Here is a 144,179-nt window from a genome sequence, read left to right on the forward strand (position 1 = left end):
ACCCCAGACAGCAACAAAGTGTGACGGGTTGCCCCCCTTTAAGGTGCCACCTGATGTACTGGGATACCCCTGAGCCTGCATGTTCCATCAGCCTGGGCTCCCTTTACCCTGTCTTGCAGAGCCAGATTCTTAAGCCTCCTCTACCACACACACTGGCAGAGCCACACCCAGCTGCAGAAAGACACAGACTCTGAGATCAGCTCTGGGAAGACTCAGCTTAAGGGACTTGCCCCAGCACTCAGGTGCCCACCTCCCTCGGAGTGCAGACCCGAAGGTATATTGTCTTATGCTGTATAGAAAGATCTGCACAGCACAAGCTCATAAATATTCGCCCCCTCCCTCAATGTGAAGAGAGATATGCACAACTTCTTGCCCCCACCCACAGTTATAAATTGCACAAACTGGGTTTAATAATAAACTAAACAAATTTATTAACTATAAAAGGCAGATTTTAAGTGATTATAATGGATAGCAAACAGAACAAAGCAGATTACTGATCAAATAAAACAAAACATGCATGCTAAGCTTAAGATCTTAAAGAGACTGGTTTCAAGAAATAATTTCTCACACTAAATGTTGGTTTAGGCAAGTTGCAGAGTTTCTGTAGCTTAGAGTTCCAGTTATTTCTTCCTATAGACTGGACGCGTCTCAGTCTGGATTTACCCCTGCCTTTCGCTTCAGGTACTTTCAGCAGTCTTTCTTCTTGGGTAGGCAATGGAGGAGAGGCCAGATTAACCCCCTCCCCAGCCTTAAAAAGGATTTACCTAAGGCGGGAAACCTTTGTTTGATCCCCATCCCCCTACAGAGGAAAAGTACCAGCAGTGTCCAAAGTGGTATTTTGCATCAGGACTATCTGACCTGGTAGTGTCAATGCAGCATCCCAAGAAACTCCTCAGGAAGGTGGGAGATTAGTATCTTCAGAGTTCTATTGGCCTTCTTAAATGGCTCATTCAGGATGATTGCCTGGTGGGCGTTTCCCCAAGGGGACACACAGTTGTAATTGTTACATAGTCAATATTCCTAACTTCAGATACAGAAGTGATACATGCATACCACTTGGATAATCACATTCAGTAAATCATAACCTTTCCAATGATATCTTACATGAGCCATCTTGCATAAAGTATATCTTGGTCATGCCATATTCCTCTCATAACCATATTTCTATGAAGAATATGGGGTGTAATGTTACATAGTGACCAAGGAATCCAAGGATTTTACACATCAAGTACATTATTTAATGCTCTCTAATGTGACCCATGGGCTTGCGTGTTGTGACACAGCATCTCAAAGCCTGGCGGTGTGGTAGAAATTGCACATCTCATCTCCAAGTGACATCGAGGATAGATCAATACTGAGATTTGATGGACACAAGTGTGCTGAATCCAGCTTCACACAAACACATCTCACAAATGGCACCATCCGTTTCAAGGCGTGGGTTGAGAAGTGCAGGATATTCATTCTTGACAGAGACCCAGAACACCGGAAGAAAAAGCTGGGCATATGTTCCTCGCAAGAAACAATTGCAGGCCATTTCGATGAGCTGTTCGATTTCAGTTGCTAGCATCAAGTTTGCACAGAAAGGGGTTTCGCACCCAATCAGACTTTGTCATGTCCACATGGGGAAAAAGGATACAGACTGTTCCTCCAGCCAGCTGAGATGCTCAGCCATCACCCGTGTGGGAGGCTGAATAATTTCATTGTCAGAGGAAATTACAGAACTGCGAGAAGGATTCATAGTTCGTCTTCAATTGATTATTCTTCCAGAAAACAATTTCCTTCATGCCTCCTGTGATTCAATCACTCAGCTGAAGGAACGGGTGGCCTTTCCTTGCAGACCTGTATTCAATTCATTCCGTTTCCCAGATATGCCTGTGGACCAGGCAAGAAGGCACCTCCTCCTTTGGTCACATTGAAAACCAATGAATTCACTCTTTTTGCTGTCCATTGAACTGAGCAGGGCCGGCTCCAAGCACCAGCTTAACAAGCAGGTGCTTGGGGCGGCCACTCCGGAGGGGGGCGGCACGTCCAGCTATTTGGCGGCAATTCGGCGGAGGGTCCCTCACTCCGGCTCGGAGTGAAGGACCTCCTGCCGAATTGCCGCCGCAGATCACGATCGCAGCTTTTTTGGGGGGCGGGGAGGCTGCTTGGGGCGGCAAAAACCCTGGAGCCGGCCCTGGGACTGAGAGGCTCGTCTCTCAGTCCAAAACACACTCCCTGTGCTTTTGCTGTCAAGAGCCAAAGAGCTGCAGTGTGGAACAGCAACACGTCCTGATCGGACCCCAGTCCTTCACGCAGTTTTGCAAACAGACATGCGCGGAGAGGCTGATTCTTGATGTAGTTCACAACAGATGAGACCTGCTGCAAAACTTCACCTTGCTCTGGTCTCAGAGCTCAGTTGTTCTCTGGGAATCATGCAGTGAGTCCACACAGCAGATGGAGCAACTTTCTTTACCCAGGCACACAGACCTGCTTTGCGGCCTGCCATAGACGGAGCTCCATCTGTGCAAAAGCCCACCAGGCAATCACACGGGATATTTTTGTCTTGCATGTAGCACATCGAACATTCCTTGTGCCGTCTCATGTCTGGGAAGAGGGAGCAAATTGCACCCTCTCGTATATTTCACAAGCCAAGAAATGTGCATCATGACCCTCAGTGCTCACATCAACTTGAAGAGTAACAGCAGCCGTGTTTTTTCAGATGCTCCAGCAGTGTATTTTCCTGATCTGCTGCTCTCACTTCAATGCTTCACTTCACTGTGTTGCTGGAGAGTGGCATGGCTTTGAGCTTGTTTGCCTCGTTTCCCCCCGCACATTATGTTCACCATATTGATTTCAGCTGGCAAAAACAAAGTCTTTCCAATTGTGTAGGCTGCTTGGTCTGGGGGATGCAGTAACTCACTTCAGATGATGCCTTTTGAGCATGCTCAGAGACAGTCACGGCTCTCTTCAATTGCAATTGTGGATGCAAAAGTTCTTTCCAGTCCTGGGGAAATAACCGTTATTTTCCTCTGTGTCCTTGAGAAGGGTTTCCAAGTGTCATTTCAGTTTATTAGGCTTCATGCTTTCGCTAGATAACACCGTGTGAGATAGCTGGCCTTGTGGCCTTTCTTCGCTCTTGACCAAAATGCCAGTGAAGCCCTAGTCCAAGGAAGCCCTGTCGTATTTGCGAGCACGTTTCTTGCATTCTTGTTTTTTGTTCATAACTGCATCACTAGACTCACTGCTGGAGGTTGAACCAGACACTGTGCGTAAACATGGGTCCATTGTTCTTATCACACAACCAGAAAGAGGAATTCAGTGTTAAACAAATGAGGCCAGGACAGAGGAAGGCCCTGTGTGGTGAAACTAGGGCATCATGGAGACACTGGCTTCCACTGATTCTTTATCCTTGTAGCCAATAGGATACTCAGTGTGGCATAGAAGAAGATATGGCCCTGCCTCAAGGAGCTTACAAGCCACTGCAGATTCCCATCTCAGAAAAGGCCAGCACCGGCTTCTACCAGCTCCAGCAGAGAGGATGCTCTGTTGACGAGGCTGCTGCCCACACAGGAGGATCTTCTGCATTTGATCCCTCAGCTGGATGCTTGCACAGCAGGATGGTGCAAATTGCCAAACTGGCATCCGCACAGCCACCTCCGCACATCCGACTTGCCCAGACCTGCTCCATAAACGCTGCACCGGGAGGCTGCTGTTTTAATCGAGCAGATGGCGGCCTCTGCACAACGTGACCTCATACTCACTGTATGTGCGAGGTCGTGCCCTGAGGAGGCCACTAGTTCGTAGGTCAAAATGGCAGCCTCCTGGTGTGACGTTTGTGGAGCAGGTCTGGACATGTTTGGAGGTGGATGGCATTGTCTCATGGGCCAAATCTGGCCTACTGGACCCATGACCCAGTCGGCTGATGGCACAACCCCATTTGGGGTTGCGACCTCCAGTTTGGGAACTGCTGCAGTAAGGAATCTCTGCTTTCAATAGGAGCATGTCACTCTGATTCATGTCAGTTCAGTCCATCAAAGGGACCAACTACAGTGGTTTGATCACATTGCTAGAATGCCCCCAGATTGACTGCCTAAAATTGTTCTCTCTGGAAGAGTGCAAGATGAGAGAGGCCATGGATGTCCCAGGAGACCGTGGTATAACGTGATATATAAAACCATCCAGGCACCGCCCGCCCCCTGCAGGCTTAAATGGAGGCTCAAAGCAGACGTGGATGGAATCTGCTCATATCCTGGGCCCTACCCAACCTTGGCATTGGAAAAAGGAGATGGAGGAGATGATGATGATGATGAAGAACAGCACCACCAGTGAGATTCAAACACCTCCATGCAGTGCTCTCTAAGGGTAGCGAACAAGGCAGGGTGTTCTGCACCAGGGAATGCTTGATCAAGAAAATCCTGCCTCACGTCCAGTTCATGGCCTGACCCCAAGTTGCAAGGTGAGGGGCCCTAGATTATGCTGGGCTGTGCATACTAAGAGCTTTGAATTGTGTGTATCCTTTGGTGTACCGGCAGTCAAGGCAGTTTGCAAATGAGCAGTTGCATTTCACAACTGCTGCAGAAGCACATTTGGGGCTTGTTGACATAAGCAAATTTAGTGGCATAATTTTCTCCTATAATTATACCGCTATAGTTATACCAGTACAACTCCCCATCTGGACCATCTTAGTCCAGAATAGGAACGCCTCTTTCCAGTTCAGCTAGTGTTGCTTTGGAAGGGAGTTGTACCAGTCTAACGATAGCAGTACAACTACTCGCTACATCCCTTCACGTAGCCAAGGCTTGAGAAGTGCGTTGCTTCAGTCTCGCCTGGCTCTGACAAAGGCTTGGTCTACACTTTTAAGGTTATATTGGCATAGCTATGCTGGTGAGGGGTATGAAAAACTCACACACACCCCGACCAGCATAGCTATGCCGACAAAACTCCCAGTGTAGATGCAGCTATGTCAAGGGAAGCATGGTCCCATTGACCAAGCTAGCGTCATTTGAGGAGATGCTGTTCCTACAGCGACGGAAAATCCCCTTCGGTCGGTGTAGGCTGTGGCTGCACAACAGGGCTATGCTGCTGTCATCTCCATAGTGTAGACATACCCAAAGGCGTGGGTGACTCTTGAGGTCCGTGTCTGGGGCAGAACAGATGGTGGGAGCAAGAGAGAACAATAGGAGACCACAAAGTCCTGCCTTCCCCTTTGGTGCTCCAGGCAACTGACCACTCTCCTCAGGCCATAAAACTGCTGCATTACAAGGCCAAATGTTACTGTGGTAAAGTCCTGCTGTGATCAGTTCTTAATGCAAGTATGGAACTGGCAGCTTTCTGTACTCTCGCTACGTTCCCCTCCTCTTCTAAAGAACTGGAATCCCCCCAACCTGCTCAGAAAGAAATGAAGAGCAAAGAACTACAAAAGAAGATGAATACCGCAGCTGGCCTGTCTCTGTGGGATGATTTGACACTGCATGGTCCATGTGTCTCAGAATCCACCCCCAAGTGAGTATTTTCAGGCAGGTAACCCACCCAGTGGGAAGGAATAATCCTAGAGCAAGAGACAGCCGCCAAACAAGTAGTAGCACCAATGAGACACAACTGATTCAGGGAGAGAAAACACTCAACTTTGAGCCTGGTCCAGTGCTGGAGTGATCCAAATGTGCATACAATGGGCTACCTCACTGGTGGCCATTTCTTTCTGGCAAGGGCTCCAAGGTCACCATCACCTTGTCAGGTGTGCACAAACATGGGAAGGCGGAGCAGTTGGAGTGGGTTCTCTTTTTCATCCGTACTGGAGTTATACTGTGTTATACAGGAGGCCAGACTAGATGGTTTTAATGATCCCGTCTCAGAGACTCATGGCCTTTCAGACCAAAAGGGACCATCATGACCTTCAAATTTATGATTCACAAACCTGTGTATGAATCTTACAGGGTTTCTTTCCTCGTATTTGTTCCCCACATTCCCTAGAACGAGCAGTGGAGGATATAATACCTTGCACAATATCTACTCAAGGACAGCCTTTCAGAGCTACAGGCCAGTGTGACGTGATGCAGAAATCAGAGATGGGATCAGCCCATTTCATGCAACCCCTGGAACCAGCAATATATGCATGTTTTCTAGAGCGCTGTCTACACTGCTGAGATTACAAAACATACTGTAGGTGTACATGTTGCTCAACAGACAGTAAGGCGGGGCCCTGCCTCAAGGCGCTTACAACCTAAGCACAGCCTGCTTCACAATGGTACGTTTTTCACCACTCTCCTTGGGAGCCTAGTGCACAGGTCGCATCGCCAGGAAGGCTTCCCTGCTTTTGAAATGTTCAGCCCTTTATTTCTAGTTATGCTCACAAGCACCAGCCTCAGTGCTTCCTCCCTATCATTTGTGTGAACATAAGAATGGCCATACTGGGTCAGACCAAAGGTCCATCTAGCCCAGTATCCTGTCTTCTGATAGTGGCCAATGCCAGGTGCCCCAGAGGGAATGAACAGAATGGGTAATCCTCAAGTGATCCATCCCGTTACCCATTCCCAGATTCTGGCAAACAGAGGCTAGGGACACCATCCCTGCCCATCTGGGATAATAGCCATTGATGGACCTATCTTCCATGAATGTATCTACTTCTTTTTTGAACTCTGTTATAGTTCTGGCCTTCACAACATCCTCTGGCAAAGAGTTCCACAGGTTGACTGCGTGTTGTGTGAAGAAATACTTCCTTTTCTTTGTTTTAAACCTGCTGCCTATTAATTTCATTTGGTGACCCCTAGTTCTCGTGTTATGGGAAGGAGTAAATTACACTTTCTTATTTACTTTCTCCACACCTGTCATGATTTTATGACCTCTATCATATCCCCCTTGAGTCGTCTCTTTTCCAAGCTGAAAAGTCCCAGTCTTTTTAATCTCTCCTCATAAGGAAGCCGTTCCATACCTCCAATCATTTTTGTTGCCCTTTTCTGTACCTTTTCCAATTCCAATATATCTTTTTTGAGATGAGGCGACCACATTTGCATGCAGTATTCAAGACGTGGGCATACCATGGATTTATATAGAGGCAATATGATATTTTCTGTCTTATTATCTATCACTTTCTTAATGATTCCTAACATTCTGTTTGCTTTTTTGACTGCCGCTGCTCATTGAATGGATGTTTTCAGAGAAACATCTGGAGAGTGTGTACACCCTCCAGGTGCTTATAGCTGGCTAGTATGTCCTCCCTCATGTTTAACCAAGCCAAGTGTATTTTGTTCTATTAACTTTCTACATAAGTCACTGACTCCACCCTTCCTTGATCCTTGTTGTTTCTCTTCCCTGAGTTTCTTCAGTTTGTCAACATCTTTCTAGAGGTACCCAGAAGTGAATGCTAATATGGGGGCCACAACCACTCTGTGCTTAGACACAACACATCCTGCATATTGCCAGGGGGTTAGGCCAGATCGGGGTGGGAAACTTTTTGGCCTGAGGGCCGCATCGGGTTTCGTAAATTGTATGGAGGGCTGGTTAGGGGAGAGGGTCATGGCCCGGCCCCCACCTCCTATCTGCCCCCCTCTCCCCCGGGACTCCTGCCCCATCCAAACCCCTCTGTTCCTTGACGGCCCCCCCGGGACCCCTTCCCCATCCACACAGCCCTGCTCCCTGTCCCCTGACTGCCCCCAGACTCCCGCCGCCCCATCCAACCCCTCCTCTCATTCCTGATGGCCCCCCCCGGAACCCCTGCCCCATCCAACCACCCCTTCTCCCTGTCCCCGGACTGCCCCCAGAACGCCTGCCCCTGACTGCCCCCTGCCGCCCCATCTAACACCTCCTCTATAGCTTCCTGACTGCCCCTCAGGGATCCCTGCCCCCATTCAACCCCCTGTTTCCCCCCGAACACCATCCACATCCCTGCCCCCTGACCACCACCCCGCACTCCCCTGCCGTCTATCCAACCCCCCCTGCTCCCTGCCCCCTTACCGTGCTGCCTGGAGCACCGGTGGCTGGCGGCGCTACAGCCACGCCGCCCGGCTGGAGCCAGCCATGCCACCACGCAGCACAGAGCACCGGGTCAGGCTGGGCTCTGCAGCTGCGTTGCCCCAGGAGCTCACAGCCCCGCCGCCCAGAGCATTGCACCAGGGATGGAGCGAGCGAGCTGAGGCTGCGGGGGAGGGGGGACAGCAGGGGAGGGGCCGGGGGCTAGCCTCCCGGGCCAGGAGCTCAGGGGCCGGACAGAACGGTCCCACGGGCCGGATGTGGCCTGCGGGCCGTAGTTTGCCCACCTCTGGGCCAGATGATCCTTGCGGTCCCTTCTAGCCCTGTGGTTCTATGCTTCTAGAACTCCCACTGCCATCAGTGGAAGTGTCCGCACATTCCTTGGGTATTTGGATGCATGGTGTGGTGAAGGTCTCAACCCAGCAAAGCGCTTAAGCACATGTACAGTCCCATTGACTCCAGTGGGTTCACATGCCTATAGTTAAGCATGAGCTTAGTTATTTTGCAGGACCAGGCGCTAAGAGATGAACACGGCTATTACTTAAAACTTGGTGTGACAGACGCTATGGACACATGGAATATCCAAACACTATTGTATCAACTCTATAAATGTTACATGTATCTGTATGGGCTAGGGATTGTATTCTGCTCCACTGCGGGGCTAATGAGTTTCCTGCAGCAACTAAAATCACTAGGGTCGGGGTGAGGGAAAGGTGATTAATACAAATCCCTGGATAGGTAACGAGTTTGGAGAAGCCTGCACTCCTGCACCGACCTGCTTTGACCTGACTCAAGAGGCCAGACAAAGGAAAGAATTGGAAACTGGAGAAAGTGACCACCTGGACATAGGGAGAGAGGTCATTCTCACCCGACCCAGCGAGAGCCATGAGACTGTGACCTCGGGGACATGCCCCGTGGGAGGAACTGATGCGACTTCGGAAGGGTCTCCATGTGGAAGATTATGGGTGATTGACTCCTGGTGAGCTTGACACGTCTAGAAGCTGTTTATTGTTTTCAAGCTGTGTTTTCCCTGTATTGCTTCTGTTCAGAATAAAGAGTACTTTGCTTTGTGAAAGCCGACTGCTCACTGCTTAACTCTGTTATTGCCTCTGAGAAAACAGGACTGCTTCAGCCGTGTCAAGGTGATCACTGCAAATTGCAGGAGTCTGCAGCCTAAAACCCTGGAGAGGAGGGGATGGTGGGATCTCAACCTGACAAAAGTGATGGCTAGAGGCCTGAGACCGGGGGCGGGGAGTGTGCCCCCAAGGAGGCCATGAAGCAATGAGCAGTGCATTTCCCTTGGGAACTGAGACACCTGAAATCCCCAAACTTCTCCTGTATTTTTTAGCTGCAGAATTCCCCAGATGGATTGAGAAAAGTCATGCAGGCTCAGGGCCGAAATAACTACGTACTGCACTTATAAAAATGTGCATTTTTCCAACTGAGCCACTTTCCTTCTTAACCCCCCAGAAATGCCTGTCCAATGCCCTAAAAAGCATATCATCACTCCCCGCCCCCAACTCAAAATCCAAAGGCCCAGTTTAAATGAAATTATGTAAAGAATGGATGGGAATCAAAGTCCTGCTTGATGTCCTGTGTTGCATAGCATGGTTCAGCCTTGCACTACCTGAAGCAACCACAGTCTATTACATTTCTTTCTTTACCCTAGAATATATATTTTTGCAAGAACACCCAGATCGGCTATGTTAATTTCATCATCAGTGTTACGAAACAGGCTCCTAGCTGGCAGTCCAGCTGCAGGGAGGGACCTGTGCACCTCTGATGACTCTGACACCAGGACTGGAGCCAGCGAGAGTTTAAAAAAATCAAATGTAAACCCGTAGAGATGAAAGGGAAGCCCATCTCTTCAGAGATTTGTGTGTGTTTTCTCTTAGCAACAATAAATATAATCCTGCTGCACAACTGCAATATGTGAAACAGCCACAGGACTTCCTGGCACAAGAGCTCATAAACAAGCTTTCCCCACTTCCCTTTTGTGAAAGTTTAACCCTGCTCCACTAATCCGGCTTCTTCTTGTCTCTTGCCCCACCTCCCCCCTGACTCCCATTAATATCTGAGTCAGCCTAGCAAAAATGTTGCCCTGTGGCAGCCTCTTGTAACATAGCAGGAAGAGCTGCCTCTGGAGTGTGCTCTTGACACATCTCTTGGGTTTTCTTTCTCACTCTCCAGTAAGTTATTTTGCTGCTATTCCTCATTCACACACAGAGAGAGGGAACCAATGGCCCATATATTCAGCAGCTCATTATCAGTGAATTGTGCTAGGGGTCTCCTATACCTTCTCTTCCTCCGCCCCTACTTCCCCCAGCACTCATATTTGCCATGTAGCTTAATCTTTGCAATGACAGTTTCTTGGACTGAGTGTTCAGAGCTCAACGCTTGCTCGCATAGGAGAGTGCTTGTCTAGATTTCATCCTCATTGTTACATATATTTTAATTACAACTCTGTCAGCCTTTCCTGGAAACAAAGACATTCAAGCACTAATCCAAACAGAGGTTACATCAAGCTTTGCATATTTTATTGATAGTCTTCTAGTGCACAGGCCATATAGTCTTCTTCCTGGCATTTATAGTCTCCATTATCAGCTTTCTGGCCTTGATCCATGTCTGACTTCCTCGTCGGAGCTAGGGAATCAAATGGATGTGTGGAGCAGCTGGACCCGCTAGAGGAGAGCTCCCAAAGCAAAGTCAGAAGAGAAGCATGCTAATGGGGCAATCATCTGGTCTTTAGTGTACCGCTTCATTCACAGAAAATCCTCCTTGCGTGCAGTGCTGTACTGACATCCAGAAAGATTCCCGGCCCTTCTATTGTGCCCACGTGGACTTATTCTGTTTTCCATATCAATAACTTTGTAAATCTGAAATAACATTAAATAAATGTTATCAAACTGGAAGCCCTGTCCCTTTGTATTTTCCTCTGAGTCACTGGTGAATTTAGGAAATCTTTTGTGCTCATAAGAGAGACCACATACCTTCAGTTTGAGCCCAACAATTTTGATACTCCTTTTTACTTCTGGTTCATTGATGATCCTGATCCAGGCAGGGTGGATCCTTGCTCGTATGTGGAGTCCTCTTGAAGCCAATGGGTTACCAGGCCCATGCAAGGGTCTGCCCACATGCCTTCGATTGCAGAATAGGGGCCTACGACAGCGGTTCCTCCCTTTGCACCCCACTTCTAGCTTACTAGTTGCTTCTTTGCTAACAGTCTGAATAGGTTTGGGTTGTCTGGGTCCTTGTGGAGGCAAGGAAGTCCTCTAGCTGTAATACTTACATGTGCAAGTAGAGACTAATATCCTAGCACTGTTTTATGGGGTACTAGCCCTGTTGTCTCTTATTTTGAAATACTCTGACTACTTCTGGATTGCCCTGTTTCCTCTATTTTGCTGTCAAATTTGCAAATATGTCTAAGTCAACTCCTCTCTTCTCATCCTCTTGTGGTTCACTTGATCCCTCCCCATTCCGCTCCAGCTCCTTTCTGTCCCTCATGAAGTCTTGAGGGTCTCCTGATCTATATCCACCACCTTTTGAGGCCCTGTGTCATGGCCAGCATCTGTATGTCTGCTGCTCTCCTCTCCACCTGCCAGCCTAGGGAATGAGAGAGAGAAATTAAACCCAGGACTCTCACAAACCAGAGGCTTCGGGTCATTTTTCTGTGAGATTTGCTCTGTTTTTCTTTTGCTCAAGTTCCATGTTAACATCAAGGAAACTTAATTTGTTCTTTGGTAAAAAAGCAGCCTCCTTTGGAACCTCTGAAGAATGAATGCTTTGCTCTTGATTATCACTTCTGTTCCCTATGCCAAGAATGTATCAATTTCCTTCTTGACATCACCTGTGAATTTAGGCTGGGCTTTAAAAGCCAAGCTGCATTCTTCTCACGTGGGACACCAACATGAGTAAGAAAAGTCATATAAGACAAAGTAAGCTCTCAGTGATACCTGAGTGGTTCCAATTGGTGTAACTGATCAAAACTCAATAAACAAATGTTGCTGTTGAGCAATATGGAATAGAGTCCAGCTCCCTGTCTCTTAGCTGTGTTGGCTCTATAGTGAAACAGGAATAAAAAGCAAGAAATGCTTCTGGCATCAAACTAGAGAGAGATTTATTAATAGGTGACTGAATGCACACAAAGACCAGACCAGTTAGAAGAAGGTGCCCATTTTTAATTAGTCATCTTTTTCAGAGTAGAAGCACATTCTAACCAATCTATCTGCTTGTTTCCTTCTCTCATCTTAAGTGGGTGATAGCCATCACCAATTCAGTGTGAAGAGTACTCTTTTGCCTTTCCCATTGATAGTACAGTATGAAAGAATTCTATTTATGGTAGTCTAGCCACCTCTTTGTGGTCTGTTTGCATCATTTAAGGGACCGCAATCTTCTTCCAAGTGGAGTATAATTTTATTTCTATTGTTTGGCCAAAGTTTTAGTTTCTGAGCATCCTTATCCACACTCCCACCCCCTACCCCTGTTCAGTGACTGCTTTGTCAGCCTGTTTTCAACAGGTACTGATAGCTGTGATTTGCCAGGCAGCCCTTGGAGTTCTGCCCGTACTTTTTGTGAGCACTGTTGCCACGATACCAAACGTAGAGCAGATGTTTATTTCAACAGAGATGTCTCTAATTCCTTTTCAACGTTTTTCTCAGGCTGCCATCGGGTGTGAATGCTGCTTTCTAGGAGCCAAGTACAGCCAGGGCCCAAGAGGCAGGCACTGTCACCACAGCGGATTCAGAAGAAAATGGGGGTGGGAGAGATCGGGGAAATGCAAAGGAAGAAAACTGACTGTGCTGGAAGTGCTTTAGCCCAAACATTTGGTGGGGCGGTGGGAGTCTGGGGACTCTCCAACCAAAATGCTTTTTTAAAGACTAACAGCATTTTAATGGCTAATGAAAAGTAATACTCTCCCTCTTCCCTAGCTCTTTGTTTTGCCTTCCTTTTAATCCTCCCCCCCCCCAACCTACTTTTCCTCCTTTAGCTCATGTAACCTGGCCCTTCCCTGGACTCTTGGACTCTCCTATACCTCAACTGCTGCAGTTGGAACCAGATAAATTGAAGCTGGGATGGAGCAGAAATGCATTAGTGTTTGGAGGTACATGCTCCCCTTTCTCCTCCCCTTCTTGAGGTAGTGTCTTGCGTCTGGGACTGACAAGAGGTGTCGCTCATAGCTGGATGAGTTTTCTCCTTCCTTCCTTTCTTTTACCTCTCCTAATTTTCTTCCCGTTTTTTCCTCTCTGCTTGTTTCTGCTCTTCCGTACTTCATCTCCCCTTTGTCGCCTGTTGTCTCTCATTACCCTTTCTTTCCCAAGTTGTTCCTCTCTGGCTTCTTGATTTCTTTTTTGCAGGTGTGGATCAGCATTCCCACTCTGCTCACAGGAAGTACCAGAGCACCATTCCATCACTGCTCTCCTCCCAGAGGTATGCTTGGGATGGTATGTTGGACAAATCCCACTTGGAAATTCACTTGGGTACTCCTGTGACATATGCCTGGAGTGGACGCTTTAGGAATTCTCTTTAGAGCCAGCTTCCTGTTGTTGCTCCTATATATAGAAATGTTTTTGAATTCTATAAATACAGTATGTGTTTTATTAAAAAAATGACAGACGTGGATATGATGAAATAAAACACTGACTGGGCTGGAGGAATGATAAAACAGCAATAGAGCCTCTCCCTGACTTCCTTCACCCCTTCTATGGTGGTGTTCACACTATTTTTGTATTCCAACGATGAGCTTTGGTGAAATTTCAGTTTCCTTCTAGAAGAGAAATTAGACTAAGGGCAGGGGCTCTTAAAAGCATAAGTAACTGTGAGAGCAGAGATGCGAATCCATGAACACTTTCATTGGAGAAGGCTCTCTAACAAACTAACCTTCCAGTGGCACAGATGGTACAGGATTGGGCCCCTGCGAGGTAGGTAAATATCCTCTTCATTTTACAGATGAGGATATGGTGCTAAGAGAAGTTAAGTGATTTCCAAAGGCCATATGGCTAGTATAGCGGGGTGGTCACCCGCTCCTGCTCTGAGGAGCTTAGAACAGCCCAGCAGAGGGCTGTAGCTGGGGAAAGCAGCTCCCAGGCTGATTGGGGAAGTAGGCACAGCTGAGAGCCATGCCCCAAACAGACCACAGCTGGCCCCTATAAAAAGGCTTTGAGGCAGGAGCATAGACACACTCTCTGTCTGTAGAGGGAGAAGGGCCTGACTGCTAGGGAGTTGAGAAGGTACCTGGGTGGAGCAGGGCTGGGGGAAGGCTAAGGGAGCTGGGGAGCTCCGGCCTGGAAAACACCAGGCTGTGGCCTAGTCTAAGGCCAATTGGGTACTGGGGTTGCAGAGGGCAGCCCATGGGTAGGCTGAGGCAGCAGGTCTAAACCCCCCTTGCCTGTGATGAGTACTGCAGTCTGCCCCAGGGAGCGGGGGCTAGTTGGTGACTGGCAGTAGCCTATGACTGAGGCAAGGTGGGAATAGGGGGTGGGGGTTCCCCAGGGAGGGGAGACCCTGAGAGTGAGGGGTTACTGCAAGGGGGCAGCACCCCAGATAAGGGGGCACTGGAGTCCAGGGAGGGACATGGGGGCCCAGTGGCAGTGGGACACTGGCCTACAGGGGGCGCTCTGGAGGCTGAATGAGCTCATTCCTGAGACGACCAGCGGGCGGCGCTGCAGCGGTGAGTCCCGCACCTTTACAGCTAGTCAGGGGTAGAGCCAAGAATAAAAATATGGAGTCTTGGCTACCAGTACAGTGCAAAATACCTTGTGTGTATAACCACTGCAGAGGGAAACCATAGGCCTAAATAAACAATTAAATAAAAGATGACTTTTCTGGCACAATAAAAAAGGGCCTTGGGAACTGTGTAAACATTTTTATTCTATTGTACTTCACTCAACTGTTTGGATCAGCTCTATCTTTAGTGCAGGGTAGCACAGATTGTCTGGTACACAACATGCACAGTACAAGTGCGTGTAGCTATATTAATGAAACATTTTGGAGAACTCCAGTTAGTGTGGAGTAATCCTAGTTGTGTGCTCGCTTCTGTAGGTTAAAGTTAGATCCTTGGCATTCTGTGCAATTTGTTTTGTTTAACGGGAATAATTATTTGAAGTCAGTTAGTTCACATCTATAACCAGCCTTTTGAAACCAGCCAGCCTTGATTAAACTTTTGTCAATCTGTTCTCCTCCGAGTGGGTGTGAGTATTTCATTGTTCAAATCACACTCCGTTAGAGCACTCTCTCCATACCAAAGCAGTCAAGAAAATGAGACCTAGATATTAATACGGTGCTTTCAGCAGCAAGATTATCTAGGTTCTGACCTTTTCAGAATGAATTTAATCTACAGAAGATTGACTTGTTTAAACCAGATTCTGTATTAAAATACATAACTCACTGCAGTGAAGGTGAACAGTATACCTTGAACTTCTGATCAAGTAGTTCAGTTTGTTCCTAACTCTTAGTCACTGAACTGACTCACCACTGTTTTTCCCTATCCACCCTCCTTGTATCTAATATAGAACACCTGAATAAAGTCAACTCACAGCTTTTTGTTCCTACTAAAAAAGATGATAGTGTGTGTCAAAGAAAAACTCCCAGGAAAAAGAGAGAGAATTAAAGCCAAGTTAAGGCCAATGACACAGCAACAGCTTTTCTCTTACAGAAATTCATCTGCCCCCTCCTATAGGGTTTCCTTGGTCTTTTTATATTGTCCTGTATGTGAGGTGCCTGTTTTTGAGAAGCTCATAGGGAGAAACAACAGCAACAGGGACTTACCAGGCTTTTCATATGGTGGCATGAGCAATAGGCCATCTGAGCCTTCTTAATTAGGAAAAGTATTAGTACTAGTAAATAATTCTCTAACAATTTTCTTGGTTCTTCTGCTAAGATTCCTCCACTTCACATCCTGGCTTGATAGTTCAGTCATTATACAACCAGCTGTTTTGCCATAAGTCCCTCTCGGGTTTTTCTTTGTCTCCTAACTGAATGTGATGTCACTGACTCACCGCCACATTCTACTAGAACCGTCTACTTCTACATTTTAACCTAGAACCTGACATCCCTGTCACCACGAGGATTCACAAATCTGCCAGGTATGTGACCAAATAGTATAATTTCCACAGTAATTCTTATCATTCATACCAAAGTTACCCTTCTCCTCCTTGCATTCCATTCAAGAAGCTGGTTACAAAAGATTTCATATTCTATTCAGGAATAGATATGGGAAGAAGTTGGAAATCCTTGTTTAGGAGATTCTGGGTTGACATCTGCAGAATCTGAAATCTACATTGCATGGAAGTTTCAGTGGTTCTTTCCCAATGAATCTACAGCTAGTACTGCGGTGTGCTGTATCCTGTAATAACACAGGCTGAATACCTGTTTTCAGACTCTGGGTACCACATACCAGCTAGCAGTATTTAGTGAATTTCTGTACTAGTCACTTATTTTTGTGAACCTTAACGGATTTTCAACTTGATATGTGAAGAGTGCACCCCTGTACGACTCATCAACTGCAATGACGTATTGACAACAGGAGATGCAAAGACTGCAGCTTTCGGGGCATGATAAGTGGCAAAATCTCCAGATGGTGCATCATTATGAACATTCTTTGCTACTTGAGTTTTTCCTATATAGAAAACCAGTCAGCTCCTATAATGGAGTCTGTCTCTTTGTTTCAGATTTCTATGCAGAACATACACTTTGTATAAAGACTTGTCAGACTTTATTTCTTTCAGTATTCAATATCCATGCTTGAAACTCTCCTTGTGAATATTCCTCAGTTCCTAGTGAAAGTTTGCAGTGTTCTTGAGCACTACGTAGCTAATGCATTGCTACTTTCATGTGAAAGATAAATGGGGTGGAGATGGCGGAGGGAGGGCAGCAAGTTCAAAATGACATGAGAGCTTCACTTTTCCCCCCATTTTGTGCCAAATAAACAAGGGGAAGGGTGTTCCTTTTCATCATCTGCACCATTGCAGGTAGTGTCGTATAGCAAAGAGCATGTAACTGTTTTAGTGCTACAATAAGCTCCTTTCTTCCTGCGTCAAATACTGTAGTGATCTTTACTTTGCATACAGCTGGAGAAAAAGGTTTTCTCCAAGATTTTTAGTTACGAATGGAGGGAGAACCGAAGGACTCAATATGTGGGGAATAAACAGATGTGGATTTTTAAAAAAAAATTTAGTAAAAGGGTTATTTTGGTATTATCATAGAATCAAAGGGGTGCATGGGATGTCATGTAGGGATGAATTTCAGAAGGGAATGTGTGAGAGAAAAGAGTAAAACCAAATTATGCTGGGATTACTAACATCTAGGGCTCCAAGGAACAACACGGAGGACAACTAGTGCAGAAAAATCAGCAGTGAACATCAGACTTAGAAGAGAAACAGAAGGGAGGCTGTGCAGTAATGAATTAGCAGATTGAAAAAATTTCAACCCCTACCACAAATATTGGGATTTTTCCAAAGTCATGATGAGTTATGACTGGACCACTGAAATATAAAAATAGAGACAACATTAAGTATTAATGAGCAGAATGAATCTGCACTATTCAGAAATCTGATAAATGGACATCTTTAAATTTTATAAACTATAAACTGCTGTATACTGCAGGTAAGGTTGGGTCAGGTCCTTTATTAACAAAATCTCCCACTTTTCAAAGGTTTCATTATTCGGCCAAAACAATTCCTGAATCTTGGCATACAGTACAAGCTCTCAGAAACTACCCACTTTAAGTAATCTACCCATGAGATTGGACTCATTACAGGCTCCCAGGTAACTAACATGCATTTTATAACTTTCACTAAGAGGGCTTTTAAAAATACATATTTTTAAACTGGTGGGTAGGGAATTAAATATGTTAACATTAACATTTTAACAAACCAACAAGTCAGAAAGTTCCAATTTAAGCCACAAGTCTTATCCTTAACTAACATCATTGTGGGGTTTTGTTTGATTTTAAACCACAGTCAGTTAAGGATGGAACATATGCCTTAATGTTGAATTCCTTGGCTTTAGATGGTTTTAGCCCAACCTTAACTTAAACAGAGATGTTTTGTATTCAGTGCCATATTGGATGTAGCAGGCAGTGCTTCATGTTGAAAAAGGGGGAGCCACTGTAAAAAAAACTGCCTTCAAATGAATCCTGCATAAGGGAACATCCTTTAAATAACTATTTTGGGGGTAGGTATGATGTGTGTAACCGTCCAACCTAGTTCCTAAACCCTTGGATTGGATGAAGTAAACCATTTCCTGGCCTTGGGAATGCACCAACCCTGTGAACTCATGGAACCCCTATCAGTTTTCAGGGACTTCCCTTGCAAGTGGGGCTTTAAGGTGCGTGTAGTTTTCACAAATGAATGGAGGAGGTCTACTGCCTTTGGAAAGGATTTCCCATACGAGTGAGATGGCCCTGCCCTAATGTAGGCAGGGTGGCCTACATGGGTGAAAAGGCTGTCATCTCGATGCAGATATTTCCGTATGGGTATAATCCTGATCCCAGTTAAGTCAATGGCTATACTTCTATTGATTTCAGTGGAGCCAGCATTTAACCCTGTCTCTACAGTTGCATAGGGGCTTTTATAAGGATGATGGGGCCCAATTTTAATATTTGGGGAGGAGAGAGAGTGCTATCCAGGGGCCAGTGTGCTGGATACAGTTAATTTTGCAAAGAAGCAACTAGATACTCCAAATGCTTTTATCCTACACAGTCCCATAAATATAAAAACAGAACATTTGATCCACAGCTAGAAAGGAAAAGTACTGCCTAATTCAAAACAATCTCAATTCTCCTCTATATCACAGGAGGCACTTAGCACACTTGGATTATGGAGGCATCAGACAATGGAGTAAATTTTCAGTGCAACTGATACATTGCAGGAGACAGGACTGTTTTGGATAAAAAGGCATTTTGGGCCTATTGTGGAGGCACTATAGTAGGTTTCACCTATAACTATACATGACCACAGGGTGCTAAGTACAGAGAAATGTCATCTGAAGTACAATTTTTCCTTCCCTTCAGACACAAAGCAGAATTGCCCATCATAGGAGGGAGGTAAAGTGTCGGGTCAGAAGGTTCTGTGGCAGCTGAGAGAAATAACTGGAGCTGGACAATTGAAAAATCAGCCTCAAGAGGGGGAAATTATTGATAAGGAAGAAGAAACTCAGGAGTTGGTTCACATCTTAGGGGATGGGATAACTATAATATAATATATGCCTATCTTATAGAGCTGGAAAGGACCCTGAAAGGTCATTGAGTCCAGCCCCCTGCCTTCACTAGCAGGATCAAGTGCTGATTTTGCCCCGATCCCTAAGTGGCCCCCTCAAGGATTGAACTCACAACCTTGGGTTTAGCAGGCCAATGCTCAAACTGCTGAGCTATCCCTCCCTGCTATAAAAAGAAAAAAGTCCCTATGTCTGGGTGTTTGCCAATGGGGACACAGTGAAGTTCAGTCAAGTGTTAAGTTCTAAAAGAAGAATTAAAGTTGGTCTTTACAGTTATGTTGGAGGCAGCCGGTCAAGCAGAGAAACCGGGCCACAAGGAGGTGAGCGCCGGTTTCAGCACACCAGCAGTGGCTAGTGGGGGGAAGCCAATGACAAGAGAGGACTTTGCCAACTCTGCATCCTCCTGAAGGGAGGACATGGAAGAACCGTGGACTACTGGATGAACAAATCAAAACATAAGACTTGCCTTTGCAAATGTTACCAGGATGTCAAGTTAAATATCTACCTAGTTAAGTTAAATACAGAGACGCCTGTACAAAAGGCCACAGTTCCTAGGCAATTTCCCAGCTTGAGAGATGGCCTCACAGGATCTCCAAATCTACTTCCTAGACTGGATCAACTCCATCTTCATGAAGAGACCAAATGCCATGGGGCAGCTGAACACGGCGGGGCTTCTGGGTGGCTGGGGAGGAGAAGTTTCCTGGTAGTCGATCCATAGCATCCCTCGGGGGGTGGCTGCCTCATGGATGGGCACTGGGGGCTGGTCAAGTCTGAAGGGATTCGCCGGCTTGCTCTGGCCCTGGGGCCCTGAACGGGAAGAGGATGTGAGCTCGGTAGGTCCCAGGCTGGGGACCCCCCCGGGGCTGGCTCCTGCAGGGGCGAGGCCCAGGCAGCGCTGTGGGGCAGGCGGGTGGGGAGGTCTCCCCTCCCCAGGGGGTGCGGGCACTGAGAGCCCCCAGGCCCCCTCCCCTCCCCCGGGGCTCCGCCCCCCTCGCCCCCGCCGCCCGTGGCCCCGGCTCCCCTCCCCGTGGGCGGCCCCGAAGGCGGGGGGCGGGTGACGCGGGGCCAGGTCCCGGCGGCTCCACCCCGCGCGGCCGGAGCCCAGTAGACGGAAGGACGGAGCCGCCGCCGCCGCCGCACAACAGCTTCCCCGAGCCCAACATGGCGCTGGCCGCCGCGGCGCCCTGAGCCCAGCCCCGGACCTTCCCGCCTCACCCCACCCCGCCGGGGCCATGGGCAGAGCGGGCGGCAGCCGCCGGCCAGGCCGCGCCTAGAGCCCCGCCGCGCGGGCATGGGAGAGCGGCGCTAGGCGCCCCGCAGCGACCCCCGCCAGGTGAGCCACGGGGCCGGGGAGCCGAACCCAGCCGAGCCGAGCCGAGCCCGGCCTAACCAGCCTCCCTCCGGCTTTGTCCTTGCAGGCCCCGCCGCAGGCAGCCCCTCCCGGCCGGAGCCGCAGCCAGAGCCCGCCGCGGGCGGCGCCCGGCCGCCATGGCCCACTCGCCGGTGGCCGTGCAGGTGCCCGGCATGCAGGTGAGCGGGGCGCGCCCGGCCCGGGCGGGCGGGCGGGAAATGGAGGCCGGGGAGCGGGGCCTTCTCCCTTCCCCGGAAGCGGCGCTGCCGGGCCGGTGTCGCGGGGCGGGGGGGGGCCGCTGGCAGCTCAATCCGGGCGTAGGCTGCGGCCTGCGCGTGTCTGGCCCGGCCCGGCGTGACAAGGCCGCGGGGGGAGCGAGGCGGGCCGGGGCCGGGGCCGGGGCCGGGAAGTCCTTGGGCAGGACCTTGGCCGGGGCGGCGGGAGGGAGCTGGGGGTGTCGCCCCCCCATCCTGGCGCCCCTCGGACGCCGCGCCCGCCGGGGGGGTCCCCTGCTCCCTAGCAGGGCTGGGGGGGTATGTGGGGTCTCGGTTCTGGGAAGGGGGCTTTGCCGTCCGCATCCGCAGGGCCAGGGCGGCCCCCTCCGCCCTCCTGGGGACTTGGCTTTGTTCAGGGGCAGCCGCCTTTCATCCCGCCGCCCCCAAGTGCTTTTCAACGGGTTAACCCCCAAAGTAACTTCGTCTCTGGGTGCGTGTGAAATGACCTCTCCGCCCCGTGGGCAAGTGGACGGAAGACAGGACTTCCCAGGCTCCTGGCACCGGGCCTGTGCTGCAGGTTCCCAGGAGACCACCTGTTTAATGGAAAGAGATGGGGAAAGTGGAGCCCTGCCTTTATCCGGGCTGGCCGCTAGCCTGCTGTTAGGAGTTGTCCTTCTCTTGGAAGTTTTCAGGCTCGGCAAGACTGGGAACCCCCCTTAAAAATGGGTTTCTGTATAGTTGTTGCTGCAGCGTGTTTGACGATCCATTCTGGTTTTCACAACGAACAGCGCTGTACCTGATGGTCCTTTTTTCCTCTTTCTAATGTCATAAAACAGATTTAGGGTGGGATTTTCAAATGAGCCTATAGGAGTTAGGCACTAAATGCCCATTTCGGTGGGATTTGCTCATCAAACTCCTTAAGCCTGGGCTATGCTAGGAAATTAGCTTGTTATAACTATGTCTCTTAGGGGCTCTGTCAACCTAGCTATATGCATCCGAAGAAGTGGGTTGTAGCCCACGAAAGCTTATGCTCTAATAAATGTGTTAGTCTCTAAGGTGCCACAAGTACTCCTGTTCTTTTTGCGGATACAGACTAACACGGCTGCTACTCTGAAACCTAGCTACTGTCTGTCAGGGAGGTGGAGTACCCACCCTGACAGGAGAACTCCTTGTGTTGGGGTAGATAGCATCTTCACTGCAGCGCTAGAGGGGCACAGCTGTACCAGTTTATGTGTAGACATATCCCTATTTTCCTTTGAAAATCTGAGCCCTCTAACTCTCCCAAATGAGTGTGATGATCCATAATACTGATGCTACAGTGTTTTCAAGACTACAAGCCATTTCAGCCCCCCACTGAGACGTTCTATTATTGGTATGTCTTAGTTTTTTTGTAAAAAGCTTAGTTTTTGTATAAGAAATAAATAAAATATTTGTATCTTAATAGTTGTGTCTAATGTTTCTAGTAACATCTGTTTCTCTTTTTTCCTCTATCTAGTTTAAATGTCACTTTAAATGTTTCTTTTGTTTTTTTTTTAATTGGTTGAGTGGTGTGTGAAAAGTAAGAGAATTCTTCTGAGATGGTGTATGTCCATAAACTCTGGAAGGCTTTGTGCCAGAATCATAGATGGCACAGCTACAAGAGAAAACACCGAACCGTAAAAGATGGAAAATGCAATTACTATTTTCAAGTTTTCCCTTCATTTTGCAGTCATGCCTGTGAAATCAAGGAAGAAATTAATACAATACCTTTTAGGATGTATGTTGGATAATTCTATGTAGAGTAAAGGAGATTTTAATACTGCTAGTAACAATATCTTGAGTGTGATTAGATGCAGCTTGTAAGTATTTATGGAATGTTTACCCAAACACTATAATCGTATGCTTTCCAAAAATGGTGAAGGCTAATGAACTTTCAGCAAAGTAGGCCAGGCTAGTGATAACATTTGTAATGATAAAGTTAATACCATTATTTCTAAAGATCTGCACAATTTTTGTGCTTTTCTAAAACCTGTTGAATTTCTCCTGTCAAAGAAATTGCTTCACCAATTTTTGATGGTGCAAACAGCTGTGAAACCATACTTTTGCCATACCAATTTAACCTGCCAATACAATTAATCTCCATATTATATCAATATTATTGATGATACATTTTTAAAAATTTGAAGCAAGGGAGAAGTCTTAGTTTGAGCCTTTTCTTTCAGTTATGTCCAATGGTGTGACATCTCTTCAGATAATTTTTCTTTGATAAGCATTTTGGACACTTTCTATCCCAAAATTCTATAATCTGATTAGAATCATAGAATATCAGGGTTGGAAGGGACCTCAGGAGGTCATCTAGTCCAACCCCCTGCTCAAAGTAGGACCAATCCCCAACTAAATCATCCCAGCCAGGGCTTTGTCAAGCCGGGCCTCAAAAATCTCTAATGAAGGAGATTCCACCATCTCCCTAGGTAACCCATTCCAGTGCTTCACCACCCTCCTAGTAAAAAGTTTTTCCTAATATCCATCCTAAACCTCCCCCACTGCAATTTGAGACCATTACTCCTTGTTCTGTCATCTGGTACCACTGAGAACAGTCTAGATCGGGGCGGGCAAACTTTTTGGCCTGAGGGCCGCATTGGGTTTTGGAAATTGTATGGAGGGCCGGTTAGGGGAGGGGGTCGTGGCCCAGCCCCCACTTCCTATCTGCCCCCCCCCCCGGACTCTTGCTCCATCCAACCTCCCCCAACCCCATTCAACCCCCTATTCTCCGCCCTGACCGCCCCGACCCCTATCCACACCCCTGACCACCACCCCAAACACCCCTGCCCTCTATCCAACCCCCCCCCGCTCCCTGCTCCCTTACTGTGCTGCCTGGAGCGCTGGCGGCGCTACAGCCGTGCAGCACAGAGAACCGGGTCAGGCCAGGCTCTGCAGTTGCGTTGCCCCAGGAGTTCACAGCCCCGCTGCCCAGAGCATTGTGCCGGCGGCGGAACGAGCGAGCTGAGGCTGTGGGGGAGGGAGGACAGCAGGGGAGGGGCCGGGGGCGAGCTTCCCGGCCAGGAGCTCAGGGGCCGGGCAGGACGGTCCCGTGGGCTGGATGTGGCCTGCGGGCCGTAGTTTGCCCACCCCTTGTCTAGATCCATCCTCTTTGGAACCCCCTTTCAGGTAGTTGAAAGCAGCTATCAAATCCCCCCTCAATCTTCTCTTCTGCAGACTAGATAATCCCAGTTCCCTCAGCCTCTCCTCATAAGTCATGTGCCCCAGCCCCCTAGTCATTTTTGTTGCTCTTCGCTGGACTCTTTCCAATTTTTCCACGTCCTTCTTGTAGTGTGGGGCCCAAAACTGGACACAGTACTCCAGATGAGGCCTCACCAATGTCGAATAGAGGGGAATGATCACATCCCTTCATCTGCTGGCAATGCCCCTACTTATACAGCCCAAAATGCCGTTAGCCTTCTTGGCAACAAGGGCACACTGTTGACTCATATCCAGCTTCTTGTCCACTGTAACCCCTAGGTCCTTTTCTGCAGAACTGCTGCCTAGCCACTCGGTCCCTAGTCTGTAACAGTGAATGGGATTCTTCTATCCTAAGTGCAGGACTCTGCACTTGTCCTTGTTGAACCTCATCAGATTTCTTTTGGCCCAATCCTCTAATTTGTCTAGGTCCCTCTGTATCCTATCCCTACCCTCCTGCATATCTACCACTCCTCCCAGTTTAGTGTCATCTCAGCAAGTTTGCAGGGTGCAGTCCACGCCATTCTCCAGATCATTAATGAGTATATTGAACAAAATATCCAGGCCCCAGGACCGACCCTCAGGGCACGCCGCTTGATACCGGCTGCCAACTAGACATGGAGCCATTGATCACTACCCGTTGAGCCTGACGATCTAGCCAGCTTTCTGTCCACCTTATAGTCCATTCATCCAGCCCATACTACTTTAACTTGCTGGCAAGAATACTGTGGGAGACCGTATCAAAAGCTTTGCTAAAGTCAAGGAATAACACGTCCACTGCTTTTCCCCTCATCCACAGAGCCAGTTATCTCATAGAAGGTTAGTCAGGCATGACTTGCCCATGGTGAATCCATGCTGATTGTTCCTGATCACTTTTCTCTCCTCCTTGCCCATTTCTTTATCTTAAAATATGTTTAATGTATTGATATTCTACTTTCTTGGGCTGTAGTATAGCCCAGCAAGGACCCTGACATTATCTAAAACATTGTTTTCCAATATTAAACTTTATATAATAGTACATTTCCTTCCACTACTGTGTTTAGTTTAACCCAGACCCCTTGATGTACACATGTAGACTTAAAGCACATTTTCCTTAAGTGTTCATAAGTACATCTGAGTAGAATTGATGTTTTCTCCTTGAGACTATTTTTTTTTATGAAGACAAGTATACGAAACATAAAAAGCTTTTCTAGAATATAAAAGATTTGTTTAGTGTAAAATTATTCTGCATGGTATTCCCCTTTGCACGTTTTACTGGTCTGTGACTGTTAAAGAAACTATGAAAGAAGTCATTAAATGATTAGGGGATAGGAATGGTTTTCATCCATTTTTTAAAAATTTGAATTAGTATTTAATGAAGGTCACCTGAGTAATTATTAAAGCATTACCTACTTCTGGTCAGTGTTAAAATAAATGCATGAGGTTTGATTTAAGAAAGTGTAAACAGATCTGAGTTTGGTGGAACAAGATCCAAAAGTTGTGTTAAAATTAGCACTGTGGGAAAGTTTGTCTGTAATCTCAAACCATCATCTACCATGTAATGTGGAAAGGATTTTTTTGTTTTTGTTGTAGTGTAGGAGTTGGAAACAGAATTTATGGTAGGGAATCTGCTGTAGCTATAACGTTTTCAGCTGTATTATGATACTTTTCCCTTTCTGTCCATTATTTAATTATGCATAAAAGCAAAATAACATTCCATGAACAAAAACAATGTGGTGATCTATTATATTGCTTGTATGCTAATTCCCAGACAGAAATTTTGTTAACCTAGTGTTGAGGTTGCACAGAGATTTCTTTTCTTCTTAGGAAGAAGCCCTTAAAATGCTTGTTTTTTATTTAAAAAAAAAAAAAGTAAAAAAAATCCAAATGTTGGAAACTATGGAAAGTCCACACAAAGGTCGCTAAAGTAATCCTAACTCTGCCCGTACATTACCACCCTGACAGCAATAGGATACTCTGAGACAATTGTATTAATTACACAGGTTTATCTCATGAGTAGCTACAAAAACACTTCGCATGGGTGCATAGACTCCAATATTTTGTACAGCTTATACTCAGTTCATGAAAAAACATGTGTAATCAGGGATTGCCAAGTACAAATAGCCTGCTAAATACATCCTCTTCTGTAGGTTCCATATGCACAGACACAGAGCTTTGTTAGGTATCTGTGTATTCAGATTTATAAGCCAAACTCATAAAATGATAGCACATAGATTAGAAGAGTAAAGGCTAGCATGGTGATGAAGCATCATGCTTAGTGTTGGAAATGTGTGTACAATACCAATGCTTGGAGGTTCAGATTTTTAACATTCTACCTGCAGATTATATAAATAGTATGTTCTACAAATTTAAGATTAGAACAGAAAGTGAGAGATTAATGGAGCTACAGGAGCACGGTTAAGGTTGTCATTGATCTGAACCAGGGTTTTCCATGGCTTCCAATGTGTGTTTGGAATTTGTTTTGTAACCTAACCCTAATTTTAAATTTCCATGCTTTTTGGGTTTTTTTTTTTTTTTTTAGTGGAAAGAAGAGTTTAAAATAGCTTCCTACTGCTAGAATAATTTAGTGTCTCTCTGTGAAATCCTATTCCACAGAGGCCCCTGAAGTAAAGTGCTTCTAAGTATAGATTGTGGGAGCTGTCTTGCACTAACAGTTTGGGGGTGAGGTAGGGGTATTGCTGTAGTTGGAAGAGGGATGTTGTGGTGGGATGCTTAGTAGGAGGGCTCCTCTCCCACTGCAGGTCTTTGATTTAGCTGGCCAGACGTTTATTTGGAAGGGCCACATCAAATACAGATGAGCAAAGGCTTTAATATCCCTGCCATGCCTTTCATTTCAGATGGGTGAAGCCTGAGATGAGTCTTGGAGAGCCCTTAATATTTTACTGTGAAAATCATTTGAAGTTGGTCTTTCCATCTTTGATTATTTTCTAAGTGTATAGATGGATAACCAAATAGCAGCTCAAGAATGGACAGTTAGACACTTAAGAATTAACAGGAAAATTGCCTTTAAAGTTCCTGATGAATCATTTGTGCTTTCCAAAGGCAGTCCTTAAACCCCGTGTGGAAAATACAATTTTTGCTAGTCTTTATGGCTCCCCCTTTCTCCACCAATGGAAAATCACTTGAGAAATAACATCTTTTAGTTGGAGGAGTGGTTGGTGAACTTTTCCTTTCCTGCTTCTAATTTGTGTGTGATCTGAATTCATCTAATATTCAGCACTGGTGGAAATGTGTTGGGATATTCTGACTATTGGGTACAAGTAGTGGGGGGATTATGTGGAGGTGAGGATATTTTGTGAATTAGTTATGACTGAATTTGAGGTCTCCACCTCAGTCTCAGGTGGGAGAAGTGTACTGGAGAATATTTGGGCTGATTGACATTCTTATCCCATGTAGTATTAGATGATGCTTAATTATCTACCTCCCAATTTAACTTTTGGTGAAAAACGCATTAAAGGTGTATCTTTTTTTAATTTTAGTAATTTACGGTGTTTTCACTACTTGGCATATGGGTGTGTTACATATAAAAGTAAACACCAATAAAGCAAATAATTGGAAGTAAGAACAGAGATGCCTTAGAGTGGACCAGGGGCTCACAAACTTTTACATATTCTAGAATCACATCTTAATAGACTGTCTTGTGGGCCACTTCTCCTTCTAATCTCAATCATGCAGACAATGTCGGTGATCATACATCCTCGTTGGGCAAGTACAGCAATTGCCTGTGTGCAAAAGCAATATTAGGAAAGTAGTCTCCTTCATTCTTTCTACCACTGGTTCCAGTCTTTCTTTCCTTGCATATCCCTGTTGTCTGGTCTTGCCACATGCTGCCTGGTTTCCTTATGCCAGGGGTCAGCAACGTTCGGCACGCGGCTCGCCAGGGTAAGCACCCTAGCGGGCCGGGCCAGTTTATTTACCTGCTGACGCGGCAGGTTTGGCCGATCGCGGCCCCCACTGGCCGTGGTTCGCCGTCCCGGGCCAATGGGGGCGGCGGGAAGTGGCGCGGGCCGAGGGATGTGCTGGCCACGGCTTCCCGCCACCCCCATTGGCCCGGGACGGCGAACCGCGGCGAGTGGGGGGGCCGCGATTGGCCGAACCTGCCGCGTCAGCAGGTAAATAAACTGGCCCGGCCCGCTAGGGTGCTTACCCTGGCGAGCCGCGTGCTGAACGTTGCCGACCCCTGCCTTATGCCATAAACATTCCTCTTTCTGGTGGCTCCTTTGGCATCTTCTGGTAGTTCTTCATCTTGTGTAGTAGCAACTTTTGGAGAAGGCAGCAGGAAGAGCCTAACTTCCTGTAGAAGCAGAGAGGAGCAGCCAGCTCCATGTGACCTGTCAGCTACTACACCGTGGTCCACAATTTGAGGACTACTGGATTAATCAAAAGCTTCGCTGAAAAGATGAGCTTTGCTTTCTCCTTTGAAAGTTAACACACTGGCTCAGCTGGACTACCAGGTCAAAGTATCCTGTGGCTGGGCACTGGGGATCCTCAAATGGGAACTCTCTTCTTCCAAACCTTGAGTGCCTGGCGCGGGACTACTCAAAAGAGGTTCAGTCGGTCTCAGAATGGGTACAGGAGGAGGAGGAGATGTATGGTGCCTATCTTTTGCAAACTACAACAGAGTGTTATAGGTTAAAATTAACACCTTGAACCTTGAACCCAGAACCCATAGCATAAAGAATGGATGAAATGAGGCTTTAAGTTTAGTAAGGAGTAAATAGGGAATACTACTTTAACGCCTGGAGTTGATGCACTGGCAAAATTAGGTTCCTTATTAGGCTTAGGCACTGTATGTTTGGAAATGTGTCAAACTCTCTCTCAGTAGCTCTAAAGCATCTTGTAGTGTCCTTATACATTGCAGTTCTGGGAATATCATCACTGAGCATATGACTTACTACTGAGTGTGAGCAGTGTTGGATATAAAGTACTTAAATGTTTAAAGGAAGGCATTGTACAAATGTAAAACTCTGGGGAAGGATCCAGTCAAATATCTGTTAATTTATTCCTGTACTCAGAAATTAATTGCATTCAGATGGTTCCACAGTGATCTTGAAGCAGCTTTAAACTGTTATTGCTTCAGCATATACTGAGTGCTGTAGAAACCAGAAATTTGTCTAGTGAAAACTGATAAGCTTAACTGTTTAGGACACCAGGCTTCTAAACTGTGACTTTTGTGGCTTCCTGGTTTTCTGTGCACTGTGATTTTTGGGCCATAATAAAAATGCATAGCTAGACATTTGGAAACTACTTAGTACTATGAAGGGCTGTGGAGAATTTGGCTCTTAATTTAAAGTAGTTCTGCTCTGAGAAGCAATTTGTGTGATTCCATGTTCAGTCTTCCCGCAGTTTATGTATCAGATGTGCTTGGTGTGTAAGTAAATTTTTTTCTAATTGCTAGCCCTGCAAACTCAACTTGAGTTCTAATAGCCAAGCTGGGTTCCTTCCATCTTATGCATCACCAATAATAAAAGTTCTCTGCAACAAATTAGGCTTCAGTAACACCTGTGATGTCTTATGGTCTTCAAATTATGCTGTCAGTGACTCCCTGTACAAAGTATTTCCTACTCTGGAGTTGTACAAGTGTAGCTGATTGGAACTTTGCAGACAGTGCTGTTTATGATGCATGAGAGAGGATAGAATCCAGAGCGCTCTCTCCTGTGGTTTTCTTCAGATTTAACAGGAGTAAAAAGCTGTGAAAACTCACTTGGCAGCAGATCTGCCTCTGGAATCAGATCGGGGATCAGGTCTGTTGAGTAAGATGATGGTGTTTGTATAGTCATTTTTCAGAATGCCAGCTGCACTAATGGCTCTTGGTTGAGTTGGCTCAAAATATACATTTTGAAAAATGTAAACTGATAGAAATGTTTTCATTGCAGTTCAAAATATAATGTTAGAGGCCTTTTTAACAAAAGCATTCCCAAAACATTGCATCTACACTACATGAGAACTTGGAAGTGGAACCGAATCGTTGTTCATCTTATTCACCAAATGAAAGAAATGCAAAAATTGTGCAGCATAAATAGTAGAAACTAAATTAGAATTTATAGTAAATGATTTCAGTGTCTCCTTATATAATAATGGAGGTAACCACATATCTAATCTTGGACTCTCTAGGCTGTCTTTAATGAAATATAAAGATTTCTCTCTTGTGGATTTGTAAAAGTAAGGCAATCTAAGTTAGTCCAGTAAAGAGAAGATTTTAAACCTAGGTGTCAGTTTCTTCCTGTCTAGAACACTAGTTCTTGTGAGTCTGTCTGGGCAGTTATCAAATTTCCATCCAGAACAAGCTCTAGAGAAATAAGCTGCATGAATCAAAAGAACATTTGACTTGGCATGTGCATGGTAAATCAAAGAATCTATATCAACATGTTTTCTATTCACGGCATTGTAGTGGAAAAAGGAAGTTTTCTAACTGAAAAACCAGGGTATTTATGTAGATCTGCTTGTTATTTTGTTAGATCTGTGTGCACATCAGCTCTACGGAAGGGGTTCTATTAAATATTTATCTACCATTTGGTCAGTGCTTAATATATACTTTGGCTCTCGTGGATCTTTACACCTTTTATGTCTCATTCTGACTGGTAAAGCCAGTACAGGCTTTCAGGTCATATAGACCCTGATTTAGGAAAACATTACTATTTCGGAAGGCTACTCAAGAATATACTTAAATGCTTTCTCGAATTGGGGTCCTATTTAATAGATATGATATAGCCTTACATATTATACTCCTGGGGGAATTCTGTGCCAAAAAATAAAAAATTTTGCACACAATATTTTAAAATTCTGCAAATTTTATTTGTCAAAGTAACACTATGTAATCATGCCAGTTTCAATTATTTTGGTAATTTATTTCAAAATACCTGTCAGCAAGTATGTCTGTAACAATACAGACATACACAAAAATTCCCTCAGGAACAGAGAGTTAAAGAAACCCCTACAACAATCCAGTTCCTGTTTCTCTGCCCCCTCCCTCCCCAGAGCCCAGCCATGGCTTCCCCCCTAGCCCAGACACTCATATTCTTCCCTTTCCTCACCCTCCTCCCCGCCCAGACACTCACATCCCCTACCCTCCAGAGGCAGGCTGCGGAGCCCTCCCAACTCAGACACTCATCTCTGCCTCCCAGATCCCAGGGATCCAGAGGGAGAAACAGCCTCATGCTGGGTCCCGGGGCTTGCATGGAGTTTCCTGCGCGCTGCCACCTCCTTCCTTCAGGGCGTACTGGGAACTGCAGCTGCTGGGAGCACTCCAGTTCCCGCCCCATGGCCTTATCTTCTATTTGCAAGCTGGGCTTTGCTGGGTCCAGTGGCTCCTAGTAGTGGCCAACATCTCTGCAATCCATTTCTGTGGGGGGGAAAGGAAATTCTGCACACACAATATTAATTTCTGCAAAATTCTGCATTGCGTAGTGGCATAGGATTTCCGCAGGAGTAATATTAGTTGATTCTGAATATGAAATTAATTTTTCAGTTAGATTCATTAGGTTTCAATTGCTTACTCAAAATACGAATGACTAGGGAATGCCAGAAAACATTAATTTGTTCCCATATATTTAAAATACGTAATTTTATTGTATTGACTGAAGCTAGTTTTCATGAAAGGTCTTGGATTGACAGCCTCGATACTGAACAATTTAATGCATGGAACAGATGCCATATAAGCTTTGCTTCAATCTTAACAGAGAGCAACCCTCTAGAGGTGAGAGGGAAGTGCAGTCCCTACTCGCATTCAATCCTTGGGACCTCCTATGCTTCCAATAGGGTGTTGATAGTGATGACTATATCTGTGAGGTGGAGATCTTTAATTGGATTGAGAACACAAAATCATATCATGTAGGCCACTGAATATCAACCAGAGAAGTTAATGTTGATAATCTGTTGATGGTTTAGGAGGAAAAGGCTTTTATACATACCATGCTCCCTTGTGCAGAAAGAAAAACAGATGTTCATTTTGTGTATATGAAGCATTATTCATTAGGTGAAGGTGAGACAGTTATGTCTTTCTGTAGATCTTCAGTCTTTACAATTAACAGAATAAGTTACCTTATGTCATTTAGTTGGTCTGTTTAGGTTCCTCAGTACTGATTGGGGATCGGAGCTCCGTTGCGCTACACACTATGTAGACATTCTCAGAGATTGTCTGCCTTGTCTGTTTAGATTATAAACTTCGAGGCACGGACCAAGGCCATGTCTACACTTACAAGCTTACAGCGGCACAGCTGTATCAGTACAGCTGTGCCGCTGTAAGATTGCTTGTTTAGCCAAATTATGCTGACGGGAGAGAGCTCTCCCGTCGACATAATAAAACTAGCTCAACGAGCAGCACTAGCGATGTCTGTGGGAGAGCATCTCCTGCCAACATAGAGCTGTGCAAAACTTAAGTCACTCGGGTGTGTTTTTCATACCCCTGTGTGACAAAAATTTTGCCGACATAAGTGCTAGTGTAGACATGATCTAAGAAAGCAATATTATCCCTACTTTGCACGTGGGAAATTGAAGCAGAGAGAGAGAGCGAACTGATTTGCCAGCCAGGAATTTAATCCAGGTCTGCCTACAAATACATCGTCACCTATAATAACTACACTGTTTTGTACCATCTTCCTTTATCAGTTTAGGCCAGGGGATAATTTCCTCAAGAAAGATAAAAATTTCAGATCGGAATTTTTAGTTTTCCCACTTCAAGAATTACTCCGGGGGGAATTTTGTGATGCTGTGCATGTGCAGAATTCATGTCCCGTGCAGATTTCTTTGCTTCCCTGCAGAAAAAGACTTTCTGTTGAGGAAGCAAAGGGAAGCCGCAAGAATGGTCATGCATGCGCCCCTTCCCAGCAGCGCAGGCGTGTTGTTTTAGGCACCCAGCGCAGCTGCAGAGTGGTAAATCACTGCGGGGGGATAGAGAAACAGTGGGTGCTAGGTGAGACCTATCCCCATCTGCCAAATCCCCATGCATTTGAACCCCCCGCACACAGCCCCACCTCAGCCAGTGATGCCTACTCTGCACTGGGCTCAGCTGCTAGTCCTGGCTGGACTGGGGTGGGGGAGGAGCGTACTTCCCCTGCACAGAGTGGCCGGGGCCAGGTCAGACCCCTCCTCCCCCAGCCCCGGATTCCTGTCCCCATCGCTCCTCAGCTATGGGAGGAGGGCTCTCTGTACAGAGAGCTGCTCCCTGTCTGCCCAACCCTGGGCATCTGGACCCCCCGCTGAGGCCCACTCCCACTGCATCCAGACCACCCCCTCAAACTCCCATCCTGATGATCCCCACCCCTATGCACATGGACCACTCCATGAGCTCCCTGCATCTGAACCCTCACCCCAGTGAACTCTAGCCAGCTGCACCCAGATCCCCCTCTGCATGAGTTACTGAAGTCCTCAAATCATGGTTTAAAGACTTCAAATTACAGAGAATCCACCATTTACACTAGTTTAAACCTGCAAGTGACCTGTGCTGCTAAGAAGGCAAAAGACCCCCAGGGTCTCTACCAAATTGGCTGGGGGGAAATTCCTTCCTGACCCCAAATATTCTGGTGTTTTTGTTTGCTTAGACTGTAAACCCTTTGGGCAGGGAATGGATTTTATATATATAGCAAGATGGACACCTTTCAAAAGGGGTGCTCTGGTCAGATTTCTCTCTTTCACTGCTAAGACACAAGCTTACAAACAATGCTATAAGATGGGCACCTTAAGTCAGCCGACAGAACAGACCTGTAAAATGAGAGCTAACACAAAATTACAATTTAAAGAACAAGTAGTAATCCTCTAAATACATGCATTTAAAGCTAATCTAGAAAGCCAATGAAGCAAAGAACTCAGACCTCACTGGCTGGCAGTTGGAAGGAAGTTAATAACACTTGGAGCAGCAGCTCCTTACATAATACCTCACCAACTGTTTAGTTCTGCAAGAGAGCACGCATGCAGCTCTAGTCATATCTTTCCAGAAGATTCTGCCTGTGTGGCACAAAAGCCCCACAACTGTAGACTTGTACTGAAGAAACTCTGAAGGAGAAAACATCCCAAAAATACTCAGGTATCTTTCTGACAATTATTAAATTCCATCTTTAACTAGAATTAAAGCAAATTAACGAAACGGTAGCCCATTATTGTTTTCTCAGTACTTCATTTTAAATATATTTGAAGAGCATACTGAGCATACAATCAGTTTTACAATGTCTTTTTTACATTCAGAGAGGTGAAGTTGAAAGATTTAATTTCAAGATAGAGCCCTGAAAATAATGAAATCTGGGAAATTGTTTTTAACTATTGCTTAGATATTTTAGAGGCATCTATCAAAATATAACAAGGTTTGAGCAGCTAAAGACCCATCCAGTAATAAATATTCCACCATGTGCCACATGCTATCAACTACAAAGATAGGTTAGAAATCATTAAGAGATGGAAGCAAAGATCATTTTTCAAATCTACACAATACTGCAGATAATACACATGTATTATTCAAATAAAGTTCAAGTGCAGAAGATGAAACCTGGCACAAATCCAGTCAGAAAAGCACTATATAAAGTGGGGCTAAAATACTGGCTTTTTACAGATACCACAGAAATTTAGCTCACTACTTTCCATAGATGGTTACCAAAATTAGACCTCCAGAAACAAATTTCAGAGGCTTAACATAAGACGACCAATGACAGAATTATCCAGTAAAATTAAAAATGAACGCAAATTTATTTGCTAGTTCAGAAAATGTTACTAGTTAGCAATAATTTTAGGTTTTTTTTCTCATACAGAGAAGTTACCCAAAAAAGACATCGGTAAAGATTTTTACTACTGCAACATCTGCTGCAAGGAAAGATCTCGCTAGATCCCCTGCCATGTTGCACTTCCAACAGAATTGAGATACTGGCACGGAGTAGCTACTGCTGTTCTCTGAACTCCTGCTTTGGGCATATTGAAAAATCTCAGCAGTTAAGAGAACCAGGAAGCATTCATATCTAAATGAATATTGAATTTTTAAGGAGATGACAAAAGTTATGTAGTTAAGTGTAAGAGCAACAGAATTACTTGGATTCATCCCAAACCAACCACCACCCTAGTAATAGGTGTGTCACAATATTGCTTGTTTAATGTTCAACTGTTAAACTGAATGAAAGACTTTTCCAATGTATTATTGAGCTACCCGTATTACAGGTCACGTTCCCTCCCTTTAAAGCAAAAACGAAACGAGATCGAAAATATTGCTCACTATAATCAGTAAAACACGACAGAATTAGACACGTTTGCCATAGGTTCAAAAAACAGCCAGTATCAGTGATTTTATAGGAATATAAATATATACTCCTGAGGAAATTCTGTGCCAAAACAATAAAAATTCTGCTCACAATATTTTAAAGTTCTGCAAATTTATTTGTCAATAAATAAATGTGGAGGCTCCATTATGGCAATGGGGAGCACATGGCTTTAAGCCATGTTCATCGTGTACCCAGTACCGGTGCCCATTAGTGACCCCCATGATAGCTGTTCGAAGTGTCTGGGGGAATCACACAGAAAAGACAAGTCCAGGATCTGCAAAAACTTTTGCTCTCAAACTCAAAAGGAGCGGGATCTGTGCTTGAGGGCCCTCTGCACTTCGTCCTGCCTTGGAGCCCTCCCAATTGGACTCCACACCTAGTACTTCGGCGTCAGCATGCAGTACCCGGCACCATTCTCCCCTGCTGTCAGCACCACAAGACAAGGGGGCTTCGGGCAAAGGACCTGTGTTGGGCCACGTGCCCACTTGGAGCTACATGGGGATACTGCTGTGGTTGGATCCCCTAGCCCAGCCAGGGATCCGACTCCCGGGAGCGGCAGGGGATCCCGGCCCCTCATAGGGCCACCTGTGCCCGAAGTGGCCCTGGTGGCCAAGGACCAAGTAGGCCAGCCGGCACCACAGATGCCAAGCCAGGCGATGGACCCGGTTAAGGTCCAGACCTCTAAGGGCAAGCTCCCTCTAAAGCAATGGAGGGTCACTGGACCACAGGTGTTGATCCCCGGCACCGCAGCCTTGGTCTCCGCTTAGAAGACCCAGGTCCCTAACACCAAGGTTGCCACCTATGAGGCACGGGATGACCGAGTCATGATGCTGATCCCCATACCTGTGGTACCGCTGGGCCTCCCGCCAGCAATCGCCACAGCGCAGACCCCCTGGCGTCAATCCCCCTCGGTGCAGGATCATTCCCAGTCGCGGCACCAGTCTCCGACTCCGCAGTACCACCTTTCAGGCTGGCACCGTTCCTCGCCCTTTCCTTACTGGTCTTGGACGAGGGTCAGCCTACAGACTGAGGCATCTAAGGCTCTGCCCTGGTCGCCAGAAGGGCAGTGATCCAAGTTAGAGGAAAAATTCAGCCCCTCACCTAGGAGAAGCAAATCGCCAACGCCCCACGGGAACGGCACGGTGGCGTGGCAGCAGGGACAGTGGCCCATCCAGTGGCAGTACTGGAGCTTGTGGGGTGTACCTGTCATGCTGGTCTCGTACACCCACCGTTCCTCTCAGGCAGCATCGGACAAATTGCCTCCGGCTCAGCCGGCACCAGAGCACTGTGCCGAGTCCGATGCAGGAGCGTCGCAGCAGGCCCCGATGCCCAAGGAGCCGTCCCCTGGCAGGCAAGGGGAGCCGTCCCTCCCCCCGTGGTACAGTCATCTCCGGACTAGGCGGTAGTGGGCCCCTTGCAAGTGATCAGCCCCCCCCCCCCCGATGACTTCAAAGAGCACCGGGCCCTGCTCTAAAGAGTGGCTGCTAACCTGAACTTGGAGGTTAAGAGCTAGCGGGGACCTCTTCAATGTCATACCCTCCCCCCTGGCCCAGGTCACATTGCTCGTCCACCCAGGGGTCCTGAAAATTGCCAAGTCTGTGTGGCAGACCCCCCCTTCCATTCCACCTACCTCCAAGAAAGTGGAAACAAATATTAGTCCCGGCAAAGTCCCTGGTAGTGTCTGCCATCAATGAAAGGGCCAGGCCAGTGGCACACCCAAAAATAAAGATGCCAAGAGACTGGACTTGTTTGGCAGGAAAATTTATTCAGTGGCCAGCCTGCAGTTTCAGGTGTCTCACCATCAGGCCCCGCTAGGCAGGTACAACTTCAACTTGTGGGACTCCATCAGCAAATTCAAGGAGGGCCTTCCACAGGACCAAGCCTGGGAGTTTGCTACCTTAGTGGACAGCGGTGACGAGAGGCGCCTTCTGGATGGCCTGGGTTGCTACGGACTCGGCGGCCAGGGTGGTCACCTTTGCAGTTGTCATGAGGTGCAGATCCTGGTTACAGTCCTCCGGGCTGTCCCAGGAGATGCAGGCTACCCTTCAGAACCTCCCGACTGGTGGTTAAAAGGCTGATCCCGGGATCAGGTACTGTGTCCTCTCAACCTGGTTTGCTCCCCCTGTTGTGACCTGGGGCTGTTAATAAATGAGACAAAGTCAATCTTAGTCCCGATGCAGCGCATAGGGTTAATTGGAGCAGTCCTCGACTCTCCCCGGGCCAGGGCTTTCCTCCCTGAGACCCGGTTCCGGGCCATGGCAGACCTGATCTCGTGTAATCAAGCTCAGCGTATCACCACCGCTCATACGTGTCTGCGGCTGTTGGGCCACATGGCAGCCTATACTTACGTGGTTCAGTATGCGTGACTCCACCTCAGGCTGCTGCAGGCGTTGTTGGCATCGGTCTACATCCCCAACAGACAGCGCATGGACCGAGTAGTCAAGATCCTGGACCACATTCTGTCATCACTTGCATGGTGGCAAAACCGTGCATTGGTGCTGGCGGGAATCCCGTTTGCCCCCCCCCCCCCCGTTGGTTACCCTAGTCTCCGATGCTTCGGACCTAGAGTGGGGAGCCCACCTAGGCAATCTCATCACGCAAGGTCGTTGGTCCTGCCTCGATTGTTCACTACACATCAATATCAAGGAGCTCAGAGCGGGCCGCTTGGCCTGCCACACCTTCCTACCTCACTTAAAGAGCAGTGTGGTCCAGGTCCTGACTGACAGCACAGCAGCTATGTTCTATATCAACAAGCAAGGCGGAGCCAAATTGTCTGCCCTTTGCCAAGAAGCAACATGGCATCCATCTTGTAGCTGCGCACCTCCCCAGGGCCAGGAACGCTTTGGTGGATTGCCTCAGCAGGACCTTCTCGTTTCGCCACGAGTGGTCTCTCCATCTGAAGGTGGTCAGCATCATCTTTCACTGGTGGGGTACTCCCCAGGTGGACCTTTTTGCGTTCAGGCACAACAGGAAATGCCACATCTTCTGCTCCTTTCGGGGGTCCGACAGAGGCTCTCTGTTGGATGCTTTTCTGCTCCTGTGGTCGGGGGCTCTAATGTATGCCTTTCTCCCAGTTCCATTGATCCACATGAAGATCAAGCGGGACAGGACGAAGGTGATCCTCATAGCGCCGGCTTGGCCGCGCCAACGTTCAGCACACTGCTGGATCTCTTGGCGGCTGCTCCATTACAGCTACCGCTCCGGCCAGATTTGTTGTCCCAGAATCGCGGTGCCCTCCTGCACCTGAACCTGGCAGCATTGCACCTGACAGCTTGGCTGCTGCATGGCTAAATGCCGGAGGAGCAGGAGTGCTCAGTTGGAGTCCAGCAGGTCTTTCTGGGCAGCAGAAAGCTCTCCACTAGAGCGACCTACACGGCCAAGTGTAGGTGGTTTATGTACTGGACCTCAAATAAAGGCATTCGGCCCAAGTGGGCTTTGCTGCAGTTGATTCTGGACTACCTTCTGCACCTCAAGCTCCAAGGTCTGTCCCTTTTGTCCATTAAGGTCTATCTGGCTGCTATTTCGGCTTTTCATCCACCGTTCGAGGGCAGGTCTGTTTCTGCTCATGACATGATTGCCAGGTTCCTCAAGGATCTCGAGCACCTCTACCCGCACATCAGGGACCCAGTCTGAGAGGGCATGGGGTCGGTGGTGCCTGATATACCAACGCATGAGTGCGGCACTCAAGTAGGCACCGTAGCCAACCCTGCGGATATCGCTAAGGAAAATGTCTCCGACTGCGCATGTGGGTGCGCACACATCTACAATGGAATGGACAATGAGCAACACATCTCGAAGAACAGTTACATACGGTAGGTAACAGTTTTTTCAGGGGGCATGGATCAGCATTCACATCACACTCCCCATCAGTACCTGGCCTGCACCGGGGAAGCTAATGATTCAACTAACTGACCAAATTCGGTGATGAATCCTGGTCACGTGCCACCTGAGGCACTTTGCACATATGCTAAGAAGATGGGCTTTTGAATACTGAGGATCAGTAAAGACAGTTGTGCTTATACTCCTATATTCTCATCAGGGCGGCTCCAGGCACCAGTGCAGCAAGCGCATGCCTGGGGCGGCAAGCCCCAGAGGGTGGCCTGCCGGTTGCTGTGAGGGTGGCAGGCAGGTGGCTTTCGGCGGCGTGCCTGCGGGAGGTACGCCGGTCCCGCGGCTTTGGTGGCAATTCGGCGGCAGAGACGCTGAAGGTGCGGCACCAGCAGACCTCCCGCAGGCGTGCCGCCGAAAGCCGCCTGACAGCCGTGCTTGGGACGGCAAAAAACATAGAGCCACCCCTGATTCTCATGGCCAGAGTCCAGGTTGTGAACTGTTAAACTACAAAGCTGATTTTCTAATTGGATTCTATGGCATGCACTACATTTTATGTAAGGAAGAAAATCTGTATATAATAATATTTTAAGTCTTTTCCTATAAAAAGACTGATAAAATGTCTTCTAAAGTAACACGTCTGCCTGTCGAGACACTTTTGTTCATGTAGCAATAGCCATTTTACTGCTGAAACTTAAACCTCTTAAGTATTCAGAAAATATTGCATACATGTCATGACTGTGTAGTTTTTTCTTATTGGCAAGGCTTCAATGCTGCTGTCTCTTGGATTTGAAGGGTGGGGCAAAAGTAAAAGAAACCGTCTTGTGAACCGATAAGCACCGTCTGCCAGCTGAAAGGAAATATGTTGCTGTTAAAAGTAAAAGGCAGACTTACTGTTCCATGCATCATTTTTCCTTTTATCTGCCTTTGCTAGTAAAAGTGGCTTCTGTAATCTCTCAGTACAGTGGGATTTTGAAAGTAGGGCATAAAATGGAGAGAATAATGCAAATGCCCTCCAATAATGAGAGCTATTACAGACAACAGTTCTCTCCTCTTCAGACTTCTGCTTGGTTCTATAGTGTTCAGATAGTCCATCGAGTTAGGTAACTTAACTGTTTAAACATCCTTTTGTTCTACAACATTCAACAAATGAGATTAATTTTGTTTTGGAAGAGAACAATTTGCTGCATTCTGTAAGAAACTGAGAACCAGGTTTAAACGCTAGTGTGGAGGAATCTGTCATTGGATTTAGACCAGGCTGAGGTCTGAAACAATAAAGGGCAGTTAACTTTTTTTTAGCTGTACAATACTGTTACTAAATTAATCCATTCTAAATCACGATAAAGATCCAACAGTATCATTTGCATGTTTTTCATTCCGCTGGTTCAACTACCAGGCAGTACTTTCCTTAAGATATGAATGTTCAAGGTCCATGATCTGAGGTCAGCAGCATCTGAGCAGTAGAGGAGATGTCATAGGTCTAGATTAATAAAAAAGATAATGAATAGATATCTTCCTTTTTTTTTTTTTTTTTACATGTTGGTGTCAACTTATATTTCTGTTAAAATTCAAAGTCAAATCATTACTAAGAATATGACCCGTGTCAAAACGCCTCTCCTTGCCACTCCCTTCTTTCTATCTAGTGCACACTGTACAAGCAAAAGCAGTTAAGCAAGAGACATTGGTGTGTGTTTGCGGGGGTGGGGGTCTTGCTCGTCTCTAAAGAAATGGGGTTTGTTTGTTTTTTTTGAAGTAGGCTGATACTTCTGCCTTTTGTTTTTGGTCACTTTCTGCTGCTCCCCAAATCTCTCCTTCCTCTACTGCCAAGATGGAAAAATAATTTGGGGCTAGAGAGTGATTTGGGGCTGGAAACAGAAATACCCCTTTCATGACCCCAGTTTGCAGCCAGTAATAACATGTATCTACTCTAGAAAGGTCAGAAAAGTTTTATCTTCCCTTGAAGTTCCGAGAGCAGCCTTGAGTGCGCTGCTCATTTTAAGAAAACAGTGGTAGGGTGTCATCAGTAGACTTTTGAAACAGTGGAGTTCTTCTGTGACTACAGTTGTCTCAGTGAAAACAGAGTTCTCCAGTATGTAGAGCCCCTTTGTGGCCAGAAGTGACAGTAAAGCAGAGCTCGCTTGCTCAGGAGCCCCACTGTCTGCCGAGGGATCCAAAGGCCAACGCGCACAGCTCTGAGTATGTTGGATCTCAGATCTGGTTGCCGAACAGCCATCTGTGTCTCACTGCAGCGAAACGTGGCGTGAAGCCAGAAAACATGGCTAGGCCACACTTGCTGTGGAAAGCGTATAATTTATTTTAAAATCATCCACCTTTGGAAGAAGATGACGTGAGCCTAGAAGACCAGAGGTTATGTTTGCCCTAGGATGGGTACAATGTTTAATTACATACAAAAGACCCACATTAAATGAATGTCATTAGGTTGCAAAGTCAAGCACTTGAAAGGTAGAAACGCCAGAGTTACTATTGTTCATGCAACCTTAGTTCTGCTTCCTGGTGCAGCAACGTTGTACATTTAACAAGGTCCTGTGGCCCTTGGAAAGCATTAAAGTAGTGGTCCTGTGGAAACCTGTATTTAAAGAATATATCATAATGCATACAGAAACAAAGAGAATTGGGGAGCTCCTGACCTGTGTGGTGTCCTTAGAGAGGAGGATGCCTGGTGGGTCTGGAAGCTAGTTGGGGAATGATGGGAGGAAGGGCAGCTTGACTCTCCTTTCTGCTCTCTTTCACTGCCGCCAGCTTGCTGTCTTTGGACCAGTGTTTTAAGTGCTGTGTACCTAATAGGTGGTTCTTTCCCTGTCAACACGTTGTCAATTTGAATATGTTCTCCGGAGTGCTTCAAATAGACAACAGTAAAGCTCTTGTGTTTTCTCCAGAGAGGCTTTGTTCTTACCTTTTCTGCTGCTCCTTAGTAGAACAACTTAATATTGTGAAGGGTCAGTTTAATTTATAACAGAAGGATGCTAGTTACTTACAACCAAAATATCTACTCATCCTTGTTAATGGCAGTTATAGCCTTAAATGTGACTTTAATGTCAAATGTGTATTGTTCACAAGAAAAATTTGCAGTTTTCACCCTGGTTCTACAAATCAGGATGGGTTCTTTACTGGTCATGATGCAGGAGAGGAATCTTAGATTTATACCTGTATAATCCATTGCCTTCAAATTATGCATTCAGTGACATCTGTGCAATCCCATTGCACAGTGTGTTTGCACAGCTGTAAATAATTGCAACTCAGTAAACATTTTTTTGAAAGGAATAGAATCCATGTCTCTTAGGTATGTTAGCTGTGTTGTGCAAAGAGAAGTAAAAAAGCAGTAAAAATACTTTAGCGCGTCTTAAAAAAGTCTGACTAAATATATATGCAAGGAACAGATCTGAGTAAGATTTAGAACCATTCTTCACAGTAGAATTGCACTACTCTTTTAGACCTGAAAATTGCTGTTTTCTTTCATTTAGAGTGGGGGAAATCCTTTACATGAATGTTCATTTTGATACTGGTCTCATCATTTTTTACCTTTATTCAAAGATGTGGATATGCTCAATTGGGGCTCAGGAGTTGTTGCGGGTATTTTCAGGGTCACCTAGGTGCTTAAAATGGACTGTAGTGATTTGGTGAATCTTAAATCTATCTTCAGTTCATGCTGGCATAACTTCAATGCAGGTAGTTAGTCTCTGAGACATAGTTTAATTTCTGTTTTACAATACACCTCTACCCCGATATAACGCGACCTGATAGAACACGAATTCGGATATAACGCGGTAAAGCAGTGCTCCGGGGGAGCGGGGCTGTGCACTCCGGCGGATCAAAGCAAATTCGATATAAGCGGTTTCACCTATAACGCAGTAAGATTTTTTGGCTCCTGAGGACAGCATTATATCGGGGTAGAGGTGTACTTAAAAAGTGCTCTAGATATGAGGTGCACAGGATGTTTTAAACATGAATACACTAAACCTACCAATGACCCTGTAACATGGGCATTCTCTCCACTTAGGCAAGTAATGGAGGCACAAAACACTGGGCATGTCTACATGGGGATAAAAAACCTAAAGATAAAATGTCTACACAGCAATTTTTAGCCCTGCAGCCGAACCCAAGTCAGCTGACCCGGGCTGTCTGCAGTCATGCTGAGGGGCTATTATCCCCATGTAGATATGCCCACTGTGGTCATCTAAGAAGTCTGGGTTCTAACCCTGATGCTGCTACGAATCACATGGTGTGCTTTAGCCACAGACCGTCCTTCCTATGCTTGCTGTAAGATACAGATAATAGATTACTACCACGTCACTGAACATTCAGCTTTGACTGTCAGTAATGAGAGAGATCAGATTGCTTTTTGTTTCTAGTTATTGGTTTGATCAGTGGCTTGCTATATCTGGAACTATGTATTAGGCAGCCACAGAGAAATATCATAGTGACTTCTTATAGCAGCAGCCAAAGTTTCCAATTTGTATTGGAGCTCTATCGTACTAGGCATGTCACAAATATAGACACATGGGCAATTTAGTTCTCTAACCAAATTGGCAAAACTTTTTGCACTTCTGGAAGCATTTTATAAAATCTTCTAAACCTTGTTTGTGAGTAATGTCTCAGTGTAGGTGAACTACAAGCTCTGGTACCTGATCACACCTACATTAGAAGGGGATTTCTGTTTCAAATAAAACCCAGGAGACATCTAAAAATCCAGAAAATGTCATCGCTTTCCTGGGCGGGGTGTGGGAAGTATTGTCAAGTCAACAGAGTGAACAAGATGGTATTTGGACACTACTCTCAGAAGGAATCTTGTGAGAGTCTGATACCCAGTTTTTATAAGGCTTGGAAGATGCATCCAGCTTTTGGTTTCATTAGATCAGCCTGTATCTGAGACATTTTGGAATGGTTGTTCCTTGCATTTCTGTTTGCTAGTCTTCGGTGATATTGACTTGAAAGCCATCTAGGGGGGAAAAGGCCATTCTCTGAAGTGCCAGTGACAGCAGCTAGTTTCAAGATCGTTCTGCTTCGGAAGATCTGCAAGGCAGCCATACAGAGTGTATTGCGTACTTAATTAAACATTGTTCTGAGCAGAAGTCTAGCTTTCTCCCTATTGCCTGTATGTGGACGGGGTAGTTTGAGTAGTTAACCCGTGTTTTATAAAATTTATATCCTTACACTTTTCTTAAATATATATCTTAAAAAAGGGCAGCTGATATCCCACGTCCAGCTTCTTTTTAAGAACAGGAACACAATACAGTAAAAGCTGTTTTATCCGGCATGCTGGGTGGATGGGGGGGGAGGGGGGCAGTAAGTGAAAAATGCCGGTTAACCAAGAGGGAGGGAGTTTGGATGCGGGAGGGGGTGATGGGCTGGGGGTTGTGGCGCGGGAAGGGATGTAGACTGCGGGCTCTGGGAGGGAGTTTGGGTGTGGGAGGGAGCTCAGGGCAGCGGATGGGGGCGTGAGAGGGGGTGCTGGATCCAGGGGGGCGCTCACCTCGGGTGGCAGGCTGTGCCGGCCGCTCCTAGGCGGAGGCGCGGCTAGGCGGCTCTGCGCACTGCCCCCACCCCACCCCGAGTGCTAGCTCCGTAGCTCCCATTGGCTGGGAACCGCGGCCAATGGGAGCTGTGGGGGCAGCGCCTGTGGGCGGAGGCAGCACACAGAGCCGCCTGCTGCGCCTCCGCCTAGGAGTAGCTGAGACGGTGAGCTGCCCACAGTGAGTACCCCCTGGATCTGGCACCCCACACCCTCTCCCGCGTACCAACCCACTGCCAGCCTTGCGCTAACCGGGCTATAAACCGGAATTTCAATGAAGATCCGAAATGCCGGTTTATAGAGCTTTCCAGTTGGTGAAGTGCCAGATAACAGCTTTTACTGTATATTGGGAAGTTGCTAGAAGAAGGGAAGCAGAGAGGTTGGAATATTAGCCAGTCAAGGCTTTGAAGAAGATTAGGACCTGGTCTACACTTAAGTTTTTCCGGCATAGCTATGTCTGTTCAGAATGTGAAAAAAAATTCACAGCCCTGACTGTCATAACTATGCTGGCAAAAGCCCAAGTGTAGCTGAAGTTGTATTGGCAAAAAGTCATTTAGCCAGAATAGTTTATTTCATTGAGGGAACTGGTATGAGCTGTACTGGCAAAATAATTCTTTTGCCAGAATAAGTTGCATCTACACTAGGAGACTTTGCCGGCATAACACTGTTGGCAAACTCTTTCTGCTCTTACTCACAACCTCACTCTCGCAGATGTTCTTTTCAGGGAAAGTGATGGATTGCATGAACTCCAGCCACCTTATGCTCATTCTATTCACTGTCTTAACAGGTATGATCCTTCAGTCAATATTTCTCTGTGCAAATAAAGCTTTGTGGCATTGCGTTGGAATGCGTCGTGCAGCTAAGATTTTAAGAACTTCTCTTGGTTAAAATACTCTCCCTCCATAAACAACAACAAAACATGGCTGAAAAGAAATACCTGAAAGACAGGGAAATTGACAACTGGGAAAGGCAAAAGCAAGGCTGTAGCTGCATGTTGCTGAACTTAATACAACCAGTGATCTAAGACTGTATCTCAAATGATACAAGCATGCTTGGTAATTAATTTAATATGTAAAGGCTTACCACCTTGTACTTGGCCATAGCTGAACTGGAATATTGGGCCTGATCCCGGGCTGTGCAACAGATGCTTTTTCCACACTGTGAGCACAGGGCAGCCCTAAAGCTGGAGAGATCCTCTCATGGCCAGCTGCCCCAGCATAGGGAAATCCTTTGGATTGTCTCCTAGTCATGGCGCATAAATTGTGTGGGACTATGCACACTCTGGTGTAAGGGGGAATGACTGGGAGAAACCAGACATGACTGGCGCTTCCTCGTACCCTGGCCATTCCCTACTGCTGTATCCACCTATTGCTGGCTTTGGCGTATGGTGCAAGTTAGAACAGTCTCTTGGACTGTTACAGCTCACATTAGGGAACTAGATCTGCATATGATTGGGGAAGTGCAGTGGTGGTTTAAGTGACCTTTGTCTGCACAACTTCCCACCCTTCTCTATCTTGAGTTGCTCTTTGGATTTCTCCGTCACATACAAAGATCTGGGCCACTGGCTGCAGGCATTTAGCTTCTATTCTGTCAGTTCCTGCAAGTAGCTAGGCACCTTCAACTCCTATTAATTCGAATGGGAGTAGAGGGTGTTCTGCATATTTCAGGACTGAGCTCGCGTTGCTGAAGTTGAAGGCCAACATTTATCAACTTTACCATTTAATTTTTTCATACTGTTCTTGGGAATGTTCAGAATTATTGTATGAGGTTACATTTTCATTTTGTTCTTCCTGGATTGCTTGAGGTGATATCTGAGGTATTGTTTACATACAGCTGCTTCCTGCTTTTAAACAGATTATTTTAAGTGACTGACTCTGAAAATATATGAAAACACATCCTCAACATGGAGATGTAGACTTAAATAATTTAAGTCTAGAAATAAATACTTTTCTGTTAATGAGGAACCTATAAACTTGAGCAGACTTGACAACTTCCAGCGTTTTTGTTTACACGATACCCAAAGCCCTATTTCCCTGCTAGATTTTTTGCAGTGTATACTTCTGCTTATGACTTCAATTTGTCATCACAAATGCAGCATTGTGAGCTCTCTAGAAGGAAAGGGAGAACTTTGGATACATAGTAAAAGTGTGACTGTAAGCCCCTTGGGGCAGGGGACTGTCTTTGTTCTGTCTGTACAGCACCTACCACAATGGGGTCCTGGGCCATGACTCGGGCTCCTAGGTGCTGCAGTAATACAAATAATAACAATATCTGACATACTTTACTGGAAATTCTTCCATCCTGGAAGGCTTTATGGCAACTTAACAGCTGCTAGCTTCTTAAAAGTATTTTAGATTGCACTCCTTTACGAACTGTCCTTATTCTGCTTTGCTAAATAGATTTTTTTTGTGCAGAACATTAGTGGTAAACCTGTATCCACAACTTTAAGGTGGGTTGAGGCAGGAAGGAATTAACTTGACAGCCATGGAGCTGAAAGAATTGAGTAGAACATTTGGAAGGCAGTATTTATAGCTCGTAGATGGTGATGCATCATATCACATAGGTGGCCTGGCTCATACTTGACCTCTGAGGCTGCAATAGGGTAAAAATTCTTTACGGCCTAAGAGGGAGTTCCACTAAACTTGTGCCAAGGAGCAAAGACCCCTATCCCCTGGAGGAAGAACCTTCTCAAATGATATCTTCAGGGAAGCAGAATTGAAAGCAAGTTGCTTTCCCTTCCAAGGTGGGCTCCTGAGACAGTCTTTCCCACCTGTGTATGGTGGGAGTGAATGGGAGGGGTGATCTTGGGACTTAACACGGAACAGGAGCACCAGCAAGCCCATACTTCACTGCCACAGCGCACAGGAACTCGGATTTCATCTCTACTTTGCTTATAGCAACATTATCAAGTCTGCACATGAATAATCTTGGAAGGGGAAGGGTAGATGGTTCCGCTGGAAAGTCATAAAAGTTTACAAAATCCAAAGAACTAATCAATGGTCCGTATGCCTAAATTTGATGAATACCAATGGAAGAGAGAGAGAGACATCCTAGTTGAGGGGTATTCTTTCCCAAAGAACAGATGGACAGAAAAGTAAATCTCAGAAAAAAATATGCATCACCTACCTAGTTTCATAGATTCTAGGACTGGAAGAGACCTCGAGAGATCGAGTCCAGTCCCCTGCCCTCATGGCAGGACCAAATACTGTCTAGCCCATCCCTGATAGACATTTATCTAACCTACTCTTAAATATCTCCAGAGATGGATATTCCACCACCTCCCTAGGCAATTTATTCCAGTGTTTAACCACCCTGACAGTTAGGAACTTTTTCCTAATGTCCAACCTAAACCTCCCTTGCTGCAGTTTAAGCCCATTGCTTCTTGTTCTATCCTCAGAGGCTAAGGTGAACAAGTTTTCTCCCTCCTCCTTATGACACCCTTTTAGATACCTGAAAACTGCTATCATTTCCCCTCTCAGTCTTCTCTTTTCCAAACTAAACAAACCCAATTCTTTCAGCCTTCCTTCATAGGTCATGTTCTCAAGACCTTTAATCATTCTTGTTGCTCTTCTCTGGACCCTCTCCAATTTCTCCACATCTTTCTTGAAATGCGGTGCCCAGAACTGGACACAATACTCCAGTTGAGGCCTAACCAGGCCTATTGTTTCTGTGAACAATACTAACATAATGCAAGGAGCTTAAAGAGAAGCTTCTCATGAAGAAAAGAGCTCCCAAGCTCTGCTGAAGATCTCTTCAGTCTCATCCTTAGGCCAGTTGTACATTTCAAACTTTTTTGCCAATGTAGCTATATTGGTCAGGGTGTAATGAGGTCTGATTTTGAGACACAACTGTACTGGCAAATACCCTAGCGTACGTGTGGTTATACTGGCAAAACTACACTTTTGCAAACTTACTTGGGGGGTGAAGGCGAGGAGGGCTCAAATAAACTGTGTTTTTGCCAGCATCGTTTTGCTAGTATAGCCTGTCCACATGAGAAGCACTTTGCTCGCATAATATTTTGGTATATCTAAACCGGCAAAGCCTTTCAAGCATAGACCTGGTCTTAGTGGAAAGTGTCCTTATGGATTTTATTTACTTCTGCCCTGATCAGTGGCAAGGAACACAATGACTAACATGGACCTAAGCACACAGATCAAACTATTTGTCAGTTTCTGTCCCCTTCCAATGAGAGAGGTATTCTCTCTGTATGAAAGATGCACATTCAGGCTCCCCTTACTCCAAATGTGATGAAAAATAGTACAAGGCCTGTAATAAAAGCAGGCTTTCATTTTGTACCTGTGACTCTGCCAGATTCCATAGTGTCCCGATCCTGGGGAAGATTTGACAGCAAGATGGAGAGTTGGAAAATTCCATCCGAATTTTTAGCCTTCTAGAACCAGAAGAAACAAAGCTTCACGATTATCAGCTTGCTTCCTAAGGGGGAACAATTTGGCAAGCTGGGATTATCGCACAATCATATTTCTTTGCAAGTTAGACTGCGCATTTTAATAAACTGTTGGATTTTTTTCATAATAGGAGGAATGCTGCTTTTTAAAAAAAAAAAACAAAACCAGTGACCTGTCTCTCCGGGGTTTTAAAGAAAAAGAAAACAAAAAAATTAAATAAAAAAAAAAAAAAAAAAATTAGTTTCTTAGACATTATACCTCCTCTTCTGTCATACATGTTCTATGTATATTGGCATGGACTGAAACTGTGGTAAATGTCCTGTGCTTTATTCCTTGGTCCCAGTAGTACTAGGAACTGATTTTCTGGCACACATTGCTTATGCAAAATACATTCCTGGTTAGCAGCATTGGGGTAATTGACTTTTGGTGTTTAGAAATATCTTGTGAAAGAGTCATTACATTTTGATTATAGAACTGTATTCCAAATATATTAAATTTATAATCTAGCATGAATACATTTAATTCAAACTGAAATTTAGAAGGAATATCTCAGATGCCATGAACATACATGGGGGGGGGGATAGCTCAGTGGTTTGAGCATTGGCCTGCTAAACCCAGGGAACTGGCGTAAAAATCTGTCTGGGGATTGGTCCTGCTTTGAGCAGGGGGTTGGACTAAATGACCTCCTGAAGTCCCTTCCAACCCTGATAGTCTATGATTCTAAATCTTGAATTTCAGTAGCTGTCAGAGTTTTAAAGGATACGTAATGATCTGAATTTTAGAATGTTTTTGAAAGTATCAGCTTAAGAACTGCTTTAATATCTAGGATTAATGAGGTTAACACTGTGGAAAACTATTGCCCAGATCCTTTGCATTTGTGTTTCTTGATAAATATATTGGTGTCAATTGACTTTTGACCGGGAGAGCAGCTAGTTGTTTACTGACAACTGTTTATGTTGCTTGGAGAGGCTTAAGAGCTTGAATTCTTCTGGAGCTTGTCAAGAAGGTGATAGTGTGCATGGCCGTACATCTGGAACATTGTGTAATAGCAGGAGTTGCTAGGCATGGAAAGAAGGTTTGGAGAAGTAAATAGAAAAGATTGCAGCATGGAGGCACATTTACTTTACATCATGAGGCATTTGACTTTTTCCAGAAATGTACCCCAAAGCTAGAAGCTGCTTTTTCTATTCTATTGTGAGTTTGTTTGTTTTTTCTTGCTTTTAACAAGTTGATAGGGAAAGGTTGCTAGCTTCATCTAGCCACGGTATGGTTCACAGGTCCATTTCAAGTAGTCTTGTTAGTAGGTGGAGACACCTCCCTTCTTTGAACTCTTGTGCACCTGGTGAAGATAGCCTATTTTAGTTCATTTGGACTGCTTCCTTTTAGAGATTTGTTGTGTGGGTTGTCTTCCACGCCACACTTCTATGTACTGTCAGTGAAGGGAAACTTATTAAGCAACTGTTCTCTGAAGTGCAGTATACTGGAATTGCAATAACTAAATGAAGCAGAATACTGTGCTTCCAAGCATTGAGGCCTGGAGCTGTGCTATCTCCAGCTGTTGCCTTGTCTGATCTCCTGAGCAAAAGCAGGGTCTAGGCAGGCCAGTTCTAGATTGATGGGAGTTCCCCCTCCTCCACCCACAAGAGGAAGCAAAACCAAGGTACTTCAGGAAATGGTGTTGGTGATTCAGTAGATCACAATCTCTGAGGCCAAACAGATTTTCTAGCATGATTGATGCTAGGCAGGTCTCTTTTGTGAGACAGAAAGTAGAAGTCTTGACTACTTGTGGTACAAGTCTGGGTTTCAGATGGCTCTGAGGAAGAACAGTGTTTTGTAGATAAGCCGCACACTATTAATGGTCTGGTAGAACAATATTATAATCTTCTCTCCTAAGCAGTCTCTTCCCGTGTTTCATCCTCATAGGTCACCATAATATGCAAGTGATCTGACCCTAAAATGCATGGGAAGGCAGCTGGAGTGCCAGTAGAAAGAAATCTCATGCTGAGTCTGACTGGTTCTGATAGGGAAATTTTGAGGTTCTATGCCATGGCTGTACTGAAGGGGAAGAAGGACTTCTTCACTTCAGCTGTAGCAAATGCAAAAATGTGGATCAGCTAAACTGTTCCAGATGGCTAGCCTTGTTAATCCAGGTTGTCTCTGCTTGGTAACAACCAAGTATTCAACATTAGTGGAAGTATTTAAGTTGCTTCATGCGTAAGAATACTTCGATCCAGAGTGAATGTCTTTGTTGTAGGATAACACTATTGAGGGAGGGGGAAAACAGCAGGTGATGCTCACAGTGATCCTGGAAAGTGCCTGGGGAGCTTCAGAAAGCTGGACCCTTACCTTTTTTTGGCTGGTGCTGAGCCTGATATTGAAGGGAATTTTTGTGATCCCTCTCTGAGGGCAATGAGTAAGTATTGCTTAAGAGGATGATGATCATCCTCTACTGAAGAAACCATCTCTTGATGTTAACGTCTCTTCAATCTCTTTACTCTCTTGAATCCCCTTTTTGGAGGGAAGGTTATCAAAGGTTTGTAGTGAGGCAGCTTTAGTTGTACATCAAGTCTCGGGTTTGTGACCCATTCAGTCTGGTGTTAAACTTGTCTGTGATACAGAGCTTCTTAGTATTGAGTGATCAAGCTTCTGTGTTGATTCTCTCATGCTCTGTGTTTGTCAGGTCACTGAGATAGTAGACACATTCTACTGCATTGCCTCCAATGTCCAGGTGACCCCAGCTCTGTCTCCATTTTGTCAGGTTCTGCCGTTTGAATGCCTTAGGGGGAGCACTGGTGAGCTCCATTCACCTCATTGCTTCACCTGTGTGGATCATAATGCAAGACTGGGGCTCTTAGTGTGTGATTGCAACTCCGTTATGGATGGCGTAGGTTATCTGATGGACTCAACCCAGACAAGACTCAGATGTGAACTAAGGAGCTGGTAATATTTATATAGAGTTTTACATCCCTCAATCACAAAAGAGGGTCAGCATTGTTTTACAGATGGAAAATGGAGGCACAGAGGTGAAGTGACTTGTGAAGATTGCCTCATTATAGAAGGAGTTTGTCTGCTGTCTGTTTAGATGAACCTGAAGTTGCACAGGTGGAAATCTTTCAGCAACTTCCCTAATATGGACCCAACTCTAGTTCTTGGGCCAATGGGCATCAGATGATTTTTTTTAAATGTGTATATAATTACATTGTGCACCAGAGTTCTGCTTGAATTCTGTGTTCTCCTATGGCAGCCCAGACTGGCTGATGTCTCCTTCCAGCTGGTGGAGTTAGGAAAATGGCTTTTCCTGCTGTAAAGGATTTGCTATCTGTCAGTCTCTCATGGGCGAAATAAAACTTCTGCTAACTGCTCTGAGGCCTAGGCTATTTCCTTTCTCTTTCAGGTTCTAAAACTTACTGTGTCAGCTCTCTTCTTCCAAAATATCTAAAGTATTTACATTATAGACTGATTCCCTGCCAGAGACGGTCTTTTTGAGTTACAAGAGTACAAAACAAGTGAGTGTCACTATTTTGTGACCAGATGAGACTTTCCCAGAAATCTAGACTTCAGATATTCCTGTGCAAAACGTACATCTTTTGTATCTTAGACATAACCCACTGGAAATAGAAATATGAATGGAACCTTAATTATAAAATAGAGAACATTTGCATTGTGATAGTCAAGTGAAATAAGACTGCCTGCTTGGATGCAGAAGTCCAAGGTTAAAATTGATTGATTTTTTTATTCACAGACTAAATATAATACAAGTTTTCCTATTCTGTCTTGCCACTGTGCCTCATCCTTGACCTTGAATGTTGACTTCCAGGCATGAGTAGGCAATTCATTCTTCATGACCACCTAATCCTTGGAATCTGAGGTAGCTTTTACTCATTCACACCTGCTTGCTGGGTACTAGGCGGACAACCCAGCTTGTTTCATGTAAGGTATCCGATCCATTAGACTCAAAGCTGCATGTGTACACAGCTAAACCCCTGATGGTAGGGACTGTGACACTTAGAAGTGCTTGCCATACAGTGAAATACCTTCACCAGGAGCTATCTGCCTCCTGGCTGGGTGGAAGGTGGCTTGGGGGTTCCTCCCACTACTGTTTCTGCCTCCTGCTAAGCAGGTGAAGGAGGCTCCCAGCTCCTGCTGTTGGCACACTTCTTTCTGAGGCTCTCCTTCTCCCTTTGTGGTGGTGGTGCTGCTGCAATCTGGAAAACAGGTGAAGAGAGTTAAGGGAAGGAGAAATTTTTTTGATGGATTGGGTGGGAAACTATAACAAAAAAACAAAATACAACACCTGGGAAGCTAATGTGTTCTTGTTCCAGTTTCTTAGTTAAAAATAAAATGTAGTTCATTTCTCATGTCACCAGTCTCAGTTTGTAGGAAATTGGGCAGACTGAGTACACTACACTAGTGCACTCAAAGCGGGTCTCTACAAAAAAACACCTGGTAATCACTGGGTTAAATCTGTCAGTCAACTAGAATACCATCAGTTGTTCCTGACTGTCACCATATTTACTTGAAAGTACCAAAAAGAGAAATTTTAATCAAGTACTTTTAAAAAGAAATATAGACCTAGTTATTATGTTTCACTCAGTGTTTTACCATCATGACAAGACCAAATAATTGTGTCCAGCAGGGGGAGACAAAGAACAATTCTCATCAGAATAGGGAAACCGGTTTATATGCCTCTTCAGCAGCACAGGACTTCCCTGAAATCTCAGAATAAGCGCTGAACCCATTTTCATCCACCAAATATTCCTTTACTCAAACGCCTGGACTTCCTCCTCCCTCACGATATCTATCTTAGGTTCAGATTATAACAAAAATAATATTCAGACAACTTTCACTGTGGCTCATGGGAAGCCCTGAAGGCAGTCCTTGAAATAGCGTTCCTGACATGCCACTTAAAGCCTTTTCCTAAGTTGGCTACACTGATAATACTGGCTTATACTTTGTGGCAACCTAGTAACAGGTCCCGTACAGAGTTTTAGAAATGCGGCGTGTCTTAGTCACATTAAAGGAGCTGAAATCTTTGTGAAACCTGCATGAGAGCCCATATTTCTAACAGAAATATGCATGTAGACAAACCACCACCACCAACCCAATTTAAGAGGCAGACTACAGGACTTCCTATTCCATGTAGCAATAGATGAGTGCATGGGATTTTACAGGCAGATATAGTGAGGATGTCCTGGCCCTGTGGAACTTGCAGCCTAAACTTGGACACAAAGGACAGAAAACCGTGGAATAATAAGAGGGTGGAAAAGATACGGGTATACGAAATAAGGCTGCAGCTGGTCCAAGTGGGAGATAAAATCTTAGGGTGACCAGATGTCCTGATTTTATAGGAACAATCACAAATTTTGGGTCTTTTTCTTATATAGGCTCCTATTACCCCCCACCCCATCCCGATTTTTCACACTTGCTGTCTGGTCACCCTATAAAATCTGCTGCTTGCAATTTGCTTTTTAAATCTAATATAGAGCTAAACTCCTTTTTGATGCTATCAGAATTTATATCTAAATGGAAATGCATTTTTACATGCTCCAGTTTTATCTCTTTGTAAATTTTAGATTCACCTGTATTTTCAGTCCTGGATTAGTGCTGACAGGCTTTGAAGAAGTGAGTTTTTCAGGAGGGATGTGAATCAGAGGAGGATGGTGATTTGATGTACCAAGTAAAAGGGGTAAAAAGTGAGGAGTGTGGAAGAAAACTAAGGCAGCGGCTCAATGGGAAGCTTGTCCAGAGCATTTTACCCATTGACACCTTAGTGCTTGGTCTCTGGTTTAGTGTGTCTTCTGCAACAGAGGATGGCCTTATTAACATCCAGAGAGGTTTTGAATGGGAGTAAATGGGGCCTCCTTTCTCCTTTTCATGGATTCCTTAGTCTCCATATTATAGTAATCTGATAACTGATAAGAAAGAAATATGCATTGTGTGAAAAATTGGACTGTGGAAATCACTGCCATAGGAAGTGTACCAAGAATGTAGCAAGGGTCAAAAAAGGTTTGAACATTTATAGGGATATCAAGAATGTCCAGAGTTGTCATTATTAGTATCCCTTCTGAAAATTTTGTCCTTAAACCTCATGCTTTCAGGCTTACCCTAGTAGTTAGAGATTGCTTCTGTCCACACTGCCATTGGGGGTGAGCTTCCCAACCCAGGTAGACAGACTTGTGTTAGTGGGGCTTGCGCTAGCAAGCTGAAAATAACTGTGTGGATGTTGTGGCACTGGCAGAGGCTCTGGCTAGCCCCACAGGCTCGGACCAAGGGGTTGGGGTGGGCTTGAGCTTGGGTGGCTCTTCTGAGCCTCCACTGGTGCCACAAAATCTGCAGCTATTCTTAGCATGCCAACTTGAGTCTTGCTAGCATGAGTCTGTCTATCCAGGCTGGGAGTCTTGCTCCCAGCTGCAGTGTAGACATACCCTTAGGGACCAGGATGAGACCTCTTGTGGGGAGGCAGATTATACAACATCTGCCTACTGCAGGTTTTGCACCTTCCTCTGAAGCACCTGTTGCTGGCCACTATCAGAGACAGGATGCTGGACTAGATGTTATAGTTCCTGCTCCAAAGAGTTTACAATCTATCTTTGTTCTGTGTTTGTACCGCTCCTAGCACAGTGGGGACCTGGTCCATGACTAGGGCTGTATAGGCTTTATGGTAATAAATAATAACAGACAGGCCTTGGGTTTGATCCACTATGGCAATTTCTATGTTCACCAAAGAGAGAGGCTTTGCCTCACAACCACATCTAAATGCTTTCTGTAAGACTGTCACACCTACGCATGGGAGCACCCAAATGGCCTCCAGCATGTGAGAAGCAACAGACAGTGCAGTTGTTGGTCACCACAGCACTATCTCTTGAAGCCCTGCTGTAGTTTTGCATGGCTGGCTAGGAGAAAAGTCTCCAGTCACTTTTCCACAAGCACCCAATGCTTCAGATTTGGTTGACTGACAAGAAAACATGGCTGTCCCAGTGTTTGGACTGTGATCTTATTCTGACTTAATGAAATGTTGTTGGGACTATCTGAAGATATCCTTCTTATTCTGTTTTTGGTGATTGTACTGGCTTTCTACTTTTGGTTTTTTTTTAGTTTGTCTGTGACTTGGTTGTATGTTTAGTTTTGTTCTCAAGTGTAATATAAAATGTCACTCTTGCACCCAGTTTAAAGACTCGGAACTAAGACTAAATAACTATCTCAAAGACAAGTATACATTGTAATGCTGTGGTCTACCTTGTGTGAAATCTAGATGTGATCATTCAAAGTAGCACTAGTCTAGTCAAAAATAAATATATATGGAGATATACCTATCTCATAGAACTGGAAGGGACCTCGAAAGGTCATCGAGTCCAGCCCCCTGCCTTCACTAGCAGGACCAAGTACTGATTTTTGCCCCAGATCCCTAAGTGGGCCCCCTCAAGGATTGAACTCACAACCCTGGGTTTAGTAGGCCAATGCTCAAACCACTGAGCTATCCCTCCCCCTTTGCTGCTACCTGCTGTCTGAGACTGGAGATGATGATTTTGGTTCCTGGTTCCCTTTGAAGCTAGTAGAGAATAGCCTGATCAGGCTAGAAACATATACACTTGGGCCATGCATCCTACCTGCATCAGATGTGCTTTGTTCCATATATTGGCATGATCTTGTTTAAGTTCATTGCAGTGGCAGACTGTCCTGAAGGCAGTTCCCTTTTTATTTTCCCAGATATTGATGATAGCACTTCTACTTGCCCTGGACTTCTAGACTTTTTCCCCAGCCTGTTGCATGACTATACAGTTGGAAATTCACATAGTGCCAACACTTCCTTTCACTTTAGGGGATGCTTTGTGGGGAAATTCAGAGGTTAATTTTCCTGCCTGGCTGGCTCCTTCCTGTCTGTTGCTTATAGGAGCAGATGATTAGGCCCTTGCCTTTAATGCACAAGATATACTGTAATTTAGTAGGTCAACAGAAGTTGAGCTTAATTTTCTGATAACAATGTATTAATGCATAGCAATACCACATAACTTTACCAATGCTAGTGGGGGGGAATGTGGATGATCTGCTTTTTGGGGAATGAGGAGGGTTAGTCTTTGACAATAAGTAAAACAACTCGTTTACAATCTTTCCTTTCCTTTCTTTTTTTCTAGAACTATAGAGCAGACCCAGAAGAACTGTTCACAAAATTAGAACGCATTGGAAAAGGCTCATTTGGTGAAGTCTTTAAAGGAATTGATAATCGAACGCAGCAAGTGGTTGCTATAAAAATCATAGACCTTGAGGAAGCGGAAGATGAAATAGAGGACATACAGCAAGAGATAACGGTCTTAAGTCAGTGTGATAGTCCTTATGTAACAAAATACTATGGATCATATTTAAAGGTAATGTATACCATTGCTCCAAGTTCACTGGGAAAGTCTTATCCTGTCTTTTAATTGTTTTGAAAGCCGCAATTTAAGAAAATTCAAAGTTAAAGAAGCACTGTCCTGTCAACTTGAATTTTTTTGGAAAAAAGACTAATAAGTTTTCTGGCAGTGGATAGAGCACCTTATCAGTATTCCGCTGTGGGTCTTCTTTCAGTGCTTTTATTCAGGTTTTCTGATCCTGCTGCCAATGTTTTTTGAAGGGTCTTTTGGAATGTCTCAGAGCCACAGTAAAAAAAATAAAATGTGCTGGGGCTTGCCGCCCCCCAACAACTTTGGGTTGTCTACAGGTGTCTTCCCTTTCGTCGACCTTGGCAGGCAGCACTACAACACTGAAACTTGTGGTCCTTCCCACTTCCTCTGCATCTCCCAGTGAGTGATGCTCTCCCCCTCCCCCGCCCCCCATATACTTGTCTCTCTGCCTGGCTGCTCTTGCTGCAGGAGTTGGCTTTGAGACAGAAGATCGCTACTATCTCACCCAGGCCAGGATTCTGGGTCCTGTGAAGGGAGCTGGGCAGAGGATCTCTCCTGCTGCTACTGTTGCACTTGGCCTCTGGGATTCTTTGCCCCATATAGGGGTCTCACGTTCCATGGCCCTGTAGGGGCTCTCTCAGATGTGTTCCTTCTCTCCCCAAGCCACTTGTTCATTTGGTCTGGTGCTTGCGAAGAAAAGATGCCCTCATAGGCAAAATTTTGATGCTACAGAAGCTCTGTTGTTACAGGTAAATACTAATCAAGGTTTTAGGAAGAGTGTGTACGTGAGTAGTGCATGGGTGCTGTTTTCAGCTAGTGCGTGAGACAGGAAGTGACCATTAGCAAAACAGCAGAACTATCTATACACAAAGTGCTGTCAAATGCACAAAATAAACAAACTAGAGGAAAGTTAGGGAAATCTCTCTTCTGCTTACTTTTCAGTTTTACTAAACGTTACTTAGTGACCTATAATAGGTACAAATTTTTAGACAGAAATGGGATTTTTTTGTTTTTGTTTTTAATGTTACCAAGGTCATTTTTAAGACTGAAGCCATTGGCAGCATTCTAAAGGAGTGCTCTTTTTAGTAAAGCCAGCAGGTTAGCTCAGACTCTATGTTTAGGGCATTCTTGAAATTCAGATTGTTCCAAAGACAGTAACTGGTTTCTTCGAGACGTTGCATTATTGTATGAGCTCTGTCTCTTTAAGAGCGTTGATATAGGAGCAGGTTACTTGGAGAACTAGTTCTTCTGTAGTGTTCAGGTTTTTTCTTTTGGTTTAAATTGCCAAAGCATCCTAATCTAACTTGCCTACTAAATGCCTTTGGCTTTTAAAAATCGTGTACGCCAAGGAGCTGATGCTCAGTTTGACCCAAAGATAAAGCCATGGAGGCTTTGTTGTTTCCTTGGCTGTTCCCTATTCCATGGGCTTGTTTTCCCCCATCAGAAGTGGATACACGTCGTCAGTATGGTTGTCTTCAGCTGCCTTGTTCTTAAAGGGTGTAATTACTGGTGTATAGCAATAAGGCTCCGAGCTTGCCTACTCATGCTCTATTGTCTTAGCAGCAGCAGGTTCTTCCCCCAACTTCCTGTGAATCCAGCTGGGAAAGCCCCCATTAGAGCAATTTTATGGGTACTGGTGTAGCAGTCTGCCCCCAGTTCCTTATTTCCCCATGCTTACCTGAGTGTCATCCAGCCGTGAATCTGCCAAACTTAGTCTTCTGAGTTTTAGGCACCCAGAAGGCCAGATGTTTGCCCTGAAGAGCAAACAGATAAAGATAAGTGTGTTGGTGAAAATACTCTACTTTTGAGTCCTGTGTCAGATTTCTCCATGGTGCATAGTTTTCACAAACTCTAAACATAGAAATAATTTACTTAAAAAAAGTTAGTTTTGTAAGCCATGAATACACAAAGAGTTTGGAGAGATGTATCTTTTTGTACTAATGCTATTTTTTTAAAAAGTAGGTATTAGGGGAAAAAACATACCCCAGATCTGGGAAAGCTAAATATGATTTATACTTCTATATTCATGAGCTTTAAAAAAAAAAAAAAAATGTAAACACACCCATCACTGTTGAAGTAGCCTTGAAGGGTCTAACTCAAACTTGTCCTAAGCATTGTTACTCAAGTCTTTCACACTTTAAAAAGCAACAAAGAGTCCTGTGGCACCTTATAGACTAACAGATGTATTGGAGCATGAGCTTTCATGGGTGAATACCCACTTCGTCAGACGCATGGGTCTATAAGGTGCCACAGGACTCGTTGTCGCTTTTTACAGATCCAGACTAACACGGCTACCCCTCTGATATTTCACACTTTAGTATCTTCCTCTTTTCACACAGTAGTATAAAGGGGGGCGGGGGGAGGATTTTCCCTCAATGCTCTAGCAGTTGTAAACTTTTGGCTGGAATTAGCTTAATATTTTTATTCCAAAAATTGCTGGCAAATACAGAACTACTATTGCAGCAATATTTTCCTTTCCAGCTTGAGTGCCTTCAGTTTTCCATTACTATAATGACTCAGTAAATTCTGAAGTCTTTAAAGATTAATCCTAGCCTAATAGCTGCTTTTCAGACTTCCTAAATTCTCTTCAGGAAAAAATAAACTTCTCTATATTGTCTGAAGGGTTTTTTGTAGTTTGGTTAATGCCTAGCTCCTTCTTGAAAAATCCCTTTAAGAATGGGATCAACAAAGATTTTCCCCATCCAGCTTGACTAGCATGATCAGTGGCTTCACGGGCTGACTACTCCCTGCAGTTAGATGAGTAAATACATCTATAGATGTGTGAGAGAGAGACTGTTACCTTAAAGGGACTCCGTCAATACAATTTTTGTTTAAAATTAACACATTTCAGAAGAAAAACTCTGATAGGACCCCTTAAATGATGTCTTGGTTTAGGGAAAAAAATTAAAGGTTTTGTTAGTCCCCAACTACTAATTACAGGGATCTTTTTAGTGGGAGAAAGAAAAGTACTGGCAGTGGCATAGAGTGGGCACAGTGTTGCCAAATGGATTAAACATTTTTTGCTACTTTTTAGTTTTAGTAATTACAGGCGTTTTTAGAAGGAAACGAGATTTTCATACTGATCTTTTTAAATGACTTGGTATCTGCCACAGATCATTGTCTTATTCCAAAAATGGCTGTTGTGCCAGAAAAACCTTGATGAGATTCTGCTTTTCTGATGCTTTAGATAGCTATGCCGGGGAACTATGAGACATAGTAAAATGCTTGTGGTTGTAAACTAAAAAGGATTTTGTATGTGAAGGTCTAAACAAACCTTAAAGCAATGTGAATATGTTTTAACACCTCTTGTTGCAACAAGGGTGATATACTGGCACCATGGAAGCCAATGAGGCAAGGATTTCACCCAAAGCGTTGAAATAATGTTATCACAAGAATCTGTGTTGATGAAAACTGTATTAATTTTGTATTTAGAGATCAGCAGAAATAATCCTGGAAACAGAAGTTTTATTTTGGATCTTAAGCTTTAGCACTATATTAGTGTTCTTACTAAACTAAAAGGTCGAATTCCCCTTACCCCCACACTTGCTGTTTTCTTCTAAATCCAGAAAAATAAGACGAAATTGACCATTATTCGAGTTCCCTAATAAAGAGAATAATGCCATAGTGTATCCAGTCTCTGACTGGGAAGGTTCTGAATACGTGGATGTCCAGTAGAACCATAGAGGGTAGGGTCTTTCTAGCCAATCCACATTCCTTCAAGTCATGCCTATGAAATAGATGGTAATCTAAACTGGTTTCTATTTTAAAATGTGTTTTTTCCTTCCTAAAGGTGAAAACTGCTAACATTAGAAGTCCCTTGTATGTTGGGGTTTGTCTGTATTAAAAAGCTTGCACCAGTGAAATTGAAGTGTTTTAAAAACTGCAGTGAACACTCCTAATGTAGATGCATTTAAACTGGCTTAATTCACACTTTAACTGGTTCAGCTTAGTTCAGTAATACAGACCAAGTCTTGGTCCCTAGATGCTATTCGAAAAATGTTGCAAATGACATAAGCAAGGGTCCTAACACTTCATGGGCTTGCTGTCACTTCCATTCCTATAGAAAAGGGGGAATTGAGTCTGGGCGACTGGGATTAACAGTGAGAGAACTAACTGCAGACGAGTTCCCTTTTTCTCAGAGAACACAGAATTTTGCCTCTGTCCTGCAACCTTGTGTGATTGCTTTATAATAAACCTAACTATTGGGGATCTTTTTTTTTTTTTTTAATCCTTCTCACCTCTCATCCTCCGTGTACTTAGATTTTAAGCTTTTCGAAACAGGCATCTTCTCTTCTGCACTGGATCCTTTACAGTGTCTTTTTTTGCAGCTCGGGAGGCAGAACCAGACTTGTGACTGGCAGGAAGGGAGTGGCCCAGCCTCTGATTGCGCTGCTGGCTTTATCTTGTTAGCTGCAATTACGTTTTTCCAGACTCTTCCTGCTGCAGAGCAGAAACTGAAACAAAAACGGGTGTCTTTATTCATACGATTTGACTTACTGTATTTTAAACTTTTGCTGGGCTACGTACACTCTTTCTATAAGCTCCTCTTATACTGAGTTAACGGGCTGCACCCGGTCTACAGCTTGCATATCAAACTGAAAGTATGGACAGATGACCACCAGGAGTACGTCTTGTCTTGTTTTTAAACTTGTCTAACTGTTAGACATTTTAGTCTTTAAAACTATGAGTACAAGATAAGATCTGCTTCCTTAGTGACTCTTGAGGTGAAATTGAATCCAGTTTCCAGACATTGTGACAAAAGAGCAGACCCTTAAACAACCCAACATTTTTGAAGTAGAAACAGTTGTCTTCATTTGAATGGTTACTTATTAATTTTCCTTGAAACATGGAGAAAAACTTCTAGTTGCTATTGAGTTAACCATAACAATTTGAAATCCTAGTTGTTTTTATTAAACTTTTAGTGGTGCCCTCATTGTCCTTTGAAAGTTTGAACTAGTCTCTAACTATGATGAGCGAGATCATTAGACTGTCCCTAATGTATCTAGGATGACTTAAGATCATTTACTCAAATACTGCATTGTAATGAAGAAGCAGAGTAAAAGTTGTGCACTTTCATAACGACTTTCTCACTTTCTGATCCATGAATGCTTAATTGTGCAGCCTCCCAGCTGTATTAACAAAGTTTTTACATGTAATAAGTTTTAAATTTGTAATATAATTTTAGCCCTTTATATGATGGTGTAGAGTAGATTACAGGGGTTGAATTTGTCTGGTAACCAGTACTTTACCCTGGTGGCTGCAGATCTAAGCTTTCATTGTATTATAAAAAAAAAAAAAAGAGATTCAAGCACTTATGATTGTAGCGAGAACCTTCCAAAGTGGACAGTGTAAAGCAATGCAGTGAAGGCTGCCTGAGAGGAAGACAGCTGAAAAATAGACAGCTGAGAGGTGTCTGTCATCTCAGTGAGGCTTTTCCTGAAGCCTGATCATTCAAATGTCAAAATTATAAACTATCACTTCTAATCAAAGCCTGCAAGAAAGAGGGATAATAGTCCTGTAAGAGCTACAAGTCTTCATGTAGCATCTTCTTAGCAATACAAGCAGAGACGAAGCTTGGGACAGTGCCTCCACTTATTTTCAGTCTGACTCCTGTAGATATAAATCTTCTCTGAAGCTAGATGATTATAAAATATTTGCTTGATGGTGTTTCTCCTCCCCACCAACCCTCGTGTTGGAAGCTAGAAATCAAATGTTTGATTCTGTAGTTCCTATCATGGCCAACACTTACTCATTTTTATTCGAGACTAAGACCAGCTCTAAGTTATCTGCAGTTATTACTGGTTTAATTTGTAGTATTATTATTTACACTTGTAGGAGCACCCAGAGACTCCAGTCACAATTGAGGCCTCATTGTACTAGGTGCAATACAAGAACATACAAGGACATGCCTCTTGCCCCACAGCATGTGCATATGCATGCGCTTTCTATATGTATATATTTTCTTGGCCTAAAATAGCTGGAAAGAAGGATTCTCGTATGCCTGGGTGAAAATTAGACATGCTCAGTTATACTGAATAGTAGTGATTTCTTTGCGACATTATTTTAAAAACACAGCACTTATTCATTTTCGCTATTCAGTGTTTTCAAATAACAGTAAAAGCCATCCAAACATATCTGTGAGACCACAGTGTTTGCCTGAAATTTGAGTTCATTACAAGTTTTTTCCCAACTTACAAAGTTGGGCTTTATGAATAGTGCTAAAATTAGCGAGCCCTTCCCTGCTGATCTCATAATATTGGAATAGACTCATAATATAAATGCTGGGTTTTTTTTTAAATTCAGTATGTCTTAACAAAATGTACCCTGTTCAGTAACTGGACATGGTGCATTCAAAAACTGCACCTTTATTTGCTTGTTGGGTTTCCTTTAGGTTTTTATAAATTTTCAGGAAATGGAGTAAGGGAAAAGCCAACATAGAGCATAGAAAGGCTTTTGAAGGTAATGATATCATAAACTGGAACTGTATTGGGCTAGTGCTAGTAAATGAATTGCTTGAGATTTACACAGCAGACTGTAATATTGTAAATTGACTTATTTTTGTTGTTTTCTTACTAATGAATGTAGTGGGTATCTTTCTTCACCATCCCAATATTTACAAGAACTGCAGCCCATAGATTTTGCTCATGTCTTAACACTTGAGCCTTTTTTCATGGAAGTGTAGGAAAAAATGGAATAAAATGTGTTTGCAGTTGTATATTAGTAGATCTGACATCAGATTCTTGCTCTGTATGAACCAACCATCTTCTGAAACTACAGACTAAGGGCTACCTCCGCATCCACAAATGATTGTCTTAAGAACTTCTGACTTCCTGTACATGGAACTTCAGAGTGATTACTCAGTACTGAAGGAGCTGGTACTGTAATACATGGACATCTCAACAGATTAAATGCCAAGAATTTCTAGGCTTTCACCTAAATTTATGAACTGGGAGTTGAGGATGAAATGGGCCTTCAACTGGTGCTAGTGAGGTCTGCTTGGTTGCTGAGAAGCAAGTTCTCAAGAATGCACAAATGAAAGGTGCATCTTAATATTATCATATCTGACCTCTGAATGGACTTTTATCTTTATGTAGACAACAATTAATTTGCTTTGGTCTAAGGTCCAGGATTAGTCTTCTCCTGTACCACATTATGTAGGACTGCTTTGCATTACAGTAGTAGAGCCACTTTCACAGTGCCAGAATGACTTCACTGTGGGAATGTCTCAGATGTGCTAGGTACCATATAAACGTGTAGGAAGAGACGAGCTCTTCTTCAAAGAGTTTAGGTACATTATTTAGCTACTGGTTGAAGGCTCTTTTCTACAGCAGAGGGCACATGAGCCATACAGCAATAGCCAAGTAATGCACAAGAAAATTGTTTCGGGTGAGCCTATTTCAAATGGCACCAATAATTCTTAGCTGCTGAGGACTTAGTTGTCTGATTTGCTTTATAGATGACTGGATACATCTGAAGCAACAGTTTAGTCTGTAGCTTACTGATGTACCTGAATCTGGCAGCTACATCCTCTTCTTGTTGCTGTTTACAAGTATCTCCAAGGGCATGTTCAATCTCTCAACTTCTGTGGAAAGGGTTTTTGAGAGTCATGCAGAATATAGGACTCAAAAGGGATTCTTAGTATAGTGTACTGACTGAATGGATTAAAAAAAACACACTGAATCTAATTTGAATGACAGTAACCATGTCAGAGTCGCAAAAATTCTCAACCTTTGTAATTCCTTACAATTCAGTATGTAGTTTTTGACTCAAGTGATATATTTCAATAAATTTCATTCAGGTGTGTGCTGAAAAAGTGTGTGGTCTTTTTATTTTCATGTTACTAATTTTTAGTGCAAAAACCTAGAACTGAAAAGAAGGGGATATTTTCGCTTAATTCTGGTGGTGCTGAAAAAAATTTTTAAAAGTATTTTCCTGTTTGTTAAACCATATTGCTTCATCTAATAGCACCGTAGATATAAAATATGAAAAGTTATTATTGTGCTCAGAAATAGAAATTAAATTAATTGTCTTTGGTAGCCTGAGCATTCTTGGAGGAAATGCTGCTGCCTGTTAGTGTCTCTTGCCAAATATAATGAAGAATAAATTTATAGTTACTGGACTGTTGCATTTGGGGAGGGGTCTGTTATTTAGGTACACTGCGTTAATAGTACCTTGAAATAAGTGATCGTGTTTTCCAGTGCAGTAAAAATAATTCTTTACAACGTTCAAACCATTTTATGTGCCTAGTCTCTCACCATATTTCTTTATTTATAGGGCACAAAGTTATGGATAATAATGGAATACTTGGGTGGAGGATCAGCTTTAGATCTTGTAAGTATTATAATTTAGTGCAGCTTGTTGGCTTCTTAAAGTAGCACTTAAACTATTTTTCTTATTAAGCAGAGGAACATAATAATACTTGAAGAGTGTGGTCCCTGTTGGAAAAAGTAATCTCAATTCCAGAGCGGTGTTCTAGTGAAGAAAAATGTCTTTAACTAAAGATTATTTAGATGTTGGCTGTTCGTGCTCATCTTTGGGTTCATATCCACTCTCGTTCTTTTTGCCAGCAGTCAGGTTTTATGTTTATTCCGTTGTGCATTTGTATATCTTCTTATGAAGTTTGGACTCTGGAGGTAGTTAATGTTGTTTTAGTCCTGCTGTATGACATTCCTAAAAGTGTGAATATGTGCCCTGGTTATGCTAAACAACTTTTCCTACTCAATGAGTTTGCATGAAGGTTTGTTATTTCACTGTTTCTAAATGCTGAGAAATGGTGTAAAGTTTCCTAACTTACCATATCATTTTTTTTAAAAATTTGGTTTTATTAGGAAAAAATTTATCCTTGCTTCCTTCTTTCAAAGCAGACTATTTATGACACTGGAGTACATAAACTGTTTCTCTTGCAGTGGGTCTTGGGAATGTTGTGTGCACATAGAGTGCAGTTAATATTAAAGGTACAACTGAGTTGGGTTTTCTATTTTCAACAGTTTAAATTTAAACATACAAAGTGCCTTTTTCTTAAGAGAGATGTAGCATTCATGAAAGAAGCAGCTTAGGGGGTGCTAGAAGAGCACAATCCTCTGTGTGGTAATGTGTGGTTTCCCCAGTAGAGCCGTCCCTCAGCTGCAAACTTGAGAAGACCTGCCCTTTCCTGTAAGATAATAGAGCCACAGTGCTTCTGTTTCTTCGCTTCTGGAATTTGAGGACCAATTCTGTAGTACCATAGATGATTTTTTTCCCATATGTTCATTACAAAGTGTGCGTGTGCTTAACTTTTTTTACAAGTTGTTCCTATGACTTGATTTAAACTTGTTTATGGAATTCTGAGGTAATAACTCAACAGCTGGAACAAAAAAACATAGTGAAAGTGTCAGTGAACAATTGTCAGGCGCTCTGGAACTAAGCTCTTTATTAACTCAAAAAAAAAAAAATTCCTTTTAGCCATTGTGGTGGGTTGAGAAATCTTTCAAAAGAGTGAGCCAGGTGTACATGGATGCATTGTTTGTGGAATCTGCAGAAATCATGAAACAGCCCTCGCTTTCCCAACTGGCAATATCTCCACTTACTCTCTACAACCTTTTCTACAATATGGTGATGTAAAAAATCTGCAACAAATTAAAAACATTGGGACAATGAAATTAATGGAATTGATATCAAAATAAATAATGCAAAGAGTGTACTATTTGTATTAGTTTTTCATGGTTAAGTGAATTGTAAAAGGTAAAACCTCAGTTTCTTTGAGGTGCAGAATTTCTAGTTTATAAGTGCTGCAGAAACCAGGAACTTTTGCAGTTAACTCCAGTTTTCAGTGTAGTACATGGCTGGGTGGGGAGAGTCTTGTATACTGTTTACCCTTTTACCATTGAAACATTCCTTAAGTTATATAGCAGTATTACTGTGAGCATTACTAAAACTGCTAGGATCCACTCCTGCAGTAGCTGTGACCCAGTATTTTTAATCGACACATACAGTGAATCTTTTCATTTTGTGCATTCTGTTAAAGAAACTTTTTATAGCAAAAAAGTTGAAGTTTCAAACATACGGTAGCTACATTTTAATAAATGACAAGGCAGGGATTAAGGATAAGATAGGGAGTATTGTTTTAATTGTAATGTTTCCCTCTAAAGCTACGGGCTGGTCCATTTGATGAATTCCAGATTGCTACTATGCTAAAGGAAATCTTGAAAGGTCTAGACTACCTACACTCGGAGAAGAAAATTCACAGGGATATAAAAGGTGCATAAAACTTTAAATATTAACTTAATTTCTTTTAAAGTAATAGCAGCAGTGTGATAAACTACATTTTACTTCACCTCTTTTCCCTTCCCTCCAGCTGCCAATGTGTTGTTGTCAGAGCAAGGAGATGTTAAACTTGCTGATTTTGGAGTTGCTGGGCAGCTGACGGATACACAAATTAAGAGGAATACCTTTGTAGGCACACCATTTTGGATGGCCCCTGAAGTTATACAGCAGTCGGCTTATGACTCAAAAGTAAGTATTACTAGAGAAATAGTTCTCTTATCACTGCAGCTTCAGAAGAAATTAGTTTGACTTCTGCTTTTGAGTTTTGAATTGTATGTAAATTACAAATAGTTTATTCATTTTATATTTTACTATAGAACTGTAATAATCATGTGACTGACTTTTTAATTTTATTGCCACACACCATAATGACAAGTAGGTGTTTGTGTAAGCCAGGGGTGGGCAAACTTTTTGGCCTGAGGGCCACATCTGAGTATGGAAATTGTATGGTGGGCCATGAATGCTCACAAAATTGGAGGTTGGGGTGTGGGAGGAGGTGAGGGCTCCAACTGGGGGTGCGGGCTCTGGGGTGGGTCCAGAAATGTGGAGTTCAGGGTGTAGGAGGGGGCTGCGGGTTGGGGTGTGTGGGGAGGGTGGGGGCTCGGGGGTGGGGCTGGGGATGAGGGGTTGGGGGTGCAGGAGGGTGCTCTGGGCGGGGACCGAGGGGTTCAGAGGGTGGGGGGGGTCAGGGCTGGGAGTTGGCACATGGGAGGGAGTCAGGGGTGCGTGCTCCAGGCAGCGCTTACCTCAGATAGCTCCCAGAACCAGCTGCATGTCCCCCCTCTGGCTCCTATGTGGAGGCGCGGCCAGGCAGCTCTGTACGCTGTCCCGTGCACAGGCACTGTCCCTGCAGCTCCCATTGGCTGCAGTTCCCGGCCAATGGGAGCTACGGGGGCGGCACTTGGGTTGGGGGCAACATGCGGAGCCCCCTGGTTGCCCCTACGCATAGGAGCCGGAGCAGGGATGTGCCTCTGCTTCCGAGAGCCATGCGGAGCCGCGGCACATGAGGAGTGGGGCAAGCCCCGGACCCTGCTCCCCAGCGGGAGCTCGAGGGCCAGATTAAAACGTCTGAAAGGCCGGATGTGGCCCCCGGTCTGTAGTTTGCCCACCCCTGGTGTAAGCATTTAATTCACATTTGTTGTAGCTTGAGTGATAGACGTACAAGGGTATGGAAAGTTTGCCAGTGAATAACTTATATAACATTGTCAGAGAAAGCACATGGAAACTCTGTATACTGCATAAATAAAGACAGCACGGTCCTACCTCTGCAAAAGTGCAAGAGCTCTGTAGGGTTCCTGAAAAGCCACCAAGTGAGCTGAAAATTGTCATTTTAGATTAATTTCTTTGGAGCAAATCCCCCCAGGATACTGTCAAGGTGCCAGATGTTTTTGTTTCCATTCCGTGCTCTATTATTGCTATTGCAATCAGAAGGGAAACTTTCAAAGATTAAAAAATGACCAGTGGGAACCTGCTTTTCAAAAGGAGCAGAGTGAAAAATGGTGACTGAGAATTTACTGCTCCATTAGCTTCTAAAGGTATTGCAGTCTTTGCAGGAATTTCCAGAGTACAAGTGTATATCCATGAGTACTGACTAGATGACCTAATAGAGCTCTTCTGTCTCTATTATCTATAGTTCTGTGGTCTATATTGCTGTGCCTGGGAAGTAATATGTAAGCAGAAACCTAAAGTATTTTTATAAACATTTTTGAATGTAAAGTTTTTTAAAGGGTCTCCTGAGGACAGTGGTTTTCAACCTTTTTTCATTTGCAGATCCCTAAAAAATTTTGAATGGAGGTGTGGGACTCCTTTGGAAATCTTAGACACAGTCTGTGGACCCCTAGAGGTCACTGTTCTGTGGTAACGACAACCTTTCACAAACCCCTAGTCTGCAGACTCCCGGGGGTCTGCAGGCCATAGATTGAAAACCACTGCCTTAGGACATATATGATGCCAAAGGTTTTAATATAGTGACTGCATATGAAAAAGAAAGTAACTTTAATTGCAGTAGGGCAGTTGCTGCTAACTCTGTTGATGTAGTCATGATCCCACTGCCTTTCATGTAGCTGTTGGCAGAAGGTTCCATAGCTCTGGGCACTAGCCTCTCTGCTGCTTATTAGCACGGGGGAAGTTTAATTCTCACGTGTCGGCAGTTGGTCTGAGGGGTGACAACAGGTGCTGGAAATGAGCTTGGATGATAACCGAGCCAAGAGGAGTGGTAAGAATACCCCTACCCTCTGCTCAGTGACAATTGCCAGTTGTGGGAGGGGAGGTGCACTCAACCAGTGGGACCTATTTTGGGTGATGGTGTCCATGGATGGAGGTAGAGAAGTCTACTTTGGTATAGCCCATGATGATATAGCTAGTGCCGACTGACCGCTGGTATTGTAATCCCTGCTGTGTTGAGACACAGGCTTTTAAAAAAAAATACGAAGAGTGAGAAATCTGAAAACCTCTGAAATACTAACATTTATATATGAAGATTCTTATTATGGATACTGCTGGTTTCCCTGAGATACGAAGATACAAATCCACTTTTAATGGGAGTCTACCAAAAACTCCTAGGAATTATGGATAGTTATACTGAGTACATCTGCATTCTGATGGAGACTCTTTCCAAAGACATTGAGACTTAATAGAAATACATCTGGACAAGAGCAAGGAGGATGGTTTTGGTTTTCTTCGTCTCCTTAACTTCTCCTGATTGACCAACAAGAGGCATAAATATGCAATTGAATTGCATTGAATCTAGAGTGTAAGAGAACGGTCATGGACTACAATTCTTTTCCTAGGAAAATTTCAAGGCTTCCATCAGAGGGTTTCATTTTGGTTACCAGACTAATGCTTTGGCTGCTAGATTGAAGTAACCCCTCAAAATGACAGATGATATAATGAAATAAATCTGCTCTCTATAGTAGATTATTTTACAGTTCCCGCTTCTCAAAATTACAGTGGAGCCCCTTGTTGGTTGTCTGTTGTTGAAATGTCACAAACTAGTTTTATATTCAGATTTAATATAGCAGCAGAATTACTTGTGAATGGAAAGGGAGGCTATAGAGAGACAGAAAATATGTAACCCTGTTCTAGTAAATGGAATGGCTGGAGTTATAACTTCTCTACTGAATGTGTGCAGTTGCACTACTCCTGTGTTTGTCGACTTGCTATCTGGGATGGGCACACCCTGTACATACACAGTGATCAAAAACAGCTGAGCCTGTTTAAAAGCTACTCTCCCCCCATGGCAGGTTGGTGTTGTCTTTTTTTTTTCCCCTCAGTCCTCCTTTCCATCTCTCCCATGATTCCACATCCTCTTTGTCTCACTCTTTGCACAAGTAATTTATGGCCTTGGCTTTCCAGGATAATCTTCCATACATCCTCTTTCTTTAGTTTCTTCAAGTGTGATTGTTTTAGTGAAAGATACTTTATAGCTTTGCAAGTGACTCTGCTTACACTTCACCCAGAAGATGATCGTTGTGATATGATCTTATAACTTGTAATAAACACTGTTGTTAGAGAGCAACTGTAACTCAACTTTTTTTAAAAGGCTTTGTTACCTTAGAAAATAACATGTTGACTTTTTGTATTTGAAACACTTGAGGATTCCCTATTATCAAGTAATCAGAATATCCCTTTTATATTATAGTTGGAGGCTTAATATGTAAAACATGCTAAATATTGTTGATCAGTGCAGGAGCCTGTCATGGGGCGGGACTCACCCCTGCAGCGCCTCCTACTGGTCGTCCAGAGAATTAGCGTTTCCAGCCTCCGGAGCGCCCTCTGCAGGCCAGTGTCCCACTTGCCACTGGGCCCGAGTCCTTCCTGGACCCCGGTGCCCCTCTTAGGCCCAGGGTCTGCCCCCTGGCAGTACCCCCACAAATCTGGGTCTCCCCTCCCCAAGGAACCCCCAACCCCCTATCCCCACCTCGCCTCAGACTATGGCTACTGCCCAGTCTTGATCTAGCCCCCGTTCACTGGGGCAGACTGCAGTGTAAATGCCACTCATCACCAGCAAGGGAGGTTTGGACCTGCTGCCCCTCTGCAGCCCCAGTACCCTTCTGAGCCTTTAACAAAGCCTGCAGCCTGGGGAGTTTCCAGGCTGGAGTTCCCCAGCTCCTCTAGCCTTCCCCCGGCCCTGCTCCACTTTAGGTACTCTGTTCAGCTCCCCAGCAGCCAGGCCCTTCTCCCTCAGCAAGCTAGAGAGAGACTGCTTGCTTCTGGCCCACTGCCCTCTTATAAGGGCCAGCTGGGCCCTGATTGGGGCGTGGCCCCAGCCGAGGCTGGTTCCCCAGTCAGCCTTTCCCCAGCCACAGCCCTCCCCAGGGCTGCTTTTAACCCCTCCGGGCAGGAGCGGGGTGACCACTACAGAGCCATTTGTAACTTTAAAGTTTCCTCATGGTGGTGGTTCTTCTCCTTCATTGTTACTTGCACAGTAGATTGCCAAGTGTGAAAACTAATATTGTATCATAAGGGGAAAATATCTGAAGTGGGAAAGATGATTAATTCTGAACAAACACATTTAAATACAAAGGTATATACATGCCTGACATCTGACTTACTGTGGCTACTGGTGAGTATTGTAAGTTTTGTAACCATTACCTGGCACTTTTCCCTTTAGTTCTACTCTAAAGAGACACTTCCAATAGTTACATGTCTCAAATTTTTGAGAAGTCTGGTGTTTCAGACCTACCTAGAATGTTTGTATTTTCCTAATTAATTTCTGAAATAATCAGTCAGGTAGGAAAGAGTAATTAATGAAGATTCATTGATGGGTTACTTATTTTCTCCCATATTGGGTTATGACTGACCTCTGAGCCTCTTTTTTTGGTCCGGAGGAGGGGGGGTAGAGTTGGTGGGGAAATATTGAATACTAGTGTTCTTCAAAAACTAACGTTAAGAATACAAAGTTATCTTTCTTAAAACCAAACAATTTTTAAATGAAAGGTTCTCAGAAATACTATTTCTCTTCAAAAGCACATACAGAATGCATCTAAGTATGTCTCTGGTGCTCAAACATATGTCACTTGCACTGTGGAAGGGAGAGTGATGCTGGGTAACTTCTTTCAAAAGCACCTAAATCGACTTAAGCTCCTGGGTCAATTAGGATTTTTTGGAAACTTTACCACTTTCAGCATAAATTTCCTGACCCTTGTGTTTTTTATATTCATCACCTTTATGCTATGTTAACAGTGTATAAAATATGTGTACAGTAAGCATGTTTAAAATGATGTATATAATTATTGCGCTGTCAGGAGCTCTTACAGAACTCTTATTTTCTGTTGGCTTGAGTATAGAATTCAAATAATGGGTGACACCTCAGGCTTCGGCTTTGCATTCAGTGAGAATAAAACTATTTCATTCCCCCAGGCTGACATTTGGTCTTTGGGAATCACTGCTATTGAACTAGCCAAAGGAGAGCCACCCAACTCTGACATGCATCCGATGAGAGTTCTGTTTCTTATTCCAAAAAACAATCCTCCAACTCTATTAGGAGAATTCAGCAAACCTTTTAAAGAATTTATTGATGCATGTCTGAATAAGGACCCAACATTTGTGAGTATATTTCTCATCTGTGTCTGTCTTAATGCTTGCAAAGATCTTTGACTGTGAAATATACTATATAGGTGGTGGGTGTAACGTGAGAGTCTGTGACTTTGTATGCTTCTCTATTGCAAGAGGGAGTGGAGTAGCTTGTCGCTACTTAAACCTTACTCCTCCTCCTCCCCATGTAAAGGTGTCGAGATGATTAAAGAAAGTGATGATGGGCTCCAGAGACAGCTTTCTAAAGCACAGAAAGAAGTAGTATAATGCAGTATCTCTGGAGAGGAGGAAGCGTGGGCCAACCTTGAATAATACCCCAGCAAGACTTGCACTTAAATATTATATTTATTCTGGTTACAAACTTCATTGAATTGGAGAAGTATCATCAGTCAGCTTTGTCTAGGTGTCTGTTATCTAATACAGAAATCACTAATTGATCAATTCTGTAGCTGCTGTATGGGGTGATCATATTCTTAGAGGATTATAAATGTAGGTTGTGTTGGCTTCTTAAAAGCTGCTGTTACTATATGGATGTTCGATTCTGGGACTGGGCCAAGGAAGAGATGTTTTTAAATAGCATTTAAAATCACAGCAACTTTATGTAGGATAAACATAAATATCTTTGTGTGTTTTATAGCGCCCGACTGCAAAGGAACTCCTGAAACACAAATTCATTCTGAAAAATGCCAAGAAGACTTCTTATCTGACAGAACTTATTGACAGATTTAAGAGATGGAAGGCAGAAGGGCACAGTAGTGATGAATCGGATTCGGATGGTTCTGATTCGTAAGTGTGTTTTTAGTATGGCTTTTCTGAACATTACTAATGCAGTAGTGTTTCATTTGTGTTTTGAGTTATAGCTCACTGCTCTTGTTGTGCTATGCTATAATCATTCTCTAGCTCATGCATTAGCAGCAGCCTTGCATGGGTCTCTGTTCTCCAACTAGAGCCTATAATGTGGTGTGCTTGTGTACTAGCCTTCCAATCTCTGTGGACTTAAATTCCAGTTCTGCTTCTGTGACAAGCATGTCATGTCTTTGGCTTGCCCCTAGTGTACTCTTTGCCCTTGCTACCTAAGTACCAAACAGTTTGGTACAGGTAGCACGTTCTGCTCAGGAGAGCCCCCAGGGTTAAACTCTTCCATTTCCTGGACATCAAATCATTGTCTCATGTAACTGTAACCACATTCATTGGGCCACATAAGATAATGTCCCTTGCCCCAAAGAGCTTTCAGTTTGAGTTGTGACACGAGAGGGAAAAACATGTTAGGGAGAGATGAGTTAAAACGACAAGATCTTGTAAAGTTCACTTAATTTATTTAACAATAAAGGTTCAATAGACATGAATTTTTAAGGCAGATGAAATTAACCATGCAGTTTCATTTGCATGCTCGTTACCTGTGCTAGTAAAGTTTGTGTTTTTGACCACTATCATTGTAGAAGGTATCCTTGTGATTTTCTTTAGGGAGTCCAGCAACAAGGAGAACAATTCTCATCCTGAGTGGAGTTTTACTACAGTTCGAAAGAAGCCAGATGCAAAGAAACTGCAGAATGGAACAGTATGTACAATCGGAAGAGCTTTTCATTCTTAGTGCTGATTGGAAGCTGTTGTAAGGAATGGGATATTTAGTAACTGGTAGCCAGTTAAACTCAAAATAGTTTGTTGACTTTTGGCTTCAATCCTTATTTTTATTTTTCATAAAATAGCACAAAAATATCTTCTAGTAAAACCCCAAAACTAATTAATGGTGAAGTCCAGTGTCCATGGCAGCTTAGTGGTAGAGCGTTCATGGCACAATGTCTGTCTATAGATTATCTTAATTTTAAAGAATTACATAGAATTAATCTGACAGAGAAATGAACCATAATATAAAGTGGCATTGCTTCAGAAATATCATCAAGCGTTTATTTCCAAACCGCACTAGATTTGTTGAAGTAAAGTATGTCTTTGTGATGTGTTGCAAAGGTTCTGTTAAATATCAAGTCTTTTAAAATGATGATACAAGCATAAATATGATTGCTTTTATATATACATATATATTATATTACATATATATGTTTGCTAACTTTTAGGATCAAGACCTTGTGAAAACCCTGAGTTGTTTAACTATGATAATCACACCTGTGTTTGCTGAGGTAAGTCGTTAATTCAAAGCTCTCTTTAAAATTTGCACAAGCATTTTATAAATCTTTAAGGTACAGCTGTGTTGGTCTTTCACTCAGCTTAAACAGCAGGACATAAATAATGCTAGCAGGAAGAAAGCAATTGAAGAACTTGAGAAGAGCATCACTATGGCAGAATCTACATGTCCAGGGATCACAGATAAGATGGTGAAGAAACTTATGGAGAAATTTCAGAAGTAAGTTGTTTTTTTGTGGGGTGCGAGGGGGTGTGTGTGTTTAAAAATATATATATTGTACATAAACTATGTTAAAAATGTTACTTAGGTTGCAAAGGTCTGCTCTCAGATTAGGAAATGCCAATGTTATAATTACCCAGGCAATCTTAATTCTGCCCCGTTGTGCGTCCATCCTATGTCCTGAATGAGGCTAGTGAGCTGTGGAAATAATCTTATGCCATCATGTAGTTAGATTTTATCATATGCATGTGGGTAAGAGGGTACCTGACTTGGTTTGCCTTCCACCTCCCCGAGTCCTCTGCCCCATGAGCTGGAGAAACTTCTACCCCATGTGGTGCCCCCTAGGGGAGGATTTGGCCATTGATGCTGTTTGCTGGGTGTGGAGGCTAGTTGGGGAGACCACAGCCAGTTTGGTTCACTCCCCTAATCACCCTATTGTAGCTGGTTGCTATACAGAGGCAACAGTGTCTATCTTTTTAGAACGTTTGTGATCAGTTGTTGTTTGGTCAAGCTACATAAAATCTTCCAGGAGGATGCAAGTGACCGATAATAACTGGTGATTTTCAACAGTTTTTATGTTAACAAAACATGTACAGAATTTCAAGAAAAGCCACATCTGTAGCCTGAGGGCTTTGTGAAGATGCTATGTCCCCATTGATTTCTGTGTAACCCAATACAGTATAAGACAGTAGCATCTATATGTTGAAACATTATTGCTATTTTAACAGACTGAGAGTAATCAAAAACATTTATGATCACTTTGTTTAAGGTGGAATCATAGAAGTTGGGTCAAGTGTGTTTTCTTATCCAGTTTCATATCATTTGTTAGACATACTGCATTATATGTAATCCCTAGACTGCAGTAAAAATGACTGTTTATTCCCTTTATCTGCCATCTTTACATGCTGAGCACCTCTCTATGCAAATAATCTCATTGAGATCAACAGAGAGAGTCTTCTCAGCATGAGCAACAGTGGCAGAATAAAGGGAGAATCTATTTGAGAACTTCATTTCTTTCTAGAAAACCTTTTAGCTATTGTAGTTACAAGTAACCTGAAGTGTTACTTGTAACTACTGTAAATGAAAAATTAATGGTAAAAACAATTATTCTTTGTTCTTTATTTATCCTGCAGTTTTAATGTAGACAGTTCCTGTAATTCCTTGTTGAAGAGACATTTATAAACCTAAACAGGGGAGCAGATAAACCCTTGACTAATTAAAAAAAAATCATTGCATGTTATTTCAAGGGTCTTCTGTCAGAAACATTGCCCCTTGGTTTTTTTTCACATCTGTGTAGGCAGTCCGGTTAAGAGCTAACATATGCGAGATAAGATTAATGCACTTACTTGTTTAGTAGCTTTATAGACTGAAGTGTGGTTAATTCATGAGCTGTGTACCAAGTTGGAATAAAGTGAATACAGTTCTTACTTGTGTATTTTTATGTATAGGTTTTCTGTTAATGACTCATCCTAAGAAACTTCCCATAAATGACTGCTGTTTCATATGGACCCAGTGAAACCCACCAAAACTACTTCAAGCTTGGCAGTGCTTAGCTCATGAGCTCCTTGTGCCTTTTGGATCTTTGCAACGTGTTGATGATGATGATGACGATGATCAAGGATTTGGAAGAACCTACTTAACTATTTTGTGATGGTGTACATGGTTTTATATTTTCAGGAAATTATTTTGTAAAGAACAACTTTTAATATTGTAGTTTCATCTGTTTAATCAGATAAATGTTGAGGTGCAGTTTTGCTTTTAGATGTGGCCATTACTTTAGTTACTAGGAAGTGCAAGTACAGTATGTTTTGATGCTCTTTTGTTACTGTACATTGATGGGAACGTACAGGTCTTTTGTATTCATAAGTTAACTTTTTTGTAAATCACTAACAAGCTTCAGAAATAGCTTTTTTTTTCACAAGCATATTCAAAACATGTAACGTAGTGGGTAGGGTGTTGCTGGAGCACCTGCTTCGATCACCATAGTTTTATCATACCCTGAAACTAAACCTGCAACAATATCTATTATACTTCTAAATTGGTACAGTATTGTAGGCAGCTCTATGATTATACACATTTGAGAGCAATATGTCCGTAGTTTGCAGGTGATATGTAGCAGCAGGTATATCCTGATGTACAGTAGATGTATTACCTTTTAGAACAGATTTAGAAGTAGTAATTAAATCTTATTCATCATGGTAGGAAATTTAAAGCAATACAGATGCAGGGTGGGGGGGAGGGCCTTTGGCAATAATGGACAGAAATTGAAGTCCAATTTAATTTAAATTTTTCTTTTGAGTATAAAAACAGCGCATTGTATGCTTGGGTGGGAGGTAGCCAGAGAGAAGTCGGGTGTCATGTGATAAATACCTCACAAGCAGGTATCCGTATAACACCAGCGTTTTGTGTGGTGGTGGTGTTTTCCTGTAAAATATTTATACACTTCTGTTCTTAAAGTACATTAAATGCAGTACATCAACATCACTTGTTTATAATTTTCTGAAAGTGTATTTTAAATATGTATTTACCAGTTAATATGCAAATAATTGAGTTATAGATATTCTTTCACAAAAAGGTAGTACGGTGCAGTACAAAATGATTTTTTTCCCTAAAGTAGGTAAGACTATAAAATTGCTTTCAGTTATATATTTATGGTACTGCTAGATGGGCAATATCCTTTTTTCTTTTCAACCCAGTATGTATATTATGCTGAAGTTTTGAACTGGGATTGTATTTCAGTACTTAGCTGTGGAACTGTTGGTGTAAATTTATTTTTGATAAAGGCTGGATGTGTTTATTTTATGGTTCCTGCACATTTTGTTTTTGCACAAAAGTCATTTTAAAGAAATCTGAAATATATCTGCCAAATATTGGAAAAGTAATGGTGTGCAAACAAATACTGCATTTTTAGTCAAAAGTTGCCATGACATCGTTTTTATATAAAGGACACTCGTGAGAGATGGTGGTTAGACATGCCAAGGTGTGCCTACACTGTAAAAATTACTTTTAACTCCTTGTTTTAATTTTAAAGAAATGTTTCTGTTTAAAACTTTTCATCTGCTATAGAACTGAAACTCAATTAGAATTTATATCTGAGAAAAAAGTCTGGAAATAGTTTTGAAAACAATAATGTTATGGATTAAATAAATATTTTTATAAGTGTAAAAGCAGCAAAAGTTGTATATACAGTTGATCTGAGGCTTTACAAAATAACTGCATCACAGATACAAATTGTAGTTCTCCTCTAGCTTATGTAGTTGTTAGTCCTGTAAATCTGTTTATAGATGTAGCTTATTTCAATGTTTTGGGGTTTAAAATGGTTTAAAAATAAATATTTAAGTTCTGTAAACTTTCATGACCCTGCTTTGTTGTGCATTTTATTTTGGATTTAGTTAAATGTGCAAAATATTGTTTTACGGTTTCCAAGTTTTAAGTGTTTCTATTTAAACAAAAGTGCTCCTTGCAAAGAGTTGCATGTTACTTTAGAAAATGGTGTTTTTTCCCATGCTGTCCTTGTCCAAAGAACACCTATTGGAATTTAGACAGCATGGAATGCTAGACATGTGGAGCAACTCCAGTATTCAGTTTGATCTCATTCTTGAAGCATAATCTGTCAATACGTGTGCATGCAGACATCTACATGGTACCTTTGACAGAGTTGTAGACACTTCAGAACGTCAAAATTTCACTGTGAACTCATATTTTAGATTCAAGGTACAGAAAGCATGGTGCCACAGTTAACTTCGATTTTGTACTCATCACCAAAAATCTCACTAAACTACTACATAGTCATTTCTCTGAATTCAAAACCTGGTATTTTTAATTCCATTGTCACTTTCCCCAGATATTCTCTTATTTGGGCTGTGGGGAGTGCAACTGAGAGGTGATCCTTTCTGAATTTAGTAATTGAAGGCTACATCCTCATCTTGCTGAGGGCTTTATTCTCCGTAACTCTAAATGAAGCCTGTTCTGAGTGGCTAGAGCAGTGGACTCCGTGTCAGGGAAGTAGAAATTCTGTTCCTGGCGCTGCCTGCTCTGTGCTTGCTGTGACCTCAGCCAAATCACTGAACTACTGTCTCTCTTTCCTTGTCAAATGGGTATAATGCTTACCTACCTCAGGGGGATGTTGTGGAGCTAAATTCATTGATGGCTGTGAAGAGCCTTGGTCTTCTGTAGTGCTGTCCATTGGAGGACCTGCAAGTATTGTATTTCAAATGGGATTTGCTCTGCTGAAGTCCTGTGCATCATGATGAGAATAAGTTGTACTTTTAGTATAGAGGGTTCATTAGGGAATCATCCTCTGGCTTGTGTATTTTCCACCTTGCGGAAAGGGGAATTGACATTTTAGTCACTTATGGAAATAGAATTGCATTAAAAAAAGAAATGTATTCTATTAGTCAGACTTGGATATCAGAGTCCTTTGTCAATGTAATCGTCCCTAAAGCCCCTTAATTCAGCTCCTCTCAGATTCCACCAAGATTTTGTAAAGTGTACAGCTAGTAATTGTAAAAAATCGGTTCCTACAGCCAAGTGACTGCTTAGTGACTAGAAAACATAGATTCTTAATGTGTTTGCACAAAGTTTAGCAATTGTTTAAGGTCTGGTTTTATCCCACTGTTTTATGACTTAACATTGGAATAATTTTTTTTGCCTTTTTGCAAAGCCTTAGTGATCTGTATGTTGGTTTGCTAATTTCATGCTCTTCTGATACATGAAATTAAGCTTCAAATACAACAAGTTACCTGCATTCTAAACAATTTGTGATGCTCACCAAAAACAAAAATCCCTTAAATGTTTAAAATTATATTTTGCACCTTTGCTGGCCATTATGTGGGTCTGTAAACCAAGGGGCTGCTGTGTCTCATGCTGTTAATCTTGGAAATTAGACTAAAAATACTGCCTGCCTTTCAGATATGTCACTAATCAAACTCCATTTTCTCTCTGCGAGACAGTACGTCTCTACCTATTACATTTTGTTCTCTTGCCCTCGATAGCACCAAATAAATTATTTTCTTAATCATGTTTTGCTTAGTCCTGCCTTGAGTGTAGGGGACTGGACTGGAAGACCCCTCGAGGTCCTGTCCAGTCCTACAATTCTGTTAATGATGTGGTCAGTTTAGTATGTCCCTTCTCTACCTCATTTAATCTAGTTACATTTAGAAGAGCTGTAGAAGTCACCAGCCTTGAGGAGTCCTCTCTTTATCATGGATGGGTGGGGCAAGTCATCCGCAGGGCAGAGAGTCAACCAAAAGCATGCAAATACTGGCCAGTAAGCATGGCGGGTGTGGGGAACAACCAAGCCAACGTTCTCTCTCTCTGTCCGGTCTGTCAAGGATAGTGACAAGATCACTCCATTTCCTGGGATAGTGAGGGTGTTCGTCTGAAGCGAACGCTGCTCTTGAGCACCCGCATTAATAACGCCCGCTATCGTTAATATTTTTGAGTACGTGAATGGCGTGCTGAGGTTGGTGCATCCCTTTGGTTTGCCTGGAGTTTCCTGACTCTCCTTTTGGTTGGCAAGGATATGACAGCCCCAATGTCTGCAGGTAGCAGGAAGTTTTTTCTAGTGCCACTTTCAGTCATTCCATGGTGTAATGCCCACGAGTGAGGGTTTACACACCCCCATATGTAATGAGTGGAGGGAAAGGTAATTTAGGCAGAGGGCCAGGTACGATTAAAAAAACTAACTTGATTTGGCAGCAATATCCCTGTTTTTTCTCTTATTTGCCGGGAGCGATTTGTTTCCAGTTGGAACCTTCTGCTTGTTCTTGTGCAGAGCACAAGTCACAATATGAACTCTATACCCCAGTGCAGTGAAGGGAAAATCTGAAATTAGACCGTTAAAATTTCCTGATCTCAGTGCAATTAATCCAGACATCCCTCTCCTTTCCCTCGTTTTTCAGGATTGTCTTGTCTTTCTCCTGTCGGTTGTTCTTGCCGTTGCTGTCAGCCCCTATTCCTCTCCTTGGAGGTGGATGAGATATGGTTGCAGTGTGCACGCTTGGCCCAGGTCTTCTGTCTAAACTATTCTATGGATAAAACTGACCTAGGGCAGCCCTTCTGTTCCTTCCTCTGAACCTCTGCCAATATTTCCCACACACCTAGGCTAGAAGAGATTTCAGGTTTGCCTACCCATGTTCAGAGGCCTCCAGTTTGGCCCTTAAGACACCACCTCTCTGAGATCAGCTGGTATGGGTTTTTTTTTTTTAAATGCTTCTCCCTCCGAGCCCAGGTGGCTGGAACCTTTTCAATTATACACAGAAGTGCAGGCTTGTCGTGCGTTCTGTAGAGTGGAGCTTGTCAGAATTCTGTGTGACCACAAATTCTATTTTAAAATAGAAGAAGGATATGTGGATAAGGCCTGTGTCAGCGAGGGGAGGAAGTTTGTACAGTGCTGTGTGTATGTTGTTACTCTGTCGAGTTACGTAATCTATCCTGTGCTGAAATTGGATGCAAAAGACAAGTGCCTAGATCCTCATCCCCATCTTAGAGCATCAGGTAGTGCTTTCTCTCATGCAAGAATGGTGCATTGTGGTAGCAGGGTGTGGGAAGGAGGACAGGTGTGTGAAGTCGTGTCTGCTCCGGTGTTTCTGGGCTGGCTCAGCAGCTCTAGAGGCCTGTTACTGCCTGCACAAGTTGGAGCAGCCCTGCATCTGATCTAAATTTGTGTTCGTGAGGTTAGGTTCTGGAGGAAAGTGGCAAATGTAACCTATGCACCTGAGAACTTGGCCCTGTAGTAGGAAGAGAGCCTAAGACATAAGCCCTTGTGTCAGAGGCCTGCTATGAGGTAGGACCTGCTCACAAAATCTGGCAAGAACAGGGCTGATATTGCAGAAATACATATTCCTAAGAAGTGCTAGTCACAGAGTGCTCACACAAACACATCCTGATATCAAGTGGTACCAGAACATCCCACTATCAAGGATGGTACAAAAACATTCCCCAAGGATAACAGGAACACACTGACCCCTCCTAAAAGATAAGGTCAGGAAAACTACGTAATAAAAATGTTTTACTTAAACCAACATATACAAGGTGATAACTAGCCACAGCTATGTCAGAGGCAGGCTGTAACTTGTTTGTATTGGGGTATAAAGATGTATCTCAGAGGGAGTATCTTTGTCCAGCGGAGGGGGGGAAGGGAAAGTCCTGCCATTCACTGAGCTCTGTCCATTATCACGGGCGTACGTCTTAATATCCTCGTAGAGTCTACCAGGTGCTATTACCGTGCTTCATCAACAATTAACCTGGCCTGGTGCCTTCGCACCTTAACAGATCTTGTGGTCATTGGGCGGTTTGCTCAAGGTCTGCTGTGCCGGCTATTTGTGCAGAGCAGGGAAAACACACACACAGCCAAACCTCTTCCACCAGGCCCTAGAACTGGAAAAGCAGTTACCCACCCCCTGCCACTTCCAGCATGGGTAACTGCCTTTAAGCCACCTCATAGCAACCCGCACTGGGCAAATCCTGGCCAGATGCAATTGTGGGGGGTGGGCTCTGAGTCCGTTGCAATAAAGGGGGGTTGCTGGAGCCTGTTAGGGGGCTGCTAATAGAGAGAGAACCCATCGGATGAAGGGCTAGATGCGGGAGCAAGGCATGTTCCAATCAGACCTGGCATCCATACACCACAACACTGCTGTCAATGGAGCAGTGCCTGCCAGTGCTGGGCTCAAGAGGGGCCTTCCTTCTGCAACGCCCCGCCCAGTCCATTCACAGAGGGGACCACAGTTTAGGAGCAGGTTATCTCTAACCTTGCTGCCTTGAGCACCCCTGACGTGATGTGCTAAACCACGTGTTTGGCCCTGTGCTAACATTGCCGCTCTACCTGATTCTGCCATGACAGCCAGGAAAGAACCTGGAATTCGCCAGGGATCTGTGAGAAACCATCTGTTCTGAAGGAAGCTCAGCTGCTCGAACTGGTCTCCTAGTGAAAGGGGCATTGAGACAATGGAGCAGTGCCTTGCCCCTCCCACGCACACACCAGGAACTAGGCTCAAACCAAACCCACACCTTAAAACACCAGGAAATGCAGTTAGGATACTGGCTTCCATCCTCCACCTTTAACTCCGTGGCTTGGCAATGGCAGTAGCTCAGTGGTTTGAGCATTGGCCTGCTAAACCCAGGGTTGAGAGTTCAATCCTTGAGAGGGCCATTTAGGAATCGGGGGCAAAAAATCTGTCTGGGGATTGGTCCTGCTTTGAGCAGAGGGTTGGACTAGATACCTCCTGAGGTCCCTTCCAGCCCTATGATTCCCATCGCTAGCAAAGCTGCTGCTTGCCATGGGCCCAGCCCAACTCTGCATCATGGCCCCTATTCATGCGCTCTCGGCCCTTCCCTGGGCTCGGTATGGGAGCCACACAGGCCTTGTGGCTAGTTGGCAGACATCAGGCGGGCCCAGCACCGGGTAGCACAGGTCCCATGGGGTGGTGTCAGTAATAACTGGGAGTAGAATGGTATGTCACCTCTTCCACCCTACCATAGCAGCATAACCGGCCATAGTGGGTCAGGCCAAAGGTCCAGCTAGCCCATTATCCTGTCTTCTGACGGGCCAGTGCCAGATGCTTCAAAGGTGATTAACAGAACAGGGCAATTAGCGAGTGAGCCATCCCCTGTTATCCAGGCCCAGCTTCTGGCAGTGAAAGGTTTAGGGACACCCAGCACTTGGGGTTCCAGCCTTGGCTAATAGCCATTGATGGACCCATCCTTCAGGAACTTTGTAATTCTTTTTTAAACCCATTTACAGTTTTTGCCTTCATAACAGCCTGTGGCAAAAAGTGCCACAGGCTGACGGTGCGTTGTGTGAAGAAATATTTCCTTTTTTGTTGTTTTAAACTATCTGCCTAGCAGTGTCATGGGGTGACCCCCCCCCCCCCCCAGGATTCATGTGTTACGTGAAGGGGTAAATAACGCTTCCTCAGCCACACCATTCATGATGTTCTAGTTCGCTATCATGCCCCTTAAGCTGAACAGTCCCAGTCATTTTACTCTCACCTCAGAGGGAAGCTGTTCCATACCCCAATCATTTCTGGTGCCACTTTCTAATCTGTCAGATGGGGGCGACCAGAACTGTATGCAGCATTCAAGGTGTGGGCGTCCCGTGGATTAATATAGTACTAAGCTATTTACTGTCTTCTTAGCTATCCCGGGCCTAATAGTGACGACCAAAAACTGCCCTATTGTTCACATGCCCCATGACCTCTGTGCCGCACCAGTTCTCCAGGGAGCACGAGCTCCAGCAGGTGTTCTCAGTGAGGGGTGAGGTAATACCATCTCCCTGGGGCCTCCTTTGTGGGGGTGGGGGAAAACGGTTACGCTGCTGTGTGGGGACTCCTTAAAGCATTGAGTGAAGGGGGCAGTGCATTGTTGGGGGGGGGGGGGGGGGGGGGGAGAAGCCATTCCTGGGTGGCGAAACATCATGTTCTGTTTGCGTGCATGTACGTCCGAGGTGTCAGTGTCCTGTTACCAGCTCCTTTGTTGTGGGTGAGACACAGGCACGGCCCAGCAACCTTAAAGCCCTTGTCACAAAGCTTTTTGTTAGTGAATTGCCCTGGTTTGTTGAGCCCGTGAGGGGTTGTGACAGAGGGGCCTGCTTTGCTGCCTGTCAGCACCCCCTTAGCCTGGCCCTGGCTACCCATGAGGAGAGGGCAGCTAGTAACCGAGGGCTGGCAGGGAGCAAGGGCCAAGCCCTTGGAGTCCAGGGCTCTATCGGAGGTGCGTTAGACGCCCGCGGCTGGTGCAGGCTCAGGCTAAGGGGCTGGTTAATTGTGATGCAGCCATTTGGGCTGGAGCTCAGGCCCCTGGGGGGGTGGGAGGGGGCCCAGCATTTGGGTTGCAGCTCAATTATCCAGCCCCTTAACCTAAGCCCCGCAAGGCTGCGTCAGCTGGCACGGGCCACGGGGTTGCCAGGTGGCTGGTTTTTCAACCGCAACCCCCAGTCGAAAAGGGACCCTGGCGGCTCCTGTCACCACCGCCGCCCGGCCTGTTAAAAGTCCAGTTGGTGGCATAGCGGGGCTGGCAGACTCCCTGCAGCTCCTGGGAAGAAGCCAGCATGTCCCGCCGGCTCCTAGGCAACGGGGCGGCCACGGGGGCTCCTTGCGCTGCCCCCACCCCGAGTCCCAGCTCCACAGATCCCATTAGGCAGGAACCACAGCCAATGGGTGCTGCAGCAGCGGTGCCTGCGGGCGGGGCCCGTGCGCAGAGCCCCCTGGCCACCCCTCTGCTAGGAGCTGGAGCGACGTGTTGCCACTGCCCGGGAGCCGCCTGAGGTGAGCACCGCCCAGAGCCCGTACCCCGAAACCTCTCCCATACCCCCCATCACTCCAAACCCCCCACCCCACAGCCCCCTCCTGTGCCCCAACCCCCCTCATTCCTGGCTCCACCCCCACAGCCGGTGCCCCAACGCTCTGCCCCAGACCAGTGAAAGTGAGCGAGGGTGGGGGGGCATGGCGGGAGCAGGGCCTCAGGGCAGGGAGTGGCACAGTGGTGGGCAGTTTTCTGCAATAAGCAAGTTGGCAACCCTAACTGGCCAGCCAGAGGCGTCTAACTGCAGTGGAGACAGACCCCAATTGCCCGTCCGGGCCCAGTGCCGGGACAACAGGGGTGCACCCTGCAGGGGGCAGCTGAGGGAGGGGTACCCACAGCCCCTTGATGGGGGAGGAAGGAGCTCAGAGCGGGTGGGGGCGGGTAGGCGAGGCAGCCCGCAGCTGGGCCCCATGGAGGGGGACTCACCCAAGGTGTGAACTGCACTAGTCATGTCAATGGGTTGTTCCTCCCCCACCGCCCTGGGGCATGTAGTGCCTCCTCAGCCCCCTGGCCCCACGCAGGCGCCAATACACAGCTAATAGCAATGCTCCTTTCATGCCCAATGGCGCCAGGGTTTGTTTTCTCTCTCGCTCACACACCCACACAGCGTTTGTTTCCCTCTAAAACGTCAGCATGGCCAGCGGCCGTGTCTGTTCGCTGAAAGCTGGGGGGAGGGGGGGGGGGCAATGTTGCTGTTGTTTTTTTAAGCTAAATGAACAATTGTTTCAACTACATTGTTTGATAATTTGCTTAATACCAAAAAAGAGACATTTTTGTGACGAACGAAACACGTGTCAGCAATGTTCCCACAGTGTCACAAATACGTTTATTGGGGGGGGTGCATGTGGCAATTTGGACTAATCCCACCCCCCGCGCGCTCCCCTATTTTCATGCACAGAGGAGCTGGCCCTGAGCGCTAGCTGCACAAAGGGGCGTACGGCGGTGCCTACCTGCTGCACTCCGGCGGGCGCGACTGTCAGTCACAGGCGCACTGCAGCGAGTTGCAGGGCTGCCGGTAAAGCAGGCCCCAGGGCACTTCCATTTCTGCCAGTGGGCCCATACAGCAGTGCCCAAGGCCTGGTGCACGGGGCCCTACCGCACACACCTCTGCTGAGCAGATGGCAATGGAACAAATGCCCAGTTTTGCCCAAAACATTGGGATGTCCGGGGCCAAAACTGGCCATATGCAATTGCTAGGCTGGGGGTCCCCAAACTTTTTCAGTCACCACCCCCACCACCAGGAGCAGCCCCTTCCCTTGTTGGGGCTGACCTGGGCCCCACCACGTCCTGTCCCCCCCCCCCCCCGAGCCCTCCTATGGTGGTGCGCTCCACAGTTTGGAGACCAGTGCCCTAGGCTATAGTACGAGCCACCCAGGGAGCCTGGGCAGCTGTGGGGAGCCCCAAGCCTTCCACCTGCCCTGGGAGAGGGGGTCTGAGAGCAGCGCCCCAGGGCAGGTGGAGGGTCCAGGGCTCCTCACAGCAGCCGGGCTCCCTGGGCAGCCCGGCTTCTGGCCAGTCAGGGGCATGGCCTTGGGGGACAGGGAGGAGCAGGGGGCAGGGCCCCATGGCAGGGAGGATTTGGGTGGGGGGGCCCCAAATGTTCTCTGTACCCAGGACCCCAATAAATCTTAATCCGCCTCTGCCTGAGAGTCAAAATACTCACAGCATCTCAGGCCCTGAAGGAGGCGCTCTGTGGTGGTCAACCTCAGGGTCCTTGGGGCTAAGGAGATGCCACTTTCTATAACATGTTCCCTTGGGGTGTGGGGGGTGGGTCCCTTTAGAAATCCAACCAAGAGTTTTGCTGCTTCAAGCAGTGAGGTAGCCGATCCAGTGCCAGTGTGGGAGGGAGTTGGCACATGGCAGCTGGCAGGGGACAGGAACCGGCAGGGCTGCTCGGTGGAGGAGGTGCAAGATTGTGATGGGTGTCCTGTGATCTCCAGGTTTAACCCGCCCCTGCTGTGCGTCCGGTGGGGGACTCTTGGTGGAGCAACGAGGAGGAAGCTAAACGCCTGGGGATTCCTACATCGGCTGGTGTGTAGGCGCCCCTGGCACTTCTGCTGTGCCTAAAAAAGGAAAACGACACCACGCCTAAAGCAGTGTGTATATCTGGGGGGGGGTCGTTTGGTTTATTGTCCAGCTTCTAAAACTAGAGAACGAAGATGAGAGCTTGAAAAATACAGGGCGGGCAGCGTCCTGCTAACCCCAGTTGTCTTGACCATTCACTTGAGTTTTGCGTCTTTCCCCACCAGGACTGTGCCCAACAAAGCCGCTCTAGCACGTCGCCCGACACCCTGGTTTGCTTGCTCCTTGCCAGGCAAGTGTGTGACCCCAGAGCACCTCCAGGGGCACCCTCCAGCCTTCCCTTGCAGTCGCGGCCTACAGGGCTGGACAGAGAACACTACAGACTCTCACAGCAGCCGGGTCGCACTCTGGTTGCGTCTCTTGGACCTTTTTTTCTTTTCTTACAAAGGTTTAGCTGGGTTTGAGGGAAAATTAGATGTTTTAAAAACTAAAATACCAGGTTAAAAATAGGTATTTCCACTTTCCTGGCCCGGTGGTTGGTGAATACAAAAGCTGGTCAGAAAACATCAATATCTGAAATTTTTCAACAGGAAAAAAAAAAGGCAACATTTTTGGGCAAAAATATGTTCCTTTTTTTTTTGGCCTTCTCTAGTAACCACAGTGTCTTACTTGGGAGTGCCAGTGGGAGCCTGTCCACCCGTTACAGCTTATTCCAAGTGAGCGCCGTGTTTGTGCGTTGGCTGGTCCGTTCACTACTGACGGGCGGGGGGTGGGGGGGCAGCTCAGCCAGCCTGAAGTTTTCTTGCGTTCCCCATCAGTGATTCCGCCCAGGTCTCTCGGCTGCTCGCTTGAATTTAGGGGTCGAGAAGCGTGTGTCTCTGGGGGCTCAGCGTGTGTCTCTCCTCCCAGGTTTGGGCCCACACCGGGTAGCTTGTATGGCCACATGCTGTCTCTTAGCGGAAGGAAGGAGAGAGGTGGACGTGAGTGGCAAAGACACGGTCAGTGGTAATGGGAAGTACCTCCCGCCTCACAACGGGCGGGGGCAGCCGCCAAACCCGATTTACAAACAGACGTACAAAGTATGTTTCTCGGCAGCGTCTTTGGCTGAAGATGGTGTGGCTGGGGAAGAGGTGGCATTCGCTCCCTACACAAATCTGAATGCCAGTGGCCAACACACTGGGCTGCAACTCTGATGTACTCGAGCCAACCTGTCTAGGGGCTTGGGTGAGGCTCTCTGATGCACCATCCGTGGTTAGAAGAGAGGCGCTCCTCGCCATCATTAATTATGTGGCAGGGTCCAAATACAAGTGGTTGGCGTCACAGAGTGGGTTCCTTTGTGATCAGGAGCTGGGGCATATGGCGCTGCCCTAACAAACGTTCTTCCCAAACAGGCTCTCAGTGCCCATCTCGCTCGCTCTCCATTAGAAACAGACATTTTAGCAGCTTTCATTTAATCTATTCCCCTCGCGGAGGAGCATGGACGTGACATTTAGCAGTTTGGGGTCAGGCCAGTGGATGTGACTAGCTGACCCCTCTTCGTTGAGAACCTCTATGTAGGAGATTTTGCTGGGGTGGCCGCTGGTGGCTTCTTTTTTCTTGCCTGTTGCCTAGATCTTTATGTCCTAGAGCTCCCGTCGTCCATTAACACAGTCTCTACAGCTGATTGTACTCACACAACACTAACCCGTCACAATGCTTAGCAAGGAGGAGGGAGCAGCACCACACAAAAATGACTTTCCTGTTCCTTCAAGCTGGCTTTGGAAATCTCTGGGCTCTCAAGCCGATTGGAGACGGTTACGTGAAATAATTGGACATGCCCATTGAAGTCCTTGCTTCTGCGCTGCTTGTCGCAAAGGACACCTCTTCATCCTCCTCCTCCAGCTGGAGGCTGCCCGAGGACAGACGCACCCGGGCCAGGGGCGACTTTCCTACCCGGCCATACAGAGAGTAGTAATCGGCGTTCAGGAGATCCGGGTCGGAGTCGCTGGACTCGGTCCCGCTGCCCACGCCGCGTTCGGCCGGACGCGGAGCTGCGGTGGGGTTGGAAAGCCCTTGCTGGGCGAGCATGGACCGTAAGATACTTGCTTTTCTACTGCTCAGAGCAGGGCAAGGGCCCAGCGGCCTGAACTCCGACCCATATGGGAAATGGATGGTTTTCATATCGGACTGGCTCCAGGATCTTTTGGGCAGTTGCTCTTGAATGCTGTAGTCAAAAGCCCCAGCCAGGGCTCTGCTCTCCTCTTGCAGGTGCCTGCTAACGCAGTAAGTCCTGGGCAAGGCCTCGGGCTGCAGCTCCTTCATCCGGGCCGGGCCCGGCCACCTCTTGGAAGGTTTCCTTGACATGGGGCCAGGGCCACTCAGCCCTCTCCCTGCTTCCTCGGCGGCGTGTGGCGTGTGGCGTGGTACCGGGGGAGGCCTGTCCACGTAAAAGAACACTTGCGGAGACGACGTCTCCAGCGGCTGGCTGGCGGAAGGGACGTAGGGCACATCTGTGTAGCTCAGCTGCCTGGAGGCGACCTCCCTCATGTTGCCAACCGAGGTGCTTTTACTGTTGCCAGCAAGCTTGTGGCTGGGCTGGAAGGAAGTCAGCGGGCGGCGCTGCCCGAAGCCGTCGGCCGGCTCCCACTCCAGCTCCAGCTCGGCGTAGGCCAACGGGAAGGCTGAGCTGCTTTTGGAATGGGGCAGGAGCCTGGGGTCAGCTTCAGGCTTGGAGCGCTCCAGCTCCGCTGCGAACGTCACCTCCACGGAGGAATTCCGCCTCCTGCTGTCCAGCATGGGATCCGACGCATGGACCCCGTTTGTGTTCCGGTAACAGGCTCTGCTGCCATATGCCAGGCGCAGGTCTTCAACCTAGGGAGACAGCAGGGCCTGTTAGGGTAGGGGAAAGGCACTGGAAAGGGGAGGAGGGTTCTCTCTCTCTCTCTTCTTCTATTCATTACAGCCCCACAAGCAACCAGATTAATAAATGCTACTCCGTAGCCCGTCGGGTCGAACACAGCCCTGCGCCCCCTTCCCGCCAGCACCCAAACCAACAGACGAAAGCCGTGTCTGCCTCACCCCCAGCTCTCCAGGGAAGATTCAGAGGTGAGCCAGGCCAGGTTACAAACAGCGAAGACCAGGTGGGTTTTTCCCACTCCCCCCACTTGAGGCGCCCTGAGGGCACTTGTCAGCAACGGGAGGGGCTTTCACACGCACGCACCCGCTTTGCGGCCAGATTCTGCTCTCAGCACAGGCAGGGCAGGGCCCAGTGAAAGCCCAACCTGAGCCATGCGGTTCCAGTCAGACCTTGGCAGGGTGTGGCCGTGATGGGTGACGAGGCAGTGAGGCCAAGTCCCACCTGCTAGGCTACCTCGGTGGTACCACTTCCCTTCCCCTGCCGCCAGGAGCCACCTCTGGTCTAGCCCCTCTGGGCCACTAGGGGAGCCCTTAGCTGGGGTGGGGTGGGAGGATGAACACATGCGGTTATCCCGTGGGCGGGTGGGAAACAGAAGGGAATGTGGGTCCCAGCACAGAGGGAACCAAGTCTCCCGAGTGGTGGTGTCCTACACACCCACACGCCCCATTACAATGCAGCACGATCCACCGTGCAAGGGGCAGATAACGGACCCAGCGCTCCCCACACACACTGTACGGTGTTGTACGCAAGTGCTGGCCCCACTCTGGGGTTCGTTCCTTCGCCATTCACAGACCAGCTCGCAGAGCACTGGACACGCGCTCCCCTGGTCGCTGCTGCGCCGTGCCCCCAAAATACCCAGGGAATGGCCCAGCATGGGCTCCCGCCCCACTGCTTTCTCTCCAGGGCAGCAAAGGCTGCGGTGGAATGATTAACCAGGCCTGGGGGCCGGTGGCTTTTTCCATCAGGGACACCGAGGAGAGACCAGTACCTGTTTGGACACGTCTGTGAGGAGGTCTGGGGACGAGCGGCACTGCCTTTCGTGGTACTGAGCCGGGTAGTGTTTCCTGCAAATCCAAGACACACAGGTCAGTTTCCCGTTGCAAATAGCCCGTGAAATGCTACAAAGCCCCCTCGGCCCCCTCCGATACCTCTCAAACGGCGCGCTCTTCCCCTTCCCCTTGCGCCCGTGCTCCAGCAGCTGCCGTTGGGTTCTGCCGCTGGCAAGGACAGAAAAACGCTTGTGAAAAACGAGTTCTAACGGTGCTGTCCGTACAGCATGTGACTGTAACCTCTGCTGTAGCCAGCACAGAGGCAAGGGCTGGCTGATGCCTTGCACAACGGGGCCTGGACAAAGGCGCTCGAGGTTCAGGCAGGCAGGCTTGGCCCTGCTCTGCTGGGCGAGATGCAGCGGGTGCGGGTACAGGGGAATGGGCCTAGGCTGCCTCCCTCGGGCACGGCGGAAGCCAGACAAGAACTGCGACTCGGAGGAGACTCTCGGGGATCAAAGCCCTGGGGCATGGCTCAGTCCAACTGACTGGCCCCGGGGCGGCAAATCACTGTGTAGACGTTAGGCTCAGGCTGGAGCCAGAGCTCTGGGATCCTTCACCCTCACAGGGGCCCGAAGCTTGCGCTTCAGAGTGAGTATCTACAAAGCAATCCTTCCGCCCCGGCGCCCAAGCCCCACGCGCCACTCCAGCTGGCCCGGGCCAGCCACGGGGGTTTTTAATCCCTGGGTAGACACAGCCTTTGTCCCACTGCCGCCCTCCCAGGGCTACTTGCTCATCAGGCTGTGCCTAAAAGCACCAGCTAGCGCCAAGTTTCCTTCCCCCACGTTGCACCACACAGCGAACGCTAGCAAAGAGCCATTCGCTTTCTTCCCGGTGTTACCGGAGCTAGTGCGAGCCATTTACCTATAGCGGAAACTCGAACCTTTGCTGCACAGGAGGGCTTTGGGCTTGGATTTTGGCTCTTCGGAGAGTCTAAAAAAAGCATGGTACTCCACGCACGTCTTCCAAAATGCTTTGCACGCATCTCTGCTTGCCATGGTAAACTCTAAGGTGTCCTTGCACAGAGCCTGGATGAGAACCGGACATTTGAAACACAACCCAAAGGGTCAACCCCCGTTGCAAAGTCAGTGTCCAATAGTGAAAACACGAGCACTTTTTCACACAAGGAGACATGCCCCTTTGTGCAGAGAGTGATGCAGGACTGGCCTGTGAACCCTGCGACCCCAGGCCTCTCAATGGACTTAGAGCTGAAACTGGGTGTGGGTCTCATTGGGGACAGGGAGAGGGGCCCTGGTCTGATGTATACGGGCCACTAACTTGTGTTACACACGCTGCTAGCTGACCCCTAGCAGTCCCTGGGGCAGCTGAATGTAGAACTAGGCGGTCGGCTGGAAATACTCGGGGACCACAAAGGTGTTCTCCATACACACATTGTGGAGGCCTAACCAGTCTGTGCCCCTTGGGCGTCACACACATTTCACCAGCGTGAGGAGAAACTTCCAGGACAAATAAGAGCGAGGTGAAGCGAGAGACCACACGCCAACACTGACACAGCCCAAGGGAGCACATGTTATTTGAAGTACGTGACCTTTGGGGCGGGGCACAGGAACAGGGAGGGATGGGAGGCCATGGCCCCACCACTTTTAAAAGGGAGAAGGGGCAGCGTGCGGGCGGGGCCACGGTTCAGGTGCCAGTGACACCCCCCCACACACACACACACAGTTAAGAAGCTTTCGCCGCCCCTGCCAAGGTTGGCAAAGCCCTTGTAACTATTCCTCGCTTGATACAAACCTGTGATCTTCAACCCTGGCAGCGGGGGGCAACGTGGTACTTACAGAGATATTTGCATGTAGTTTGATTAGAAAATGTTTCCGCTTAAAACTCAGTTTCCGAATTTTGGCCCAGTTGAATGTGTTGATCTTTGTGTTCCCCTGCAATGACAAACGCATTGGTCAAGGTCAAATCATTACCGGCCAGGGCCGTGAGCTGGCCAAATGCACTCTGCGTCTATTGACTCCCGTGAGTGTAGACGGTGCTCCAAGGATTTGGCCCCAAATCCTGCTCACTTTACAGTCCCACCAATTTACCAACATCGGTTTACCCTGGCTCCGAGGGGATGTGTCAGACAAGCAGATTTGGACCCAAGCAGGAAGGATAAGACGACAGGGCCTGATCCTGTGTTAATGCAAGTTAATTACAAAGCCCCGTGGTGTCACTGGAAAGACTGCCATTAATTTCAATGGGCTCTGGCCTAGACCCCGATGGATTTCAGTGGGGCGGGATCAGGCCCTGAATGAGCGGGGGTGCTCCGTCCGCTGTCTGTTGGGCAAAGCGCAGTCATTATGTACATGAGTCAGGCATTAACCTAACTAGAACGTACCGGTACTGCCCTAGCATGCATTCTCTCGGGCAAGCAAGCTTTAAAAAGAACTCCTCAACACAACGGGGTTAGGGCCACATTTCCAACCCCAAGCACTGTGTTCTGACATAGACACTACTGGGCTTTAAAGGAGCTGTTTATGCTCCAGTTATAATATATGTGTGTGTGTGTGTGTGTGTGTGTGTGTGTGTGTGTGTGTGTGTGTGTGTGTGTGTGTGTGTGTGCCTCGCTGAACAAACAGCCAGGCAGAGCATCACTCGCCTCAGAATGTGCTACACAGGCTGCTAGTTATTAACAATGGGCCAGGAATTATGATTTTCTTCCACCACAAGTGGCTTTGCAGGTTGGAATTTGCCTAGGCGTGGCTGCCCCACTTCATGCAGGAAACACAGAGGTATGTAGTTACGCTGCTCAGATGTCATGATTATAGCACTAGGTAATTGCATAGCCATTAGACGGCTATTTTTGCTTGAAGATTATATGGGAAACGTGTGGCGCTGCCCTGGAACGTGAACGTCTTACTTCTCAAACACGCTAGTTTACAAGGGCAAACAAGACAGATTCTCAAAGCGGACACCTCCCACATCAGTGGAAGCCAGGGCTAGGGTGTGATTTGTCACCACTGGCTAGAGTTCAGTGGTTTGCCCAGCTTGAACAAACGTAGAGGGGAACGTTTCAAAACGCTTTGTTTGGACATTTTCAAAAGGAAAAATTCCAGTTGTTTGGTTCAAAACAACTTTTTGTCTAGAAATTTAAGCTAATTTGGCTGAAAAGGGTTAAAGAAAAAAAAAAGACTAAAATTGAAACAAAACGTTTCAATTGACCGGAAACGAAAAAAATAGATTTCTGGTTTGTTTGTGACTATTTTTGAGATTTTTTGACTTTTCAGGCTAGGAAACAATTTCCAACTCTCAAAAGTGTTGGTCCTAGGACAGGAAAACCATCTCCCCCCAGCTCTTAGCAGGCTGGGTAGTGACGAAGATAGTGAAGTGCTTGGATTTCAGAAGGGGCCTACAACAACAAATGTTTACTTCCCTTATTTACTCACTACAGCGCCTGTCTACAGAGTGTGTCCCGTCCCCAGGGTGATTGCTTGGTGCAAGAGGATATCAGGTAGGCTCTGGTACAGCTAAAAGGCCTTTGATGAGAATGGAAGGAAAAGCTCTTCCAGAAGGGTCCCATTGCATCGTACGGTAGGAATTTAAAAGGGAAATGTTGTTACCCGTAAAACCAGCACTCCCATGTGCGTGACAGCCAGATTGATCTGCGTCCCTTCCCCATCGCTTGCGGGGTGGGGTCTAATCCCATACATTTCTAACTTCCTGGCTATGTCCAACAGGTGAACGTCCGACTCAGCCGGCGTCTTCCCACTAGGGAAGGAAGAGGGTTATAAGTCTACTGACATTAGAATAAATAGCCCCCTCTAAAGTCCTCTGACAGCACCCCCACATACTGTATAAACCAGTCTCTGCTACGGGTATTTAATATCCGTGCTGTGAAAGGAGCAGATACATTATGAGCTGAGTAGGACCCAAGTGCGGATGAAATGCTCACACGTGCTTCTGGTGATAATGCATGATCTTATCATCTAAATATTCCTGGTTGGGTAAATACTGGTGGCTCTCCAGGTGCTTCTTATCTGTTTCTTCATGAAAGTCCCCCAGCTCAGCTGTAGGGAAAGAAACGAAGAGCGGCATTTAGCAATGCCCATTGAGGAGACGACAACAGGCAAACTGAGCGAGTATTCAGAGACCAGCGACTTCGCTGATCCCTGCAAGAACATAGACACGGTGCGGGGGGATGGAAAGAGCCCAGACAGAGAACACCAACTCCCAGCTCTTCCTAAATGTGATGTTTCTGATGTTCCCTCACTGAGGACCTGGTCCTGCCTCACTGACGTCAGTGAGAGTTTTGCTGTTAGCTTCGACGGGAGCAGGCCCGAAGAACCAGCGACACGGTTCTGACAACAGGGCTCTTCCTGCCACAAGGGCTTTGAATGGCATGGAAGGGACCCAGCACCTTATCGGGGCACTCAGCCCCTCAGCGGATGGGGGTCTCGTTAAGCCAGACTAAAGGCCTCATCCTTCCAACCTCACTTGTGTCAGTAAGGATTGCTCACATGACTAAGGGTCAAGAGGTCAGGCTCTACCTGGAGATCCAGATGCCTTCACTCAACCTTTCCATTTCGGACCATGGTGGTCCTTGGCCCTGTGGCTGGGAGGCCATGCAGGCTCCATGCGGTGACTCTTGGGGAGGGCTGAAGGCCAAGGGAACAAGCCATCCCTGGCTGGACCATGGTGTGGGAGACTCAGAGCTGGTCGCCCAGGGGACACTAAACAGCCTGGGCCATGTTGCTAGCCAAAGACCATTTCCACTGTGGTAACGCCCGCCCGGCTGTTCTGAGATGTACAGATGCGTCCGATCGAAAAGCTCAGGGAACACAGCCGGGCAATGGCTGCACACTGAGCACTGAACCGTCTGTGCAAACACACACTAACTCGACTCATTTCACTCCAGCTCAGCAACTCAGCCCTCCTCCGCAAGTGCTTTGCTGGACTGGCACCTTTGGGCTAGGTCTCGCTCCCATCACAGCCAGGGAAAGATTCCTAGGGACGTCAGTGGCCGCTGGCTCGCCCCTGACCTGCAACCCTCTCTCCCGAGAGCAGTCCCCCATGCCCGCCGCTAGGCCTGCTCCCCTGCCGCCTGGGCTGATTTCACTCAAAACTCTGGCTGCAAAAGCCAGATGATGGGATAGAATAGTGAGTCTATTGCAGTCAGGTTCTGCTGCTGCACCCAGCTATGGGCAAGGACCGGGCAAACAGACAGCGTTTGTCAGACAGCCACGGCTTTGCCCTGACATCCAGAGCAGAGCAGAGGGGTTGGTATGTAAGCTAAGCCATGCTCTGGAAGTGAATAGTTAGAATCGGACGTTTGGAACAATAGAACGATACACCGTTTTTCAGGGCCAATTGTGATCACCTAGGCTGACCTCCTGCATATCACAGGCCAGAGAATGTCACCCCGGGCGTCCCTTGTGGGCGAACAAGAGCGGATCTAGAGCACGCTCGTCTGTCCTTACACTGCAAGAGGTGCGACACCAGCAACGCGGTGCTGTTCTCACTGCAGGGGAGCCTCCCGACTGCCAGGTCCCTCTTGATTTGAAGGGTAAAGAGATACCTGCAAAGGAAGAGAGAACCGTTTCCTGACCGAGAGCAAAGGTTCCCGCTCCCAGCTCAGACTAGTTATTAAGGAACGCAGCCAGCCCATGTCCTGCATGGGGACTTTGCTAGACAGGGGACCCTCCCGGAATCAGTTTGGCTTTGCACGGGTGAAAGGCCCAGCCCTGCAAGGAGCTGAGATCCTTCACCTGCCACCTCTGGCAGGGCCGGGATCAGGGCAGATGTTTATAAATCACCTGGCGATACTCAGATGGGAGGCAGTACACGCGGGCCCGGCGAGAGACAATTTGGACCCCAGTACATCATGTTCCCTGGGGCCCCTCCCCTGCCCATTCCACGTCAGTTACAGACATTTTTGAGGCCCCAGTCCAACTGTCCCCATTTCCCCTGCCTCTTGTCTGCCGGAGGAGAAAAGCTAAATGACTGACCCCGAGCGACTGGCGAGGACACATGGGAAGAACAGAGCAGAGATTTGAAGAAGTCACCCTGTTCCCAGGAAAGGTAACTTCATCACTTGCTGCCCTGGCCATTTTGGGTTTTGCATGTATATGTGCTGGCGAGGTGATCACGACATTGTCTTAAGACGCCCAGAATAAAGCCTAAAGGAACTGGTCAAGTCTCAGTTGAAGTGGATCTCGTTTTACCCCCAACGATTCTTTCATTACCACCAGGGACAGAGATTTCTTCAAATCAGAGAACTCTGTTGCTAGCATGGCTGCGAAACCAATGCAGGTAGGGCCTGCGCAGGGAGTCACTTGTCTCGTAGGCTGTGCCAGAAGTAAAGACATGAGCTGACAGTTTTCCAGAGGGAAGAGAAGAAGTTAAAGGGGATGATGGGAAAGGGGTAGGGAGGGACTCGCCATCGGAGCCGGGCTGGGAGCTGCAGCCGTCCGATGCAGGTAGGGGGCGGCTCTGCCTGAGTAGGGGCTGGCAGAGGTGATGATCTCGCACCTCTCCCGCCCACAGTAACTGGACTTTGGGAGTCCAGTCAGTAGATCTGACCGGACACCATCATGTCCCCTTTTCAACTGGACTTTCTGGTTGAAAACCGGACAACTGGCCACCCTCGAGTCCAGTCCCCTGCTATCGCAGAAAACCCTAACATGTAACCCCATTCATAAACTTATCAAGGTCCATTGTAGACCCAGACGATCAGCCAGTATCCTGGTGTGATTTTGATTTTAAACTCAGATCATTTTACACATTGTAAAGAAGCATTGTAGACGCTGGTAGTTTTAGCAGCAGGGTCAGGAACAACTGAAGCTTTCGACACCCAGTGTGTGAGAAGCAGTTTGGGATTGTGAGATGAGGTGTGTTGCTTGGGTGTTTATCAGAGAAATAACACTGACATTTGAATGGCAATCTGCAGGTTTCGGAGTGAATGCAACACTTCGAACTATGGGACAGTTCACACCTCTCAGAGCTATTGTCTTAGGTTGGCTAAAGAATCTGCATGAAACTGCTGCATTGGTTTTACACTTGGTTTATGTCTGTAATGTTTTCTCCAAAACATAATTGTTTTTTAAATAAAAGCTTATATTCTAGAGCACAATTTTGCACTAAAAGGTAGGATTCTGCAGCAAATTTACAGATCACAGGGCACCCCAAACAATGCCTAGCAAATAAAAATCTGCAATGTATGGCTATGGCTAATGGACAAATAAAGATGATGGATTAGGCAGATTTTTTTGTGTTTCTAAACAGAGAGTCAGAGAAAGAAATATTTGCAACATATAAAGTTGCACTGATAGTCAAAATGACTATTGCTAGAGGGCCTCTTTTGGCTGCAGACACGGAATGTTTTAGACAATGAAGACTGCGTTACAAAGCCTCTAGTAGCGAATAAAAATGTAGACAATGAAAAAAAAATAGTACCGTACCTTGTCAACTCTTCTCTCAGATGTCCAGGGTCCACTGGGAAAAATTTCACCATAAATTTGAAAAGAACCTCCTTAGGATCTTAAAACACAACATCTTCATAAGTTTTATTTCAAAGGTCTGTTGAGAACATTTACAAATCTCTTCACACACCCTGCACCCACGCACACTGGGGAGTAAATCACTTTCATTCCTTACAAATTCGGCCCTGATGGGTGCTGAGCATCTAGGACGTGATCCTGCAGGGTGCTGAGCCGGGGCTTCAATCCAGCCACGGACTTAAGCAGAGCCTCAAGTTGTACCACATGAGCAGGACTATTGAAGTCAATGGGAGAATGGCCCCACTCCAGTAAACAGGACAACCCCGATGATTCAGATTAAACATGTACTTGAGTGCTGCCCTGGGCCGGGGACAGGGTGTTCAGTACCTGGCTGGATTGAGCCACGGCAGAGCATGTGCAGTTCCCATCACCTCACAGGATTGGGCCCATCGGGCTGCTCCTTTGCCCAGAGGACCGGAGTGTCTGAAGTGAAAACAATCGTGTTTAGCATTTCTTAATGTGGCTATCCCAGTGGGGTCTAGCCAGCCATCTATTCTGAATCAGAGCTTCCCATTGGGGGTGGACAATACCGCACAGCGACAACAGCCCCTCCACAGACGCTACTGGCGCGCAATGAAACCCCAGACAAACCAAAAATGTCACCAGCCCGTGCTACAGGGCCCAGAGGAGGTAAGGAAGAAACAAGCCCTCCCATGGCTAGTTTGTGCACTGAGAAGCAGACTCTGCTATCGGAGCTGCAGGATCAGCTCAGATAAATGTAATTGCAGGGTTGTTTTGGGCAGGGAGGGGCTGTTGGCAAGCATGTAATTGGGAAAATCCATATTCCCAGCACCCAAGTCTGCCCACAGCTCCACCCAGACAAATCCTGCAGGCATCTGGGGGGGGGGGTTTAACGAAGGGCAGACTTTGGTCCTCGACAGCGTTTTAAAGCCCTTTGTGTCTCAGCCACACATGGGCTAGAAGGGGAAGCCAAACGGAACGCCGGGGCCTACAAAGGGGCACCGGTAAATGGCCACACTTGAGTGGAGGTGATTCCGGGGCCCCATCTGCCTTTCTGTGGAATAATGGACACAAAGCTGTTGAGACTGAGGCGGTGGCCATACCACAGAGCTTACAGATGCCCTCAGCCGATCGGAGAGGAGAGAGTTCTCCCGTCGACTTCATTACGCCAGTGCCCGCGAGCGGCGGTAGCTGTGGCAGCCGGAGACGCTCTCCCGGGGACAGAGCACTGTCCACACCACCACTCACATTGCTCAGGGGGGTAATTTATTCACCCCCCAAGCCACATAACTTAGACCAGCCTCAGCGGTAGTGTGTGCCAGGAGCCAGGAACCCGATGGCTGGGTCCACAGAATTGCCCCTTGAAATGACCCAGTGCACCGCTTAGCCCTGCCTTGCACTGTGTGGGTCGAGGGGACTCCCCAAAGGACAGTACTTCGAGGCACTCCAGGAGCTACATACAAACGTATTGGCTTCCCTGAAACTGCATTAAGGACAGAATCACCTGTTCCTCTCAGAGCCCGGGGGGTGACATTTGAATAGAAGATAGGAATCACCTTGAAGCAGGAAAAAGCTGAGAAATTCACAGGCACAACAATTTGGCAGCAGCCTCTGAAATGGCAGAGCTGGTGGGGAGGGGTCATGGCGGGAGGGCAGAGGGCGGGGGCACCACCACCATAAGGACAGTTGTGTTTCAATCCATTCTGACTGGCATGCAGGACAGCACGCAACAGAATGTGCGTATGCAAAACCTGCAAAGGGGCTGCTGCATTTCTAACCTGCAGGCAGCAGGTTGAAAGCATGCGGCACGCCTGCTTCTGAGCTGTGGCAAAACACCCAGGCCAGCCCAGAGCTGACACGTCACAGCCACGAAGCAGGTGCTTGTGCCAGGCCTTTCCCTCATGCTGAAATGCATGGAGTACAATGTTGCAATCAAGCCCCAATGCTTTGTTTTGCAGCATCACCTCCTGCAACCAGGAACCACGATTTCACACACGGCTCAGTGCAGCCGATACCTGAGCTTGAGCTCGCTTGCAAATTCGTTTTTGAAAATCATAATCTAAGCTGATGGGGAAATGGTTTAGATGATTGGTTCTGTGTCTGGCAGTCTGCAGGTCACCTCGGGGTAATCCCGGTTGGGATGGGATGTTCTAGGATGGAATGCATCTCTCCAGCACCAGGCCTAGCTGCCCCCTACACTCTGCATAGACTAGTGCTTAATTGTAATGAAAGAGGTGCCGGGGCTCAAGCCATTTTTTTACATTCATAACTGATGCAGCAAGACCACAGGTGCCGGGGCTCTGAACTGCCAGGCCCCGAGGTGCAGGGGATACGAACCGCCAGGCCCAGAGGTGCTGGGGATACGAACCGCCATGCCCGGAGGTGCCGGGGCTCTGAACTGCCAGGCTGGAGGTGCCGAGGCTCAGCCCTGGCACAGATTAAGTACTGACATACACCCGGTGCTAGCCTATGCATAGGAGTGAATTTCACCAGTGGTAGCCCCTTTGCTTGTGTAAGGGTTGCAGAGGCCAGTTTATAGCTATACTGTGAGCCAGTGATACTCAGCCTGCGGCTCGCGAGCCCCAAGTGGGTCTTTACTGCGTCTCCTGTGGCTCTTTGCAGCACATGATATTAAAACACTGGGTGATTTCACTATTAACCAACCTGTTATTAACCAATCAGGAGGCTTTTATTACATCTTAACCAATTAAGTTATCAACGTGCACAAACGTATTAATCTGTTTGCTGTGAGAATAATATATATGTACACTCAATATTTCCCCATCATGCTGTTTGTATATGACTAGTACTACAATGAATTCACATCACTGGGGCTCCTTGGGGTAATGTCGCTCGCTAATTTGGCTCCAGAATCACTGAGGTCTGAGTATCGCTGCTCTATGTGCACATAGCTACACTCCAGACAGAAAAGTAGCTTTTGGCCGAACACTGATCAGGCACGTGAGCTGCCAGGATCTCGCAGCCCGAGTTTTGTTACAGACAGGACAGCATTACCATTGCTGTGCTGACCGACAGAGATCCAGAGCATCACAAGTCGAGCCCAGCTCCTACGGCCGCTACACTTTCACAGGATGTAAACTGGAGCGTGAAGACTTGGCAAACAGACCCCCCCAACCCCCCAGCACAAGGTGAACCCAAGCAAATGCCAGAACCGGAAAGCCCACGTCCCCAAGCGTCAGCCAGCTCATGAATGTGCCGGTGAGACTTCCGGTACTAGCTGAGATTTGTCTGCAGCGGCTAGCACGTGGTTATTCCTTAGACACTTACTTTTCATCTGTTTTGTTATGGGTTTTAGAAGCTCCAGCCAAACCTGCAATAACAGCAAGGAAGAAGTTGGTGAAGACACAGCATGAAGTGCTGGGTTCGTATAAATAAAAACAGCGCAACGTGTCAGGAGAGAAAGTAGAAAAGATACAGGCCTGCTGATGCTAAGAAAAAACTAAAGAGTGACCTGCCAGTAATAGTGGAAGGAAGAATAATAAACCCAGATGGGCCGTGTTCTCCCACTGCAGGACGTGAGGAAGTCACTCGAGCACACTGAAGTCAATGGCACTTGAAGTCATAGAATATCAGAGTTGGAAGGGAACTCAGGAGGTCATCTAGTCCAACCCCCTGCTCAAAGCAGGACCAATTCCCAACTAAATCATCCCAGCCAGGGCTTTGTCAAGCCGGGCCTTAAAAACCTCTAAGGATGAAGATTCCACCACCTCCCTAGGTAACCCATTCCAGTGCTTCACCACCCTCCTAGTGAAGTAGTGTTTCCTAATATCCAACCTAAACCTCTCCCACTGCAACTTGAGACCATTAGGGGAAGAATTAGGACCAGGACACTCAAGAATTTGGACAGTTTCACCTTTACTTCCGCTTTTGTGTAGTGCCCAGGGGGGTGCCTGTTCTGCAGGAACCTCATTGATCTCGTTGTGCAACAAGAAGAAATGGGGGGGGAAATCCCGATTGAGACTAAAATTCCTTTTAAAAAGCACGCGTAGGCTCTGAACAGCTCCGCTGACAAATGAGTGGGCCAGAAAGCCCCCTGGGAAGCCCCTATGCCTGCAAGGGTCATGGCACAGCCTTTGTCCCCAGCAAAGGGGTTGGGGCGCAGGCTTACCTCGGGTGGCTCCCACTCAGCGGCGCAGCAGGGGGGCTAAGGCAGGCTCCCTGCCTGTCCTGGCTCCACACTATGCCCCAGAAGCGGCCAGCAGGTCTGGCTCCTAGGCGGGGGGGCTAGGAGGCTCCTTGCACTGCTCTCACCCACAGGCACCGCCCTCCCCAGCTCCCATTGGCTGCAGTTCCCAGCCAATGGGAATGCGGAGCCGGTGCTTGGGGCGGGGAGAGCACGTAGAGCCCTGTGGCCCCCCTGCTTAGGCGCCGGACCTGCTGGCTGCTTTTGGGGCACAGCGCGGAGCCAGGACAGGTAGGGACTAGCCTGCTTAGCCGGGCAGCACCACCAATCAGACTTTTAACGTCCCGGTCGGCAGTGCTGACCGGAGCTGCCAGGGTCCCTTTTCGACCCTAGTGTTCCAGTCGAAAACCAGACACCTGGCAACCCTATGCTGTGATAGGCAGGGCGGGTAGAAGAGGGGCAGGACAGGAGCAGAGGGAGGAGAGGAGGTTGTGGGGACAGAAGGGCGCAGAGCGGGTGGGCGGATGGGAAGGTGCTGGGGTCAGGGGCAGACGTCAGGAAAGGAAGCGGGACCAGCAATGTGATGTGTGTTATCGTGTCACTAAAGACTGTATCATGCTGCCTATGCACAAGGTGGCAGCATTCCCACTGCACGGCAGCCTTGCTTCTGGCATTTCCCACCTTTCAGTGCTTGAGTATGTCTTCACTACCCGCCGGATCGGTGGGTAGCAATCGATCTATCGGGGATCGATTTATCGTGTCTCGTCTAGACGCGATAAATCGATCCCCGAACGCGCTTCCCGTCGACTCCGGAACTCCACCAGGGTGAGAGGCGGTAGCGGAGTCGATGCAGGAGCCGCGGCCATCGATCCCGCGCCGTGAGGACGGGAGGTAAGTCGATCTAAGATACGTCGACTTCAGCTACGCTATTCCCGTAGCTGAAGTTGCGTATCTTAAATCGATTCCCCCCCCTCCCCCAGTGTAGACCAGCCCCTTTACTTTGCAACCTTCATGTTTGTCGGAACCTATTTTTGAAAGGTAAAAGCTATCTCCTAATGGAAGCTCAGGACTGCTGAATGCTGCCTTTGCCAAGTGCTGTGTTTCATTCAGAGGGAACTTGGCCTTCTTGAAGAACGTCACTTACATTGTTTCCGGCCTGGCTTTGGAATTCCAGTCCGAAGTATTCCTTCTCTGCCAGGCGTAGGTGGCTGCAACTCAGGTTGAACAACCCTTTGCCAGAGGACTTTTGCTAGCAAACAAAAAGCTCGTTAGAAGCAGCGCAATGGGCAATGTCCGGAGCAAGAGATTAACTGATGTCACCGATGTCAATAAGAAACTCCAGTCATGAATCTTTGAAGCTATTTATGGGCCCCTGGGCTAAGACATCTTGCCTGCAAAGTAGCCAGTACAATTTGGGGATGAGACAAATAATAATTCAATAAAAATAACAAATACAATAAAACAAACATACACATCCTAGATACAGATGTCTCATAATTATTATATTCTTCTGCAGGCCTTACACTGCCCCGCACGCCTCTGCTGGCTCCTTCCCCCGGTCAGGTGCAGTCAGTATGTAATGTGCACAGCAGAGAACCGGAGTCAGAGTCTTACTAAACTGCCATGGGCCTGAATCGGATCTCGTGCTGGGGAGACTCAGGGCTAATGCCACTGAAGTTAGGAGAGTTTCACTGGTATATAGAGTTACCTCTAGAGTGCGCGCGTACACACACGCGCACATGCACACGCACACACATGCACACGCACATGCACACACACGTGCGCGCACACACGCACACACGTGCACACCCGCACGCGCACACGTGCGCACACACGCACGCGCACACGCGCGCACACACACGCGCGCGCACACACACACACATGTGTACAGAGGCCTCAACTTCAAAAGTAACTAGTGACTCTGGGTGCTTTTGGTTCGTGGTATTTTTTAGGTCTGCAGAACCTACACAAAGTCTGATTTTCACACTGAACACCCACTCTTTGAAAGTCAGGCCCCTTTAAGATGTCTCCAGTTGGGCACTGAAAAAGGTTCACGAGTCACTTTTGAAAACGTAGTCTTAGAAAACATAATCTTACAGTGTATAAAGCTTTTCTAATGATTATATCCCACCACACACTGATGCAGTGCACGACACAGGGTATGCTGGCCAGCCCAAAAGAGTGCCGTAAAACCTTAATTCTACCTCAGCGCATCACGTAGCTGACACACGCCACATATTGAACAGAAGAAATATTTCAGAGAGTTTTAAAAACTGTCATTGGGCTATTTTTGTTAACTTGAAAATGTTTCTTTTTCACCTAAGCCGGCAGCATGATCCGGAGACAAACCTTAGTCAAGAAAGGTGAGTTGCCGCTGCATTTGAGCTGGAAGTGAACTACTAAGCGCAGCATATGTCATTCTCTTAGTCCTTTGAATTAAAACTCTTTGTGGAGAATAAAATAAGAAAAGTTTTTCACAACTCCCAGGAATCGGATGCATGAAAAAAAACCTGGACAAAATCTTAGTTTATTTTTCTGCCTTTTAACAAAAGCTATTGTGGGAGATAGAGCGGTTCAGACAATGCAGTGATGTTTCCTGAAGACAAATGCGCTATGCTCAGAATCACCATATGGAAATATCATGTGAAATCAGGGTTGCCATGGCAAAAGCATTTAATTCACCAGCGAGCTGGAAGCGAACATCAAACCTGTGTAACTTGTTGGTGCACACACACAGATCTGCTGCCGGAGAGCTGGTAAATTAATAGGGCGCCCTGCTGAAAAGCTGGTGACATTCCTTTAATGTCTTGGGAAGGATGGGAAAGAAGAAGAAAAAATGCTGCCTGTGGTGAAAAAAGGAAGCTGAAAATTGGGCTGGCCAAAAGATGAGCACCCAGTGGTTCTTGGTCCTCTAGAACCAGAGCTATGCAAGGGACCGTCCGTCTGACCTGAGATTTGCAAACTGCCTACAGGATTTGGCTATTGAAATCAATGGAATTCAGGCATCCAAATCATCCCATCAACTTTTCCTGGAGCCCTGTCCCTGGCCAAGGAGTCCACCTGGCTCTGGACTGGCTACATTTGTCACAGGCTGCTGAAGAAGAGAAGGGCTCTCGCCACCCCGGTCAGCCAGTTGTCAATCAGGGCAAGCATTATGACACTGACATCCTTTCTGGCCAGTTGCACATTAAAGACTCTTTAGCACTTTGGGAAAAGATAAGGGGATGCCTCAATAGTCTCTCTGTAACAAAAGGGGCTGAAGTCCAAAGCTGTGGGGGAGCGCAGTGTGCAGGGGCTGCAATGTTGGGAATACAGGTGTCTATTGCAGTACTGTCAATAGTTTTACTAATGCATTGCAGGTATATAGTGCCATGCACCCAAGGATATCAGTGCACTTCAGACATTTTCATTAATCTGCATAACTCTTTGATGTTCGAAGCCCACTATCATTTGTATCTGGTAAACTTAAACCCAGCAAGCTTCAGTGGGTTACCTGAGTTTTCCCAGTGATCGATTGGCACAGCTGGGAATAGAACCCAGGTGTCCTAGTGCCCATGCCGAGGCACTAGCAGACCACAATTCAGGATCTAGAGAAGAGCTCCGTGTAGTTCACAACCTTGTCTCTTTCACCAGCAGGAGTTGGTCCAGTAAAAGATATTACCTCACTCTCCTTGTCTCTTACAAAATACGAAACATTCAGAAATGAAGAGGGTTTGGTACGAAAGCAAGTTGAAAGCAGGACAATAATTCGCCTTAACTTTCAAGTGACTATCCTGAGATAAAACACTTAGGCAGGAAATAGCACTGGCAGGCAAATGGATTGCAGAGTTCCTTCCCAGAGGGAAGGGGAGGTGACTTGAAAACTGCAACTTGTTCAGAGCAATATGTCCATGCTGCACGCTAATAGCAACGCTTTGTCGCTCACGGGGGGTGGAAATTGCTAGCCCCGCGTGCTAAGCCTGCTGCAAAGTGACAGCATAATAATAGCGTTCTTGCTCCAGCATGCCTCATTTGCCTCAAAATTACTAGATCACAAGGATAATTAAAACAATTATAATTGTTTATTTCCATGCTAAAATTGTCAAGCATTCTTCCCTGTGATGGGCAGCCGGAAGAGAGAAGCGCTCGCTGTTTTCTCACAGGCGTGTTACTCACTTTCAGGCTTCGGATCACGCCACACATGGCATCACTTACACCAGAAGAGTGCGCGTCGTGGCTTTCTTGGAGGAGAGAGGAACTCTTGTCGCCCGATCTCTGTCCTGTATCTCCTGCCTCTGCTCTAGGAGCTTGTTCACCCTTTGTCCTTTCTCTTCTCCCACCCTCCCGTCACGCCTTCCTCTTCAACAGCCTCTGCCCTCTCCTGGGAACGTGCTTTTTAGTGCACATTATGATGAGCCTTACCAGTAACCAGGCCCTAAACTGAACACAAAGAAGTGAGTGCGGCCCGACTGCTAGCTGGGCTCAGACACCCTGAGGCAGAGACAATGGGCTGCGGCCCCAGCTGGCGGGACGTACAGCGGCTCCTTGCCACTGGTGGAACTATGCCAGTAGACACTGGCTGGGGACAAAATCCCAATATTTCCAAAGCATTGACAGTGTTCAAGTGAAGCTGTAAATAAGTGGCTAATAAATAGCCAGAATTAATCCTAGACACTCTCCCAGGCTGTGGGAAACCCGGCAAACAGCCACTGCCCAGAACCTCCCTGCAGCCAGCACTTCTGCAGTGTCACAAGAGGGAGGGTGTCTAGTGGAGAAGGCAGGAGACCTGGGTGCCAGGCTGCAGCTGTCTCTGTCTACCTGGTGGCAGGAAGGGCTGCTTGTGCGAAGGAACCAGCGTAAGCCTGTTCCGGGGGCCAATGTAGCCCCAGGTAGGAATACTCTTCAGTGGCGAGAGTAAGTGGCAGCTATGTTTTCTTTCCTTGGGTTCAGCCATGCCTGGAGCTGGTTGGGATGGAAGAATCACCCAAAAGGAGGCCCAGTTATTTCTGGAGAATGGAGAATACCTCCAGAAGAGGACTGGAGTTGCCATCTTCAGAAAGAAGCTCACTCCAGAATAAAGACCACCCCACTCAGCCAGGCATGGAGCCTGCCGGCATCCAGCTCCCTGCATGTAGACATAAAAAGGTTCCCCATTTGACCGGGTCCACCACCATCACAACAAAGCACAGCAGTATTGTAAGCAGCCTGCACTCTGCTGCAATGTGCTTACGCAGAGGCTGATCAAACAATTTGGCATATCCCAAGCCAGACATACCTATGCGCTTGCTGAAAGAGAGTCCTGATCTTCAGGGGCTTAGCTGTTTCAGTTCTCAGAAGGACTCCTCCACCACGCTAGAACTGTGCTAGCAACAGCCATGTTAAAATGCAGTGGTTTCTCCCACAGTCCGGGCTAGGTCGTAGGATGCGATTCAACATCCATTCAAGTCACTGGGAGTGTGTCCACTCGGGGCTGGGAATGAGCCCTTAGTACCAATGACAGTTTTGGTGATTCAGACCCTTGCCCAATGCTACTGGAATGAGACTACCAGCTCTGTTGTTTCTGCAGAATCTTACTTAAGAACATCAGAAGACCTTAAGAATGGCCATTTTGGGTCAGACCAATGGTCCATCTAGCCCAGTATCCTGTCTTCTGACAGTGGCTGATGCCAGATACTTTAGAAGGAGTGAACAGAACAGGGCAATTACTGAGTGATCCATCCCCTGTCGTCCACTCCCAGGTTCTGGCAGTCAGAGGCTTAGGGACACCCAGAGCATGGGGTTGCATCCCTGCCCAGCTTGGATAATAGCCACTGATGGGCCTATCCTCCATGAACTTATCTAATTCTTTTTTTAACCCTGTTATACTTTTGGTCTTGACAACATCCCTTGGCAATGAGTTCCACAAGTTGACTGTGCGTTGTGTGAAGAAGTACCTCCTTATGTTTGTTTTAAACCTGCTGCCTATTAATTTCACTGGGTGACCTCTGGTTCTTGTGTTATGTGAAAGGGTAAATAACACTTCCCTATTCACTTTTTCCAGGCTGGCCATGATTTTATAGACCTCTATCATATCTCCCTTTAGTCGTCTCTTTTCCAAGATGAACAGTTCCAGTCTTTTTAATCTCTCCTCAAACGGAAGCTGTTCCATACCCCTAATCATTTTGTTGCCCTTCTCTGTACCTTTTCTATTTCTAATGTATCTTTTTGAGATGAGGTGACAAGAACTGCGTGCAGTATTCAAGGTGTGGGCGTATCATGGGTTTGTATAGTGGCTTTATGATATTATCTGTCCCTTTCCTAATGGTTCCTAACATTCTGTTTGCTTTTTTGGCTGCTGCTGCACATTGAGTGGATGTTTTCAGAGAACTCTCCACGATGACTCCAAGTTCTCTTTCTTTAGTGGTATCAGCTTATTTAGATCCCATCATTTTGTATGTATAACTGGGATTGTTTTTTCCAATGTCCATTATTTTGCATTTATCAACACTGAATTTCATCTGCCATTTTGTTGCCCGGGCACCTAGTTTTGTGTGGTCCCTTTGTAGCTCTTCGCAGTCTCCTTAGGACCTAACTATCTTAAGTAGTTTTGTACCATCTGCAAACTTTGTCACCTCACTGTTTACTCCTTTTTCCAGATCATTTATGAATATGTTGAATAGGACTGGTCCCAGTACAGGCCCCCTGGGGGACACCACTATTTACCTCTCTCCATTCTGAAAACTGGCCATTTATTCCTACTCTTTGTTTCCTGTCTTTTAACCAGTTACCAGTCCATGAGGGGACCTTCCCTCTTATCCCAGGAGTGCCTACTTTGCTTAAGAGCCTTTGGTGAGGGACCTTGGCAAAGGTTTTCTGCAAATCCAAATACGCTGGATCCCCCTGTCCACATGCGCTTGCATCGACTCGCAAATGCAGGGCAATCAGCTCTGTTAAATTCAGTACATTCCTGCCTTGACTCACGATAAAGGACAGGAGGATGCAGTCAAATTTGTGCCCTTTGCTGGCTCTGCCTGGCAATTAGGTTTGCTGGGTTTTAGACAAATCTTGCCCTGTAGCAAATTATACTTGCAAAGAAGCAAGCTCTGCAAATGTTCAGCCTTTGTGCGGAGCAGAAAGCAACAAAGCCGTTTTCTCGCCATTGCTGCCCTGCTCTCGGACAGTCTCAAAATGCTGCTGGAGTCCACTCGTCCTGCTTTGTTCAAACTATTCCCAGCGATCGGAAGAATGTCCTGAATGACATTATATAAGGGACCACGTGCTGGATAGCTCATTCAGACACGCAGGGAAAGGGGAAAGAAAGGATGTTGCTGCACTGCTAATAGCTTTGCAATATCCCACGCAGTGCAAGAAGCCAAATGACGTCTGTCCCACGCATAGGCATCGGGGCGAGAAGGCACAGGAGTTCCCGTGCCACCGCATAGGAAGCAGCCCCGGAGTTCAAGGAGGTTACAAACACTGTGGGTAGTACTGCAGGGTCCAGAGTGTAGGGCCAGGCTGAGCCCTTCTACTCAGCTAGCACTGGCAGGGCTCGGCTGGGGAAAATGCAAAGACATGCTGGTGCTGAGAATGCTCCTCCACTGGGTCTCAGGGCCGTAACTGGGCTCTCAGAATGGATTGTAACAGAAGGGCCGTGTTCACTGGCTTAGCAATCTTCCCTATGGAAGATTTTAACCGTGCAGCGACACTGATCACTATTAAGGAGCCTAACAAAATTAGGGATGGCACGGACGATAGAATAGGTGGCACATTCATTACGGTCTCAGCAGATCCCAAACTGGGAGGTATTGTGAACTTCAGGGAGGGCACAAAACTGGTACAGAGGGGCTGAGAGAGATTAGAAACCGGGACAGAGAACGCCAGCCTACTGTAACCAAACGGAAAGTCATGTGTCTAGGGAGCAACAAGCGAAGGGTGATACTTGGAAAGTAGTGCTGCCAACACAGACCGACTAGGAATATGGCTAGACATTTCTGAACGGCGCGATCTGTTAGAACATGAAGTCGTCTCTTCGGGGAATGGTGGGTGCCTCGCCTCTGGGAAAAGCACTGGGCTTGGCTCTGGGCCTGCCCCTGGGGAAATGAACAGGGCCAGGTCTCTTTCATTGCCAGTTTCTACGGGCTCTGTGCTCTGCTCTGCTGTCAGATCGGGGGAAAAGAAGCCAGGACCGGAGTGGGGAGCATGCATGGAAGAGAGCAAGGAGGGAGCATGCAGAGAGGAGCCCTGCTGCTTCCCTCATCACTTACAGGTCTTTTACCATGGGTCAGAGCGAGGCCCTCAGAGCAAGCAGGTACTGGACCAAGGGCGCAGCCAACAGATGCAGACTGTTCCCTTTACACAAGCAGCAAAATGCCGCAGTGGAGGCTAACGCTGGTGGGAGCATGACTAACTCCCCCACTGCAGCAGTAACTGGTGGGACTCACGTTTCATAGCCCTGGGGGGAAGCCAATGGCCTCACAGCTTCCCTGGAGATAGAAGGGGAAAGGATTGCTGGAGGGTCTGCAAAGGGACACGTGCTCTGATGTTCTGGGTGGGAGTGTCACAGACCCCCAGCCTAGCGGCCCGGCTGCTTCTGGGGTTGGGGCAAGGGAGAGGGAGGAGCCATGCCGCAGCCACAGGATCTCTTCACCCCCAAGGGGTTTTGCTGCTAGAAGGAACCCAAGGAGCCCTACAAGCATGCTGGTAGGAGGTAAAATGTGGCAGCCCCTGGTTTGCAGATTCAGACACTGCTTCCTTCACCTCTGATAAAGGACACACCTGGCTGCTAACCCTGAGTCTGTTGCATGTGCCCCTCTGAAATGAGACAACGCAGCATTTGTAAAGTTTCTCCGGAGCTTGAAGTAAATGTTAGCTGCTGGGGGCGAGGGGGGTTGCTAGCAGCTGAAACATTTGCCCTAGCTGTTTAAGGTCTCAATGTCCCAAAAAGAGACACAATTCTCCACCGGCTGGCTCCCTTGTGTAGCTATTTACTCTGGTGCAAAGTGGGTGTATGGAACATCAGCTCTGACCTGTCCAGTCCCACCAGTGGTATTTATGTCCATGGGGGACAGGTGCAAATGATTACCCAAGGTACCAGACAGTGGGAAACCAGGCCCTTGTATTTGGTCTCTTTTGTATTTCTTCCTCCCATTACACTAAAGCACTCTACGTTCGAGAGAGCTTTCCAAAGTCAGTAAGGGTTTAGGAAGAGTCACGTTTGAGTTGCTTGAAATATCTCTTCAAAGCTTAGCCTAGAGCAGTCTTTTTATTCTGGAGAAGTCACTAATTCAACTCCTCATTTATCGTAACCATAGAGCAGCAAATGCAGCAAATGCCTAAAAGGGGTTTCCAATACTGTTCCATGTAGAAAAAAAAAGAAGGAAATGGCTTGGAGTTGCTCTAATGGAGGCTATTTGCTGCAATAACATGTCATGCAGGGCGATCGTGCTATAAATGTCTTGTGCAAATAAGGACACAGAGATGGACAAACTGCACCAATATAGTATTAGCAACATTCATTCAACTCTCACCCCCACACACCGATCTCATCGTGATAAAACTCAGCATGTTTAAAAACACCTCATTTGCCAGATGACTCCAAACCTCTGCTACATTCATGTAATTAAATAAAAGTTAAAAAAAAACATTCTTCCTACTTATTCAGAGTACGGAATTACTGTATTCAAAAATGCAATTGCAAAGAAACCAAACTACAACTGAAACTGAATCCAAGTTCTCTCAGGCTATGTTATAAAATATTTCCTAGGAAATGTATTATAATTTGAATAAAATAACTTTATATAAAATAACATGGTCCCTGGAGAGAGAGAACTAAGTACTGAAATCGATCTGGTTAAATGTTATTTGAATGTGACCGTAGCATGCTAATCTACAGTATATTCAGTCACTCCTAGAAAGAGATGTAGACAGTAATATCACTTTGCATTTAGCTACACACAAAGCTGTAACGATGTAGAAATTAAAGGCTAATATTTTAGCGCAGATTTTACAGGTTAATAGTCAAGGTTAATATTTATTAATTGTGCATAGTTAATAACTATAGAGGTTTTTTCCCCAGGTACTGTTATACAGTAAATAAGAGTCAATGATTTTCTTTGCTTCTGATCTCCTTAGTGTAATTCCATTCTTTTTTCTCATCAGCCTAGTCTCCATGAAGACAAGCATACAGATCTTCCCCCCCATGGGTAATTTGGTTAAATATGTTATGTTTGTCCTGGACCCAGACTTTTCTTCCTGGCCGATGCTTATGTTGGCATCCAGACAAACGACTGTCACACTTGTCAAAAATACACCCCATCCCGGCTGATTTCAAACTGATGACACCAGATGAGTAAAACCCATCTCCCCCACTTTTTAAAAATGGGATGCAAATGACAGAGCCCAGCTTGCGCTCGTTAGCACTGACACATACAAGGAGGACAACGCTACATGCTCCTTTTTCCAAAGCTGAAAACCAGAAGCTCTCAGAGACCATCTGAGGGTTATGTAATCCTTTGGTGCAGCAATGACTTCAGTAATTAGAACAAAACAATAATATGATAGCCACTTACATCCACTACAAAGATCTTCTGGGAGTCATCCAAGAACTGGACTTTCAGATGCAGCATCTTTGAGCACACAGCTGAGCTGCCAGCAAGTGCAGGAGTCTTGGTAATCTGCGCTGTGTGCCAGACAGGGTACCCTGACTCCTCTTTCACACACAATTTCACTCTCAGCTGGATGGAGAAGGCTGCAGCCACTGTTACACAGATGCAGACTTCTCTTTGGAGGGAGGTCTGGCAGCAAAGGAATGCAATGCCTAGGGAGAAACACAAATACAGTAAGCAGAGATCCTGACAGCCGCCTCTTCTAAATAGCAACCTGTAATTGCTTTTTGTAAATTAATGTGAAATTATTATGAAGAACATCCAAGGGACCGGTTTCAATGGAGCCACTCAGAATTTAAACTGAAGCAAACAAGAGTGGGTCTGGCAAAAGCAGAGATTTTTCATTAGTTGTTTGAGAAATGCAATGGCTTTAAAATCATCCAAATTTCACGTAGTAAAGTCAGAAGAAGCAGATCTGTACTGCTCGTATTAGCTGTCTGGTGGTAATAACTTCATTCTTCATTCTAACCCAATTCTTAAATTGTTAAATTCCAGCCTAAAAAACCAGTCCTGTAGCCTGTATGGAATCAGACCCATTCTTGCTGTTTCTGTGAACAAAGCGGAGGGATAAGACAATATCTTCTGGACAGATTTGTATGAAGCAGCCAGACAGAAGAATCTCTCTCACTGGAGCCTTGAGAAATGCTCAGATGGAATAAAGAAAACCACGAAACATCCTTGCTCTGGGGTTTTGTTTCTAACTTGCACCTTACACCACGTTTGCTTAAAGGTTAGTTGCGGATCACAGTTCTGTGAGACAACCTGGCTCCAGGATTCAGGACCCGCCCCCCCCCACAAATACCAGCCGGCTGCTTTGGCTCCAATGATCAGCTGTGAAATGGTTCATATTAACATTTCAGGCCTCGGAGCTGACTCCCCCAGACACTTGCCTGCATGTCCCCTCATTCCAGGGCATTTTCCGCATTTATACCCATAAGCACCAGGGAGCAGCATTGCACCTGCTTGCAGTAGGAAGAAAAATCTTTACAACCCATAAGATTTCTTTGGCTTTAAAGCAACAGTGGCACAGTCCCACTAGATGATGCTAGTAAGTCGTCATGATCCGAGAGGTATGGGCATGATTACAGGGGACCCTGGCTCTCCTGGCCATTTGGGACAAGTCCCATGACTAATATTCCCCATAATGCACCTTGCTGAATCACTGATGGCGTGAATGTGGGGTCAGTTGTGAAGGCAGCTATGAGAAATGCTCAGATGGAATAAAGAAAACCACGAAACATCCTTGCTCTGGGGTTTTCACTGTCTTGCCGCTTGCGGAGGAATGAGCATCAGCCAAACGGGAGAGGGATGGCGCCCAAAGGAAACCATCCCTTCCAGTCACCTTGCTAGCACCAAATGCAGCATATGTGCTGTGAGGCCCTGAGAGTTACCACGGGGAAACCCTCATGGTCCTGTCAGCGACGGGAGGGACCCCTAGGCATGACAGGAGGAGAGAGCATTGGACTGGGACTGAAGAGACCTGGCTCTGCCACTGACCTGCTAGGTAACCTTGGGCAAGTCATTTCACCTCTTTGGACCTGTGTCCTCTCCCCCCTTTTGTCCATTTAGTCTGAAAGCTCTGCTGAATGCCGGAGCTGTCTCTCATGATGTGTATGTGTATCACCAGGCGCAGGGAGCGCCCAGGCTCAGCTAGGAGCTCGCAGAGCTACTGTCATACAAATAAATAGATAAAGCGAGCGATGCCGACGAAGGGAAAGAGAGACTATCGGTAAGAACTGGGTGTTACATTCTCGGTATTGTTCTAGATCCCTTTGTAAAGTGCCTCCTACCCATACCTTGCTATGGAAATAACAACAACAGTAGTTCATCATAACAAACCTACCAAGATGCTCTCTGGGTTTTTCACCTTCCTGTAGAATCCGGCATAAGCCATTGCCAGGTATGAGGGCCATCGGTTCTGTTCCATGTGACAAATCCTGAATCGGGTATTCTAGGATTCGGCCCAGTGGTTCATACAATTAACGAGCTTTATTCAGGTTGTAACCAGGTAACTTGCTGTGTCCAGTCCTTACAAGCTATTCTTTAAAACCCACTGTTCACACTGGAAGAAGATTTTGTCTGGTTTCATGTCACATTTCTGTAACACTGCTAACAACATCCTGCTGTATCTCTCCTTGCACCATAGCAGGAAGGCGCTAAGTTCAGGGAAACTCGCCAAGATGCTGCATAGATACTAACAGTGGGTTTGTACTAACACTGTACATTATATATGTCATAGCTGCTTCTTACTCCCACAGCAATGCCCCCAGCCCTGACCCGAAGTAGTACAGCCCCATGGGCCCTTCGATTCTTGCCAAAGGAATGCTGACTGGCATGGTGGAGCTGGGAACAGAACCTGCTTCTTGGGACCCTGCATGGTGCCAAGTACTCTCAGCTCCTGCTGACTTCAGGATCTGGGCCATTATATGACTCCAGACAGTCAGTGATGTGAGAGGAGACAGGTCGATACAGCTCAGGGAGTGAGGGGTTAAAGTGTCAACTGAAGAGGGACAGAAACCCCATAGTTCAGCTAGCCACTGAATGGAGCAGAGTGTGAGCAGGTACAAGTCAATCCAATTTCTGAATGACTCCCCTTCCCAACCAGACAGCAAAACTCAGCTGTTGGCCAAGACAAGGAAGAAGGATCTGCTGCGGTCTGCACTGGATTTACGTACAAATACATTCAAGGCAAAACTCCACTGACATAGAACAAATGTGCTGCCGTGGACAAAATGAACGCGGTTTGCCTTGGCTCCTGATTCAGGCTGTTCGGGTCGCTAGCGGAGGTAGGTGTGATGTATAAATCATTAGACTTGGCTCAGCCCACTTGGAGTGCAGCTTCCCTCCGTGACAGACGCCGTTTTAAACACACAAACCATTAGGGATGGATATGCACAGATGGGAGCAGCGCTCCAGTGCTGAGAATAACCTGGGGGCGATGTCAGAACATTGTGCGGGCACGTGTCAGCCATGAACACCCTCCGACCCTGCATGGGCACATGGTGTCTGACCTGTTGCGGTGATAGCCGGGCAGAGGTCCATAGGTCAGCGTGCCATTCCCCAGGGTTTGCAGTGGACGTGGGAAGACGGAGCAAGCGGACGGTGATGCGGGCAGGCAGGCTGGCTGCTCTTGTTTGGGAACTATTCAGAGTCCGATGAACTTCTAACGAAAGCAACGGGTAGCGCATGGTGGGGAGGGGGGCCAGGGGGGTGGCAGCAGTTTGTAGCAGGAGCAGCAGAGAGCCAGGCCTGGCCTGGGAATGGAAGTTACTGAGGGCCCTGAGACAGGCTGAGCGCTGACCACTGAGAAAGGGGTGACAGCAGAGAAGTCCCCATGCCTGGACTGCTCATAGAGGAGGCTGAGGAGAATCCGATTTTAGTCCCACCTCTCTCTCAGCTTTCAATGTGAATTGCTTTTCAGTTCTCTTCTGCCGGCTGGAGCGAGGAGTCAGGAATCCTGGAGTCGGACCCTGGCACTGACTCACCGCGTGTAGGCCAGCCCTGCCTGCTGGTTACTCACCGGAGGCCGCAGGGCCGAGGGACTGAGTAACGGCTGGAGTGAGGCCTGGGCTGGGCTCCTCAGCAGCCGGAGAAGCCGAGTCCCCTGCGCAGCCATTAAACCAACAGCAGCCAGAAGCGACACAACCACGATGCTGGCAGCAGGGGGAATCCATGGGCGCGGAGATGACCACCAGCGGCACTGGCCGTGTCTGAGCACAGCAGATCCATCCCTGTTGAACAAGGACAGAGGGGCACTGAGGGCTGCACATTGAAACCAGACCAGCTCTGCGGCCCCCCGGCCCCCCCGCCCCGCCTGAGCCAGCAGATCCCCTGGCTTCCAGGGCTCCCCAGTCCAGTCGCAGGCCTGGCTGAGTGACGCTGACGAGTGAATAAAACCATATCCCTCCTGCACCCCACCAGGGCTCCCTGAGTGGGGGGCTTGAAAGCCCGGAGCTCAGAAATGTCAGAAAGTCTCTGTCACGCAGGGCTGGAATCGAATGGACCACCCAGCAGCCGCAACGGGGAGCTGCTTCTCGACAAGCGCCTGCCCTGGCCGCCTGCTGCAAACACAGGCTGTGTAGACAAGGCGAGCTCAGACCTAGCGCTCCTCGGGTGAAGCTTTTCCCAGCCTAGCCTGCTCCATCGGAAAAGCATAGCGTAGCTGGTATCGCTGCGTCTGCACGGCACCAGGCGCTCTAGCACTCAGGGATCACACCTCCTCCCAGCCCTGACCAGCAGACACGGCCTTCCCATAGCAAGCCCGTGTCCTGTACACCTACGTCTGCCGCTGGGGGTGATCTGCGCTGCCAATCCCCTGCTATGCTGGCCCAACCCTCGGGGGGCGCCACCAGCATTCTCCTGAGGGGGGGAACCCGGGGCTCTAGCCCCTGAACTCAACCCCCCCACACCTGCCCTGAGCTCCCCTCTGCTATTCCCCATATCCAGCACTGAGCTCCCTCATGCTGCCTCGGAGCCCAGCCCCACACACGCTCCCTCCCCTGAGCTCTTATCCAGGGAGGATGAAGGGCACCATCCCCACCAGGGGCCAGCCACTCTGGGAGCCCCAGACCCCATCCTCCTCCTGTCTCCCCACTTCCCCAGGAAGCTCCAAGAACCAGATCCAGTCCTCCCATCCTCCCCGGGGCTGGGGTTCCTGGTGTGCCCTGCTCTGCTTCTTGCCAGGGGCTGGGGGTGCAAAGGCGAGGGGGGCAAGTCGGCGCACAGGTTGCAGCACCACTCAAATTTGGCCCGGCCTCCCCTCCAGCATGATGGAGGAGCAGCCAGGCCAAATTTCCAGCTCCGGTCAGGGAGGCCTGGGTCCCTGCTCCCGGTGCCCCTGCATCCCGCTGCTACAACTACTGCAGCAGCAAAACGGGGAGCCTCTGGCTCTGTCCCCCGTGCTATCTCCAAAGGGGATTTCCATGTATGGAGTTTGGGGTTTGGACTCGTGCCGTTTTTCTTCCCCTAATATCCTCCCAGAAGCAGTGACAGGAGCAGCACAGGACATCTGGCCAGCACCCAGGGCCGCTGACGAATAGCTGAGTCACCCAGATTACGTGATTTAAGAGTCTCTGGAACATCTGCTTGCCAGATAGCTGGCAAACGTACTACTCAGTTCAGCCGTCCTCCCCCCAGAACTGTTCCCTCTACATGCCAATCAATGGGCCTTTCTTTTGGGTTGGCAAAACTACCCACTCACTCGCAGATCCAAAAGGAGTCGTCCCTGAAAAGGGAGCTTGACCGGGCAATATTATAATCCCGTCCTCAGCTCCTTAGCAGGACATCCAAGTGCCGAATGCACTTTGCTGGTGCTTCTGGGCGGTAGTGTAAAGAATGCGCACCCCTGCTCCCCGTGCTGGACATCTGCCCTTTATATGCCTGTTTATTGTTTAGCTGGGTGAGATGTTTGGTAACTATTTTTAACTCATTTTGCAGGGGGAAGAAGCACTTCAGACCGTCAGCAGTGTGAATCCACCTGAAATCAGCACTTTCAGTTTCATTTTCCACCCGAGCCCCAGAGGCCAGAACCCTACAACTGAAACTGGAAGCAAAGGGTGGGTTTTGCTTGTTCTTGGGACAAGGCTCACAGGTTCAGCTGGATCCAACGCCCATTCTGTCGGGTAGCAGACCCCTGAGATTATCTATGGGTCTGATTTATACACTGCTCTCCGTCTGCCAAAGACAGATCCTTCCAGCCGTGCGCTCTTTTCTTCCGGAAAAAGTTCTCCAGTGATTTTAGCTACTCGCCCTGCCCCTGCTCTACAACGGATCCCTGACTGTAGAGGACACATGGACCGGGGAATGGACCAGAGACCATGGTTGTGTTCCTGGGTCTGCCGCTAACTCACGGTTTGAGCTTGGGCAAGTCACTTAACTCCTCCGTGCCTCAGTTTCTCCACCTGTAAAGTCTTACCCACCTTTACAATGCCCTTCCAGATCTCTGTGTGAAGAGGGCTGTACAGAAGTGCTGTGTATTGTTTTCAATGAGACCTCACCTGCTTCTTTGGGTACAGATTGCAAACATGCAAGGTGGACAAAAATCTATGGGGTTTTTTTTTTGTTTTTTGGGGAAAGAAAGGTTTTTTATTGTTATTTAAATTATAGTAAGTTTCTCTTTTTAAAAATAAAACTGTTTAAATATCTGAATTGAATAGTTAATACACCAACACCTAAACTTCTTATAATCTCTTACAAAATTTAAAAAAAAAAGTATGCTGGATCCATGAGACTGTATCAAAAACTGAGCTAAAGGCGGCTTTTCTAGAGAGAGAGAATCAGGGGGAACACATCTAACTTTGGAGGTCAACCTTTGTAAATATGGCTCTACGGATCATGGACCATAGTAAGGGCTTGATCCTGTGGGGAACTCAGGGGATGTGCTCCTAGGTGCAAGAAACTGGCAAAGGAGACACCAGCCTCTCTCTCATTAGATCATCCCATGAGCCCACCTGGGTGGGCTCATACACCTATTTTATAGCTTCTCCCTACCTGAGCTCTGTGCAGCCCCTAGTGCTGATTTCAACACCTGGCAACTGGAGAAAACCTGCCATGGCTGCAGGTCATAAAGAGACCCTGTCTGGGAACATTTTCAAGCAATTCCTGTACTTCTGGGTGAAAAGGGAACAGGTGCCAAATGTAAACAGTGCGACTAGGAGATGTAAGGCCAGGCTCTCGGAATGAAACAGCATTATGGAAAATGCTCCTGTCATAGAAATTTCTGTCCGTTCCAGCTGAGGAATAAGGAGAGACGGACACAGCTAATCAAGCAAGGAGCCCCAGGAGGAGCGATCCGTTTATTTCAATTGCAACTGGGTTCGAGCTCATAAGTCAGCAAGAACAAAGAAAACACTTACACCAAAGCATTATATGCAGTTGCTTATGATAATCTATCGCTCTGTGATTGGCCAAAATTTGCCATCATTACCATACATAATTAGCAAGCTACATGTATCTGCCCCTCTTATGACCCCTTATTGTTCATCTATTTGCCCCCTCCTCCTTGCTTATTTTGCAAACTAAGCGGTTAGCTATCTACGGGACGCAGGCACAGAAAGGTCCATTGTCTCCAGGTTTGGAGTTTGGCTACATTTCCTCTTGAAGGAACTACCTGACTACCTATAGCTGACCCTGCATTTTGTCCTTCTTCTTTCTCCCATGTGTACGTGACAAATTTGCCCCCTGGCAGTTAAGTAGAATAATTTTATATCACTCCCCAGATGGCAATGACTTCGAAGAGGATGATGTGGACATGTCTGAACAACCTGGATCAACTGGTTAGTAAACTTATTTTTGCTCCATTCTTATGGACTGCCTACCACGTCCTTACTATGCTCTGATGATAACTTCGATTATGGTCAGAATTTTTGTTTTTAGTGGATTACTTATGAATTTCAAAATGTTAGTGTTCAAAATATTACTGGTCTGTTAGTTTGTTGTGGGAGTATTTATTGTTACTGCTGGACTTCTGGAATGTTTTTTTTTTTATTGCTCAATATAATCGAACATCCTAGGTGAAGACGTCCTGTTTAAAAGTAAAATTGTATCAGGCATTTACGAATTTTAACATTTAAAAATTTCTTTTTCAAACTCTTTGGTACGTTGCTAGAAATAAGGGTTTAAATAGATTTTGATCATCCTGACGATTTATTAATTATTTCCCCTGTAGAACTGGGTTTAGAATAAATTATATTATTTAAACAGTGCTACAAACGGCTGTAGTAGGAGGAATCTTCCATTTACAATCCCATTTTTTAAAGCAGCGCAGAGTAATGCTCAGTGAGTGAGAGTGATTTGTTTTTATGATTTTGTTTCAGTGCCCAGCTTAGACGTAAGAGGTTGTGAACGTCCATCATCTGCAACATCAGCAGTGCTGCCACTAAACATGTCAGACAGTAAATTACCTGTATCCAAAAAAAATAAAAATAATAATAAAATAAAACTTTCTTCATCATCCAATCAAACCATGGCTGAGTTCGTAACCAGGACCAGTCAATTCCAGGCAGATTCCATCGATGAAAAGGCTGTTCAGTTCATTTATGCAAAAAATTCTCCCTTTCATCTTGTTCAGAACATTTCATTGACAGGTTCCGTCATTATGACCAGGCTACTGTCCACCCAGCAGAGCAGACATTGCTGCAAAGTTGATGGATACAGGGTATAAGAAGGAAAATGAGCAGTGTGCAAAAAACATTGACGGGAAATTCGTTAATCTGAGAATAATGGGTGGAGCAATGTACACAACGATCCAGCAATACGTGCTGGTGTGACAACAGAAAGTGGGGTGTTTGTCTTACAGAAACAACTGATACATCAGGAAATGCCCGTACCGCAGAGTACTTAAAAGTAGCAGTAAAAGCTGTAGCAAACTGTGAGCAAAAATTCAAGTGTCAGGTGGGTAACTTTGTCACTGATAATGCTGCAAATGTAGCAAAGATGAGAAGAAATCTACAAGACGAGAATGAAAGGAACCTAAAGCTTGTAATATACGGGTCTAGTGCTCATTTGATGCATCTTTCAGCCGAAGACTCAAGTACAACTCCAGGAATAAAAAACAATGTGCGGACATTGCAAAATACTTACATGACGACCACTCTGCTTCAGCCTCACTGAAGGGAGGAGGCGGAGCCAGACATTCTCCCCCAGGATGTACAGTGGAATTCAGTGGTTGACTGTTCTGAGCTGTGTGTTCAGAGCTGGCCTATTCTGATGACAGTTTGTGAAGAAAATTGTGACCAAACAGATGAAACTACCCCAGCCAAAGTACTCAGCACTGGACTGGAGAGCAATGTAGACGATATGCTGAATACGCCGAAACCTGCTTCCAGAGCCTTGGACAAACGGCGGGAAGATCCCTGCTGGGTTGCTGATGCTACTGAAATTTGGCAAGAACTTCAAGGGACCTTGACAAAAGAAGTACCCAACAGCACAGTTAAATTGCAGGCAGGAAAGAGGCGGCCGGATCAAGCAAAGTACCAGGGTAGATGCCGAGCTGCTGAAGATGCTGCTGCTATGACCTGGGCATCTAATAATCACCAGCCGCTTGTGCCAACCATAACAACTTTCAGGGCGGGAGGGGACCATTCGAGCAGTACATGTTTTCAAGCAAGTGACACCACTGAACCTGGGGGAAGTCACTAGCTAAGGACCTGGAACCAGAAGCCGTTGAAGAGCTAAACCACTTTTGGACAGCAGTAGCCTGTTCTGCAGGCACAGAAGGAATATTTACTTCATTTGGACTAATTCATTCAAAGGCGGCAAATCGATTGGGAGTTGAAAAAGAGGAAAACGTGTCTCTCTCTTCCAGTCTGTGAATAAAAATGAGGAGGAGGGGACAAGATCTCCTACTTTTAAAAGTTTGAAAGGCAGCCTAAGGAATTTAGGAGACTGTTGTTTCATTTTTCAAGAGACTTAGCGAGTAGGAACTTAAGATTTCACAATTAGGCATATTTGAAAATTTTCCCGGGCTGACCTGAAATAATCAGTTTAATTCACTGACTACAGTAAATTCCTCTGTTTACTAAATTGTTTAGCTGTAAACGTGAAACGTTTTGATAAGAGAAGTTTATGTATCCAAAACATTTAGGGTTGTTTTGTTTAATAAAAATAAATTGTATCTGCTGTTTTGTGCTCAATTAAATTCCAGTTACCATCCCAATGCAACTTGAGCAAAAAGTTAATTATCTAGTGCAATATTTCCCAAACTTGGGACGCCGCTTGTGTAGGGAAAGCCCCTAGCGGGCCGGACCGGTTTGTTTACCTGCCCCGTCCACAGGTCCGGCCAATCTCGGCTCCCACTGGCTGCGGTTCGCTGCTCAGGGCCAATGGGAGCTGCTGGAAAAGCGGCGGCCAGTCTGTCCCTCGGCCCGCGCCGCTTCCAGCAGCCCCCATTGGCCCGGAGCAGCGATCCGCGGTCAGTGGGAGCCGCGATCAGACGGACCTGCGGATGGAGCAGGTAAACAAACCGGCCCGGTCTGCCAGGGGTTTTCCCTACACAAGCAGCGTCCCAAGTTTGGGAAACACTGATCTAGTAAATAAGCAATATATCATTCACCATTTTCTAACATCCTCAAATGTACAATTAATAAGAATCTGAATATATAAAGTTATATATTTGCTTAAAGAAATATACATAGTTATAGTGTACCTTCCTAGGTAGCAAAAACATGTATCAACTGTAGTGTAAAAGCTCTATTTAATTCCAAATCAATGTTTCAATGCTTATATTAACCCAAGGAGAGTGCACCTTTTTTTAGAAAATAAGTGAAGTACAAATAGAAAAGTTGATTAAAATTAGGGCTATCAAGTGATTAAAAAATTAATTATGATTAATAACGCAATTAAAAAATAATAGCAATTACTTGCATGATTAATTGCGCTGTTAAATAGAATACCATTTATTTAAATATTTTTGGATGTTTTCTACATTTTCAAATATATTGATTTCAATTACAACACAGAATACAAAGTATAAAAAGTGCTCATTTTATATTTTATTTTTGATTACAAATACTTGCATTGTAAAAAAACAAAAGAAATATTTTTCAATTCACCTAATACAGGTACTGTAGTGCAATCTCTTTATCATGAAAGCTGAACTTACAAATGTAGAATTATGTACAAAAAATAACTGCACTCAAAAATAAAACAATGTAAAACTTTATAACCTACAAGTCCACTCAAGTCCTATTTCTTGTTCAGCCAATCATTCAGACAAACAAGTTAGTTTACATTTTCAGGAGATAATGCTGCCTGCTTCTTGTTCACAATGTCACCTAAAAGTGAGAACAGGCATTTCCATGGCAGTGTTGTAGCCGGCAGCGCAAGATATTTACATACCAGATGTGCTAAAGATTCATATGTCCCTTCATGCTTCAACCACCATTCCACAGGACATGCGTCCATGCTGATGATGGATTCTGCTCGATAACTATCCAAAGCAGTGTGGACTGACACATGTTCATTTTCATCACCTGAGTCAGATGCCACCAGCAGAAGGTTGATTTTCTTTTTTGGTGGTTTGGGTTCTGTAGTTTCCGCATCGGAGTGTTGCTCTTTTAAGATATCTGAAAGCATGCTCCACACCTCGTCCCTCTCAGATTTTGGAAGGCACTTCACATTCTTAAACCTTGGGTCGAGTGCTGTAGCTATCTTTAGAAATCTCACATTGGTACCTTCTTTGCGTTTTGTGAAATCTGCAGTGAAAGTGTTCTTAAAACGAACAACATGTGCTGGGTCATCATCCGAGACTGCTATAACACAAAATATATGGCAGAATGTGGGTAAAACAGAACAGGAGACATACAATTCTCCCCCAAGGAGTTCATTCACAAATTTCATTAACACATTTTTTTTTAATGAGCGTCATCAGCATGGAAGCAGGTCCTCTGGAATGGTGTCCGAAGCATGAAGGGGCATACAAATGTTTAGCATAACTGGCACATAGATATCTTGCAATGCTGGCTACAAAAGTGCCATGCGAACGCCTGTTCTCACTTTCTGGTGACATTGTAAATAAGGGTACGTCTACACTTACTTCCTGGTTCGGCGGCTGGCAATCGATCTTCTGGGATCGATCCCGGAAGTGCTCGCCTCGACGCCGGTACTCCAGCTCGGCGAGAGGAGTATGCGGCATCGACGGGGGAGCCTGCCTGCCGTGTCTGGACCCGCGGTAAGTTCGGACTAAGGTACTTCGAATTCAGCTACGTTATTAACGTAGCTGAATTTGCGTACCTTAGTCCGAAGTGGGGGGTTAGTGTGGACCAGGCCTAAGAAGAGGGCAGGATTATTTCCCATAAATGGAAACAAACGTGTTTGTCTTAGCGATTGGCTGAACAAAAAGTAGGACTGAGTGGACTTGTAGGCTCTAAAGTTTTGCATTGTTTTGTTTTTGAGTGTAGTTATGTAACAAACAAAAAAATCGATATTTGTAAGTTGCATTTTCATGATAAAGAGACTGCATTACAGTACTTGTATGAGGTGAATTGAAAAATACTATTTCTTTTATCATTTTTGCAGTGCAAATATTTGTAATAAAAATAATATAAAGTGAGCACTGTACACTTTGTATTCTGTGTTGTAATAGAAATCAATATATTTGAAAATGTAGAAAAACATCCAAAAATATGTAATAAATTTCAAATAGTATTCTACTGGTGAACAGTGTGATTAAAACTGTGATTAATCAGGATTAATTTTTTTAATCGGGATTAATTTTTGAGTTAATTGTGTGAGTTAACTGCGATTAATCGACAGCCCTAATTAAAATGAATTATTTCAATTGAGGTTTTCCACTTGGTGATTTAAATCCTTATTTAAATTGCTTATTTAAACCAATCCACCTTGTTTTCATGCTTCCATCAATTAATACTACCTGTGCTGGCAGGGCCTGGTTTCCCATTCATTCTCCTCTGCATTACTTTCAGGTGCATCCAATCTGCACTTTGGGGATTAGATGAGATTATCTCTGAGTATTTCCTGCCCCACTCCTACCTGGGAAGGCCCTTTGCATTTCACACACACGGGCCTACATCCTCAAAGGTATTTCAATGGGAGTTGGGCCCCTGAATGCCTTCAAAGATCTTGGCCTCAGTGTCCGATCTGGCCACCAACTTTCCTGTTTGAAATCATACCTGGTCATCTTGATGTCACCGTAATTTAATTATTTCATCACATGAAACTTACTTTATTGCCACGCTTGCATAAATCAATGCCGGCGAACTGTGAGTTGCAAGGTTCGAGGGGATTGTTTGATACACAAGGGCTAGTGTTTGTCTGGAAGCTGGCAGAAAGTCCCATTTAAACATTTTTTTAAATGTTGGTTGTTTGGGAGTCGCATGCACAGATATATCATCTATCTGATATGGTGGAGAGAAGCCTGCTGCCATTTTAAGTTTCAGACCATGGTGCTGTGCAAAATAGGTGTGGCTTTGTTTTAAACACTAGACAAATTACAAGTCAATTCAGAATGGACCTTTCCACTCGCTCATTTGACACTAACACAGCATGCGAAATTCAATTCAGCAGGGTCACTTGTTTCCGAGACCCAAGTCAAATCTCATTCTCACCATCATGCTGGGGGAGCGGATTTTTTGTCTTGGCTGCTTAATTTTCATGATAATTTAGCTGTTGTAACAAGTCAGGGAATCACCTCTGGGGCTACGTACCGTCCTTGATTCCTGCACACAACGCCTGGAATGGCTGACACAGAGAGGACAGTACATGGCTCTTAAGGAGCTGACAAGCAGAAGGTCAAACCTTTTTGAAGAGGATGGAGATAATTCCTATTATATACGGCACACAGTGGATCTGGTCTGGATAGATACCAAAGAGCAGGCTAGGCTACCTCAATCCTAAAACATAAAATTATTCTAAACTGCCTTAGAATTGGGCTTTTGTTTTTCCAGTGTAAAGCAACTTTGTTACCCAAAACGCTGATAGTCGGGTACAGAACACAAGAAACATTCGGAGAAAACACATCTGGAAAAACCACTAGGAGGAAATGAGCCTTTTGCTTTAAAAAGGCGCCATCTTGTGGAAGTTGTGCTCAGCAATCAGTGAGGGGCTAATTTAGTTTGTAGGTCTGAGCGCTGCAAGGTACAGTTACCATACAATCGCACATGCATTGAGTATTCTCTGCTTGTAGCTACTTATCAGAAATTGATTGTGCACATTGACTAAGAAAGGCCAGGATTAATATTAGGAATATAACTGAGCACAGAATAAATGCCATTTGCTGTGAACAAACACAATTCATAGGAATTGTTTCCAAGGTCCTAAATAATAGCATGGGCTCCTGCTATTATTCAAACTGATATCCCACCAATGGTGTGCCTGGTATTGCTGCACCTACACCAAAGGAAAACTGCAAAACGGGAAGAGCTGAAGCGAGGGTATGTCACTCAAACAGACCAGTTGAGATATCAAGCAAAACCAGAAAATACCTCCTCATCCATGTCCGGTCAAAGGAGCTTTGATGCCCACCAAACATGTGGGTTTCTCCTGGCACCCAGCCACTTTGAGCCATGGAGGTGTGATTGCAACCAGTCTGGTCTGCCACACAAGTAATACATTTCTTGTAGGAGCGCCCTTTGTTTCCTTTTGAGTATTTACAGTTACTGGTATCAGTCCTGAACTTGCATCTCCCTAAGATAGAAATAAAAGCTGACAAATTGTGAACCTACCTGTAATCTGGATAACTCCACAATGGGGCTCAGAGACGATATGGACACGAAGGCTTTCCAGCCTGATGGGATTTGGCAGGAAGACTGACCGGTCAAAGATGTAGGACTGATTTCCTCTCCAGGGTCCACTATTTTGTCCCAAGGCAAAAACAAGCCAGACACTTACATAAGAACGGCCATACCGGGTCAGACCAAAGGTCCATCTAGCCCAGTATCCTGTCTACCGACAGTGGCCAATGCCAGGTGCCCCAGAGGGAGTGAAACTAACAGGCAATGATCAAGTGATCTCTCTCCTGCCATCCATCTCCACCCTCTGACAAACAGAGGCTAGGGACACCATTCCTTACCCATCCTGGCTAATAGCCATTAATGGACTTAACCACCATGAATTTATCCAGTTCTTGTTAGAAACATATACAGATTTCAACGCACACCAGGGTTTTACTAAGAAGGAGCCAAGAAAGTCTGTCATATTCCAGGCCATCCGTCACTCTGTCAAGTCCCAGTGTAGAGCTCAAAGGAAACCTAAGGCCAGGGCAAAGTCATTCCTTCTAGGGACAAGGGCTGGAGCAAAAAGACACCGGATCGAAAACCATATGAAAACTGGTCCCTATGTGGGGTAGGAAACCCAGTGCAGTCCTCAGATTACTCCTTGTACAAGGTAATCCAAGTCTCACATGCTTAAAGAGGGAGCACAGAGCTTTCCCCCTCTTCAGGCAGAGGGGGCAGTAAGAGATGAATCATGGGAAGGTTTGAGGGGATAGGCTCCAAAATTTAATTCGGACTCTTGGATGAAGTAACTCCTCTTGTCCTTCGATACTATGCTGACGGGAGATAGAGAAAAATCTGTGCGCCATTTTAGATGGTCATTGCTCTTAACAAGTATTTTAATTAACTTATATTCTCCCCCGCCCCCAGGAGGCAACAATAAATAGCAACAATTGTCTGAAAATTAATATTGCTTTGTTTCTGCAGCACATTGTCAGACACGATCATTTCTTCTCCACCGTTACCCAGTGCCATCGCTAGCTCTCGTCTTCACGAAGGAATCTGAAGTGAAGTCAGGCTCTGAAAGGGAACACTGAAGGACACCGTAGGAGGTGAATCGTTCTCCCCTTGGCTTCATGACAAAATGACTCTGTTTTCATGTCAAAAAATCCTTTTTTCCCTCCCCTTCCCCTTCGCCACCACCTAGCATAAGAAACTCAGGATGGAGGTGTTCTGGCAACTGCATCCTCAACCCCAGTAAAGATTTTACAAGCTCCGTGCTGCCCTCAACGGAGCTGACAGCTGTAACGGCAGGCAGAATTTTGCCTTCGAGGTGGACCTCGGTAAAGCAGTCCTGAGCGGGCCAGACTAGCATGCACTTTACTCCCCCACAGCTACGCGGGCAGGGCAGTGCTAACTGGAATTCAAAAATAAAGCAGTATTAACTTACCTCTGTGCAGTGTATAGGAATAGGATGGGAACTCCTATTGTGAGCCCTCATTCTACTGACTCTCTGTTTTAGAGGCTGCCAGAAATCAGCCAGAGCAGTACTGTGTATGTAGCTAGGCCTGGCTTGTTTGGTTGTGCTTGGAATACACATTTATATGGACCTGGCTGTGTCCATTGTTTGTATGGTGTGAAGAGCAAGAGACCCACCCTTGTGTCACTACAGCAGGCCAATGAATAGGAGTCTGTAAGGTGCCATTTATTTTTAAACACTCTCTTTTCTGATCACACCCCTTTTAAGATGTTGCTAATGAGTTTCCTCCCCATTAGTCTAAAGGGCTAGCTCTCATTCCCAGCTCTCTTCATGGAACTGCCCCAGCCATCCACTGTGTGCTTTATTGCCTACTTTGGCTCGCAAATGCAAATATAAAGCTACAGGAACATGGAACGCAATCGAGATGTGAATCAGCAGCAATTCAACAGTAACAGACACATGAAAGAAACCCCTTCTGACAAGTCCTGTTTCAGCAACCCCCAAAAACTCAGCACAGATAGTCCTTGTTGGCCTGTCATTTCTCTCCCAACTCCCCTTTACATTGGATACATTTGTCTTCTTCCATTGAACCTTCCCTGATCAGAAATAAGTCCCAGTCCTTCAGTATTTATCAAAGTAGAAAAGGAAGCCATATTCCCCTCGGATAACCAACAAATAGCTTTCTAAGGTGCGCCTCTATACCCCATTCCTTCACACTTAGGTGAGACATGGAGAGCAGTGTGCTAACTGTTATATTCCTTCCGGGGCTGGTTTTAATAGTTACTTCTGGTTTTGCCGGGGGGGGGGGGAAGGGGGGGTGCTGTATTCAGGATAGCCACAAAGGCCCCATCCTGCGTGGGGAGCTATTCGTGCACCAGTGCTCCCCTCATTTCAGTCAGACGCGGCTTCAGCACAGCGAGTGAATTCCCCAATCGGGGCTTTGGCACAGAAAGTGTCAAGTCTCCCTCCTGACGTTAAGCTTATGTGAGCCACTCTTCCGCTAGTGCTGAATAGAAAGTCTACAATGGCAATTTTGGCTTTTGAGCAGTGGTAATATGACTATTAATCAATAAAAGCCCTCAACATTTTAACACGTCTATCTTTTTATCCCATCTGTATGAGAGAACCTGTACACTGACTGACTTCGTTTAATGAGGGCTTTAAAGTTTAGCTACCTTAAAAACTAGTAGGGAAGCACTAAAGAGAAGCGATAACACACACTTGCTTTAAACCCAGCATGAGTTACACATGACCCATTTACTATCCGTCAATTTCCTTCTGAGGTGTTTCAGAGTAGCAGCCGTGTTAGTCTGTATCCGCAAAAAGAACAGGAGTACTTGTGGCACCTTAGAGACTAACAAATTTATTAGAGCATAAGCTTTCGTGGGCTACAACCCACTTCTTCGGATGCATATTGAGTGAAACATATATCGAGGAGATATATATACACACATACAGAGAGCATGAACAGGTGGGAGTTGTCTTACCAACTCTGAGAGGCCAATTAAGTAAGAGAAAAAAAACTTTTGAAGTGATAATCAAGGTAGCCAAGTACAGACAGTTTGATAAGAAGCAAGTGTGAGAATACTTACAAGAGGAGATAGATTCAATGTTTGTAATGGCTCAGCCATTCCCAATCCCTGTTTAACCCTGAGTTGATTGTGTCTAGTTTGCATATCAATTCCAGCTCAGCAGTCTCTCGTTGGAGTCTGTTTTTGAAGTTTTTCTGTTTTAAGATAGCCACCCGCAGGTCTGTCATAGAATGGCCAGACAGGTTAAAGTGTTCTCCCACTGGTTTTTGAGTATTATGATTCCTGATGTCAGATTTGTGTCCATTAATTCTTTTGCGTAGAGACTGTCCGGTTTGGCCAATGTACATGGCAGAGGGGCATTGCTGGCACATGATGGCATATATCACATTGGTAGATGTGCAGGTGAACGAGCCCCTGATGGTATGGCTGATGTGATTAGGCCCTATGATGGTGTCACTTGAATAGATATGTGGACAGAGTTGGCATCGGGCTTTGTTACAAGGATAGGTTCCTGGGTCAGTGTTTTTGTTCAGTGATGTGTGGTTGCTGGTGAGTATTTGCTTTAGGTTGGGGGGTTGTCTGTAAGCAAGGACAGGTCTGTCTCCCAAGATCTGTGAGAGTAAAGGTGTGTCACTCTGGTGTTCGCAGCCACAATGAAAAGCCCTGCCCAACTTCCTGTGTCCTCAGCTCATGGGAGCTGCACTCACTCGCATATCGCTAGGACGTCTGGGCACATATCCCGTGGTTCTTTGTACTGTAAACTGAGCCACTCTGCTTCTTTCCCAGTGTATTGTGAGAGAACTTGTCTGCCCTTCTGTGTGCAGAGTGGAATTGTGGGAAGGCATGGGAGGAGACTCAGCCTGCGTCCTCACTGCAAACTGAGTGGGTTACCAGCTCTAGCCTGTACCCCTAGCCTGGGCTTAAAGCCCCACCAAATGCCGGTGAGACAGTTTGGGGCATGGATGTGGAGGGAGGGGGCTATTGATGGCAGCACCCAAGGAAGAGGCAGAGTCAGACTGGAGTGAAGACATACCCTTGGTGCATGCTGGCCTTTACACTTACTAATACCTAGCTGCCCCTGATGGCCTGCAGCCCTGACTACTCCAGTCTCCCCCCACCCCTTTGGTTCACTCCATTTGCTACCCCTCCTGTTTGGTGTCATCCACCCGTTTACTCATGCTGAGTTTCGATCTGATAAGGAAAGACAGGAAGCAGCCACCGAGGGTAAGAAAGCTGCTTGTTTGTTAGTCAGAAGAGGCTGCAGAAAGTGTTACAAGGAACTGGAAACATCACTGCCTACAGAGCGACATACTTCTTCCCTGTAACAAACGCAGCTGTAGCATAAGACACGCTGATTGGTTACATTTCAGAATAGCCCACTTTTGTTCCCCTTGACCATGAAGGTATCGCTGAGACACAGATGCAGCATGTGCCTGGATTAGCCAAGGTGTGCACCTCTGGGGAGGTGAATTTAATTCTAACAGCTATTCACGGCTAACAAACATCTGAGAGCGCCATTGGAAATAAATGTACCAGTGGTTCGACTTGCTCTCTCTGCAGTGCAGTTTATGCCAGGTCTCCATGCAATAAAGGAAGCCTGGGCTATTTATTCTGAACAGTTCAAAAGTGAATTCTCTCCATTTCTCTCACTACAGTTCCCCCCTAGGGAATGGGCAGCGTCCCCTCCCCTCTCACTAACCGAGCAGCTGGAGATGTAGGGTAGACAGTACTGTAGTCTTATCTACACTTAAACTTCTAGCAGTACAGGGTGATGGGACAACATTAGCTAGTGCAAATAAGGGTCAGGATCCCGGGTGATTTGACTGGCCTACAGAAGTCACTGAGGTTGAAGCCAAGTATTTGTGGATTCCTAAAGCTTTAATGTATTCAGATGAAAAGCTGTGTTGGAGTTAAAGTGACAGATGTAACATTACAGAGGCCATGCCATCACAATACTTCTAGCTACTTGCAAACAGTTGCCCTACGATGCTCAGTAGCCAGAAGACTTCTATTCACCAGTGATGCATGCATAGTATTTTGGGGTGAAATGGGGGAGGCTGGGCTTCTTCCGCCTCCTCTTGAGCAGCACCCAAGCTTCTGAGTTGAGAGACTACACTGTAAAGACGCCCTCCCCTCCTGAGGACAAGCTCCAGTAATGCTATGGCGAAGGTGATGCTACTACAGAGCGTGTAACCATCAGCACTGGCCATCCATTGGACCTATGGATTGAAAACCTTGACAAAGCCACTTGCCTACTTGCAGTCATTGAGATATTTACACAGCTAACAGGTGGTGTGAGCCATAAAACGCGAGTGAGATTTAGTCGGATAAGACATACAAGTGGCTAGGTCCACTAAACAAAGCATCAGGAAAGATTAACGCTGTGCAAGGCTCCTTAGCTAAGGGAGGTCTGCCTAAGGTGTACACATGGTACATCGCCAGAAGTTTGCTTTTATTTAATGCTTTATATCAGAGAAGCTTGAATTGCTTTCAATTCATTAGTAAATTTAATCTCACACCATCTCTTCCAAGGGAGGGGGAGGATGGCATAAAACCCATTTGCAGGATTTCTGCCCTTCAATGGCTCTTTAAGTGATTTCCCCCCCATCATAGTAAGTCAGTGAAAGACAGGGAATAGAGTCCACAGCTCCTGCCACCCAGTCCTATGTCAGCCAAAATAGTCTTCCTCGCTAGGAATACATAGTGCTTTACGTCTTCAGTCACTTACAGACAAGCAATCTACTTGGGCCCCTCAGGTGCCGACGTACCCCCATTTTGCAGATAGGGAGACAAAGCCACTTGCCTTAGGCCACCCCATCAGTCAGTAATATAGACGTGCTGGAGCAGTCTCTATAATTAGTACACTTTAAAACCACTAAAAGAATAGATTTTGAACCCCAAGTATGAGAATAACACTTATGCATTAATCCAGCCCGGCAGAACAGCCAGTTGTAAAATCAAACAGTGAGCCCAGTTTGGTAATACAGATATCTATTTTATTAAAAAAGTTACAAACAGGTGGACCGTAGGGTTGTCTTACAAAATGACAAGAATGAAATCTATCGGAAAAACTTTTTACAAAGCATTATAGGTAATTGTTCAATTTTTGCACTTGTTATTCCAGATTTCACCTCTCACTGATAAAGATACAGTACATTAGATATATGATGTTAGGTTACATTTTATTTGTAGAGCCCTACTGCAGTGATTTGAACAACTCCTAAACAAATGCCATAGTAGAGACAATACATATATTGCATTTATTATTAGCTTCTTATTCTAATAAGCAACTTCACATGCAATCTATTGAGGAAGCCTAAAAATAACTTTTGGTCCCTTTTTTCAAAGTGTGCTGAAGAAACCATCTTTATCTCATTTTCCCATCCTTATCACTCTAAGCTAGTTCAAGTCAAGTTTTTTTGCTGAGGTCAATGAAATGAATACTTTTGTTGGATAAACTACCCATAGGAAAGAACCATCAACTGATATCAACCCAACTTTTTTCCCCTTAGACAATGGAAAACTAAGATCTTAACGATTTATGTTTATTTCCTATTACTTGGTATATCTACTAAAAGACCAACAATCACCACTTAAATCTACTTTGAATACAGGGTTTGGTTTAATTCTGGTATTAAAGTGCAAACCTAAATATTAGCCTCAGCCTGTTTATAAAAGTTTGTACAAACAGGGAAAAGTGTTTTAAGTAACCACACAGCAAAATTAGGTGTTCTGATGTCAAAGCAGAAACCATAGAGAATTTATTCTCATTGAAATTAAAATTCAACACTAAGAACATCGTCAATAAAATCTTAATTTCTGCTAAATACTGTAAGTCTTAAGATCCTGTGTTCTATTAACCCAATAAACCACATGAACGTTGAGATACTATACTGGTGACTTCATTTGCAGTTTTGTTTGAATGCCATCATCCACAATATATTTAGTGAATTTTAAATTGCTTCACCTCGCATATCCACCACTGCTTTGACTGGAGCTATTACGGGGAAAATGTATCGTTATATTTATTAGAAGTGTGTTCAAATGACTAAAGCTGGGCTCCTAAAAACCTTGAACTTTGGTGCAGTAGGTAAGCTGCAGTTATTAAACTTCTGCAAAACAAATTACACAGTTTAAACCACCACTAGAAAAAGCTCTCGTGTATGCAACAATTGTTAATAAAACTGAACAAAGATTTCATCTGCTCTTTATACATTTTCATTCTGTTTTAATACCTGTGTTATTGTTAAAATTTTCAAGTATTCAGACAAAATGTTGATCAGGTAAACAACATGGAAGGCAATGGCTGTTTAAAGCACATTTGCAGTTAGTATCACTGAAACCTGGTGCTTTTCCCCTTGTTACACCAACTTTGTCTCTAACGCTAACTTGTTTATGGGGGGAAAAACAACTAAAAAGCTATTTGTGACAGTGCAAGAAAAACGTTAACAAATATTGCTTTAAAATATTATTCAGAAAGACAATTAGGAATTATAAAATGTAAGATCATTTTATTTGCATTAGATTTACAAGTGCAGAGGTCCACTAGATGTCACTTAATGTGCCGGGCAAACTTGAGCTAACTCTGGTTAGGCATCCAACCCAGTTTGGAGGCTACATGATCCCTTTTCAAAGGCATACTGAAGCAGATCAGAAACTAGCAAATTTAGAAACTTAACAGAATGGAAAAACATACTACTGCATTTCAACACTGTAATTACCATTAATAAAAAGTCTGAAAACCCACAGTATTGTGAAGTTAGAACACATTAGCTGGATGCTTGATAGCCCATTTCAAATAATCCCTATTGTCCTATCAGGCCAATTACAAATACACTATCACAAACTCCATATGACTGAGAAAAGGGATATTATATCCATACAACGTAAGAGGTGTCTTCAGTATCTTTTCATGACACTGTCACACGTAAACATAAAGTCTCAAAGTATTGACCAACTACATTGTAGGAGAAAACTTTGCAAACAGAATTAAGCACTGATGCGAGGTAATATACAGAAGTAACCATTTGTTTAAGGCTCAATTTATTCTCCATTAAATCTTTTTAAAAAGGCATTGAGTAGGTAATACTGAGTTTAAGTATTTAATAAATACAAGTTCAGAAATTGATTAAAGAAATCAATTAACATATTAAAAATGAATTCTTGCATATTAGCCATTAATATGAACTTAGAAAGCTAGAAAAGGAAGATAAAGAACAGATTTTAACTTATGGTAAACATGCTAAGCATTCCTGTTTAAGGTCTGTGGATCTTGAAGGCCACTGACCTTATGCACTTAGATGTGCTGTAATAGAGACAGGTTTACCAAGGCTCAGCTCTGCAACCTGGGCTGAAAGAGTTCTCCAAAGCAGCATCTGTGCAAGTTTCCTCTGAGTTTTATCTGCAATTTAGACCAAATAAAGTAGTGAATAAAAGCCATATTCAGATTTACACATGTTTAAATCAAGTTAGCTTTAGTTAATATGTTAACGAAAAGCTGGTGGAAATTTGCTAACATTTTGACCAAAAGGACCAATTTTTCCACAGAAGCTTTGGTGAAAAAAGAGTTCCTATTTTTTTCAAATGAGCTCTATTGATAATGGAAGGCAGGCTAGCAGGCATTACCTAGGTTTCTATACTGTGCACTTCTGTAGCACCTTCTGAAGATCTAAAGGAATAACTGAAGAATTTGAATTATTCTCTACATTGGTGACATACACTGGATTCAACCCAAAACACGCCAAAATAATATGAAGCAGTTGTGTTCTAGGTAAACGCTTGCTCCTGGGAAAATTCTGTGCCACTGCACACATGCAAAATTCATGTCTGGTGCAGAATTCCCCCCCGCAGAAAACACATTTTGCTGAGGAAGTGTTGGAGTTCCACCTTTTGCCCACCAGAGGCCACTGTGGTGCCAGAACCGCCGGCTGACCAGCAGTAACAGCTAGGAGGCAGAGTGGGGCACACAGGACTGCTGGGGGGTAGTCACGGACTGGGGTTCAGAAGGGGTAGTGGTGGAGAGACAGACTGGGGCATGGGCTCAGGAGCTAGTGGGGTGACAGCATTAAGCCAGGGGCTGAATTGGTGGGGGTTCCAGGGTCACAGGTGCCTGACTGAATGTGAGGGGCTCGGGGTCAGCCAGAGCCGGCATAGGGGAGGCTCCCCACCTTCCTAACTATCCCTCTCCCTCCCCAAAAGAAACTGTTCCATACTTCTCCCACCCACACCCAACAACCCTCCAGGATCACTCCAAGGCTCCTTCCCTCTCCCTCAGCTCCTCCGTTACCACTGACCCCCCCCAAGCCTTTGCACTGCTTCTGAGGGGTGCGGGAAATACGTTTCTGTATAGTAGTTCAACTGAATTACTCAAAGTTCTGTATTAATATGCCTAGTAAGGAATTGATTCGTAAAAAAAAAAAATTTCCAGAATTTTCTTTTTTGGTCTGTATTTTTACAGATATACTTGCTGACAGGTATTTTGAAATAAATTACCAAAATAATTGAAACTGGCGTGATTATATTGTGTTATTTTGACAAAACAGAATATGCAGAACTTTGAAATATTGTGCACAGAATTTTTATTTTTTTGGCGCAGAATTCCCACAGGAGTAAACACTGCCAGACAGAAAACACTAGCTTGTTCATTTCCCCAGTACAAAGGGCCTTACAGTATCATAACACGGACGGTGATGTTAGATTTTCCATAAACCAGGAAGTCGAACCAATCTGATTTTCAATAATAGGACTCTGATCAATACTAAAAAAACCTCTTAAACCATCAAGTTTAGGCTGTTTCTCGGTAGGCAGGATTGCATGTGTAGCTATTCTGAGTCACATGTACAAACAAGTTTAATAATTTTGTCAATGCAAGAGATGCAGCTACCAATTCCATAATACCCAACACCTAACTGCTATGTCTTTGCACCCTTGATGACCTGTATTTTAGACAAACACCTGTCAGGGATGGTCTAGATCAGGGGTTCTCAAACTGGGGGTCGGGACCCCTCAGGGGGTTGTGAGGTTATTACATGGGGGTCGCGAGCTGTCAGCCTCCACCCCAAACCCTGCTTTGCCTCTAGCATTTATAATAGTGTTAAATATATATAAACATGTTTTTAATTTATAAGAGGGGGTCACACTCAGAGGCTTGCTATCTGAAAGGGGTCACCAGTACAAAAGTTTGAGAACCACTGGTCTAGATAATACTTAGTCCTGCCATGAGTGCAGGGGACTGGACTAGATGACTTCTCGAGGTCCCTTCCAGTCCTACGATTCAAGAATTCTATTTTTGTGTATCAGAAAAAAAGGCTTTAAAATACAGTCATAGTTACAGAGACTGAGCCTTCCTTTGAAAGGATCCAGGAAACATGTAGGAGCATCATTTATTGTATAACACAACAGGAAAACACTATTTGAAGTTTTCAGTGAATTTTCAACATGGAAAAATGTTTCCTGTTTTGAATGATGTTTCTCTATAGGGTGTCATGACCTTTCAAGTTTCCTCTTTATCAATTCAATTGACAGTTGTAAAAAAAGAAAACAGATCCGAGATCACATCACCTATAGTTCTACAATGGGTCAGTGATACTGGAGTTCTGCTCAAAGCTTTCACAGCTCAGGTTGCAAGAAAACGTAAGTGACCAACATTCAGAGCAGAGCTCTTTTGGAGCTAAGTGTTTAGTCCCCCAGGGACTAAAAAAAGTGAAAGCTTGATTTATCAGACAAGTGCTGTACACCCAGACCCCATCTTCATTAGAGACGTTTTCAAGATGTTTCCCTACTGTTGCTAACAATGGTGCTGCTCTCCCACTTTTAGCAATACTGAGAACCCTACTGATAAAAGGGCTGGCAGCGGTCAGCTGACTGCTAATAGGGAGTCTGTTAGACTAGCTCTGAGCAGGAGTACAGGACACATTAAGAATATCAATAACAGACCATTTACAATAGGGCTCCTGATGCTGGCAGAGCTGAACTGGTGATGGCCAGAGTGGCACATTTTTAGAAAGTGGCCCTAGCGTAGACAGGGCTCCAGAGTGAATAATCAGCCCTGAGATAGTATTTATAAAGTGCCAGTCAGGGACTTGGACAAGAATTTAATGAACAAGTATAACCATTACTATTTTCTACGATCTGCATGGGAAAAGCAGGTTGGGTGAGTCTGACAGTTTTACAAAGCTGCATAGGCCAGAGGACTACTTTTCTAGAGTAGAACAAATGTGTACACTTGCGAATTTAAACTCCAATGAGATGTTTTCCCCTCACACCTAGGTATGCACATAGTTCCTATCAGCGTCAAGTTATCCAGGCATGAGGAGGGGCAGATGACTGGTCAAGAGATACTGCTGAGATCACTCACCATAAAGTACTGTGCAAATTCAGAATACACTCAGGTTATGCAGATAACATTCAGTATCTTTGGCAGTGGAATAAATTTGTTACATATTTGGAGGAAGTTTCAGAGAAAAGATGGACTGTCAGATTGAGGAATCAAAAGAGCAAGAGCTACAAGTTGATCAATTAAGTGGCAGCACATCAAAACTAGATATTCATCTAAAAAACTTGAAGGAATTTCATTAACATCTGCTACAAAATTAGAGGAAGGGGGGAGGGGTGCAAAAGATAGTATGGAATACTAGCAATGGAATATTAGGAAACTGGAGACCAGTAAATGTCACCTTCGGTGCCATATGAACTGGTTGAAACAATAACTCAAGAAAGTGTTTGAGAAGAACATGATCTGAAAGGAGAAACCAGAATGGCTTCTGTGAAGGAAAGTCCTGGCTCTCCTTTTTACTAGAATTATCTACTGCTTTGCTAACGTTTGAAGAACAGCACTGGACTTACCCTCTAGTGAGAAACGTTGTCTACTAAGAAAACCAAGAAGTCACAGAGTGAAGAAGTAAATTCTGTCATGGATTATTAGAAACTGACTAAGGCAGAAAACAAGTAATATGGATAAGTGATCAATTTTCATCATGATAAAAGACCGGCAGTGGGATACTCAGAGAATCCACACCAGGAAGAGGGAGAGGAACAACAGAATCGTAAAATTTGCAAGTGATATTTTCGTTTAGTCAAGATTAAAGACTTTCAACTTCAGAGGGAACTAACACAGCGAGGTCCATGGTCTTGTGCTCGCCAGAAGAGGTGAGCAGACAGCAGGAGAGATGAGATTCAGTGTTGACTAATGCAAGGCAGTACATACTGGAAGGAATCATCTGAACAAAACATACATACTGCTGGGTTCTAAACGGACTAGTTGTTCTGGACAGAGAGGTGGGTGTCACTGACCAGCTCAGTGCGCAGTAAAGACCAACAAAAAAAGAAACAGGATGCTGGGACACAGAGTAGAGTAGAACAGTGGTTCCCAAACTGTGAGACACACCCTGTGCCAGAAGAAAGAAGCTGCTACGAAAGGTTGAAGTTTTATAAGAGTAGCTACCACCTGCTTCTGCCCATCGAAGATCCAAAAGCAATTATCCCTAGGATGAGAGACAATTGACAGAGGAAGCTGTCAGCTGCCATCCTCCATTACAACATACTGGATGGAAATCTGGTATCCAAGCTTGTCATTAGGCCAAGGAGATACTGGACCATAGGAACCAGGAGACAAGGGCCAGGTGGTGGGAGCCAGGGATGCAGAAAGGATCCAAGAGCTTGAGCAACAGGTGAGACCATGGAGCCTAAGAAGAGCCCGTGAATGGAGATGGTAGAGGAGGGGGAAGAAGGAACCAAAGCAAAAGGAGGATTGGATGGGACATGAAGGGTCTATGGATATTAAAAAGACAATGAGAGATTAGGGAAAGAAGAGAACTTTGCTTTGCCAGAGCTGGAGAGATTGCTTGTGTGGGGCAATTATCACCTGCCCCTTTGCAAGGAATACCAATAGCTTCTTGAGAAATACTGTAATTGCAAACAGACAAGATCAAGAGGAGAGGTGGTTCAGACTGAAAAAAAGCATGGGAACTCCTGCAATAGAAAATATTATAATGGCATTATAGAAGTCAATAGTACAGAGTCACCTTCAATACGGTGTTTAGATCTGGTCGCCCTACCTCAGGAGAGAGAGATGGCAGAATTTAGAAGGAATCTGGAAATGGAGGATGCAAAGAATTAAGAGGCACAGAAAAGTTTCCATATGAGGAGAGGGATTGAACATTGGGAATGTTTAGAGATAAGAAATGAAACGGAGCAAGATTAGCCATCAGAATTCATTGCCTCTAGGTATTGAGGTCAAGAACTTAGTAGGATTCAAAGGAAGACATCTATATAGCGAATACTGTGGATGTTCTCATTAGCTATGGTTTTGTGGGTTTTTTTAAAAACAAGAGATCCTGATGTTTTAGGGGACAAGCCAACAACTGATTGATGAGATTAGGAAGATTCTCTAAGCATCCACTATGAAGTTTCATGAACAATCCCCTGAAGCATCTGTGCTGGCCTAGATGGGCCATTGGCATGTTCTGATGTGACATGCACTTCTGACTTGCCACACCAGAACATGCCAATGGCATGCAAAGTAAAGCCAATAACGTCATACTGACCACTATAGCTGAGGGTTCATTGCCTGGAACTCAGATGGGAAGTAGTCACAAAACTAGTTGAACCATCTGGTTTGTTTTACTCAAAATGAGACTAACCCAGCAGCATTTTGAGTCAAAATCAAAGGCAGCATTCTGCAGAATCTCTATTCAGTTCTGCTCTATCAGTCCAGTGCTCAGGGTACTAACCTGGCACCTGGGTTCAGTTTTCTGCTCCACCAAACTTCCCATGTAACTGTGAGCAATTCAGTCTCTCAGTGCCTCAGTTGCTCATCTGTGAAACGGGGTCAGTGAAACTTCCCCACCTCACAGGAGTGTTGTGAGGATAGAAATACATTAAAGATCGTGATACTAAGTAGTGGGGGCCACATAGGTATCTAAGACAAACATTACATTACACACTCACAACGTGCTTTATACATGTAATGCAGTGGTTCTTAACCTTTACTGCAGCATGCACCCCTTTGGTTCTCAAAATATGTTCTCGCACTCCTTAAACCTAAAAAATATGTTCTCGCACCCCTTAAACCTAGATATATTTTAGTTTGTATATTACAGTAATTGTTAAAAAATGTATAATGTTAATAAATACATAGGTTTGATGAAACAACGTAGTTGTACTTATGTGCCTGTGCTTAGTTTGTGTTTTCGATGATTTACCTTCTAAAAAAATCTGGCACGTCTCGCACCCCCAAGGGGTGCATGCCCCCAGGTTAAGAACCACTGATGTAATGGATATTAATGGAGAATTCCCTGTGCCCATACTCTTGATGTTGAGGTGGTCAGACAACCCACAACTTCAAGTACAATATTATCCTATTCTTCCTCACCGGTCATTCTCCTACAAAAGAGACTCTTTGGCTAAGCCAACTTTCACAGGGATTATGTCCTCATCCCTTTCCTACAAAGTTGCTGACTTACGGCTGCCATGAGGAAAGCAGAGGTACTCCTTATAACACTGTTGCCTGCCTCTATATATACAGGCAGCAGTGCTAGAGAGGGAGACTGTGAGCCATGGTCACCGAAGGCTAACCATAGTCTTGCAAGAGAGCTTTTACCCCTGCAGAGGGGGAAATGGGAGGAAGGGGGTGGGAAGAAGCAGAAAGGTAAAGGCCCCATTGAACTCACTGCACTCTTCCAACCACACTTGTGCACAAAGTCACTGGGGCAGGGAGGAGTTTCAAGCACCTCTGCTCCCACAGACCAGCAGAGGTCTGAAAGAGGCAGAGCTCTGCCTCCATTCGGAAGAGACAACCCTGCAAATTGGAATTCTCTCTCCTGGGGCACTGAGACAGTGCACTGACAGACTGAAGAGTGCACAATCCCAGTGACGACAAGTCAAGTGTGATGTTCTGACTGCTGAAATGCAGCCACTTCTGAGGTGGCGGGCAGCCAGCCAGCAAGGAGAAACCCCTCCACACAATTCCATCTTTTCAGTTTTGTTCAGCTAGAATGCAAGGCTCTCACATATATTCTTAAACGTAAAATACTGTCAATAGGTGCACAGGAATTCAGGCCTCCTTTTATGTTGTAACTGCCTAACTAGTATTAATACACAGGATATTTCAGAGAGAGGCAGTAACCCCTGGTTAAGCATACTGATGTAACATACAGAGGTTATTTCACATAAAGGTGCCTATTTTTAATACATTAAGTACTCGTGCTGTTGGAGCCACACACTTTCTCTCAGTAAAGGTTGCAAGACATTTCAAGGTTAGACCAACTAATTTTAGAGTGCTTGTGGCAGCTTCATCTGCTCATTTAAACACAACAGTTAACCACGTCAACTAATTATGAGTGTTCAACCCACCTGCTCTGTATGGCCATGATTGAGGTTTTTCTTTATTTTTTCTCACTGGACGATGCAAGTTGTACAACACTGATCTTGTTTTTCAGGCAGGGACGCATAGTTCATTTGCCTGACGATCTCAGCAAACAGTTCATCCACCATGGTTTTACTCTTGGCCGATGTTTCCATGAATGGACAGCCCCACTCCTGAGCCAAAGCTCTGCCTTCTGCAGATAAGACCTCCCTCTCAGATTCCAGATCCACTTTATTCCCCACTAGGATTAGAGGAACTTTTTCATATCTCTTCACTCGGACAATCTGGTCTCTCATTGGCTTGATGTCCTGATTAAACAATCCAACTGGTTAATACACTTTTAGTACTAATCATATTTTAAAATAGTAATCACAACAGATTGCTGTAAGTTAACACTGGTTCCAGGAAATAGATCACTATAAAAACAAGTGTTTTAACAAGCCTATAGATCTTATGTGTAACTGAAAACAAACATAATAGCTTATGAAAAATTCCTAAATGGATACCTTGGATTTAGACTAGGGTGTGTCTAAAATTCAGAAATTTATCCTCCATTTGTAATGCACATTCTTCAGGGCACATGGCACTTCCTGTGTGTTTAGAAAGTGCACTACTGCAATGTAAAATT

At 45.7% G+C, this 144,179-nt stretch overlaps 3 protein-coding genes across 4 annotated transcripts in view; 1 reads left to right on the forward strand and 2 right to left on the reverse strand.

Moving 5' to 3' along the window:
* Window positions 1-20,267: 20,267 nt before the first annotated feature.
* STK26 (serine/threonine kinase 26) lies at window positions 20,268-78,873 on the forward strand. Of its 2 annotated transcripts, XM_026653078.2 has the most exons (12): window positions 20,268-20,491; window positions 20,577-20,688; window positions 57,074-57,304; window positions 65,594-65,650; window positions 67,447-67,555; window positions 67,653-67,810; window positions 72,983-73,168; window positions 73,794-73,942; window positions 74,621-74,714; window positions 75,229-75,291; window positions 75,379-75,515; window positions 76,964-78,873. In XM_026653078.2, the coding sequence occupies exons 2-12, from the start codon at window positions 20,647-20,649 to the stop codon at window positions 76,986-76,988; spliced, it is 1,251 nt and encodes a 416-aa protein (XP_026508863.1). In that variant the 5' UTR covers window positions 20,268-20,491; window positions 20,577-20,646; the 3' UTR covers window positions 76,989-78,873. The 2 variants fall into 2 exon arrangements, with proteins under 2 accessions (XP_026508863.1, XP_026508864.1); XM_026653079.2 differs by lacking the exon at window positions 76,964-78,873 and having other exon boundaries at window positions 75,379-75,519.
* Window positions 78,874-89,633: 10,760 nt separating this feature from the next.
* Window positions 89,634-113,983, reverse strand: FRMD7 (FERM domain containing 7). The gene is made up of 12 exons (XM_024215555.2): window positions 113,912-113,983; window positions 104,530-104,634; window positions 102,530-102,572; window positions 99,182-99,260; window positions 97,202-97,299; window positions 95,677-95,791; window positions 95,345-95,492; window positions 93,578-93,673; window positions 92,646-92,809; window positions 91,884-91,952; window positions 91,724-91,799; window positions 89,634-90,689 (listed from the first exon to the last, which is right to left on the reverse strand). The coding sequence occupies exons 1-12, from the start codon at window positions 113,966-113,968 to the stop codon at window positions 89,634-89,636; spliced, it is 2,106 nt and encodes a 701-aa protein (XP_024071323.2). The 5' UTR covers window positions 113,969-113,983.
* A 29,555-nt stretch (window positions 113,984-143,538) lies between these two features.
* The window catches only part of RAP2C (RAP2C, member of RAS oncogene family), a 22,259-nt gene continuing 21,618 nt past the window's right edge, over window positions 143,539-144,179 (reverse strand). Inside the window, exon 2 of the mRNA XM_029911870.1 lies at window positions 143,539-143,876. Within this exon, the coding sequence (XP_029767730.1) occupies window positions 143,581-143,876 (296 nt within the window). The 3' untranslated portion in view covers window positions 143,539-143,580. The remainder of the gene's footprint in view (window positions 143,877-144,179) is intronic.

Source organism: Terrapene carolina, unplaced genomic scaffold, assembly GCF_002925995.2.
Source record: "Terrapene carolina triunguis isolate 2854851 unplaced genomic scaffold, T_m_triunguis-2.0 Scaffold131, whole genome shotgun sequence".
Classification (NCBI taxonomy): domain Eukaryota; kingdom Metazoa; phylum Chordata; order Testudines; family Emydidae; genus Terrapene; species Terrapene triunguis.

Bases quoted from the DNA above. Each gene is read 5' to 3' on its own strand.
- STK26 (XM_026653078.2), top strand. From the start codon at position 20,647: ATGGCCCACTCGCCGGTGGCCGTGCAGGTGCCCGGCATGCAG. The intron at 20,689-57,073 runs GTGAGCGGGGCG...CTTTTTTTCTAG, and splicing joins TGCAGGTGCCCGGCATGCAG to AACTATAGAGCAGACCCAGA. The intron at 75,516-76,963 runs GTAAGTTGTTTT...TTTTATGTATAG, and splicing joins CTTATGGAGAAATTTCAGAA to GTTTTCTGTTAATGACTCAT.
- FRMD7 (XM_024215555.2), bottom strand. From the start codon at position 113,968: ATGCTGCATCTGAAAGTCCAGTTCTTGGATGACTCCCAGAAGATCTTT. The intron at 99,261-102,529 runs GTAAGTGTCTAA...TTGTGTTTTAAG, and splicing joins CATAACAAAACAGATGAAAA to ATCCTAAGGAGGTTCTTTTC. The intron at 95,493-95,676 runs GTGAGCATTTCA...TTCCTTCCCTAG, and splicing joins CATTATCACCAGAAGCACGT to TGGGAAGACGCCGGCTGAGT.